Genomic DNA, 135,450 nt, shown 5'->3' on the forward strand with positions numbered 1-135,450 from the left:
CTTCTCTGCTCCGAATCTTCTCTAGTCAAAGTTAAAAAGGTTTTTGATCAGCGATAGTGCGATGCTTTCCGTAATTAATCTGCCCAAAGTAAGAGACAGCGGCATGTATTGTATAGAAAATTCACGGTAATGGCATTGATTGCTGTACATTGGATTCATAACGGTACTGGTATGCCAGACCACTCACAACCATATAATATGCAAACGACGAACGCAGATGTGGGACTACGCTGTGTGAAAGTGTATAATGCATAATAAATATGTCACGTTAAGGATTAAAAGCGTAGCAACCACCTAAAACTCCTAACAATGTAGGCATAATTAGAAGGTCGGAATGGACTCTCCTCGGCATGCTCTGTACGAATTAATGATGGGGAGCCGTAACCGACTTTAAAGCTCGTTTAATGCACGGTTATCCATTATAAGTACTATCAATCGAACAATCGAGTGATCGACCTTGTGAAAGATGTCACACAGTATTCTGCTCTGTGGTGACATCCCAAAACATTTACACACTGGATGGATGTTCTTTTTCTCTGGGGGATTAAAAAGAGGACAAAGGCTTCACTGAAAAAAAATGTAAAAAGTAAAGGAAGCTCAAACTAGCTTTACTCTGCTAAAATTGAAACCGTTTGACTTTAAATGAATAGATACAAACTTGTGAATACTCCATTTTTATTGTTTTCAATTTTACTTCAATCCATTTGGTAATACTACTTTCTAATGACAATGTTAAGGGAGTCCGCTTCTTTCACTCTGACGGGACATTCTTGGAAACAACCACCCTTTGAAAAAGTGCAGTTTTATTGTAATCTTGATATGTTTAGGGTTTAAATAGAGTGATCTATAACAGCGTTACGTAGCACATGTGAACTCACCTTTCATTTCTTTTAATTTACTTTAATTTATTCATTTTCATTTTCGACTAATATATGTACAAGAACCCTTTAGTTGAGCTTCCATTTCAACGTTTTTGTGATTGTTACAAAATAGATTAGGAGATTGTGAGGATGAGTCATACTTAATATGGGACTCATGGTTAACTCTGACAATATCATGAAGAAGGTTTCGATAGAATGATTATGTAATGAAGAGATATGAGGAATACTCATCTACGATGCATCCGTGCACAGGTCCTCTTCGGGCGCAGAGTGATAATTTGTGTTGTCATGGTTACTGGCTGGGATGAATAATTTGTTTTTGCTGCTGGCAGATTCAGAGATAAAGTAGAGAGCGTAAAGAAAAAAAAAACACAAACAATATAGATATTAAAGTGATATGTATTTCATGAAAATGGCTTCATAATTTTCGGGTTTTTTATGTGTGAACGGATAATCTGATTTAATCAGAGCAGCATTTTCTGATGTTTCGTAATAATAACGTCCCATTTGTTAATTTCAGGATTTTGCAGCGTATAACAATCAAGTGATATCACCCAACTCACAATAATTAATAAGTCAACTCAGATTTTTTTTTTTGTCTGCGTGTGAGTGTATCCACCCATGTGCTATTCATTAATTATTCATGATAATTTATAATGAATTGATGTACAATTTGCATGCTTCGGCTACGAATTTCGCCCTATCATAGCGAAAGCAAGTGACAGTGGTCACTTATTATGGTATCTTATTAAGATGATTAACGTAGGCATGGTAGGTGACAATAGGGAAATGGTACTGTAGCTTGCACTCCTGTTCCGTGTGAGGTCCTTTGATCAGTGGAAAAAGAAATAAAAAAGAAAAAAAAGTTTGCGGATGGAGGATTGGATGTGTGTGTGTGTGTGCGTGTGCGTGTGTGTATGTGTGTGTGTACGCGCGCTCACTGCGTGCTTGTGTGAGGGGTGCTCATTCTTTAACAAGACGACATTTAGGAAGTGAGGAAAAGAAGCGGTAAGAGGAACACCTCCGCAGCGAGCTCTCACATGTCCTAATGGGAATGTAACTCAATTAGACGGTGTGTAAATTTTCCTGTTCTCCTTCTCTTTATGCCTCTCTTTCTCCCTACATATATCTCCATATATATCTCCATCTCTCTTCCTCTATTTCTCTCTCTCTCTCTCATTCATCTCTCGATTTCGGCGTTTGCTGCGTGCCTAATTCGAGAGTCTCGCCTCTGTTCGAGTGTAATGTCTGTGTTTGCGTAGCGTTTGGCAGCATATTACCAGTCAGACGTGTATGTAAAGATGGCTATATGAATTACGGGCATAAGATATCATCATGCATTGATAAGAACAGGCACTTCAGCTACTTAGTAGTCGATTAAATATTTTGTTTAAATGAAGAATGTACTGGAAAAAAAAAACTCACCAATGCTTTCCATATACAATGATATAATTTATGCCTTATTATTAGCTCTCAGTTTATTCTCATTCCTTTGTTTCTTCTCCAAACCTTACGCAAAGTTTGTACTTCTCCAACTTCAAATCAAAGCGTTAGTATGCTCTCTATACTTTTGAAAATGATACGTAACGACGACGACGACGATGATGATAATGAGAAAAATAATGTTAGTGATGATGATAATAGTAATAATAATAATAATAATAATGATGATAATAATAATAATAATAATAATAATAATAACAATTATTATTATTATTATTATTATTATTATTATTATTATTATTATTAAAAACAAAGGCTTATTCATCCACATAAGCTTCTTTCAGACGTTCTTGCCATTATCATTGCATGGGACCCCCCTTTCAGTAAACTGAAGGGAAACATAATTCCTTTTCTCTCTCTCTCTCTCTCTCTCCCCCCTTTTAAAAGAAATTGATACTGATATCCTAATGTAGATAAAGATTTATTAAAGAGAAACAAAAACAACAACAACAACAACAAACCCAAAGAATTTCCTGTTTAATGTTCATGATTGGTTGAATAACTTATGTCCAGTTCGTGTATCATGTGGGAAGGATTTGATACGCCAACCACTGCCAATTAAGGGTTGCTGGAAAAGTTCCCCATTTTTGTAACAGTTCATGTGATAAATTGGTTTCTCACTAAAACTATAGGAAAATACAAGATGAGAGAATATGATCAGAAATCAAAGCATTACATGACAAACATGAGACCATATTCCGTACTGTTTTTCAGCATAATGAATCCTTACTATCTAAGCGATTTTAGACTATTAACATCCATGATAAAATCGGCATGAATGCATCAAACTTTGGCTTTTATTCTTCCAAAGCTTTTTGAGTTGATCGGTATCTTCCAAACACCCCAATTATTTGACTCCTTGTTTGAGTAATACCTGACAAAGAAGCGGACCGAATTGACGCTGATGATCAAAGACGTCGATTTTATGAGCGGCAATTTCTTTTAAGAGAATGCTCAATTAAACACACATCAAATTAGGAACCATTACCACTGATTACGTAATGCCCTGAAAATACAGTACACGCACCGTTGTACAATTTGTTTTGGTATGATTAAATCGTTGAGTGGTGTCTCCGATTTCAAGAACCCCTGCTGCAATCGTATACATCTATGAAGGAGTCTATTGCATGGATAAATATGTCTTTTCCCATAATCGGTGTATTCCAGCTAATAGACAAGTACTTGCTATCCTTGTTAGTTATGCCGAGTTAGGATTAATTAAAAACACAGGAAAATTCGGCAAATTTTACATAATCTGATAAGAATGCACATTTGTTATTGTTTTACGAAAGATCGAGTTGCTATTATCTTGTACATGTATCATTTCCCCTTGAGACAATCTTTCGTGATAATCATATAAGTAGAAGTATAATTGTGAAAAGGAGTCGGTGCTTTATCTTACGAATATCCTACACATAAATTGAAGCCTGCAATGTATACCCTGTTTCCGACAAAGAGATCCAAGCGGATGGGGAGCGCAAGGAAAGACGGTTTCCTCTGTATAATTCGAAGGACATTGAATTGTATATTCATATACGCACGCCGATGGTTTCTAATGGAAATTGAGGTGTCTGTGTCATGGTCTTCGGGAGAAAAATTGGGTCGATGACGATGAACGTTGATGACGTGTTCATAACTTCTTCGTTTTTTCTCCTTCTCTGCTACCGTACTTGAAAATCATACGACGGCCTCCGGTATTTTTCAAATCCTTGTGTCAATTGACTCGATTAACTCATGACAAGAATTTGTTACACAAATCAACCCTCTTGTAATCCTAAAATGGGCACCTCTGAATTTCACTGCATATTTCTTTTTATAGATGTATTAGATGGAACGTGGTTGTCAATTTAAATTTTTCATATACTAGATTGGTAATACATTTTCAACAATTTTCCCATCGTTGGTACTTTCTCGCCTTTCTTGAATAACACTGCTTAATACCAATATGTTCAGAAAAATAGCATAGATCTGGTTGATGTCATTGACTTTCGCGCAAACTCAAAAAAGCAATTTTGAAAACCAAATACCGCACCTACCAATTCAAGACAGACGCAGAAACCTTCTTCTCCTATTATACATGTTGCCAAAGTGCAGCCGAAGCAAATTCGATGAAGACGCGCCCCGCATGTTAAAGGGATGTTATAGTATTGGTTGAGGTGAGGATTCAGTTTTAACCTTTAGCGAGATACTTAGAAACCACTTTATTCAATAATGTTAAAGAGCATACAATGCCAAGAAGAATTCAAAGTTTATTTGATGAAAATCGGTTTTGAAATGGCCGAGACATCCAAAAACAAAGTAAAACAAAGCGATCCTAATAAGAGGTGAGACCCACATTTTTATTAGGATTACTTTGTTTCGGATATCTCAACCATTTCAAAACCATTTTTTATCAAATACATTCTGAATTCCTCTAGAATTATTTGCTCTTTCATAATTCCTAAGAGGCTTCTCACTATCTCAAAAAGTTATCATCAAAAAACTTTGGAAGCCTAAAGCCCCTTCTCAACCGAAACTGTACCATCCCTTTAACATATTGCAAACTTTTAAGAGAGAAAACTTATTGTGATCCATTGTTGTCGCTGTATAATCAGGTGGTGACTACAGTTTCAATGCATGTCCAGAGTTTGTTTCATCAGTCTTGAAGCTAGCCTCTATAGCCACATCTGCTCCTGTTTCATTTGGAGTATATCTCATCATCACGTGGAAATTAATGATGAACAAATGCCTTGTTTTAACTCTGACGCCACCTGTGTCTTTTCATGTGATGTTACATCCGATATTTCTAATGCGCTTTATATAGAGAGTAAAAACAAAAAGACAAACAAACAAAGCACACAAAAACTAAAACAAAAGCGCGCGACAACGTGACTATGGTTCCTGTAGTGTGTCTGTTTTTGTTCTTGTTTCAGCAAATTGATTATTGCTGCATTGTCTTCCCTCGAGCAGAAGAATTCTTGGTTACCATGACAACAACCAAAACGTACTTGTTCATCCCGTTGTTATCGCATAAGCAAATTTGTTGAAGACGCGTCCCACATGTTAACATGTGCAAACTTTAGAGAAAAAAAAATGATTGTGACCGATAGTCGCTGCATGACCACAGTTTCCCATACGTCCAGAGTTTGGTTTCATTAGCCTTGACTCTAGCCTCCAGCCACATCTGTTCCCGTTTCATTTGGAGTATATCTTACCATCACATGGAAATTAATGAGGAACAAATACCTTGTTTTACTCTGACGCGTCCGTTGTAGTCTTTATGACACTTGCGTCTTTTTATGTTATGTTACATCCGGTATTTCTAAAACGGTTTACAGAGTTTAAAAAAACAAAAAACAACAACAACCGAAAAAACAACTAACCAAACAACAGCAACAACAACAACAACAACAAGAGAAACAACAACGACAAACAAACAAAGCACACTCATGCAGAAAAAAAAAACTAAAACAAAAACGCGCGAACAACGTGATTATGGTTCCTTTAGTGTGTCTGTTTTTATTTTTGTTTTGACAATTTGATTATTGCTGCATTTTCTTCCATCGAGCGGAGGAATTCCTGGTTACCATGACAACAACCAAAAAGTTCTTGTTCATCCAGTTGTTTTCGCAGAGGCGAATTTGTTGAAGACGGGCCCCACATATTAACATGTGCAAACTGTAGTCGCTGCATGGCGATAGTTTCGCATACGTCCAGAGTTTGGTTTCATTAGCCTTGACTCTAGCCTCCAGCCACAAGTACCTTGTTTTACTCTGACGCGTCCGTTGTAGTCTTTATGACACTTGCGTCTTTTCATGTTATGTTACATCCGGTATTTGAATTGAATTGAACAGGTTTTATCAAAAATCATGTCTGGCAGCCAAAGGCTGAATTGCACATGTTTTACAATCATAGTTATAAAAACAGAGAGATTATTTCGGTGCTCTGTACAAACAATGATATAAAGACATGATATATAAAAAAGAACAAATATTACAGTGGTCACATGTGGTAAATAACAAGAAGTGATCAATCTATGAGGGCACCAGCCCAATCAATTCTGAAAAGTGCTTTCACAAAGAGAGAGAGAGAGAGAGAGAGAGAGAGAGAGAGATAAAAATATCCTGTCAACATGGCAACACTACTCAACACTAAATAAAAAAATCATTACTCATTACAACTGATAATGAAATCAGTGAGGGTACCAGCCCATCAATACTCAGATTACTTTATCAAAAAGAAAAGAAAAAAAAAAAAGAAGAAATGAGGAAAAGGGGAAAAAATTCATTGTTAACATGTTATTACACAGCTAGTCATTGAAAAAATGCCGTTACTACGTCAAAAGTCAAAAGACGACCTACGTCAAAAGACGACCTGATAATTGCAGATCTGAAGGCCTCTCTTCCAAACTTTGATTTTGTACACTGCCCTCGAACAAATTCCAGAGGTGGTGGCATCTGCTTGCTTGTCCGTTCAACTGCACGTATTTCCAAAAATGACACTTTCATGTTCTCATCATTTGAGCTCCTTGATGTCACAATCAACCTTTCTCATTCATCTGCTCTCAGAGTATATGGCATCTACAGACCACCTCCTTCTGCTAAGAACAACTTAACGAATAATTTATTTTTGTCAGAATTCCCTACACTTCTGGAATCAGTGGCAATCGATGACCATCGTTCCATCCTGCTCGGGGATTTCAACATACATGTTGATGATTGCTCGGATAATTTGGCTGTGTCTTTTTTAAGCACCATCGACTCTTTAGGATTTCAACAGCATGTTACAGGGGCAACTCATAAAGCCGGACATACGCTTGACCTAGTTCTTAGCAGAAAAGTCGACAATATTGTATCGAATGTGAATCTTGTTACATCTCTGCCCTCTGACCACTCCGCCGTCATCACCACCCTCAACCTCAAAGGCCCGGCGAACCCTAGGAAGCAGATCACCTCCAGAAATCTACGGTCTATGGACCTCTGCTCCTTTAAATACGACATTGCAGCATCACTTTCCCAGGTCAGAGAGCCAGCGTGTCCCTCCGAGGCTGTCCTGCAGCTCAACTCTCATGTAACAAGACTGCTTGACAAGTACGCTCCACTCAAGACTAGATCAGTAACAGTGCGGCCGAATAATCCTTGGTACACGGCAGAAGTGAAGGAGGCTAAGAGGCGCAGACGCCGCGCAGAGCGCCGTATGATCAAGTCTGGTCTTTGCATTGACAGAGAGCTGTATCGGCAAGAGTGTGAGTCCTACTACAACCGCCTTGCCGACGCTAAGTCAAGGCACCTAAGACAGGAGATTGCTGCCGCAGACACCAAACAACTTTTCAACATCATCAAAAAACTCACAATTGCACATCCGGATTCTGTTCTTCCTGACCATACTTCAAATCTTGTACTGGCCAATCGGTTCGCTGAGTTTTTCGACAACAAGATTAGCACCATTGCTTCTTCATTCCCAGTGTCTCCTGAAATCTCTTTCTCAAATTCCTCTCACATAGATGTAAACACCGAGTGTGTATTTTCAGAGTTTGCTTTAATCACTGAGTCACAAGTGAAACGTCTCATTAATTCTCTTCCGTCCAAGTCATGTTCTCTAGATCCTCTTCCCACATGGCTACTAAAAGAGTGTCTAGATGAATTTCTTCCTGCAATAACTCATATTCTGAACCTCTCATTGTCATCTGGCGTAGTTCCTGAGCACTTCAAAAGGTCTCACATATTGCCCCTTTTGAAGAAACCAAGTTTAGACCATAATGATTTGAACAATTTCCGCCCCATTGCTAATTTGTCTTTTGTTGGTAAAGTTCTCGAGAAAGTGGTGGCTCGCCAACTCAGAGATCACCTCGATGAACACCAGTTGTTTCCTACTAGTCAGTCTGCCTATAGGCACTTTCATTCCACAGAAACCGCCTTATTGAAGGTACTCAATGACCTCCTCTTAGCAGTAGACAAAGGCCACGAAGCTGCTCTCCTGCTTTTAGATTATTCTGCTGCGTTTGACACTATCAATCATGTGATTCTTCTGAACAGATTAGAGTCCAACTTTGGTCTTACGGGAACAGTCTTGAGATGGATTTCATCTTACTTACATGACCGCCACCAGATGGTAAACGTTAACGGTGCACTTTCTCAGTCATTCCCTCACAGACATGGTGTCCCCCAGGGGTCTGTGGTTGGTCCTTTACTATTTATTCTATACACAGCCCCTCTGTCTTCTGTAATCAACTCTCATGAAGATATTCTACATGTTATGTATGCCGACGATACTCAAATTTATATAATCATACAACCAAATACTCAAGTCGAAGCACTCTGCAAACTCAGTAGATGTGTTGAGGATATTAAGCAATGGTCATGTGATAATTATTTGAAATTGAATTGTGTTAAATCAGAATTTTTATATGTTCATTCTCAGTTTAGGCGAGGTGGTTCTCTCACAGAATTTTCCCTCGAAGACAGTACTATACCCACCTCTCAGTCCGTCAGAGATCTCGGAGTTATTGTAGATAAGCACCTGAATTTTCAACAACACATTAAGAACTCATGTCGTTCTGCTGCTTGGGGTATCTGTAAAATTGGTAAAATCCGTAAGTTATTGGATCAGTCTTCCACTGAACGTCTCATCCACGCATTTGTTTCTTCCCACCTTGACTACTGCAATTCCCTTCTTGTTGGTCTCCCTGCTTCTAGTATTGCACCACTTCAAAGAATTCAAAACACAGCTGCTAGGCTTGTAACCCTTACAAAAAGATCTGACCACATTACTCCTGTTCTCCAATCCCTCCACTGGCTCCCCATACATCAACGTATCACCTTCAAAATCCTCCTTATCGTTTACAAGATATGTAATAATCTTGCTCCATCTTACCTCAAAGACTTAATTTCTTTCCGCTCCTCCACTTCAACCCGTTCTCTTCGTTCTTCCTCCACTCTCCAACTATCACATGGTCCCCGCACCTGCACCCGCTATGGTGATAGGGCTTTTTCTGTTATTTCCCCGTCTCTCTGGAATAAACTTCCTCTCCATATTCGTAATGCTGATAACGTTGATAAGTTCAAGTCATCGTTGAAAACTTATCTGTTTACTCAACTTTAATTATGCTGTTTTGCTGTTGCATGTTATATCATAATTTGTATATTTACATAATGCTGTATTTTATTTTAATGTCATACTTCTTCTTTTTTTTTTTCCGAATCAATGCGCTTAGAAACATCAGTATTAAGCGCTATATAAATGTTATTCATTATCATTATCACTATTTCATCTACATATATTGATTTTGATTTAAAAAAGAAAAGGTTTACAGATTAAAACGGTTTACAGAGGAAAAAACCCCCAAAACAACAAAAACAGAACAAAAAACAAAAAAAAAAACCAACAATAAAAAAACAACAATTAGCAAACAAACAAATCACACACTTGCAGAAAAAAGACTAGAACAAAAAACGCGCGACGACGTGACTATGGTTCCTGTAGTGTGTCTGTTTTTATTCTTGTTTCAGCAAAATGATTATTGCTGCATTATCTTCCCTCGAGCGGACGAATTCTTGGTTGCCATGACAACAACCAAAAAAGTCCTTGTTCATCCCGTTGTTATCGCAAGTTTTTGTCTTGCCGCAACACGGCGTGGAGCGTAAAATGCGATAATGGTATGAGCAAAAGGTCGCGTTTTCAAAGAAAGAAACACCTCTGGACAAGACATGAGCAGTGGCAAAGATTGCACTCTATTGCGCCTTGAAAGATCATTACAGATTTTCATTTACCGGTTATTGTTATGTGTGCAAATCTACAAACTAATGACCCCTAACCCTTAACCCCCCCCCCCCTCCCAACGTGAACATCAAAGAGGAAGAAATACCTTGTTTTACATGTTTCATTTTGAGGTGCTCGTTTTAGTCTTGTGTCTTTTCATGTTATGTTACATAAAAAAAAAAACAACACAAAACACTGAAGCACACCAAACACGTAAGCAAACAGCTACACCAAATTAAATGAATACAGTAAAGGCATTTGCGAAATGAAGAAAAAAAAATTAATCGGAAACTCTTTGGTTGAGTTAAAATAAAACAACTACAACGATTTTTTTTTTCAACGATTAAGGCCTTAGTAATGTAAGGCTAGAGTTTTAATGATGACCATCAACTCTGTGATTTTTCTCGCATACACGCGGGGTCGGAACATGGTTAGATTATGAGGATAAGCAAAGGAGCACAGTGCGGGAACGCATTAAGTCTATGGACTTGATTATCAATATTAATTTCGAAAGGTTTGATCTTTCAGATTTCATGATGCCTTCACGGTAATTTGTGTCGGTGTAATGAAACAGGTCAATTACTACTTGCATTCATTCAGGTTTGATATCCCAAATTTTTCTGCAGTCCACATGTATATGGCAAATCAAAAAACAAGCGCATATTCATCGCTCCGGGTATGAAAATATCTAGACTGCAGAATGAAGACGGTGTGTAAAATGGGATCATGCTAACTGGTCTCTACCGAGCTGATGTCTCGCATAGCATGGGCTTCATTTCTTGTCTGAAAAAAAAAAAGCTTCTGCGATGTGCAAATACACAGATGTAGCTGAAGCTTGCTGTAGCATGCGAATTTACTTAACGCAAAGTAACAGGATTGCGTGTCTGAGGCAAGTATGTTGTCTAACGAAACAGTATTAGCAGCGACAATAATGTAATAAGTAGACGAAGGAAGAGAAGAAGGAGGGGAGAAACACAGAAGCGAATGCAGGGTATAGTGTAAGTACTGTTTCAATAGAAGAAAAACATTAGTGGCTGACGTAGTAGGAAGACGAAATGTGAAAAAGAATGACTACACATGTTCATTACGTATACATTTATGGATATATATTTTTCTCTATCTCTGTCTCTCTACATCTATCTCTATCTCTCCTCTATCTCTATCTCTATCTCTCTATCTCTATCTCTACCTTATCTATCTCTACTGCTTTGTATCTCTATCTCTATCTTTATCTCTATCTCTATCTCCATCTCCATCTCTATCTCTGTCTCTATCTCTATCTCTATCTCTATATCTATCTCTGTCTCTGTCTCTATCTCTATCTCTATCTCTCTATCTCTATCTCTACCTTATCTATCTCTTCTGCTTTCTATCTCTATCTCTATCTCCATCTCCATCTCCATCTCCATCTCTATCTCTATCTCTATATCTCTTTCTATCTCTATCTCTGTCTCTATCTCTATCTCTGTCTCTGTCTCTGTCTCTGTCTCTATCTCTATCTCTATCTCTATCTCTGTCTCTGTCTCTATCTCTATCTCTATCTCTATCTCTATCTCTGTCTCTATCTCTATCTCTGTCTCTGTCTCTATCTCTATCTCTATCTCTATCTCTGTCTCTATCTCTATCTCTATCTCTGTCTCTGTCTCTGTCTCTATCTCTATCTCTATCTCTATCTCTATCTCTATCTCTCTCTCTCTCTCTCTATCTATCTCTCTCTATCTCTATCTCTATCTCTATCTCTATCTCTATCTCTATCTCTATCTCTATCTCTATCTCTATCTCTATCTCTATCTCTATCTCTATCTCTATCTCTATCTCTATCTCTATCTATCTCTATCTCTATCTCTATCTCTATCTCTATCTCTATCTCCATCTCCATCTCCATCTCCCTGTGTGCCATGCTTAATGTGTAAACTACCTTGAGGGGAAAGGAAGAGGTGCTTAAAGGGAAGTCGTAATTCTGGTAGAGATGGGGCTCCAGTTTTCTAACTTTTTTTTTGTGTGTGAGGTAATGAGAAACCTCTTATGGAGCATTAAAGAGCATACAATTCTAAGAGGAATTCAAAGTTTATTAGATGAAAATTGGTTCTGGAATGAAACCCACCTTTCATCAGGAACACTTTGTTTTTCTTTGTTTCTGGATATCTCAGCTATTTGAAAGCCGATTTTCTTCAAATAGACTTTAAATTCCTCTTGTGGTGTCTAATCACCTTGCAAAAAGTTAAAAACTGAATCCTCCATCTCAACCAAAACTACACAATCCCTTTAATGGGGAAGAAGAGTGGAGGAAAAGGGGAGTTAGAGAGGGAAAGACATATATCTATATAATAAGAGAGAGAGAGAGAGAGAGAGAGAGAGAGAGAGAGATACAATTATTAGATGCAATATTGAATAGGGCGTCACTTAGCTGTCCTCTGTAATCCAGCCAAAGAGGGTCGTAACGTTATTAAGTCCAGAGCTAAGTCATCGTGATGCCATGGAAGCTAAGTTGTCACTGTAAGTTTCCCACCAGGATACAGTACACCAGTAAGATGTTAAACACATAATACAGCAAAGAAAGAAAGAGAGAGAGCCGTACATACATAGCGACAGAAGATATTTTTACACCGGGGAAAATGGTATATATATATATATATATATATATATATATATATATATATATATATATATATATATATATTATAAATATTCGTAAATACGCATTTTGAAAGAGAGAGAGAAAGAGGGAAGAAGAGAGATATGAGAACTTACAGAGAAAAAAATACGAGGTATCTTTGGAGAAAATCTGTAAATATTATGCAAACACAAGCATGGCGCATTTATAGCGAAGGAACAATCACTCGTGAATGCAGATTTCAACCCGAATCGAAGACGGTTATTTGCCAATTTAATTTAATTGGAGACGATTCTACAGTGAAACAATCGACAATGTAGAATGACTTAACGCCTGAAAGCGGTGAGGGAATTATGTAAATCAGTCTTGAGAAGCAGCAGGCGGTAGGTGCGTACAGGCCAAAAAAATCTCTTTGGTAGAGACGTAATGCAGTTAAGTTAGAGCAGCTAAGCACACACGTGTGTGTGTGTGTGTGTGTGTGTGTGTGTGTGTGTGTGTGTGTGTGTGTGTGTGTGTGTGTGTGTGTGTATGTGTGTTTCACATCTACCGTAGATGTCCTAGCATACTAATATGACAACCATTATTTCAGCTTCTTTTTTTTTTTAACTGGAACTGAAACATTTTGTTTTTCAAAGAAATTGGAGTCGAATGGAAGACTCAAATGTCAGTTCATGTTAAAAGATATGAGAGAGAGAGAGAGAAAAAAAAAAAGAGGTGCCAGAATATAAACGTCTTTATAATAAAACAGGGACATTATGGGGTGGGGGGGGGAGGGAATGGGGAGGGGAGTCTTGTTAAAGGGTGTACATGCTGAACAATAGTCAAACCTAGAACCTTCAGTTTTAAAATGCCTTGTCCACCAAACCTCGTTTCTCCCAGCGAGGGAGGAAAAATTGGATTGACGTCTCTTCGTTGATGGAATGATGGAAACTTCCAATAACAATAAGTTATCATTGCTTGCTCGGATTGCCCAAACTTGAATGGCTTATAGTTGCTTCTGCCTCACTCCGTAATTGCTTCTCTTCGGGCTCGATTTTACATTATGAACATGAAATGCAAAAGAAAATAAAGTCTTTGGCGTTCATTTCGAGACACTGTTGTGAAGCCTGGAGTGCCGATGTATCGCGGCTCGTTGAAAGTTGTCCTTCTATGGAAAAAAAAAAAAAAACCCATCCTCATTTTTTATTTCCACTATATATCGTCCAAGTGTGAGGGAGAAGGTGTCCTTTGCTTGTCTGTATAGATGTTGGATTCTGTCAAAGTATTCCTTTATTTCAACTCAAGAGCTCTTGGCTATGGATTTTAAATCTTATTTCGACACCCCATAATGGATGTTATTGCTCCAACACAAACATTTCTCCATCGAGAATCTGAGCTGATTTTCACTGGCAAATGAAAACCGACAAGTATCATTTATTGTTCTTTCAACTGAGATGTCTGTTCTCGTCTCCCCTCTCTCCCCCTCTTTTTTCTATCTCTCTCTTCTTCTCTCAAAGAATCTCTTCTCCTTCCCATCTTTCTTTTCAGTACATCCGTCTATTTCAAAGCATATTATTTCTATCCGCTATAATACCTACTATATTTACCCCTTGTGTATAAAATTTTTATGTCCCCCCCCCTCTCTCTCTTTGTATTTTGTAGTCATATGTTTCTCCACCCATATCTTGAATAGAGACATTCTATCAAAGAACATGAAAATGTTAGTCTTGTGTGTCTGTCCCTATCAATGGAAACAAGAAACGCAGTGTGTTATGTGAAAATTTCTCACTGATTCAACAATACCAGACTTGGGCATCACAAGCACGGGTTGGCTTGAACATGTTAAATGAAGCCGTTCGTCTCTTGTTGGTCTCATGTGATATTCTAAATTGCAGTATGTGGTAGTTTTTACGCCATTAGCGTCCAGGCGACGTCAATTCAAATATGTTAGCACTCCCCAAAGACGGAACACGACCCAGAACTGGCATAATGGAATGTGTGAGTAGGGGACGTATTGCTTTCCGAAGTGAATCGACCACTATTCATCTGCCACCATTATATCTGCACTGACTTGAAGGGAAAAGATGTAAAAATGTACACCCCGCTTCAGCTTGAGGAAGGGATAATACATTGCATTGTGTACACGGCTTCTGTTCAATTGTCTTGCATTCGTTACCGTCTTGCGTCTTGGTGGATCGCCAAGAATGTCCGCATCGTCGAACTGCTGCGCGGGATCTCTGACGAAAGCGGAGCAGTTGCCGTGGCTACCACCAGGTGATGCGTCCAATCAGCTGCTCTGCGGACGCTCTCCCAGCGGTGGATTCTCTGTGGTCAAAAATCATTGCGAATCCGGGGCAGCGTAACGATCATAAACAAGGATGGTCAAAGACAGACCACACGAAGGAAGGCCTTGCCATCCGAGAGAAGCGCTCGTCATCAATATTCCTATGCATGCTCCCTTAATTAACACGCATATATTTTGGTGTTATCTCTCATGTTAGCGGTTGTGCGGTTTATGTGACATTTGATGATTATGACCGCGATTATTAAATCCTCATTATTTATCGACTGAAACAAAACAAGGCAGACTGCTCGATGCTCTACTTCAGTAAAAAAAGACCCAAAAAAAAAAACCAACAAAAAACAAAAACAAAAACAAAACAAAAACCGACAGATGAAGGTATATTACATGTTATTATATTGACATCCTGATTTCTTTCAAAATGGGGACACAAAACCTTATACGTGCACCACGACAGAAATCAAATTTCACGGTCTACCGAGTAGTTTCTGTTCATGCGAATCAATACAATAATAATTATACAGGTATTTGTCAACTGTGATCACGTATTGTTACAGCGGTGAATGAGAAATAAATGTCAAATCGTGTTGACTTGATTGCTTTTGTGTTCGTATTCCGGTAGCCTGCCCGCTGTCGAATGTCACTGTGTGTATAGGTTTTACAATAAGTCTTGATCCTATGCGTTTATTCATGTGTATTGTCGGCCGGTCGTCGGTGCTGATGGTATTCAACTGAATTCACGCATAAGTTTAGTGTGTTCATTATGCCTCACAAGTTGCGCGTCTATCCTGCATGAAAAAAACAAATCGCGGGAAAATTTGGCGCGAAACTTATCCGGTACACGTGACGAGAATCTATCATTGCTCGCTCTCCTCTCATTGGCATTTTGCGGAAAGGGAGAAATCCGCCATCGTTGCTTGCCAGAAGGGGTTGTATTCAGAGCTTACACCGTCTCCTCAGCTGGCTCAGAGCGAGAGAGAGAGAAAGATAGATAGATAGAGAGGGAGAGAGAGAGAGAGAGAGAGAGAGAGAGAGAGAGAGAGGGGGGGGGGTGGGGGAGCAAGAAAGAAAAAAAAAAACTTGGCTCAACTAATGAGATGATTTTGCTTTTCTGTGACAACTGACTCCACACCGAATTGTCAACGTGAAAAGCATAAAATAGTGATCAATGCATCACCCCGATAGCCGGTGAAATACTATTACAGCGATGGATAGCAAAAAAGAAGATATTACTTTATTTTACATGGAATAACACTGGAATAACGGTCAAGTTCAAGCTCATGAGTTTAGACATTATCCCCATATTTCTTCCATACTTCCATGTTGTATATTTGCTTGATTGACCAAGGATATATGACACACCTGTCCTTGAGCTGACCTAGTATACATTTCCCGTCATCACACAAATATTTTTGAAATATTAATAAGACTAGCAGCAAAAAAAAAAGAAGAACAAAACCAACAAACCCGCCAACAAACAAACAAACGGACAACTACCCCCTCAAAGAAAAAATATGGAATCTGAGGTTTTCATCATAATAAAAAGATCATGCGAAAAAAAAGAAAAAGGCAAAACCACAAAATAATCAGCAGCTTCTGCCAAAGTGCACAGAATTCATTCATTCTTTCAGTCATTCATTCATTTCACATATTTTTCATTGCCACTGATGTCATTCATTTCATTTCAAACACAAATAAAATTGCAATAACACATTTGTATGCACATAGATCACGAAATCTGAACAACATTGAAATCAAAGAAAATATTGCGAACTGAGGTACAATAGACAATGAGCTAGAAACAAAAATACAATGATTTGATAAGATAGGAAATCAGATTTTCCAGTGGAATCAAAGGACAAAGGAAAATACAAAATCTGATGTTACAAGTGTCGCTAGACGTGATGCCTACCTGACATGTGCCTGGAATTAAAGGTACAAGCAGCCTGGATAATAGAAAGCACCTAAAAATCCAATGAAGGTTCAACGTCTTCAATGGGCGATACTTCAGTCTAAAATTACCAATGCATTCTGCAGTTAATAATGTAAATGTATTCCCAAGGGCGTATCTTTATTTCATCTTCCAGTACTTCACTGTACTTTGGGGCCTCATTAGGCATGTCATCCATGTTAGGTAAATTAGGTTTAGCTGCACTTTTGTAACATTCGCACAGAATAGTCGATTTCCTTCCATGTGCCGTATGAATTTGAATTCCTGCTCCGTTTGTTCAGTGGGCACATTGCCCCCTATTGACACGAAACTAAAACTTCCAAAATTATAGTTTCCTCAAACGTGGGCTGTTTCATTTTCCCCTTCGTTTAAGTGGTATGTTAAGCTATAATAAGCCGATTTTCAAATACATTGTACAACGTAACTGCTTTCCCCTTCTGCGAAAATGTGATACTCAGGACAAATCCGTATCGTATAGCGTCATAACCATGATTTACAGGTCGGGAAGATTGTCAGCTACGCGGTAAATCTTCCTTTATACGCCATGGCCGCCCCGGAAATATTGAGGTTCTATACAGATTTAACGCGTTGTTGATGTCGAGTCGTTATAACACAAGCTGTGCATCCCCAGCGTGAGATAATGGCGGTGCGACGTAACTTCCATTGCTTCGAGAAGAAGATGTTCAAAGCGAGTTTAAAGGCATTGTTTACCGTTTGCAGGTGAAACAAAAACCCATCTTTAGTGCTTTAAAAATGTTCTAAAATGTGAGTTAGGGATAGAGACAACCAATGTAGAAAATGCTAACCTGTATAATCAATGCTAAAGTGTTATTAAATATATGAACAAATATATGAACAATACAATACAGAGATGGTTTATTGAGAAAAATAGTGATATCTCCTTGTATTTCAGGCTTTACTGCGAAACTTTTTATTTAGTAGGACGTTTTGTGATACAACTGGCCTACACTATGCATCAAATGTGATATCTCGAACATTTTTTCTTTAAAATCACTACTTCCAATGGTAAACAGTGCCTTTAATGACGAGTTCTATGTACTGTTAGTGAGCTAAACAATGTCAATTTTTTTCTCTCTCTCCTTTCTCGTATTCTATCTTTCGCATTTCTGATAGCTACGTATGTACTTCAATTGTCTGTCGTTTGCAAACTGCATTTTGATTTTGATTGTTCTTGGTTCCTATTGCTAATCGAGAGTAGTCGTTTGTGCATGGTGTACGACAAAGCCAATGTTGTATATTTTTAAGTGTTGATTTAGTACGTCACATGGACACTGCTAATTTTCTATGCTGATCATAGTGTTCCAACCCTGCGATGACTATACGATTGTTGTCTTTGCATCTCAACGGTTTGCAAATTATCCTGAGTTTGCGTTTACTATTTTGTGTTGAATGCATATAGGACTAATATGTATGATTGATGGTGTGTGTGCGTGTGTGTGTGTGTGCGTGTGTGTGTGTGTGTGGGTGTGTGTGTGTGTGGGGGGGTTGGTATGTTTAAAGGGAAGGATGCAGAGGGGTTTCGGGATTTGTATGCTTTGCATCAGATAGCCACGTGCAGACAAGTTAAAAGTGGCATGCTAAGGGTTGGACTGATCAAAGTTCCATCTTGCTGAAGTAAAGTCAGATATATATATATATATATATATATATATACATACATACATACAAATATATTTCTGACAAAAGAATCGTCAAATGTATACAAATGGAGAAAGAAGGAAAGAGAGAACAACAAATAGATGACAGACTCAAAGCTTTGATATTTCAACAAATTACCGGAGCAGATTGTTCCGTCAAGAGCTGAGGTTTTAACTGTCGCCCATCATCATCTTTTGTCATCATTACTTTTTTTTTTTTTGGCCATCTTTAGTAGATCAGTAGATAATCGCAAGGCAAATGACAAGCAACCTAGATGAAAATCCAACTAGTACCTTCACACGGTTTTCATATCACATGCATAACATAAAGAAATGGTCTTGCGTTCACTCTTTTACATGCTTTTATCTGTGCAGCCCAATGAGAAAAATGCTTGAAATGATTGTCAACAAGACTGCTTTCATAAGTTTTTTTTTAATGATACTTTATATGTCCTTCTATGATAAGTTAGATGCTGGAAAATAATGGCGTCGTTTACTCCTAGAGATATATATGAAGAGTTTTATTGCAAAACGAGCTAAATCCATTCTTTTTAAGTTGAGATATTTGTGATTAAAGCTGCTAAAAACGAAGAAAATATTAAGAACATGCATGATATTTTAAATCATGACTTCTAGAGTATTCCTTGTTATGTCACGAATGAGGTATCACTGGAATGGTTTGGTTTTGCTTCATGTAATGATGGACTTACTTTGAAATGCTAAAAATGGCGCTTACCTCTTTTTTGCAATAAAACTCTTCATATACTTAAATCAGCTTCGTGTGAGTTTTTTTTTTTTTTGTTGTTGTTGGTGTATTTGTGTGCGTGTGTGGACGTTGTGCGTGTATGTATGGATGTATGTCTTTGCTTACATACTTCAATTAAGAGGTTTGCACACATACACACACACACACACACACGAAAGATTATGACAGTATACTGTATTATGTTCTTTCTTCATTAGATATGAACAACACTCGTTTTCAGAGACTATTTAGGTATGAAAGTTATGTAATACTTTAGTGTTCGTTCTCGCCCTCTTTCCCTCTCTTACAGCACGACCTTGATAACGCCCTCTCAGATGCAGGGGACAAACTTGTCGTGGTGTACTTCAGCGCAAAGTGGTGCGGGCCATGCCGAGCCATCACACCAGCTTTTGACGTAAGCAAACTCTTGGCCAATCAGCGTCCTCTTCCTTTGTTTGTAGGTCTCTCTAGATTAAGACAAACAATTCAACAAAATATACTGATGAAAGAGGAAAAAAAAAAACTTACGAAAAGCCAAGTATTATGGTAGATGTCACTAGTAGTATGGAGGAAACAGGGTTGGTAAGATTATTAATTTTTCTCCCAAGTCCACTCCATAATGGTTTTGAGTGTTTTCTAAATCGAAAGAAATTTCGACTGGAGAAAATTATGCTCCGGTGAGATACAGAATCAGGTGCAATCATGAGTCTGCATTATAGATAAAGGGTACGCCGTGGTACGTGTTCTTAAGTCCTCTTAGTCTTAAGATGATGTAATATCGTGGTGAAATAGTAAACTATTTTTTTTTTTTATAAACCCAATTACCTCCTGGTATTAAATTTTAAGTATGCTGCAGCAGCCGTATGTTTCAAAGACAAAAATATAATTATTTATGAAATCGATATCGTATTATGAACTCCACCATGATTTGCTAACCAAGAATTGTGTTTTAAGAATAATAACATCTTTATTTATGACATGCACCCCCCATTTTAACTTTGACTTTTCACTTCACCCCTTTTGTGACTTGATATGTGTGTCAAAGAATGAGTGAAAAAAAAAACCACACTATTTTTTTAAAAGTTGCATTTCCAACTGCAAATAGGTGCAATATGTTGATATGCTTGTTTTCATCGCCACATTTCCTCTGAGGTTAACAGGAGTTTATGGGAGACTTGTGTAACTTATTTGCCTAGGAGGATGTTAACCCTACTGGAAAGAACACAGTGTGTTCACATACTGTAGTCGACTATGTGAAAACGCTCGAATTTAACAGCGTGGAGATGATTTCACACTGTGGTGTGGTTTTCACAGAGTGTTCACATAGTTATGCTGTGTTTCACACACTGTAAATTGATGACTCTCACTGTGTTCACACTGTTAAAACGCTCGAATGTAACAGTGTGAAAAATTTCACACTGTGTTCACAATTTTTTTCACACTTTGTTTCTCACACTGTGGAACACTCTGTTCTTTCCAGCAGGGTTGTTCATTATCATATCATGTGAATGCCTATGTGTGAGGGTTTACAAGACAGCGTCACCCTTTTGTGAGATTTTTCTTCGTTTATCACTTTTCCTTTCTTACTTGCTTACTTCTGCAGAAGATGTCCAAAGATTCCGAGATAACGTCGCAAGTTGTTTTTGTCAAGATTGATGTGGATGATTGTTGTGTAAGTTATAATATAAGCCTTTCGAGTTACGCATACATACACACATATCACCGTATACATGCACGCAGGGGTTTGTATGAATCTCTGATATAATAATGCTTATGATTATGTATGTTTTTGTATGTTTGTGTGTGTTTGATATGCTTTCATGCATGCGTATGAATATATCATTTTGTATAAAGTACCAGTATATATATTTCCAGCATTATACTACCGACCACGCCGACATACATCCAAATATTTCATACACGAATGTGATACTACCAACGTTTCAGCATCCAAGAAACTTTGGAAAGTGTAAATATTTTTAACCAAAACATGATCCTTCTTAATGTATATTAAAGTTAGGTAAACTTTGATCTTATTTGTTTTTAAGACCGCTCTGTACTCGTAGACGATGACGATTTGACATTGATAGACAATTGCTAGACATTTATATACGTAAGTAAAAGAAATGAAAAAAAAAATCCACAGACCAATACAAATCACGCAGTTAATAATACGTCGAGTAGGAGGGCTCAAATACCAATACGATGACATGGCCAATTGATGGCAGTGCTGGTTCCCATTCTTGTGATGACATTGATATTCCGCCATGTGAAGGTCTCTCGTGTGATAGTGTGCAACTGCAAGGTTCAAGCGCTGGGCGATAACTTTGCTCATTTGACTTTGTTTTACTTATAATGCATGAAACAAAATGAAGTCAATCGATCGATCTATTGATTAATCAATCAATCAATCAATTAATCAATCATTCTGAATATGTACACCATGAATGCAAGCAATGCATCGATTTTGATGTACAAAGTATGATAATACAGTATATAATCATTACCATCATCATTAATTTGCTGGGGCTTCGACGAAGCAGACGACAAAAAATTGTGATGACGCCATTCGAATGTGGTCAATGATGGTAGCTATATGCTGAAATATTGCTGATACTGAACTACGCATTCATACCGCACGATAACAGGTTTGTGATAAAGGATTTATGTCCCTTTGAGTTACAACATTGAAGCCGTTTCCTAGGAGATATGACAGTTTCCGACAGAATCAAAAGACGACACACCCAGTTGCAATGAAACCGATGGGGATAGAGATAGATATATTTGATTACAGGCCCTACATACACGCATATATCAAGGCTCGACATTAATTTTTTCCTTTGGTGACCCGACCACATATCATTTCTTAAAAAAAACTGTGGCCCGACATCTATTTCTGATGGCCCATTCTTGTGGCCCTAGGCCACTGGGCCACCGCTGTCGAGTCTTATATATATAAGATATATATATATATACAAATTTCTTAAATACAGATAGACATAGACATTTATATAACATATATTTTCTCTTTCTAATCCCTTCGCAGGATTTGGCCGAGGACTGTGAAATCAGCTGTATGCCTACATTCCAGTTCTTCAGGGCCCAGAACAAGGTGGGCATTTAGAGCTTTACTGTAAATTGGCAAACTCGGGGAGTTTGATACAGTCCATTATACATTTAGCAAATAAAACAAAACGAAACAAAACAAAACAAATCAAACTATCAAGGGAATAATATGCTTGGTTCCGACGTTGGGTATTACATGTTACAATTGCAATACAATTGGAACAATGTGTAAGCAATCATCATGCGATGTTTTTCTTATCATGCAACATCATGCCATGGTACAAAAGGATACTGTTGAATTCAGAACCTAGTCGGGTTTTTTTTTTCCCGTGCATGCACATGGGGAAATATCAAATCCAAATGCTGAATACAACCTTGATCCAATGAAATGCATATCCTCATCCACGTACAGATAGATGACTGCGTATCAAAGGACATAGTATTTCATTTTGTATCAATATAACTTCGTGACTGTATTCTAAATGTCTTCCTTCTATAGATAAACTATGATTCAAAAGACAATATCATTATACTATAATTTCTTGCTTCACCCTCCATGTCTACATGTAAGAAAAAGAAATGGTGAACGAATAATATAAATGATGACACGGACATATTTCTTTTTTTTTTCTTTTAAAACGTGATATTAGTTTTGCGCACCTTATTTTCTATTACCAAAAAAAAAAGTGATGTCGTTATGTTTTTGTCGAAAAATGAAATAAAAATTGAACTGAACTGAATTAGTTGCTTATTCTGTCTAATTTCAATTATCGCTATTATAGGCTTTCCGATACTTACCTATACTGTCTTTATCAAGATTTATATTGTCATATCAATTGAATTGATCAGATGCGACGGACTGCTATATATGCTCATAAAAAGTTCATACATTTTCATAAGGCATCCTTTACTGAATAAAACTAACTAAACGCCAAGTATCACACCTATTAGGGATGCTTTCCTTGTTATCATTAACAGTGTAAAAGTGTTACGATTATTCTTGTGATACATTGCTATGTTTGTCTTACTGAGTAGGTCATCGTGAAGAAAATAACTCGTTCGCCACATTTGTTGTCTTTATCACTACTTTTTTTTTCTCTCATTCCGTCAGGTGGACGAATTTTCCGGAGGAAACAAAGCAAAGCTGCTAGAATTAGTGAAAAAACTAAAGTGAGGTATCCGCTGCCGATATTTTTCAGACGGTTTCGGCTCATGCAGAAAAATGAAAATGAAAATAAATTATAGAGAGTCAACTTAGGATGTGATATTTTGTGATATTTGAAGATGTACAAAGCTCAATTCTCAATGACACACGATTAAAAAAACAACAACAAAAACAATTTGGTGATGCCTGTTCGGATATACCGGTATTTCTGGCATTATCGAGAACTAGGAAGAAATTACCTTATTTTGGATACTTCTCATGTACACCTCGTTCGCTTGTCGCCAAATATCGAGTTGCAAGGTCAATGGTGGTGCTAAGAAGTCGACGGTAACGTTTAAGACATTAATGAATGCATAAATCAACCATTCAGTAATCCAATACATGCATATATGCATGCACAGAAACATACATAATTATATTATACATGTATATATACATCACACATGATTTCATTCATTCATACCTATGTGATACAAACATACATTCGTTATTATGTACGTGACTACACACACACACACACACACACACACACACACACACACACACACACACACGCAAACGCAATGGCAGATGCATTTATCACAATCATGCATTTATGTAAATGAAGCCATACACTTGTACAGACTTTACTTGTACAGTTTATTAAACTGTTAATAGAGAAAGTAAAACCAAACGTGCTCACCATTGCGGCACGAGGATTTAGAATTAGCGTTGACACTTTTCTTGTTCGTTTGCATGTGAATTTATAAGACATTGTGTACTGTTTGGCAGGTAAAAGGCATAAAATGCGTCAGATCCGAATGTTTTCAAGCATCTTGTCCGTGTAGAAAAAAAAAGAAGATATTCAGGACATGTTGACATGGCAAGAAAAAGAAGAACAAAAACAGAAAATATACGACCATAGACTGTATTAATTTTTGTACGGATCTTGTTATTAGAGATAGTCAACGGTCTGATCTTTACCAAGTGTAAAATATATTACATTGTACTGTATATTTAGATATCATGTTGGATATTTTGGGGTATTTCATTTGACCCCCATCGAATGAAGTTAACTTTTGAAACATGAGTAAGTTGATTATAATCATTCTATAGTAAACCCTATCGTCACGCTTGCCATTTTTTTTTTCAAGATGATGCTGAATTTGATTTGTGCGGTACTTGAAGCTACATTTTGCTTCAAGAAAAAAAAAGAAGATGAATCAATACTAAATTCAGTACAATGTTTGGCAATTGTTTGCATTTATCACATTACGACAGAATTGCACGTCAGCTATGTAGACGGATGTAACATTCTTGATTAAAGTATACTTCGTACTTAAATGAGAATAGGCAAAATACAACGTCCAAAATCAGTGCACCCCTCCCCCACCAAATAAAAAAGAACAAAAAGGAGAAGGGAATCAGGAAATATGCATGCAGGATATACATGTTTTCATCTACCTATATACTTAATAGTAATTCTACAAAGAAATATCTAAATAGTTTATGTCACAGAGAAACTTGGAGAAACTTGGACTAGAAAAAGAACAGATACACAAGGATGATCGGAGGAGGACTAGCAGGCCCCAACAAAGGGCAAGATTATTGTGTTTATCATTTAATGAAAGCAGTATAGCAAAGTCCACAACGTTGAACTGCCATTGATAACGATTACTGTATTAGTTTTTTTTTTTATTATTTGTAATTATTTGTAACTATGTTAGTCATCTGATATTTTTGTGATATTGTTTAAAGGGATGGTACATTTTCGGTTGAGATGGGGCTTCAGATTTTAACTTTTTGGGAGATAATAAGAAACTACTTATTGAATATGAAACTACATACAATTTTCATTTAAGAGGAATTCAAAGTTTATTTGATGAAAGTAGGTTTAGAAATGACCGAGATTTCCAAAACCCTAATAAAAGTTGGACCGAACTTTTATTAGGACCACTTTGTTTTTTGGATATCCCAGCTATTTCCAAACCGATTTGCATCAAATGAAATTTGAACTCCTTTTAGAATTGTATGCTCTTTTTTAACAAGTGGTTTCTCATTATCTCACAAATATAAGTTAAAAATCTGAAGCCCCAACTCAACGAAAAATATTCATTTCCTTTAATGTTCGTAATAATTATCGAGTAGATGTTTGGACATTCTTAATGTTGTAGATTTTCTGTGGAAAACAACTCTAAATTTTCAGTTATGTCTTCAAAGTCATATTGTATAAAAACCTTCGACGCTGATATACCTTGTTGTTCATGTGCATGAGTAGAGATTCGTGTAGAATATTTCAATAAATTATTGCTCTATTTTCCCCTTGTATACCACGGCTGCAAAGTCCATATTCCCTGGGAATATGAGCGCCTGTTTTTAGAGTGACATGAAATACGAGTCCCAACCCGTAATATAATCTGTTTGACTGGACTTACTTGTGAACATCACGGAAAGTACATTTGTACCTACAGTTTCGTGACTCGTCGGAGTCACTTCTTCAGCGTTGGCTGGCTGGCGAGCATTCATCCGTGATAGGTGAATGGCGGATGTTATACTGCCTTCATTTTTCAGACGTCGAGCAATATATGTCTTATTGAAACTGTTCTTTCTATATATTGTCACCGGTCCAGTCGTACAGATTTAATTACGAGTTAATATCAATACTATACCTGGATGAATCAATCTCTTCCCATCGAAATACGAGAACATCAGAATTTCTCAGAGCTGTGTATACCTTATGTGTCTTGTTGCCACTGTTAAAGGGAAGTTTCATCGTGATTATGTTCCTTTGCATGAACACAGCCAAATCAGAGAAGTAACTCAGTAAATATTTGAGAAAATAAATCGGACATAAAAAGATCAATAAGACGAATTGTCAACTTTGTGTAATAGAGGTGTTGAACAGCCCTCTATTTATTTTGATCTAAAAAATTCATAAATTTTCGTATTTTTCAAATATTTTTTGGGACAGACAGAACTTTTTTGTCGAGGAGAGCACGAAAAACGCTTTACTCTTATTATATGCAAATAACAAGTCTGAAGAAAAATGAAATTGCTGATTTCTTTTTTTTTTCGTATGAAACCAAAATGGAATGCTGCTCAACGCCTAGATCACACATGCAGACTGGTTGCCAAATTGCATCACTTCATTTAACATATTGTTTAAGTTTTGGAGTTATTAAGTGTTTTTGTGTCGTTTTTTCACCAAAATTTTACTGATCCAATTGTGATTTTTGTTTTCATACAACGCAACATACAAGGAGGAAATTTTCCCTTTTTTTTTTTTTTGGGGGGGGGGGGTTTCTTCATTCTCCCCTTGTGTATGTGTGTGTGTGTGTGTGTGTGTGTGTGTGTGTGTGCGTGTGTGTGCTTGTGTGCGTGTGTATCTGTTTGCAACATTGAGTGAAAAAAGAAAAGATATGTTGAAGTTGGAAGAAAATAGTAAAGAAAATGATTACATGAATTTGAGAAACGGAGATGAAAGATCCTCCAGTGTTAACAAACCCATCATTGCTTATTCAAACACACATTATTCTCCCTTCCCTCTTTATTTCATTCCATTTTTTTTTTTTTTTTTTGGTATTGTCATCGTTTATCAGGTAGCTTTTAGTCCATGAAAATGAGGAACGTCAAGTTGAATTCCAGGACGACTTATTGTAATGTTATCATTTATTTCCTAGTCAAATTCCTCATTTATATCCTTTATCCTTATTTTTGCGAACATAACAAAATTACATGAGACTACATCGTATATGAAGCAATAAGTCTAGTGTTCATGAAACCATGGAAATACACTCTTCCCGATACATCACCTCACACAACAGCACCAACGAAGTTAAGATGAATAAAGAAGACGTGAATCCAGATCAGAGAAGGGGAAAGAAAACGCATCATAAACGAAACTCACGTAACATTGAGCATGTTTTTAATGTTTCCTTGCTACGTCCTTTTCACGAGTTGACGAGAGCAATAACATAATTGGCAATTTTGTTGTTCCGCCGCGTTCGGCTTACCGTGAATCTTTAACAAGCTACGAGTGCTATCGAAATTCACCGTATAAAAAAGGTGAGTTCACAGCACAAGTCAACGAACTTCAACCCTTGATGCTCGTAACTTACAACACCTCCACAGAATGGAGCCTATCGGTCAACACCCTTGCGTTGGATATACACAAACCCCACGGCGATGACAATACAATAGCATTCTTATTCACTGTTGATGGTGTGTCTCGGATTGATCAAATTACTTTGATGTATAATTATATTTATAAACGCAAGGTTAAGGCGTGAGCCTCACGCAAAACTGTACTCGTCTCGGGCAATATTGAAGAAAATAAATCAACAAAGAATCTCACACATACGATGAAAATTGCACATAGCTTGTCATCTTTTGCCTTAATCAGATAAATCTTTTACGAGAAGACCTTTGTTTGGCAACCCTGCATAGAAATACAAAAAACATGACACTAAGAAATAAAAATAAAACGAAAAGAAAATCAGAGAATTACGTCGTAAACATATGACAAAAAACGGGAGAATAACATACTCATCCCCCAAGAAAAGAAAAGAAAAAAAAAAACAACCCCATAAATAATAACAAACATTCAAACAAAAAACCCGAACTAGACAAATCTGATTAGGCAGACATGAAATGATATAAATCATATAAAATTGTCTATGTATTTACAATATTTACACAGGTCTGGAATTTACTCGTCTCTATTTACAACTTTGACACAGACAATTTTGCAATTACACGAATGGCATTCAAAATTGACCATTTTCGGCAGAAAGAAATAGTATAATACATACATCAATCATTAGTAACTGTACAAAATCGCTGAAAATCAATATTTCTCTTTATTTTACTGGCACATACTCACGTCATCGTGTACACTTGCGTTGCAAAACGTTTTTGTCATTGAACATAAAAATTGTTTTCAAGGTCGAAGAAACATTCCCTTACGTTAGAGACAGTATGGAGGGCAATTTGAAAAAATGTAACTTTTTCTTCAGGAACATCGAAATCCACATGCACATTCCTTAGCTACAACAGCGTCAACACAAAAGGAAATAAAAAATATTATTAAATGAAAAAGAAAGAAGTTTTTTCTTTTCTTTTATCACAAGAACTTTGACACGCAGCTGTTAGCACCATTTTTCAGCCTGGTTAGTTTCACTTTGGCACGCAGCTTCTGCCTCCTTTTCAAAAATCTAAATGAGAAATCTACACATTCCATACATCATCTGCAGAAAAAGATGGCATATAGCAATATAGCAATTCTTTCTTTGTGGATCAGGGCCCTGTTTTATGAAGAGTTATAATTGATTTACATAGTTGATTTCTATGGTAAAGTCTATGGCAACCTGTGTGGTAAGGAAATTTATAATCGATTATATCTTTGGATCAAACGGGACCCTGGTATTGATACCATGGTACAAAGGCTGATCAACACGACAGTATGATTGATTAACGGCAAAAAAAAAGAAAAAAAAAAGAAAAAAGAAACAAACAAACAGACAATCAAGTTTGCCCATAAGTTCTGTGTTTTCCCCTCATCTCTCATCAAAACCCTACATGAAAGAAAGAAACACCAAAGTTTCTATTGAAATATGATTCCTAGTGATAACACAGACACTGCACTGTTTTGACCTGGGCCTCCTTTCTCAGAACTTACAATCGATCAGAAGTCCCATTAATCATAATTTCACAATCAACCACAATTCACGGCAAATCATTTTGAAGCTGAAATGAAATAATAAGTCTCGTCATATAAAACGAAGACTTATAGTTGATCGAAAATTATAGATCGATTATAAGTGGGCCGTACCGGTACTTACAATTGATTTCAGGATTAATCATAAATCTCGCTTGCTACAACAGGGCCAAGAGCATATTTCCGAGTATCAGAGAGCATTAACATGTAAGCAGCATTTCATTATCATGGTACACTTACTGAAAAAAAAGAGAGTATGGAAGAAAAGGAACTAACACACTTTCTACAAATTACACACCAATGACATTTTTTTTTAAAGATTTATTCAAAAAAACAAAAGACATGTCCATTTCATTGCTACATGGGTCTTGGCTAGTTTAAAGTTGGCATCATCATTATCATCAAAACTAATGGCACGTGTAATATGTATCTCGTCAAATTATGAGAGAGACAAGAATAGGAAATGAACTTAAAGAAGATGAGGAACAAAGGAAACATAGGAGAATGAAAGATAGTAAACATGCAATAACATAAAGAAACAAAGAAGAAATGGATGAGAAATGGAAAGAGAGAACAAACACTTAAACTGAGTGAAAGTGAAGCGAGAGAGAGGGACCTTCCCAAGAGAGGGAACCCCCCCCCAAAAAAAAAAAAAAAGATAGAAAAGGTGCAGATTTTTGTCACAATCTCGTTCGAGTGACAACTCTGAGAAACTGAGAACAATTACTGCTCTAAGACTGGGATGGGAAGAACGCAAAATGAAGTGCACATTGCTTTTTTTTTTCATCTGCTGCTATTCATGGCATCAATTTCACACAAAAAAATTGGCAAAACTGGCAAGATTAATAACAACAAAAAGTGGCACTAAACATATTTGCACAACTTAAGAATGAAGATGTAATACATGTACTAACACCGTATCTACTTTTCTTAATGCCCTTTCAAAGATTCAGCTTGGGGTAAGGTGCATAGAAAGTCAAGTTTTATCCTCTTTAAATCTAAGCGTCTTGTATGCACGGTATTCATAAAAAGGAAGTTGATGGCATGAAGAATATAATTCTGATTAGAAGTATCAAAACTTCCCTAGTCTCCCACTTTATTTTTTACTCTAGCAAACAAAGAACCAACCAAACAAAAACCCTACCCAAATCAATGTCTATCCATGGAAAGTGGAGAGTTAGGAAGTTAGAATTTTTGTCATAAGCATTCTCTCCAAATACATTGATATGTTTCAGTAGCACCTGCAATGTCTCTGTGGAAATTTAGATATCTTGATATAATTCTATTTCTTGATATCCACAATGGAAACTATAAGACTTGCATCATGACTTTAAGCAACTTTTTGGACATGTGTAGAGTTTCATGCGATCCTAAAATTGTTATGTAGCTCCTGCTTTTGCTCCTTTTCCAAAAAGCTAATTCTATGTCAAAGGGTGTTCAATTCAACACACAGTGACAATTTTCATACCTCTTTGACCTTTGACATTATGAATCATCCAGTGACAAACTGTATGAAATTTTGCTCTGCTTTTTGCCTTTCAGTCTACAGTTATAACAAAGAATTAAAGTTCTGTCTTACGAAGAGAGGTGAATTTCATCCTGAAGAGGAATTTAGGCAATTTAACCAAATGTGATGGTATCCATCCAAATGGTCTCATGCAGTCCGGCTGAAAAAAAAAAAAAAAAAATCTATGACCCCTCCCCTACCTTTTGCTGCTGGAAGACAATGTTACAATGCCTGTATCCCATTCCCCTCTTCCCTTCACAAGACACAGCAAATACAACTTCAGAGGAAAACAATGCAGCTATCCTACACTATAACAGCAAAGTGCATAGTAAAACTTAACAAAAACAAGAAAATAAATAATGCATATGGAGCAAGCAGTTTTTGCAGAACCAGTACTAGCACAACAATATTGCATCGGTGTTCATGAATGGAACAAAAGCTACAAGGATGACTACTCCCTGCTTACACTTTATGAGTTGTGCATCTATTGCATTGCAAATACAGTAGAATGGAGTCAACATTTCGAGAACAAGAACAAATGTGGGTCCGTTGCCACAGCAACAAACATTGTGCCCGAAAGTTTTGTGCATGAACAAAGCACCTACAGTTGACAAATGACAATTTGACACTATGTGCCAGGAAAGCTTTGCTCCACTAGCAGTTGCAGAACGACACAATTTCTACTTCAACAGCTTGATGAGTGGCACCTCACTCATCTCTACTGCACATTCTATGACTTAAAACTCTCTCTCTCTCTTTCCTTCTCTTTCTCTCTCCCTCCTCTTTCTCTCTCTATACACATATATCTATCTCTCTCATCTCCCCCTCTCTTGATTTCTATTCCCCTCCCGGTCTGTAATTACTGAAGCACTAGAGCACAATCCAGGTCCCCTTGAGATTTTAATTGGAATGGGATGCGCACGCACATAGACAATGAGGAAAACAACACCCACGTATTGATAGATTGCACACTTGGCACACACTTTTTACACACTTGCATATAATGTAATGGTCTCAACCTCCCTGTGTGTACTGCGCATGAAGCTTTTGTGTGGCATTGAGTTTTGCAACGGACAATCCATTCTCTGTGTTACTGCAGAAGGTAACCTGAACATCATTTCAGTTGAGAACATGGCACATAACATATTTTGCTTTTCAGTTAGCTCAAATCACAATTCTATGTGAAGTGATATTAAAGCACTAGAAATTGTTGAGTATTTGTCTATCCCCTATATGCTTGGATTACATCATCATTATTATTTCGTTAATGAGTTTGGCAACAGGTGTGTCAGAGACTCCAACTCTCCCGTTTTCAACTGAAGATCTCCCGCTGAAAGCCTATTTTTGCAAAATCTCCCGTTCTCCCGCTTGAGATTCAATTTCTCCCGCCCTGGCTCTGTGTCTCCAGTTGGAAAGGATTTCTTACTTACTGCCATTGTATGTTGAAAAATAAGCCTGAGATAGCACGAGAGAGCATCTAGAACCCTAGATCCGCCGCAAGGAACTTCGCGCTTTGCGATCGTGATGTTTGCTTTGCGCACATCAACTTGGAGTCTCCCGTTTGCTAGGGGTTTCAGGCGAGAGAATCTCCAAATCAGAAGGTGCTTGGGGTTGGAGTCTCTGGTGTGTTCCCTGTGGGAACCTACACATTTTTCCATAGAAGACTTCTATTTAGTATACATCCCTCCCATGCCCTTTTCCCACTTTACATCATATTTTTATGGGCCACCAAGTCTACCGTGGTTGCATAATGGCATGCACCTAGAGAAATGGGACAAAATATTAATCACTTGAGCATTACAACAGTTTTAACTGAAGCATGTTTTTGTTTTTGTTTTTTTGGTATATTTGAGTTAAGAACTACTATGTATTACTCCTGGATACTAATAACACATCATGATTCTCATGTGATGCATTCACCTATGTTCTTTGTTTTGAAGCTATTCTTGGAAAAATAGAGGATGCCAAATTTGACTTTTATTTTATGGGATGCATCTTTATCACTGACAGAATGTGCTGGTTACATATATTAGATAATGGACATGAGGTATACGGTGCATATCAAAGAAATGGGGGAAAAGAGAACATGAACAAAATTGAAAGAAGCAAATGACCTACTGAGAGATATATCCAATACTCTCACAAACATACATACAAACACACACACACACACAAGAGAAAACAAATATAGTTCAGTCTTTCTGCTCAATGAAGATATTGCACTTTTATACAGAACTCGCATAGCATGGAGGATGACTCAGAGAGTCGGTAGGACAATGCAAATGATGACAACAACAACAATAATAATTGTAATAGCACCTTTGATGAAGTAGAACATATCATCCAGAACTCATCTTGCCTTTGACTGCTCAAGAAATTATCATCAACATCATCATGATCACAAATATGCAGACTGACAAACACTGAAGCACTGACAAATGGGTGTACCCTGGCTATGTCCGTCACCGACTTGCAGATGACGGATTACTAATGGCTCTCTCTTGTCTGTTCCTGCAGCCTGGAGCAGGCTTGGTCATCTTAATATGAATAAAACCACTAACAATGTTCTTGATGCAGACATCAGCTTACTAGGAGAACCTTAATTCTTCTCTTTCATTCCTTTTTTTTTTGGTTGTAGATATAATTATTCCCGCTTTGTCACTACTCACCCTGCATAGCTGTCCATGTGATGCATTCTTTCTGCTGCATATCTCTCACAGATATATAATCATATATTTATATATATATTTACATAATATACACAAACACACACACACATACACACAAACACAGACACACACATGAGATGTCCAGTCTCTACACGACCTCCACCATTCCCCGGGGCGTGACCCGGGGTCATAGCTTGGTATTCTCCTCCTCGCCGTTACCCATCATGCCATAGAGGACGTGGCGGGCATACGACAGGCGGGTGTGCAGCGCCTTGGTGCAGCCGTGGTGCGTGACATGGATCAGGCGGTACGTCGTCGGCGTCCGCGACTCGTTGATGTACGTGACCAGGTGGTCGTTGTTGTTGTGGCTCAGAATAACCTTGGTGTGGTCCTCAAAGAAGTTGACCTGAAGAGAGATCATGGTATCACTACAAATGTTCAAAAGGGACACTGTGGGCGATTCAAGAATTCTTCAGTACAGAGTATAACATACATAGTACAGTCTGCCTTCAAATGCAGTTGAAAGTCTTAACCCTATTCTAACTGGGCTTTTTGAGACCAAGTTTTTACTGAGGGGGGGTCAATTTGACCCCCCCTTCAGATCTCGGCCGCCAATCGCGCGATCACCGCAAAATTTTGCCTGAAGATAGAGCTGGATGTCAACTACAAGATTACATGGTCATACAATAGAAAAATATTGTCTTTCTATTTTTAATAAATTAATTATGCAAATTTGTGCATGAAATCATATTTTCACCTATAACTCCATTAAAAAGACTGAAGGATTGCTAAATTTTTGTGTCAGAATTCCTCAAGACACATCAAACAATTTGCGTGTAAAAAAATAGCACAATCGAAATCAATTTCTTCTGTTTTTTATTGTTTTGTTAATTTCTTATGTATTTTATTGTTTTTTCGACCTTTTGTTTTCTATTGTTTTTTGGCCAAAATTTGTTGCAGGCACTTTATCAGGCTTATCTACACTAGAATTGATTAATTTCAATGGTTAAAAGTTGAAATAATCTAATTTATATCAGTTTAACCTAAAAACACAATTTGCATTGGATTTGCACACGCTATCATGAATTTGAGCTGTTTTTGGTTGACATGCATATGCAAAACATTACGTAACTTCAAAACGGTGCACCCGGACGTCGCGAATTTGGTCTCAAAATATGCAGGAGACTTCAATGAAAAAAGTCGTGAAACGACGCGGCTAAATCTTTGCTCGTTGCGAAATCGTGGTGCGAAACGTCGAGGGGGGGGTCAATTTGACCCCCCCCAGTTAGAATAGGGTTAAAGCTAAAACATAGTTGTCAATAGGGATCAAAATCTTCCACCATTTGGCATTTACTTGCAATATATCAACATGCTCAGCTAAGAAACTTGGGTCTGGCTGACATGATTTGTCAAAATAATGAGTCGTTTTGGAGTAATTTGAGATCAAGCTGCATGTGATTATTGCACAAGTGATACTGCTTTGGCCTGTTATGTGTAATCAATGTAATCAATTACAAAACATCAAGTAGCATCTACGATCAGGTATGCTCTGAGATTGCAATACTTCTGGCAGCTACCTTTTTCCAGTGATATTTCACATTTTTGTCATGATCCAGCTGAAATTGTGTTATCGCAGCATTATTTCACACATTTCTTACACATATTTCTCCATTTCAGAGCAAAATGTGACAGTACATGCAGTCCAACAGGAAACTATGTTTTACCTGTAAACCAGCGAGAAAGGTTTCAAAGATAGACATCGACAAAATACATGACACACCCCCATCTCACAATAATACTACCATGATCTTGTCAGAGACAATACAAAACTGAACACAAGTTTAAATTCAGTCCAAGGGTCATATGATAGCACTAGACACTGACACCTCTTCAAAGCTAATATTTTCTCACTTTTTTAAAGAATGGACAAGAGAGGGAGTGATCAAGGATATGACAATTGAGTTTAGCCACTGGTTGTGATGGCTGTAAAAGTAATAAAAAAAAAAAATGGGTGAACTGGTACTGTGACAGCAATTAATGACTCAAGTTCTGTACCATACATCATTACCTTTCGGGATCATAATCGAATGAGACACCATAATAATCCTTTTCATTGCTCAATGTTTGTATGGTGACATTCTATTCTGAGCCCAAGAAGAATTTCCTCGTTAACTACCAGAATCTAAAGCAAATTTTTAACTATAAAACTCAGGCACAATGCTATCCTCGTCTTTTACTATTGGAATCATGTGAAATGGGAGACTCTAAAAATATGTTGCTTTTACTTTCACATGTTAGGACTAACCTCGGGGAAAGGTATCTTGCTGGTTATGTTATGTTCATGATTTTGCTCACCATAGGTCATTGCAAGGAGAAAATCTTTTGAGTTAATGCCAATACTTTTGCCAACAGACAAGTACTTCTCTTGGCAAGGAATGTAACCTCTGATGGACAAAACCCATCAACATAATTTTCAAGAGAAATGTAAGCATACAGTGACTCGTCTAAATGTAGACATTATCCATAATAGATCAAAATCAGCCATTCAATAAGATTGAAAAGATTCCATCAAGATCTCACCTGCAACGTCCCATTGCTGAGGTACATGGTGATGGCTTTTCCTGTCCGGTTCCACTTCTCCAGGTAAGGCTGGGCTGAGGAGATGGGGCTGACACCCGGCTGTCCCACCCCTTTCCTCTTGGGGGATGGCGAGCGGATGCCATCTTTCTTGTCGGAGTCAATACCCTGAAAGGGAAGGAGAAAAAGAGTGTGTACAAAAGGATGAAGAATTCCACTGCATTCCACTTGTCAAAATTAAAACTGAGCACTAAACAAGCAAACATTTAGCAAATGATCTTGCCTTTTTTTTTCTGTTTCACCTTGCCTAGCTAGAGGAAAGCAAATAATTAACATCCTTTTTATTCCACACTCAACTCAACACTCCACACTCATTGCCATGGAAACTTCTTGTCGGTATGCAATGTTTTGAGGGGCAACTCACTTTAGGGGTGGCTGCTCAGGATGAGTTTCCTGTCTCAAGTCTCTCAGATACAAGGAGAACCTCTAAAAGGAGGTTCCTCACTCCACTTTAATAGATATCATAAACAGTATGAAGAATCATCTGCATTCAACTCCTTTACATACCATCATCTGCATGGGAATTATTAAAGCCTGCTGAAAATCAATTTTTTGTTCATGGCCCATTTGAAAATGTTTTTCTAGATAAATTCAGAGCAGCATCTTATAATTATCCTCTGGTAAACTTCAAGGCCTAGGTCTAGATTATAAAACTTACTTCTTAAACCTTCGCACATTACTAAAAAAAATGCATCCAAAATGCTGCCAGCCAAATAGAAAAATGGCAACAGAATGACGTAACACACAAATCATGCTTACAGAAAATAAACTACACCCACAAAAAACAAATAATGGCAATGTATAAGATATGTACACGTATATATATCACACAACAGCAAAGTAAACTACAAAATCATAGCTATCCATCTCTGACACAACATCAAATTTAGGTTCCTTTTTGTTCATGCTATGTTGTAACGTAGTGATTGAAATAATAAAGATGTTTATAAAAATAGATATCATCAAACTGCTGGTCTTGCATACTACATGGAAAATGGTCTCAGCATTTCACAAATACCAAATAATATACATTCTTGCTATATAATTCTCTATGAAATCTATCGTGACTGCAATCTTGTACCAGGCTGTTAATGTTTTGTTTCATGTTCTTGTTATCACTGAAAGAGAACCACAGAAAGAATAACAACACATAATGAATAAATGTATCCACAAAGTACATAATGTGAACATCAAATTACAACTGACAACTACCTGGTATAAAATACAAGACTGATATAACAAGCAACATATCTCCACAATACACTTACCTGAATTTCAAAGATCTACAATAATATTACATATAACAAGCAAAAAGTTTAGCATCTTCATGTTGTGTATATTTCAAACCAAGTGAAAAATTCCACTTTTACAGTACATCACACAGAGTATATATAGGTCATGCACATCACATTTAGGGTGGGTACCACTTCCACTATCACACAAGGATTTAACCAATTGACAATTGGGAAACTCATGGTTCATGTGGGAAGTCTACAGGGGAATTTAAGGATCTCATACGAAATAGGTTAACCCGTTGATGACGTACTGATTTTGCTACAACACGCATTTCCCATAGACACCTGCCCGAGTATTCTCGGGACTCGTCCTCAACGGGTTAAAGGGATGGTACAGTATTGGTGGAGATGAGAATTGGGCTTTTAACTTTTTGCAAGATACCAAGAAAACACTTATGAAATAGTAGAGAGCATACCATTTTAAGAGGATTCAAAGTTTATTTGATGAAAATTGGGTTTGGAATCACTGAAACATCCAAAAACAAAGTAAAACAAAGCGATCGTAATAAAGTGTGGGTCCCACACTTATTAGAGTCGCTCTGTTTTGGATATCTCAGACATTTCAAAACCAATTTTCATCGAATAAACGTTGAATACCTATTGCTCTTTCATATTTCATAAGAGGTTTCTCACTATCTCACCAAAAATGTTAGAAACCTGAAATTAGGACTCAACCAAAACTATACGATCTCTTTAATGACAGAGAGCAGCTGAGAATCTTGCTCAAAAAGAAAACATGCACACATCTAGCGGGATGGCAAACATGGACGTCTTTGTTTGCACCTGTGGTGAGACCGGTGACGACTCAAGGTAGCCGAGGTCGGAGGTCAGACCCTGGCGAGGGTCACATGACGCATGAGAGGAAAGAGAAGGGCAGGCGGAGAGACGGAAAAGTGAGAAAAAAATGGCATGATTTGGTGCAAAATGAGGAAGGAATGTATGTGTAGAGTTTATAGGGAACACTGTGTATGCATGATTTTGTGTATGGGGAGAATGGGGAAAGTTTTTCTTAACATTTAATAGTGTGCAGCATTTTGACAGCACTGACTGCGATTCCACGGTCACTTCTCATTTTTCACTTCCACTGCTGCGGAGTGTCCTATTCCAGCCTTCACCCAGAACAATGTGAAACAGATGCAATGAATGATGGAACAAAAACATGATGAGGTGGAAATATGAGCTTATTTTGGGACAGAAGTTTTATAAGCTGCTGCATTTATGCCAAGTGCACAATAATTTTTGAAAGGAAGATATTAAAATAAAAAAAATAGAACTCCTGTGGCAATACCAAGAAATTTAGAAACCTGATCTGATTTTCCTGATTGGCAGAAATTATTTCTTCCAAATCACTGTCAATCAAGCAATCTTTTACACACTTGGCTCCTGGGGGGGGGGGGGGGGGGGGGGTGGGTGTTTCATCAAGTTAGTCAGCACTGACAAGTTGTCAGTCTCTGACAATTACCATAGTAACAGTCAGTGACCAGAGCATCACAGCCAATAAAAACCTATGATTTTGCTGAAATTGTCAGCGCTGACTAACTTGATGAAACATCCCCATGATGTAGCAAATACACATACATCATGGTTGCCAGGCACCAAGAGGAGGAGGGGCAGGGTCGTATCTTCTGCAGCTTACCTTGATGAGGTGTTCGTCCATGTAGGTAGCAAAGTAATCCAGGAGGGTGACCTTCTTTGAGAGCCGGGTGGGGACGGAGTTGAGGGGAAAGGAATGTACCTTGCTGTCGGTTGACAGGTATTGCACTGAACTGTGATATTGAAAACAGGGAGAGAGGGGGGGGGGGGGGGGAAGAGAGAAGGAAGAGCAAAAGAAGGAAGACTTTAATAATCAAGCATCATCATACTTTCAGGTTTTAATCTGTAGGTGTCAATTTTGAAGTGATGATGAGGGGCAGAAAATGAATCATATAGCCAGGCGAGGAGGTAAGAGTCTGTGATTTCATCCCACGATCTACAGCGTGTCATTTCTAATTCAGTCAAGGTCCCTGTCACTCAGATTACACTACTCTCAATCCACAAAGTACAAAGGAAAGTTTTGTACAACAAAATTAGGTGATCACAAATAAACTTGAACAAAGCAACAACACAAGAGTGGAAAATTTCTCTCATCTAGTACACAGGCCTAAAGCACAGTAGAAACCATAATGTACTTTTGTGAAGGAATAGAAGAAGAGATAGAAACCTTCTATAATAACTCCTTTCTCTTGCAGTAACAGAGTATCCCTCATTATCAGAAATCATAATTTCTGTCAAGGAAAACTGGCTAAATGAAGGGAGGTGCCGAAAAATACGGAGAATGATGAAGGAAGATTTAAGGCAACATGTTAACACATTGACCCATCAAGGATGAGCTGGTTTTGCTCTAACATGCAATTCCCATAAACACCTGCCCAAGTATACTTGGGACTAGTCTTCACCAGGTTAAGGCAGAATTAACTGGGTGTGGCTGGGGTGGGGGGGGGGGGGGATTGTCACGTACCTTCTGTCTGGGGTGAAACTGATGCGGGACTTGTCGTTGAACATGACGCCGACCACCTTGTTTGACAGCTGGTATCCAAAGCCGTACTTGTTGGAGTAGTCCACCCACTTGATCACCCACACCACCTCGCTTGGGTTTGGCTTGTACTTGGGTGTGTTCCTGTAGTCCTCTGGGTGGAGGGAAAGGTTAAACAAAGTCAAGTCACCTGTTACCACATACTTTAACTTGTTGTCCCCAAGCAAAAGACAGATTTTGCTGATGTCATATCCCTCTCCAGCAATTTTTTTGGTTTTTTGTTTTTGTTTTTTGTTTTTACACTGTCCATTGTGTGTGTATCCCTGTTTGGCCATGAATAGGTACACTAATGTCACATAATTATGACAAAGTAATGACAACTACATTATAATCATTAAAGTACACATAATAACTACTGTGAGTAACACTTTTCTGAGGTGTATTGTGTTTAGACACAAACACACTGCATCTGATCATTTTTTTTTTCTCTCTCTTGGTGGCTCTTATCATATTGCTTCAGAGATGTTTCAATATTTGAGAGAAATATAAACATGTCATGTTCCTGTATGCAAAGGGTTAAAGGGACTGTACAGTACTGGTTGAGGTGGGGATTCATGTTTTGAACATTCCTAAGTGAGATAATGAAACGCCTCTTATGAAATATGAAAGAGCATGTAATTTTAAGAAGGATTCAACGTTTATTTGATGAAAATTGGTTTTCAAATGGCTGAGATATCCAAAAAAGTGCTCATAGTAAAAGGCGACATGCCACAACTTTATTAGGATCTCTTTGTTTCACCTTGTTTTTGGATATCTCAGCCATTTCAAAACCGATTTTCATCAAATAAACTTTTGATACCCCTTAGAACTGCATGCTCTTTGACATCTCATAGAGTGGTTTCTGTGAATATTTCGCAAAACGTTAAAAGCTAAATCCTCACCTCAACCAGAACTGTACATACCCTTTAATCCTTTGTGTGCTTTGAGTGTTGTTTGGCACAGAAAAACCAATCTTGACAGTGTTTTATGGACTGTCTGATGTCCCTGGCACAGTAAGGGTTAAAGGGATCATACAGTTTTGGTTGAGACCTAATTTCAAGTTTCTAACATTTTTTTGGTGAAATAATGAGAAACCTCTTATGAAATATGAAGGAGCATGTAATTCTATGAAGAATTCAAAATTTATTTGATGAAAATTGGTTTTGAAATGGCTGAGATATCAAAAAAAGTGTGATTCTATACGACTGCTTTGTTTTACTTTGTTTTTGGATGTTTCAATCATTCCAAATCCGATTTTCATCAAATAAACTTTGAATTCTTCTTAAAATGGTATGCTCTGTACAATCATAAGTGTTTTCTTGGTATCTCGCAAAAAGGTAAAAGCCCAATTTTCATCTCCACCAATACTGTACAATCCCTTTAAATAATTCACAGGTGGAATGAGTTTGGCTCACACCCTTTACCTTTTGGCATGTGGTTCAAACACGTGTTCAGCATCTCGTAGACCTTGTCCATGGAGCACCCTGGGACTGTTTTTGCTGATGTCACAGCTGAAAGGCAAAGTACAGACAAGGAATGATCCAAGGACGAGCAAATTGCCTGACACAGGATCTAGTCTTGCTAAAAAAAAAAAAAAAAAAAAAAATGTGTTTACGTGCCACTCCACACCATGCCCATGCTGGCTTTGAAAAACCAGATGAACAGAATTGCAGACATTTTGTTAGAATTTGATTTAAAATTTGGAAATTCTTTAATCTTAAAGTGTTATATGTTTTACAAAATATGTGCACATTGGAAATAGTGATGATGTCATCAATGCACTAGTCTCCTATCTACCTGGACACAAAAATTCACTACAAATTTCCTATTTTATTATTTTTTTGTTGACATGAAATCATTAAGAATAAGGTTGTTCCTTTCCTCCAAATCACTATAGTCTGGTGAAGGCAATGCAGTGATGGACTATTTTTTTTTTTGGGGGGGGGGGAAAGGGGATGTAGCTGATGAATTATCATTCAATAACATGAATTTTATGACATTTTTGTTAAAAAAAAGGGAATGTTGCGAGTCATTATGCAACATCATCTCTCCTAATATGTTTGTGTGGTTGCCATCAACATCACAATTTGGCCCAAACATATGAAACTTTACAATCAAAAACTTTCTTACCTGAAGTCTTTTAATCTGAATGAAACAGTAACAAACCATTGTCTGATTGAACAGTATTATTTTGTAAAAGTAGGACTTGAACAGCGTGTGAAAGATTCCATATTTGGAAACTCAAATGCATGTACATGGCAATGAAAATTCCTCAGTGGAATACCTAAAAGTCATAGGAAGTATAGAAAAATAAGAATTTTCCCAACTTTTGCCCACAACATTCTTGTCAGCTTAAGGATGATTGAATTCTCAAGAGATTTGGTGTGCTCATCAATTGTCATACTGGATTTAAAGACATGGAGACTGAATACTAGATGATGATTTATTATTCATTTTCTACACTTATGCAATTATTTGCTATCAAAGCACAGATGAAACAACTTCAGTGAAGATTTTACTACTTTAGTATGAAATTATAATTATGTGTAAAATATTTCACTGAGTAGATATTTTCACAAATACTTGTACTCTATTGAACCACAATGGTGCATAAATACCAAAATGCAAATATTTTCATGAGATGTTGGAACAACTATGTACAGAAATTCTCTCCGCTGCAAATCGTAACAAGATAAATTGACTAAAACTGGCTTGATGCCAACGAAATCCCAACAATCACAGGAAAGTTTGATCCTCTCCACTGTATTTGGTAAACATAGATTAAAAAAGATAACTTTATCTATCAATCATTATAGACCGATTCTGTGACGCGCTATGTGTATTTTTGGCATGGGCAGCGCCATTACTGCGGTGTCTCAGCCGACCCCCCTCCTCTCTCCCCCACCCCTCTCACGCGCACGGAATGGAAAAACTGATGCATGGTTGTTTTAGCCAATGGGCGTCTCGTACTGAGTACGCGAATGCTTGCTTATAGTGCGCGAACCTTTGTTACAAGTGCGCGATAAACATGTTGCCCGGGGGGTGGGGGAGGGGGGGGGGGGGGGGTCGGCTGGGACACCGCAAAATGAGCTTATGGCTGCGCCCAGTGCCACAAATTGTCTGCTGCCCTCAACGAAACCGAATCGGTCTATTGGGATGCTTACAAAGCAATAGTGCTTTATAAGACCAAAAATGATAAAAAACAGTAAAAACATCAATGAACTCACCTGCACTCCTCTTTTCTATTACATTGACCATGGCTGTTTTGATGGCGGAGGTCACAGGGGTTATAGGTCGTGACCCTACTATTCTAGTTCTGAGCTTGGGTGTGCCAGAAGGTTTCCCTGAGGTTTGCTGTGGAAACAAATTATAACAATTGAGAAAGAGAAAGACAGAAAAGAGATATATATAGAGAGAGAGTGAGAGAGAGAGAGAAGAAAAATTATTGTAGATGATGGAAAAATGTGTAATAACAAGAACAGGGAAACAACCTAAAAAAATGATATTAATAAATAACCGTGAAGGTCTGTCACACTTTACTAAAGGCCAAATATTTGCTTCATACACACTGAAGTGCTAGCAAAATGAGTACATGCTTAGAATACAAGCTTCCTTTCTTTCATAACAAATGTACATATCAAGGTTATACCCCCCCCCCAAAAAAAAAGAAATGATAAAAATAAGAACTGACAGAACAGGAGTGATGATGAATTCCTTGAAATAATGCAATTTAGTGCACATTACAAGCAGTAAGAAACTATGAATTCGAGCGAGAGCAGGGAAAAATACAGATGAATTGTCAATACTATTGATGGACATCATCTTGGGATAATGGCTTTGATAAATGTGACCTTCGACATCTCGTAACACTTGAATTTCCCTGCTAGAGGATGCTGGGAATACTTCAAGAACAATATATAAAAGATATGCCCAGTAATTCAAAGCACATCCCTCTAGATCAAATTTGCTTAATACAGTGCATTCCCATTATAATGAACATGGTTATAATGAAACTTGTGTTACAACAAAGTAGAAGCAGGTCCCCAAATACTTGTCTGTACATCTTTGTATTCCTTATTCTTCAGCTCTAATAAAACTTTGATAGCCTGAGGACTTCATCATAATGGGAATTTTATTGCCTATACCATTATTCATGCCTCATTTTACAAAAAGTACAAAAGAACAGCCACATACTGTATTGTTTCCTTGACCCTGAGTGCTGCCCTCATTGTGAATGACCTCTGATAGAGGCGCCGTCACGTCCCGACGCTGCAGCGTGCTCTCCCGCTTCAGCCGGCAGAACTCGTTGGTCACGAGGTCGCCCTTGTGGTCGCTGATCAGGACCTTGGTGATGGGGAACTCCGGTGCCGTGACGCAGGCCGACGGTGACAGCGTCTCGGGCACGAAGCCGTGGGTGAAGAACTCATTGTTGATGACGACCTCCAGAGGGGGTCGCTCCTCGGGGTCTGATGATAGCAGGTCCGAGATGATCTCCCTGGCGACGGGGGACAGCGTGTCTGGGAAGTGGTACTTGTTGTGCTTGATGCGGGCGTACGTCTCCTTCAGTGAGCTGGTCTCGAATGGGGGCCGGCCAACAAGCATTGTGTACCTGAGTTTCGGGGCGGAAGATATTATTGGTAGGTTGAGGTACTACTGCTTACTTGTCAATTTATCTTTTGTTTGATTTATTTACTTAATTTTCAAACAGTGATTTGACAAAATCATAATCAAAACACACAAATCAACACCCCTCCTCTGCCTTCACCATCATTCCACAGCTGAAGTCATATTTATGTGTCCATATATTGCAAGATTGGATAAGAAAAGTGTTCCTGAAGCAAAATGCTTTTATGAAATCATAAAGAGATTTCTTTTGAGGAAAGAAAAATTAAAATGATTTCAAAAAGATATTTTGTCATTACTTGTGACATTAATTCATCTATACTCATGTTGATAAACCTGTAAAACACTTGATAAACAACTCCTCTTTACATTTGCATAATAAAACATTCAGAGAGGAAATGAAATGGAGGTTTTAAAGGTGATTATGAAACTTACATGATGCATCCCAGAGCCCAGACGTCAGCCTCAAAACTGTGTCCGATCTTTCCCAGCACCTCAGGGGCGATGTAGTTTGGAGTACCACACATTGTTCTGCATGAAACAAGCAAACATACACAAATAATGCAAGGAGGTTAGTCTGAGAAAGACTCTATATTTTATAGATAGTCATCATTATCCCAGAAATGCTATCTCTCTACCAATCTGTTTGATACCCAACATGGACCTGGAAAATGGATTTTCAAGTAATCCATAACTTTTTCTTGCAGCCAATCAAATATGTGGTGCCATGCATACCTAAATAAACATAGCCTAAATACCAACTGTTGTAACAACAATAACACAATTATATCTATAATGGACATTAAATTACCCTTTCTTTACTAGTGTGTGAATTCACATTTCCTTGTACGGGATCAAATTCTCTCTGACAACATCTTTATTTTGTTGTTCTTTTGTGTTTTACCAGTAATGCAATTTGGAAAAATGAAATGAATGAAAAAAAGAGTAACATGACCACACTGTTTTCATTTAACTATGACATGATACCACATATTCACACTTGACATTATAGCCATAGCCTTCCTTTTCAGATGCACAGCAATTACAGACCTACATTGCCAACGGAGCATGTCTGCAAGCTATATCTTACCCACTGGGCATTAAAGGGTGTTTATCCTTACAGCAAATTACATTTACTATGCCTCAAATTGCAGGAAGAGGTCAAACATGGGATTAACTGTTTACGTAGTGGAAGTAATTTGACCCCTCTCAAGTTCTCACTTCTCACTCGTCAACTTTGCCCTGCTTTCGTGGAGACAGAACTTTTTAACCAGGAGCGCCTTATCTAAATGGAGTCTTGGCCTTTTCTGACTTGAAATGTTATTTCCTATGGTAGAGAATTATGTCTTTTATAGGGTCGTCATGTATGGAAGATTTGTTATCAAATTTCTTGTAATCACTGCATCTTTTATAGGGTCGTCATGTATGGAAGATTTGCTATCAAATTTCTTGTAATCACTGCATTTCACACAAAAGTCTGAAAAATTTATTAGTATGAGAGTACTAACATTAAGAAAACTCATATATCACAATGACATTATGAAAAACATGAAGATACATGTATGTGGAATGATTTAAGTAACATTGGCCCCTGCACAAGAAGTTATGAATTGCTGAGTGGTAACCCTGTAAGTTGACTGTACAGTCTATGGTGCACTCTGTGTGTGTGAGTAGTAGTAGAAGTAGTAGGAATTATAGCAGTCATTGTCATAGTCGTCGTTGTCAACGTCAAAGCAGTAGTAGTAGTCCTTGTCAATGTCCACAAGCAGAGAAATCTGGAGTGAACATGGCATGGTCTTAAATATATGTGACCCGCTACAACAAATGGGTCCAAAAGTTAAGGGAGGACAATTTTCTGAAAATGACATGACATTATTCCCTTACTCTTCTACTTTAATTTCATATATAGCACAACTCATAAAAGTACTCGGTTGTGGAGATATCAATGATTTTGTTAGCGCATGTCAAGTGGTTGAGGAATTCAGAGTTTCCAGAAAAACGCCTTGAAAGTTTTCCTTCCGACGCTAACATGATCAAGGGGAGGTGAGACAGTTTTCACCGCTTGACAATAGAAGGTATGTTCCTAGCGACCTCCACGATGTTCATTCAAGCTTAGCACCAGCGGTCTACGCATGACCAATCAGTAATCAGGATGCCACGTACTGACCAATAAGATCACTCCCTCAATGCTAGGGGCGGAGTCTAGTTGCGGCGCTAAATCCAAATCTTCGGACACGTTTCTGTTACGTTGACAGTCGGAAAATCATGGCCCAGAAAAACGCTAATTTCTTGCCTTTCATTTGATTATTTAGATTCGAAATTTTGGCAGATGATGGACAAAACATTAGACTACAAAATTATGCCAAAAACAGAAATCCGACTGCTTTGACCAATTTTGATGATGTGACTTCAAACTTGATTTTCTAGCATAAGCCTTCAGCGACTTTAGGATCCTTTTGTTGTAGCAGGTCACATATGGTCACACCTCTAACACTATCACTTATGTCTACCCTGCATATTCTATTAAAAACATCGCATTCATGTGAAAAATCTTTTCTCACTGATAAGGCCACAAATTCATGGAATATTCACGGTATCAATCATTTGCCCTTTTTTTGCATATTTGGAATGCACCTTGATAATATTTGAGAAACTTGTGGAGTTTCTTTCAAATTTTCACAGGCCTGTTATTTACAAGACAAAGTTCATCTCCTCACGTCATAACAAGGGTATAGCCCATATCATGTACAACCATACTTTGCCCTTTTGAGTCTCCCTAACATACAATCATGTACCACGTCATTTGAGCTTATCCTTCTCACTACTTTTTTTTTTCCTCTCTCGTATCTTTTTCCTTTTCCTTCTATCTGTCTCTGCCTCATTTTCTGACACTGACTTTAGTTTGCCCTTTTCCTATCTGCCTCAGGGTATCTCTCTCTATATTTTCTTCTTTTTTTTACATTTTTTTTTTTTTTCAAATGGTTTATTTTGGGGGCTCAGACAACAAAGGAAGGAAGCCTGATAATAAACTATTCACCGCTGCATTAAAAGATTGAAAAATATATATATATAGGGCTTGGATTTGACTGGACATACTGCCTGTGTCTGACAGGCTTTATTCCTGCTTTCCAATCATCACTTCCAACCTGTTCCCCAACTACAGCTCTCCCCCTCCCCCTCCCCCATTCCCTAGCTCCTGATGGTGTTCATCAACCTTCTTTTTTTTTTTTTTTTTTGGTCTCCTTGTAATTTGCAACATTCTTTCTCAATCCATCAGTTTTTGTGTTTGATTTGTGAGTGTTCATTTGTGAAAATGCCAGCTTCTTTTTCCTTTATAGTGCTCTCTACTATACAAACATATATACAAGCATCTTTAAAAAAACAAACAAACAAACACGAACACACACAAAACACAACACCTCATTGGTACAAGAAAGGGAATAGTATTGTAATTGTATGAGAATGTTTGATATTGATCAATCTTATTTACCCCTCTTTTCTTCCTTCACTTTCTTGAGCATATCAACAAGCAGTACTACACCATTTTTTAATTCTATATTTTTTAGTTTATCTATTTGTCACTGTTTATCTTTCTATCTGCTCTTCTGTTGACGTTTTCTTTCTTTTTCTTTCTTCTTGTTCTCTCTCTCTGTCATGTACACACACACACATATACACAGACACACACACACACACACACACATTAAGTCATTAAATCACAAACAGATAATATCTTCTTCTGTTTCTGTCAATATGTTTTTCTGTCCCTCTGTCTCACTCAAGCAAATACGAGCACACACACTCACAACTCATCTCTTTCCCTATATCTTATCTCTTCCCTATCTCTCTCTCTCTCTCTCTCTCTCTTCATCTGTCTCTGTCCCTGTCTCTCTCTACCCTACCCCCCCCCCCCCAAGACTGAGTCATAGGCACGAGATAATCGAGCGTGCAGCAGAGACGAGGAAATCGGGCAATCACGGTTCTAATCTGAGAAGTGATGTATTGTAGGGTGGAATTTGTTGCCAAGTCACAGTTTCAGGTTTTCAGGTTGCTCAAGGAGACAAGGGCTTCTCGACTTTCCTACACGAGGGCCTTGAGCAGACACGGACGTTTTAACTCCGAACCCCTGAGCCCCTGTAATGGAGACTACAGCAGTGAAGCTTTACACATAGAGATGCCATCAATACGATGCACATCCCCCCCCCCCCCAACAACAAACCAAGGCAAACGCAAAGCGATGTCTCGCCTTCATACAGCAACTTGTGATCTTAGTGTTTTAACATAAGTCCATTGACCTTTTGACCTTGTCTACCTTAATGAATATTCAAACTTGACCACCATCTTTACGTGATGTACCTGTGATGTGAGTTTTGTTGTCATAGCTCAAGCTGTGGAAGGTTATTGACAGCACAAATTATATGGCACTTCAATCAGGTTCACTGCCATTTGACCTTTGACCTTGTAAAAAGTCACCAATATTCAAACTTGACTGGCATCTTTATGTGATGTACTTGTATATGTGGTGTGAATTTGGTGGTCATAGCTCAAAGTTGTGGATAGTTATTGACAGTACACCACAATACTACATGTATAATGCTTATCAGGTAAAGTGCATTGACCTTTTGACCTTTGACCTTGTTGGAATGCACCCATATGCAAAGGTGACCAACAATTTCAGATGATGTATCTGTGGTGTGAGTTTGGTGATCACAGCGCAAAGCTGTGGAGAGTTAGAGAGAGTACACCAAATTGTTGACAACACTGCCGACAATGATGTCATCACCACCGACATCAGAAAAGTGAAGCCTACATCTTACTTCCCCAAGGGGTCGAGACAAGAACGACAACAATTAAAACAAGAACAAAAACCAGATCAAGGTCACAGGGGAATGGCAAAGTCTTGATTACTTGCTTGTTTATGGAACTTTAAACCTTTTCTATAAATCCTGAGCTCAAAATGGTTGATTTAGTTCATACAATGACCATATCTAGATGTGCGGATTTCATTTGTTTGGATTATACTGATTGAAATACTGTTCACTGGCATCATTGCAGAATGTCTTTTGATGTTTGCCTTATAAACTCACCCTGTTAGGATTTACATTTGAATTCAAGATGGGAAATAATGAATTACAGCAATCCAGAACCTCACTGGGCGTGCAATGAGATACTTGTATAAAGTGTAGTCCTTTAATTATTTCCGAGGGACTCACTGAGAAAGATCTGGGCAACGTACTCTATAAAATCTGTGTCAATACGCAAAAGTGCCAGATATAAATGTGGGTTGAGTTGCAACCAAACAATTTGAGGCTTTGTCTATAATTAGGTACTACTTAGGTTCTGATTTCCAGGTAAGAATTATTAGATGATTGGAGAGCCATTCATAATCTGTGTGGTTTGTGGCATTCAGGTGAATATCTAAGTTGTGCTATGATGATGTGTAGCATGAAGTAGAGTGTAATGTTGGTAGAGGTATAAAAGTACAAATGACTGACTGAATGACTGACTGACTAGATGAATATATAGATGAATGGATGAAGGAGTGCATGAATGGATGAACACTGAATGAATGAATGAATGAATGAATGAATGAATGAATGAATGAATGAATGAATGAAAAATTGAATGGTTGAATGAATGAATGAATGAATGGATGAATGGATGAACAAGTGAATGGATGGATGGAAGAATAAGTTAATGAATGAATACAAAGATGAATAGATGGGTGAATAGATGAATGAATGAATAAATGAATGAATGAATTAATGGATGAATGGATAGAGGGATGAAAGAAAGAAAGGAAGAATGAATGAAAGAATGAATGAACATTTGTTTAAATGTGCAAATAGATTGGGTGTAGATGTAATGCAAAAGATATGAGGCTTTTTGCAGAGACAGACAGAGATTTTGATCTGGTTGTCACAAATTACTGAATGCCTGAGGAACCCATTATATCCTGGCTGGGATTGTGATATATGGATGCTCATCTGATTTGTGACATTATCATGTCTTGCAAGAAATGTTCTCTGTCAACTCGTGACTGATTCCAGCTTAGAAGATTGGAGAGATGGAGTGGATTATGTCATGTTCAGAACAGATTTTGATCCTAATCTGCATTAACAACCTCTCGAGAAATCTCCTAATTTATAGCTCTTCACACAGTACAGTGAAGATTAAACCCCTTTTAATCATTGATTGCATAATGCATTGTAATTGACCCTAGATTCAACACTTCATTTCCATAAACTGATCCCATTCTCTGAAGTGAAATGCATTTTCACTTATTGGGCTATATCTTCAGAGGTGTGGGGGCAAAAATAACATGGAAATGATTAAATATCTACTTGAGATGACTATTTGGCATATTCTACCTGAGTGATTCATATTGCTTGCAAGTAGACCTATACACTAAAGGGCTTTTTACACTTGTAAATTTTTGCTTAGTCCCGTACCAACGGTGGGGCTAAGGGGCACCGTTGGTACGGGACTATCCTTAGCCCACTTTCTGTTTACACTCGTTTTTGCCAAAGTGGGCTAGCCCCACCGATAGTCTGGTACTATCTGGCCCTGCAAAATAGCAGGGTTAGCACCGCAATTGCGGTGCCAAGCAAGTGAGTGTAAACAGAACGAAAAAATAATCCGGGGCTAAGCAACGGAGATGAAGTCCGACCCCCACTGACCAATCAGAAATGAGGTAATCTATTGCTGCCGGTGCGTGCGTGTACGTGTACAGTGCACAGCGTAATCATGAATATTCATGTTGTTTGGAAAGTCCGGGGCTAAGAAAAACAAGTGTAAAAAGGTCAGTTTTCTCCTTAGCCACGGACAAGAGATAGTACCGGACTAATTGGCCAGTGTAAAAAGCTGAAAAAATTGGTACGGGACTAACGATAGTCCTGGGTCAGAGAAAGTCCGGGGTTAAGAAACACAAGTGTAAAAAGGGCTTAATACTACATCTTCATGAAAAGAAGATGCACAAAATAGTTACAGATGATATCTTGTCACTGTTTGGTGAAATTTTTAAAGACGACAGCTATAGATCATAATTTGGAATTCTCAAAGAAACCTATAACCTAGGTTCCTCATGGTCTAACATATATTATGCCCCCTGCTCCCCCCCCCCTCCAACTTGCACTGAAATAACACCTCAAGGCTAGTGTGAATAAAGAAGTCCTCACATAAGCTTGATTGTGGGACTAGATCTGAGGTTGGTTGTAAAATCAGGCATGAGATCATTCTGCATCACAGCTCATTAAAGGTGTTAATTCACACCTAGCCCAGGCGTACACCCTGATGGAAGTGTTGACCAGTCTGACGTCAAAACCACTTAATCCCTGTTCATCCCTTTCATCTTTCTCTGCTAACCACTAGGAAAGCTGCTCCAAGATCTTCTCTCCCCAACAAAGCCGTACATCCCACAGATATGGTGTAACTGCGGAGGTTGGGGGGGGGGGGGGTGTTACAGTTGGTCAAGGGGGAGCTTGAGGGCATGTCCGGGTTGCCCTCATTTGAGGCTACATCCTTCATCTAGGGCAGGGGTTCTCTCATGGAAAAGAGAGTCATCACAGTACAGAATGATGTCCCTTTCATTGGGCATCGCTCAACATTCAGTCCATGGTCACTGTGATACATTTCACTAACAACTTGACCCTTCTGCCTTGGGGGTTACCTTTTCATGTCTGGGTGGGAATTCTCCAAGACTTTGAATTGTCTAGACCAGCACCTCCTGTAATACCTTAAAGAAAAATTAAGGATGCACTGCAAGACTTTTAAATTGGTAATCTATAAATGTTGCCCAAGGTTTCACATATCATTTCTGCTCTGCAAATGCATATGTGGTACCGGTATGCATTATCTGATGTCTTGAAAAGGAACAGCCCAGTGGGATACACACATGACTGGTCAAGGTGGACCAGATTTAATCAGCTGTTTCATAGCATGATGTATGAGGCAATAAAGGGAACATTACATGTACCTCTACTTTACAAGCAATGAAGATATTGTCTTGGAGACCCCCCCCCCCAAAAAAAAAAAAAAAAGAAAAGAAAAAAAAGTCACTGGGTTTTAATTGTCACTGTAAAGAAAGAGAAAATTTGACCTCATTTTTTTCCTTGACCCTTACAGGTTTTCACCCTGGTTAAATCTGTAGGCATCTGTCTTGATCAACATCTACATCAAACTCATGAAACTTGTTTGTAAACATCACAATGTGATCAGTGAGTTGGAAGCCTCCGGGACACACGTTTCCCTAGGTGAGTCATAATGTTACCTGTCCACTAAGCTCACTGTTGTTACACGGGATCTACTGTGATCCTTTGCGTTGGGATGGCTGCCATAGCTTTTAATACTGGGAAGTAAAGTTGTCCTTGAAAAGGTAAACACGACCCCAGAGCACTAATGCTGGCAGTCAACATAAGAGCCCTGTATCCTGCCAAATGGGATCTCCGTCAACACGTTAGGAAGTCCAAGTAAGGCCTACCGTGTGTACCATACATGAATTCCCAGAATCGATGATGTCATATTACACTTCTTAAACACCACAGATGACCATTCATAACCCTAATCTCATCTATACCGTTATTTCAGTTGTCACATAGAATATCAGTCTTGATAAGAGTTCATCTCATCGTCCCTTTGTAGTCCCTTTTAACAGTCCTTCACCTTTTTATCCATTTTAATCACTTTTCTTCTTGCACACTCATCTACCAAATGTTTGTCCTGATTCATTAGGATGAAAGCTATTATTTGAATAAACATACCAGAGCAAATAATGTCATTTGCCTGTTTATTTTTGATGCAAGTAGTGATGAAAAGTTGTGACTTAGCAAATACTCGTCTTGTTTATAATGTTAATGACCACATGAATAAATGAATGAGAGAATGAATTGAGTGAGTGAGTGAATGAATGATTCAATGAGTGAATGAATGAATGGATGAATGATGAATGCATAAATGAATGACTGAATGGATGGTTGAATGAATGGATGAATGAATGAATGAATTAATATACAAATAGTGAATGGTCACGAGTGCAATGGTATGAGATTTCGCACGAGGTGAAAGATAGAGGCGCTCTATTCAACGAGGCGAAGCCGAGTTGAATAGTGCGCCTCATCTTTCACCGAGTGCGAAATCTCGTTCCATTGCACGAGTAAAGACCATACACTATTTGATTTATACAACGTCCAAGTAGATCTTTTTGGTCTAAGTAGGCCTAGAAGTCTATATATGTATGAAAAATATAGCCATACTTACATGTGGATCCACTGCGATTCTCTTTCTGGCTTGTGCAATCAGTGTACAGGTCACAGCTATACTAGCGCTCATACACGTACACTAGCACTACGTAGGCCTATGTACGCGCATGCATGTACGGCACACGTACCTGCGCTAGCTGCATGCGATTCTCAATATGCAACACACAGTACACGCAGTACCGTACAATTTCTCGAACCGTGGAATAGAACGAAAAAATCGAACCAAGTTGCACGCAAAAATAGAACCAAAATTGCACGGCGCGTTGAATGGAGTACTTATTTATTATCACGTCACCAACAATCCTCCAATCAAATTACAAGGATCTACTTGGACGTTGTATAATAAATAAATGAATGAATGAATGAATGAATGAATGAATCAATCAATCAATCGATCAATCAATCAATCAATCAATCAATGAATCAATTATTTAATTAATCAATTAATCAATGAGTGAATAGATGGATAAATGAATGAATGAATGAACGAACAAACGAACGAATGAATGAAATCACTGACACCCTTCTGCACTGCATGATTCCAATCCAACACTCTGGTAATTACGTCAGCATGAGTACAGGTCCAGCTGACAAGCTGAGTACTTTGGATAAGAGTTAACCTGTTATCTGTAAGGGCTTCCTTCCCCTTCTGTTCCAAATATCATTCAGTTGATTGTTTTTGCTCACTTGATATTTTTGCCAGATACCATACTTACTGCATTGTCATTCTAACCTGTACTACAAATGATCCTGCACGGAATGCTGACTCACTGCCAGAACAAGTTTGGACCTTATCTGCTGAACAGGTTTCCACATTTCTTACAGAAGTGTTTGCCTCAAAATCTTTGTATCGTCCAGAGATCAAATGTTCAACTATCATTACCAACCTCAAAACCCATTCAACTATCTATATATGACTGTCTTGTCTAGATTTGGTATGTTCATGTATCTATCAATCTGTTTGTTTGCCTGTCTATCTCACTATCTGTGCATTTATTCATCTCTCTATCAATCTATCAATCTAATTGTCTTTTTGCCTACCTATTAATCTATCTGCCTTCCTATCTATCTATCCATCCATCTATCTATTTATTCATCAATTTTTCCATCTATCTATTTATCTATCTATCAGAGTAATCACCATTCTACTGGAGGATTTTATTCATCTTAGCTATCTTCAAACTACCCATCTGTCTACTTATCTATCTATCTATCTATCTATCTATCTATCTATCTATCTATCTATCTATCTATCTATCTATCTATCTAGTTTCTGCCAACAACACTACTCTCAATGGTCATTGTGTCGCAGTCACCTTTTCCTGTCCCCCTCAAACTCCAGCTTGGCGGCCAGCCCGAAGTCGCCAATCTTGACCCCCATGGTGTCGGTGAGGAACATGTTGCCCAGCTTGAGGTCGCGGTGGATGACGCAGTGGCTGTGGAGGTAGCGCACGCCCTCAATGATCTGGAGCATGAAGTAGCGCACCTCGGGCTCCGTCAGAGTCTTGCGCAGCTTCAGCATGTGGAGCAGGGACTGTCGTCATGGAGAACACAAGAACAGAAGCACACAGTCAAACATGTGTAACAATGACAATTAGTCCAATAATAATGATGATACTGGCAGTAATGATAAACATAATTAACTCAACAATAGTTATCATTAAAATGATGACAATCATAGAAATAACGATATTTTTCATCATCATTTCACTGTCATTATTATTTTCATTAGTAGGAGTATCAGTAGTAGCAGCAGTGGTCATAATAGTGGTGGTAGTAGACACTAGTAATAGTGGTAGAAGTAGTAGTAGTAGTAGTAGTAGTAGTAGTAGTAGTAGTAGTAGTAGTAGTAGTAGTAGTAGTAGTAGTAGTAGTAGTAACTTGTAGTAATGGCATTCAGTAATCATGAAACTTAAGATGATACAGCTATACAGGTATTGTTTGCACTTTCAAAGCTATCACTGTTGATAGTCAACATGATAAGAAGATGATTCCTGCATTCTTCTACACATTCTTCTAATGTGGCAGTTGTTCACCTACTATAGAGTAATTCACACTCATCCCACAAAAGCCATTATTTGTAAAAATGGATGCTAAATTCAACAAAAGCAGGCTTGTAAAGAGAGGAGGTCTTCCATCTATTTTTTTCTGATTGAGAAACATTTCACTCAAATATATGGACTATCTACAATGTGAGTTGCTGTCTACATGGTATAAAAACCCCACTGCATTTTGCCCCCCTCTCCAAACAAGTCCAGATATTGACTGCCTTTCACTTAAAGCATGAGAATATGATGCCCTGAACTGAATTGCACTGAGCAAAGATACCCAGTTAGTCAGTTCTTCTCTCTCTCTTTTCTCTTCCTTGCTGTTATCTTCCTTTTTGCCCAAAATACCATAACCACCTAACACCTGGGCTACGGTTGCAAATTGTCGGAGCCCATAAAGCTGCTTACAGTCAGGAAATGTCACATTATGGGACTTTAAACATGGCCCCCGCCAAATGTGAACCAATTACTGGCTCCTAGCTGTTCCCATACCTCAGCCCCATGCAGGGATCTCTGCCAAAAAATGTAAATCCCCAAACCAGGAAACTCCCCTGATCTCCCTCGGAAAGGACGCTCTGTTCGACACATTTTAAAGGCATAATTTACCATTTAAGCTTCAAAATAGTTCTAAAATGTGAGTTAGGGATAGAAACAACCAATGTAAAAATTTGAACCAGTATAATCGATGTTAAATATTTTTAAATGTACAAAATGTGAACAATAGTTATAATAAAAATGTTTTCAGACTAAACTGTCTACAGTTATGGTTTAATGAGAAAAAGTGTGATATCTCCTTATATTTCATGCTGTATTTAAAAGAATATATATGGTAGGATGTTTTGTGATACAACTGACCTACACATATGCAACAAATGTGATATCTTCAACATTTTTTTAATCACTGCTCCCAACGGTTAACAGGACCTTTAAGCCTTGCAGCCAGGCTCAACATTTAGTGCAACTGCAAGGCATGATTGTTGCTCTTACAGTGCATGATGAAATGATGGCTATGTTATAGTTTTGATCTGTTCGCTGCCATTCCTGAGCATATCACACTGACTGACAGTAAAATACAGATGTTCAGCACGTGTAACATCTTTCAGCTTTTCTTGAGGTATTCAGTTGTAAACAGAGAGCCATGTTTCAGCTGATATTATTCTACAGTCATTTTCTTTGCAAACTCTCTCAGAAATTACTCTTTTCATATAGACTTCTATGTGATGTTATTAGCATTGTTGATATAATCAAGAGTTATTATTGATTTACAAAAATGAGAAAAAAATGCCTTGGGTATTTCATAGCATCGTATTTGTAAGCAGTTAGAACATAGAATCATATAGGTCAGGAGCATGGAGCTTTGTCGTATTTATCAAATAACAACTGCATTTTAGTGCTTTTGCTATCACAGTATTGTTTTCATATACATTTCTGTTCTAAAGTAACACATTTTCAATTTGTTTATTGCTTCCTCTCATTTCCTTGAATAGATAGTCTCCACTTGTCCAAATAGGTATTTAGATAAGTATCCATTTATATCACTTGGCTGACAGTGAGTTTAGAACCCCCCCCCCCCCCCCCCCCCCTCCACCAGCTGGGATTGAAGGTTGGTTGTGCCCTGCTTGCCATGTTTCTTTGAATTGGTATGTAGAGTAAAAAGAAGAAAATCAAAAGGCAAGGATTATGCAAATATATGCTGTTGTTGTTCTGGGCCCCATTGCTAGAAACTTTGCGTTTAAACGCAACTTGCAACTGATTGTCACTGGCCAATCAAAATCATTGTTGCATGCATGTCTTCTTAATAGGGCAGACCCTGAGCCAATCAGAATGGTTGTTTCAAAATTAGCAATTATTTGCAATTGATTGCAACTTTCTTGCAACAGGGCCCTGGTCATGCACTTTTTTCATTTCAGGACGGAATTTACGGAGAAAAAGTAACAAGCAGTTAAAGGGATGGTACATTAGGGGGCCTATTGGTGGAGATGAGAATTGGACTTCTAACTTTTTGCGAGATACCAAGAAAACACTTATGAAATAGTACAGAGCATACCATTTGAAGAGGAATTCAAAGTTTATTTGATGAAAATCGGGTTTAGAATGACTGAAGCATCCAACAACAAAGTAAAACAAAGCAATTGTAATAAAATGTGGGTCCCACACGTTATTAGAATGGCTCTTTTTTGGATATCTCAGCCATTTCATAACCAATTTTCATCAACTAAACATTGAATTCCTCATGGAATTACATGCTCTTTCATATTTCATAAGAGGTTTCTCATTATCTCACCAAAAACTGTTAGAAACCTGAAATTAGGTCTCAACCAAAACTATACAATCCCTTTAAACTATATCTCATGCTAAATAAGTCTTAAAGAAATCAAACACTGAGAATCAAATCTACGTAAACAAATACGTAAAACAAACAAAATGAAGTCTCTAAGACCTGCTCCTGTAATTGCATGTGACAACCCTAGACCTTTTCATCTCTACTGCCAGAAAGGACAAATCAGGGAGGTGGAAAGCCCCTCCCTGGACAAATCAACTACCAGCTCTCTCTGTGGCTGATTTCATCTCAGGAACTATTAAACCCATCCCTGATTAATTAAATCATCCTGAGTTAGACCTGTCTAAGATAAAGTCCTCTTTATGGTTGACATGCTGTCAGATCAAGACGTTGAAATGGATTCATCTTACTTTATCTGATGTGACATAAAACTCTAATTGACCACAGCTGTGAATTTTAGGCAGTAAAATGCTTTTCAGGGGAGAGACATGGATGAACCACCACCCCACCCGAACCCTTCTTACACCATTTTCTCCATTCACTCATCCATCCATCCATATACATTCTATCTATCCATCCATCCATTCATTCATTACTCTCATTCATCTCTCCACCCATTCATCCATCTATGCATCCAATCATTCATTTGCTTCTTCATTCATTCATTTATTCATCTATCCAACCATTCATCAGGCATGCTTTGAAGATGAATTCAGAGTTTTGTTATTACTACCCTTTTCAACTCTAGTGCACTGACAGCCAGTATACTCTGGCTGACTGTGCCAAAAGGAAGCAAGTGACAAAAACAACAATAGTGCTGTTTCCTTTAGTAAAATATGCAAACTGCCTCATTCTGTCATTTCCATTGACATCATCACAATGTTATGAGTGTGTATTAAAATGTATTTTAGTGGGATGAGTGTTTCTGCTCAGAACTTGGCAGCCAAATCAAACATTCACTGGTCTAATCTGAAGACAATAACATAAACTAAGACTTGGATATTTGCCACTTGATTCCTTTCTGGCAAAGCAGGGCAGTACATATTTTACACATATCCACACAATGTAACACACCTTATGTATACTGTAGGCCCTATGTATTCACATCCCCACAGAAAACTACATATGCATTGCCTATTATCAGGAAGTTTAACAGCACAAGAATTTGTTCCTCATGGAGTTTATCGCATAAGAAAATAGTAACTTGAAAACTCTGTAATGTTGATTACAGGAATGGCAAGGAGGTCAAACATGCACAGACTATTTTTTTTTTCTTCTTCTAGCTGCTCTTTCTGTGGCTGATATCATTTCAGGAACTATAAAACCCATCCCTGATTAATCAAATCATTCTAAATCAGACCTGTCTAAGATAAAGTCCTCTTTATGGTTGATATACTTTCAGATCGAGATGTCAGAATGGATTCATCTTACTTTATCTGATGTGACAAAAAACTTTCATTGATCACAGCTGTGAACTGTAGGGAGTACGACTTTGCAAAGAAGAGACACAAATGAACTACTGTCCCACCTCAACCCTTCGTGCACATTTATCCATTCATTTATCCCTCTATCCATCCAAGCATCCATTCTATTACTTATTCATTATTTCATTTATTCATTTATTTACTTACCTATCCATATCTTTATTATAACAACAGTGATATTTTATTTGAAATAATGCAAGCACAGAATATGACACAAGGGGACTTTCTCAATCTTTTTTTTTCTTGAAGGGGAGGAAGGGGTAACATAATGTTAAATTCCTCATTACGATTATCACACAAGAAAATAGTAACTTGAAAACTCCATAATATTGATAAATACCAGAAATAGTATTGCAATATGAACAACAACAACATCAAAAGTTTCGTATCATACAGGGAAGTAACTTTATGGACAAATTTTATGACTGCTTTAACTGAAGTGCACTGAGCCAACATCTGTGTTGGCACTTTTTCAAAATACTTTTCTTAGTGTTCAGAATATCTTTTATTCGCATACACCCAATTGAGAACAACCCAACCCCAACCCCCCCCCCCAAAAAAAAAGAATAAAAAAGAAGAGATGATCATGGCAAGACTTTCTTAAACCAAATTTCAGTACCAAAAAGACTTTAGAACTTAAAACCGTGATTGAGAATGTTCCTTGTCAATATGTTATCTCTGCATTATTCCCAGAGTGATGATGGGAAATTAGATGATTTCTCCGATATCCTTCCAGCAAGGAAAAGTCCTTCTTCTCCTCCTTGGAGACCGTTGCTAAGGAAGGGACCTACCTTGTGTCTGCAGAGCTCCAGTAAGATGTAGATGTTTTCCTCGTCATCAAAGTGTTTATGGAAGCCCACGATGTTGGGATGTCTCAGCTGAGCATGGACAGCAATCTCCCGCTCCATCTACAGAAAGAAGGGGAGGGGGGAAGGGGAAGGGGGGTGAATGATGATGGATTGGTTGGAAGAGGAACAGAGAAAGGTTGAGAGAAAGAGAGAGAAAGGAAAACTTCATGATTTTAAATGTTTTAGTCCTTGCAAAGGATACTACATTAAGACACAGACATGAAATGAATTGATGAATTATGTACACTAAGTTTTACATTTGAATAAAGACAGAATATTTGAATAAATCAACTGTTTGGCACATGAAATGAGAATAATGAAAAAAGGAGACCAATCTGTCCACAGTACACACCCAATAGAGTCTTGTGTGGTACTTGCACACATTTGTGAGAGGGAGGTATTTGTCAGCTTTTAGAATTGCCCACATCTGTACAAAGCATTTATTTTCACAATCCTTTTTTAAAGGATATTTTATATTACAGATTAGTCATTTTCATATGCTAATCATGTACAAACCAAAACTCAAGTTTTGACTCACATACACTGTACAAATGTACCTAATGTGGCAGAATTAAATTTCATAATTTCATTTCGTGTGTGAGTAATCTAAGCTTTTTAAAATCACAGGTCACTGCACTATACAAGCATGGAATAAAAAGTCTAAAATGGAAGTAAACTGCCATTATGTAAGTAGCACATTCTCCTCAACATATTATTTCACTCACCTGTACACACACCTCTGACTACTGTGGGCCAAAGTTCTAACCACACATTACAGATATGCACACAGACAAATACTCACACACAAACAGACTAACACACTCGCACAAAAACAGCCATGATATACAACACACTTGGCTCAATCAATGGGACAAATAGCACGTGGAAACAAACGGATGACCGCATGCCAAGTTTTGGACCGCATAGACTTGAGTGACTTGGAAATTCACGGTTAAAGAATGGAAGCAAAGTGCAATGCACTTTTGACTGAGGTCAAAGGCCGGCTGTCCAAGAAATTCAAAGTTTTGTCCTTGTCAGCTTGGAGAAGTCATTGTCCGTAATAGGGACAACAAACAATTTAGCGGAAAGTTCAGTCTGCCATTCACATGATGCAAAAGAGACCTCTTGCTATCACTATTATCCTTGTCATTGTTATTATTCTGATTACTGTAATTGTTATGATTTCTATAATTGTTGTAATTACTGTAATTATCATCATTATAACTATTAACAGTATCACTATAGTTATCATTAGTAGTGATGGTAGTATTAATAGTACAGTAATCAAATTTTGTTTGCAATAACAAGTTACAAAACAAAATGAAATGATAATCATTCTGGGTAACATCCACGCACTATTACCATTATGACTGCTATACTTACACAACTACTTTTAATAGTTAGTCAAATCAATCATGGTACACTGTATAACAATAAAGTAAAGGAATCAGATCAGTATATAAATTGGACCAGCCTGAGCCCCATCACTTTTTCTAACCGAATCTTGAAAAAAAATAAACAAAAATACCCCATACCAGCCTATCATACACTTTGAATGCTGGACATGATTTCTTTCAAATTTAGGTGACCAAACTTGTTTAGGCATTATATTCATGAGTGAAAAATTGTCTTTCTTTAAGGCATTTTGAGCAAAGTTTAAGCAGAACAAGAAAGTACCACTTTGCACATGCTAGTGTAAATATACTGATCTACTCAAATATGAAACATGAAAGAAACTGAATCTACTTTACATAATACTTGCATTGTTCATTTTCTATCATGTGTGTCAATGGAGGAATCTTCACAATTGTGAGACTTGTAAATCCCTTAGGATTATGGGCCAACCATGATAGCCTGATGGATTAAACTTTGAAAACTCCTCTCATATGGTTTGTGGCAGAATTTAATTCAAATACTAATTATTTATTCCACAATCAGTTCTCTAATCTTGCCCCATCTTTGCCTGCACAACACAAATGGCAAATAGTCAAATTCAGGCTATTTAAATATTGAACCATTTAAAAAAAGGAATAAATAAAAAAATCTTTCCAATCACAAATTGTTCATCTCAAAAGAATGACTCAGTATAGAATGCCATCTTGAATAGATATATGATATGAACTCTACTCCATGGTATCCTATTTGCAAAGTGAGAATTTACTTTTGGCTAAGCATTTTTGTACATCATGTAGAAGACACTTGAAGTACAGTCTCAAAGGAGAGAGACATTCTGGGCCTTTGACTTTGAGGGAAATTAGTATTTCCTCAAGAAATGTCAACTATCAGAAGACCTTTCGTATCGCATTTCAGTTTTTCTTCTGTAAATGCAGCCTAACCTAGCCTGATTGCTGTTTGCATGTACAGTGCTTGTCATGCCAAGATCTATTATACAGTCATGCCCTATACATGAGAGGTATAGATACATGACACGGCAAACGAAATCTAATCGAATAGTCTAGCTAATCATATGAAGAGTTTGTTTGCAAAAACCGATAAGTCCATATTTGCCAAATGGAGATATTTGCGATTAAAGGTCATCAAAAATAAAGAGAATAATAAGAAAATCTTTGCTTCTTTTGACCATAACTTCAAAAATATACCTTTATATGTAGTGACCAATATATCATTTAAAAGGTATTATTTTGTATTTTATGACAGAGATCGTACTTCAAAATCTTCAAAAATGGACTTATCGGTTTTTGCGAACAAACTCTTCATATGTGACAGTTTGAATCAGATCAAATCATATATTATATCAAATACCTTAAAATCAGCTTTAATCAAGTCAGATTACGTGCGTCATATGACATCAACTCCACTCAAAGCCTGTCAAATTCAATAGCTTTTAAATGTGAATCTGAACTTGGACAACATTGCCATACGGTGTTTGTTTATAATTTTAATGTTAATATGAATGGGAAAGGCATGAAGTGATAGGAAGATAAGGTTGATCTTCTCACAAAACAGATACAGCTGAGATCACACGATAACACATTTTTGACACTGGTTTGCCTCAAAATCGAAGTAGTTGCCTGGCAACATCTAAAGAAAGCTCAAAACATGAGAAAAGCACAGACTCTCTTGCTGCCAGAATGTTATGCACCCAGAGTCACCCCTCTGGAGCTAAGTAGCTTGACCGCAAGGCTTAGTAATCTATTGTTTGAGGGCAGAGGGGTACCTGGAGGAAAGATTGCTGTGGTCAGGGTCATTCAGCTGGAGTCGATTGTGTGAGGAAAGTCTTTACCTAGAAGTGGGATTTGACAGATGCTTCTGACATCACTTGAGTCCTTTTGCAACTACTGAGCAGGTGGATTGGGTGAGCACCAAAGAGATTTATTAGTATTCAGCAAGGTGACGGTCACAAAGCTGTGGTGTCCAGGTGCTTTATTGGAGGTCAGCGGCGAATATGAGATTTACATCCAGCATTGCAAGATGTATCTGGAGGTTGCCAGACTCAATGTGGGTATACGAGAGACGACCCAAACGAGTCAAGTGACGTTCGATACCAAGTCAGGTTATCTTGTTTGATGTTCAGTTCTAATATGACAGCAAGACTAACAGTTTCTATCACGTTCAACAGTTCCCACTTCTCGTATGATTGATTTCTGTGTCTGGTAAGTTGGTGAAATCAAGATCAAGGAAATGAGTGTTCAGCATTTTGGGATGGGAAAGTGGAAGCTACAGATATCCAGTACCTGTTTTCATTCGATCATTTCTTAAAGAATTTGTGTTTCCAATAGGCTCTTTTCAGAATATTACATGCAGTGACTTAAAACATGAAGAGTTTGTTTGCAAAAACCGATAAGTCCATATTTGCCAAATGAAGATATTTGCGATTAAAGGTCAAGAAAAATAAAGAGAATAATAAGAAAATTTTTGCTTCTTTTGACCATAACTTCAAAAAATGTACCTCTATATGTAGTGACCAATATATCGTTTAAAAGGTATTATTTTGTACTTTATAACAGCGACCATACTTCAAAATCTTAAAAAGTGGACTTATCGGTTTTTGCGAACAAACTCTTCACATATTGATTATTCTGTATTTGTTTCTATGCCTTATTCACATTTAAGAACTATTTTGAAGCACTACAGCTGGGTTTTTGTTTCATCTGCAAATGGTAAATAATGCCTTTAAAGGCAGGAGGGTTTCATAACAAAGGGACGGTGCTGCCTACAGCAACTTTCTCTTTTATTAAATACGATCTCCCTTACCCCCTTGAGGACGAGTCCCGAATATACTTGGGCGTGTGTCTATGAGAAATGCATGTTGTAACAGAATCAGCCATCCTCAATGAGTTAAAACATGGAGGGTCAACCAAGGGAAGTTGCTGCCTAACGTGACAGCGATGCTAGGAGTACAAGCATAAGGGGCAGGGTTTGTGCAGAAGGGAGGACCACGGAGGGAGATTACTGTCGTGGTGTTGTGGGATCGTGACGTCAATGTTCGGGGGGGGGGGGGGAGGGGGGATGGAGGCAAGAGAAGGTTAAGGACACTAAGACACTTTTGGGGGTAACTATTGACTGTTACTTGACTCGACTGAATTACGCATGAAAGAGGGGTACACAAAAGGAGCAGGAGAGATCACATATAACGTGAACTATATGGCTGGGCTCAAAGACAACCTGTGCTCAAAGGTACATCTGGAACAGAAGACTGTTCAGCATTTGAAGGTTTTTAATCGCAAAACAAGCTAATTCCACTCCTATTAAGTTGAGATATTTATGGTTAAAGTTGCTTAAAAAAAATAATAAGAAAATACAGGATATCTTTAATCATAACTTGTGGAATATTCTTTGTTATGTTACAACTTAGTGAGGTATTACTGGAAAGCTTTTATTTTGCTCTATCTGATGATGGACTTAATACTTTGAAACGTTTAAAAATGGCACTTGCAATAAGACTCATTTTTTCAACATTCAGAGAATAAATTCAGCATATCCAGTCTAATTTCTTTTATTAACGTATTTAAAGAATAAATCTGAATACATTATTCCTGCTAAGCACGATAAGACTAGGCAACATTTTCAAAAGTTTGTATTTGTTAGTTGATTTGTAAAAACTTGTACTAAGTTTGTTTGTTTTTTTTGTGAGCTTGTTGTTGAGTAGGTATAAAAAAAGAATGCATCCAGTCACTATGCTCTTTTCATCCCAAAGCTCAAGACACTCCACACAATTAACCCATTGCATATAAAAGAATTCTGTTTACCATGTACAAAGTCTAAGGGGCATCCCAATATCTGGAAGTCAATGATGTGCATGAGAGAGAAAGGGTTAATCAAAGGCATTGACCTCATCCAGTGAACACATGTCCTTCTTTCCACGAATTCCATCTGTGTTCTCGCTCTTCAAGTACACAGGGATTTGGGGATTTACTGAGAAGAGGAAAGTTCACCTATGCCAAAAAATAACATTACTTGTGTACACCACAGCTGGGACCTGAACACTGCACTGTTTATTTAAAACAGATGCAAGCATAGGTCATAACAGGTCAGTGAGGTGGATATTAAACTTGTTTCATCTGTCAACAGTCCCCATCCCCAATAACATAGACTGCAGATCGTATACCATACTAATGCACAGGGGGGTGGGGGAGTACTTTTACAGCAAAAATCGTATTTTGGTGTAGAAAAAAATATATATGTATTTCATGTAAGACATATTCTAACTTCTGATGACAAAAACAAACATATCAAATAGTATAAAAATATCATTTGGTGGCTCTGCATACAGTAATGTAGGACCAGTCGCATGGAAAAAAAATAAAATAAAGTGTTTCTATGTTAAGCCATTAAACATGTAAAATAACTCTTCTAACCAACCATTAATTGCCAGTGACAAAGGATGGACTATGTCACAATTTCTATTGTCCATAAATCAATTACACAACTCTTGATTCACTCACAAGAGTAGGTACCTAACAGTTAATATGTCAATCATATGCACACAACATGTTAGAAGTACATCGAAAGTTGAGGATAAAAGTATATCTCCTTACTCAGGACTCAAAATTCAACTGTTTGGCTTGGAAGTGCGCAGACTGCACCCAGAATCAAGCACAAAGCAAACAAACCAATCAACAAACGAATGCAACAACAACAACAATGACAACAAGGGTAGGGCTACCTAACATTTGATATTCAATTTTTTTGTGCATACCTTTATAATAAAAGTTACTTCACACAACCAGGTTTGACTAAGGCTTGTCTGATATTGCAACAACTCAGGCATACGCACTGGAATCCAAGGACTGAAATATGTATAACATCCTCACAGGTCAGAAGAAAAATATTGATAAATTTGAATTCATTTGTATATTGGCTGTATCTTCACTATGATAGTAGAACTTTTTTTTCATTAATAATTCTTTATTCTTTGTTTTCATTACTGTCTGAAGGCATACATTTCTCTAAAATTCAGTAGTTGTCAATACTCTCTGAATGTACAGTACCATAAAATGAAGCACATGGATTACAGCCCTTAGAAGGCCTCTCTCTCTCACACATTCTCTCTCTCTCTTAAGGGAGGGGGGGGGGGGATTTTGTGCTGAGCAAGTGTGTTATCACATTTCTACTATTTAAAGCTGTTACTAATTTGTTACTCACTATCTCTGTTAATACCCCCCCCCCCCCCCCCACCTAGACAATATTCTGGAATAAGGTATTGGGTTGAGACTGCAATAGAGCATCCACTCTCTAGATGGGAAATGGTGGTTGCCATGGCAACAGTCAAGGAGAAGGGGAGTCAAAGAGGGATGGAAGTGTTCTTGGCTGCATTTTATTTTTGGGGGCAGATGATGATTCAAGTAGGACGCAGCTAGGTTTTTCAAGGAGACATGCAAATTCATAAAAGATGATCCCATGTCCCACACAAAGGGGGTTAAAAATAGCGCAACAAGCCGATATCCTCCTAACTCCAGACATGAGCCAGTGATGAGCTTTTTCGACAGGTCTTTTTCATTCTTTTCTTTTTGTAATGAAAAGCTGCTTTCTTACTTCTCAAATTGGTAGAATTTTTCAGTGCAAAGACAACTTCAAGGAAGGTGCTCATTGGACAAATCCTTTTTAATTGAGGTGGTGGAAGCATTCAATTGTTTAACTCAGTGATCTTATCTTCAGTTACAGAAAGGGATGAAGGGGGGCATAAATGATCTAAGCCATGCATGCAGCATGAGAACTTGAAATGCATGTAAAACTATAATGCTGGTAATCAAGAGACCATAAATCAAAAGCTTTATCTTCAAATGTGATCTAACAAAAAAGGAAAAAAAAATGACTACCTGCATGTGAACCTTTCGTTAAATGCCAGCGGGCTCATCATTCAAACAATTGAATTTAATTTTGACCCTCCTTAGAAGAAAAACACAGAAGAATTCAGGGGGAAAACCTAAATGGTATAACCTGTAAGATAGAGTACAATGGCTAAAATATGATGAGCTTGTTTGCAAAAATCGATAAGTCCATTTTTGAAGATTTTAAAGTACGGTCTCTGTCATAAAGTACAAAATAATACCTTTTAAATGATATATTGGTCACTACATATAAAGGTATATTTTTGAAGTTATGGTCAAAAGAAGCAAAAATTTTCTTATTATTCCCTTTATTTTTCTTGACCTTTAATCGCAAATATCTCCATTTGACAAATATGGACTTATCGGTTTTTGCAAACAAACTCTTCATATATAAATTGCCTTGCTTATACACACAGCTGCAACTACTGTACAGCAATACTGTAAAACATGATATTTTCGTGGCTTGAAATTTTCACAAATGGGAGCTGACGTCAATATTCGAAGCATGAAATTTTCACATTTTTTTTTTGGTTTTTTTTTAGATATAGCTTTATCATGCAAAATAAGTCTGTGATTTCATTAGAATAATCTAACGTTGACAACTCATGCCTTACTTCCCGGAACGTGCGAGTGGAAACAAAAAACAAACAAAAAATTGCAAGTTGCCTCCAACATTCAATGCATATACAAATGTAGTGTAGACAAGATCTTTAGTGTGCATTTTAATTTCACAAAACTCGGCTCTCGCAAAATTAAAATGCATGCCAACATTCCTCATTTTAAAACAACTAAATCTCTGCTTTGTCACCATTCAGCATAGTTCATATGGCATGTACTCTACCAATACACTACATATTTTGTGTGTGTGTTGTTTTTTTTTTTCTGGGGGAGGGAGGGTTGTGGGCACATGACAAATACTGTAAAAGTGGAAATTTTCGCGGTGTTGAAATTTTCGCGCATTTCGCGCAACCAGAAACTAGCGCGAAAATAAAAACACGCGAATATTTTTGCTTGCCATACGTTCCTGTGTGTAATGTCTTGATTCCGCGGAATTAAAAACACGCGAAACTCTTCTGACCCGGCCTAGCGCGAAAAATTAGTCGCGCGAAAATATCCACTTTTACAGTATCATATTCACTGGAGAGCTCTCAATATCTCTACATCTCCATAAGACAGGGATGCCAATTTATTGACACAGCATTAAGCAATTAGAAAATCATTTCAACAACCCACAAGTTTAGATATAGTTCAATCTTTCATAATAATATGAAAAAAAAGAAAAATCATATGATGAGAATCAAATTAGTACTATGGACTATTCCTACTGAAGAACTGTGATTGCACTTTTGAGTTTAAAATTTCTCTTATATCGACATGTTCCTGGAACATACGTAAGGTAACACTTACAAGTACTTTAGTTTGAATGAAAGAACAGACCTGATTTGTTTTGAAGGGTGCTTGGGACCTTCATAAGCATTCTCAATGCAAACACTTTTTATCCACTTTTAGCACCACAGATGCAAGAGTGTAAAATGTTTCTGGTCTACAACAAGTTGAATCTCCTCGTTAAGCTAGACAGTTTGAGGGTTTCATTTTACAGGATGTACGTGCATCATACCTCAAGACTCGAGGAGAGTGCACACATACTTGTGACCAGTTTCATGTATATACTGGCATAGTGATGTCCGTAAGAGTATTCTTACACCAAGATCGGGTGACAAGAAGCAAACGTCCGGGGGCTCTGCATTCCACGGGCACGACAGATCTTCGTTTGCTTGTGCAGGAGTGCGAGTGCGTGTGTGTGAGTGTTCGAGTGTGTGTGAGAGTGTGTGGGTACACGATATAATGCCGGACAGCGATCTGTCTGTGCGGGTACTGACTCAATTACTAATCATTTTACACTGATTACAAGCACATTTATGTTGTCCGCAGGAAAATTAAAGCTGTGATTCACATCTAATGAATCATACAATAATCTTTCCTCCTTGGTGAGCCATCTCTATGATACACAAGAGACCATGTAGACTTTTGGCTAACCATTAAAAACAAATTAAAAAAGGCAACAAAACGGAGATAATTTATCATATCAGTACGAAATACACTTTTCTATTTGATGACTTCTGATAGATATGGTCAAGCAAGGATTCTTTACAGAATGAAAGGTTACCGTAGCCATTACACTATTACTTGCCACTTCCGTTAAGCCATATGAATGAAACTTGGTGAGATTCTTTTGAATGAATATTTAATTACAAGCACATTGTAGAGGTTCTTACATTTCCATAGCTCAGGCACTAGAAATTCAAGCTCATTGAAATCAGTCTCAGAATAAATGAATTGAATCTAAGCTCCAGCAAGAGGGTGTAAAAAGGGCAACTTAATTTGTCTGCACCATATTTGCTCCTCCATGGTCTCTTTCCTAAGCCTTCAGATTCTGCATGGTTGCAAATTTCACTTTGTATACACTGCATTCGCTCATTATACAAGTACGTGTGTATGATTCATGTGTGTCTTGATTGCATTCCATGACTTGCAAATCACAGCCAGCTGCATAGCTGACCCATTTTTGGAGCAGTCGTCAGCCGTTTTTGCAGAAGGAAAAAGGCGATGGCTTGGAAACTAAAGGTGAAAGACTAATACCAGGTTAGCATTTCAATCTGCATGGTAATGTACCTTGACTATTCACACCAATTCATCACTGTGGTTGTAGTTTCACATGCATTTGTAGCTATTGCCTGCAAATTTTTATCAGAGCAAATTGAAGGATCCTCAGCTGCTGACTTTTTATTGAAGTCAAGTGGAACAAGGATTGTGTCATGTGATTCTGAATTTGATCCACATTCACAGGGCCTACATGGGCAGTCAATTGTAGGGATGAATGTGTCACTCCACCGGTATACTCATACTGTCGTATTTCATGCATATATTTATAACAACGGTAGTTGTAGAAAGCTTGTTTAATCCTTGCCTGACATGGCAGTAAGTTTTGAATGTCCATCATATGATCCTGATGTCAAAAGAATATGAGTTAGGACAGGTGAAATAGTCCACTTCATAATTTTACTCTGATGGGCTTCTGACCAATATTTCCATCCACTTGTACGTACTCCATACATACCACACTCTAAATCAACTTTTTATGCATAAGTTGTTGCTATTAGGAAATACTTGGGGAAGTTTATGGGTTGTGAGGAACAAGCTCGTGTTATTAGAGGGGAACCAATATCCTGAGTGTTATGTTTGCTACATATGTAGAATACACTTGAGACTAGCTCTCTGCAAAATGCTTAAATTTTTTTGTCACTCAGGTTTTTATCTACAACACTTGTATTGGGGTTCAAAAAAACAAAAAAAAAAAAAACTACTTGAAATAGGCTACATGTAGTCGATCACCCAATTCTTTCAAATGAACGATTGTGCTACTGATTTTTTTTTTCTGAATAAGTCTTGAACAATAGTGATATGCAATGCATGCGCACAATCAGCAGCCTCTGACCCGCTAACTGATCGAAATGGAATGTTGACATTATTCATAAAAATGTATATATATACACGTAAATGTGTATAGCTAGAACATGCACACATCAATACTGGTACAGAACTTAAACATGCGGAGCACAAGTACCAAAATGTTACAGAGATATGATCTGATTTTATCAAAATATGTATACTTTCAGGGGCTATCACAGGTGAATTATGGCTGACTTTTCTTTTTATTCTAGCTGTACACAAATTTGATTTCCAGGGTATTGGTAACAACAACAAAAAAGTATGCACAAAGTTTGAGTCATGGCAAATAGAAAAGATATAGTAATTGTGTGTAAAGTGCCCTTATACAATGACATAATATCAACTAGAAAGAATATCGTTATTGGATTGACTCACCAAAAATTTTGATCATTATTATTTCCTACGTCATAAAAGGAAAATTATTTCAGTAAAAAAAATGGTATCCATGTTGACACTTGGTAGCCTATCAGATACATGGTAGTTTGCAAAATTTTGCTGTGATGTTCTTTAAATGAAACAGAATAAAAGTCCATGTTCAAGTTCAATATTGCACATACCCATGACTGCAAAAGATTTGTGAATTCACTCTAATTTTGCCCATTTTCAGATACATAATGCTCTTCAGGAACTAATGGTATTTAATCCTCTTGTTTATATGTTTAAATCCTCAATGTCTAAAGAAACAAATCTCCACCTTCCAAATAATGCACTGCAAGCAGCTGAAACACTGAAATCAATCAGTATCCTGGTTTAAAGGATTTCCTTTCAGAATTACACATACATTACCTCATGTATATTGTAGAGTATACACTAGATCATACACAGTGCCCTCATGGTGCCATTTGTTGTTGTTTCTTCATAATATTGTATTGAGCGTCTGCTTGTTGTTTCAACATGGCAAACTGGAATGAAGGTGAAAACTTGGTACGAAAATGCAAAATAACTAATAAACAGCAAACATTTTTCATATATGATGTTACTGGTCATATATCGGCATGATATTATTTTCCAGTTTAGTAACAAACTGCATGCTGAAAATGAAATCCAAGCTAAATCTTCATTTGGCCAGAGGCCCTGCCAACATTTCCACCTTTCATTGATAGATACACATTAAAGGTCCAGTTTACCTTTGGGAGCAGTGATTTCAAAAATGTTCAAGATATCACATTTGATGCATACGTGTAGATCTGTTGTATCATAAAACATCCTACCATATGAAATATTTGCAATAAAACCTAAAATATAAGGATATATCAGGGTTTTTCTCAGTAAACCGTAACTGTATACGGTTTAGTCTGGAAACATTTTTTATTATAACTATTGTTCACATTTTGTGTATTTAACAACACTTAACATCGATTATACGGATTCAAATTTTGACAGTGGTTGTTTCTATCCCTAACTCACATTTTAGAACTATTTTAAAGCACTAATGCTTTCATCTGCAAATGGTAAATTATGCCTTTAAATTGTATACTAACACGCCGTCAAACTGGATGTGGTTGCACAACAACAACCTGTGCAGGAATGTTCAACGTACTAAATGTGCTGGCAGATTTGGAACCCACCATTTCCTGTTTCAGTTCCCAGGGACTCAACCACTATACCGCAGCATACTCACAGAGAGAAAGAAAGGGACAGAATAATAGATAGATAGATAGATAGATAGATAGATAGATAGATAGATAGATAGATAGATAAATAAATAAATAAATAGATAGATATGATGAAAGATAGATAGATCGATATAGAGATAGATAGATATGTTGATAGATAGATAGATAGATAGATAGATAGATAGATAGATAGATATGTTGATAGATAGATAGATAGATAGATAGATAGATAAAGATAGATAGATAGATAGATAGATAGATATGTTGAAAGATAGATAGATATAGATAGATAGATATCTTGATAAATAGATAGATAGATAGATATGTTGAAAGATAGATAGATAGATATGTTGATAGATAGATAGATAGATAGAGATAGATAGATAGATAGATAGAAATATAGATAGATAGATAGAAATATAGATAGATAGATAGATATTACTGTAGATGATAGATACATGATAGATAGCTTGGTAGGTAGATGGATACTATAAGGCAAGGTATTTTCACGGCATGAAATTTTTGCGCAATTGGAGCCGTCGGCCTTTATCACTGCATGAAATTTTTGTAGGCCCTAAATTGCCTCTGGCATTCAATGCATATAGTGTAGACAAGAACTTTCATGTGCATTTTAATTTTGTGAATTTTGTCTCTCACGAAAATCGCGAAATTAAAATGCATGCTATAGCTACAGTGTAGATAAAGGATAGATAGATAGATGATATATAGATAGATGATAGACAAATGATAGATAGATTGATAGATAATAGATAGATAGATAGATAGATAGATAGATAGATAGATAGATAGATAGATAGATAGATAGATGACGTATACACATGTAGATGGAAAGATATAGATAGTTAGACAGAGAGAAAGAGATGTAGAGAGATATGACAGTACAGGAACATATCCGAGGCTGCTCAGCTGTTGAAGTATGACAAAATTATGTTTTGCCCAGGTTTGAAGTGTGTGGTTAACCGGTGGTTTTTTCGCTAGTGATAGTAGAATGTGTCATCATTCCCCTTGTCTTCCACATGTCTATTGGCCCATGCAAGATAGGGATATCAGTATAGTATACTGTTGCATTACATGTAATAACTTAATTATGATAAACATGCCTTTCTTGTTTGCAAGAATTGGGCTACAGTTTTCCATGGTACTGTCAGAAATAATTCATGGCATGAAATTTTCACGAACTGGAGATGACAGCTATTTTGCCTGGCATGAAACTTTTGCCAACTGCCAACTGGCAATAAATGCATTGTGCATATGGAAACTTTTGCATGCATTTTAGTTTCATGAATCTTAGCTGCTGGCAAAATTCGTGGAAGTTTCATGAATGTAAAAATGTCTAGTTTTACATAGAAAGATTCAAGCAAGGCCTAATAATACCACTGATGCTAATATTTCCTTTCCAGGCTTCTTGAAAGTGAAACAGAAAAGGAACTATGGGTATAGGGTATACATTGTGATATGTTTGTATATAACAGAAATGCATAGTGCATCAATATTGTTGGTAATGCCATACTACAGATGCTGGAACCAGAATGAAAGACTCCAATCCACCACAGCCTTCTTATTGGCTTCCCCCTCCCCACCCCCTACTTCAGATGGGATCTCCCTGATTCTTCCTTTAGACACTTCCTGTGAGGGTCATTCCAATGACTCACATAGGGGAGAGGGGATGGGAGCAGGGATGAAGGAAAGTGCTAAGAATAAAATGTAAATGTCTTTACTGAGGCACCTGATCTATCAGTATCTTGAGGTCTGGGAAGTATCATCCAGATACTTAGCCTCATTTCTAGCTGAATGGTGGCCACATTATTTCATCGTATTTTTTTTTTCAATTTTTCTTTCTTTTTGTTGTGTGTGTGTGAGGGAGAGGGGAAGGATTGTTCATAATACATACCATACAATGTGTGTCATTTTTCATGGATAGATACAGTAGATACAAATAAATCAATTGATCCATAGATAGGCAGATACATCTATACAAACAAATATGGGGAGCATCATCACTTTACCCTAATAAAGTTAGAGATCATAGAAGGCAGAAAAAAAAAACTGTGCATAAAGCCAACTTTGGCAATATATTTTTTACAGTTTTCTAACCTTTGATTTTTCTCTTACATCCTTGCAATGAAGTATGACAATTATCTATCGATTCAAAGCTTAGCATCTGGAGAATTCATATTTGCCAAAAAACAAACAAACAAACAAACACAATGATCTCCCCTGTAAATTTCTGTCAGATTTTGTACAGATTTAAGACTTTAAACCCATCTAATCTTAGTCCAATTCAAAAATATAGATGACAAGATACACATGTTCTTTAGCAAAATTTCTTCAGGACTCCATGCGTTTATGAACACACACACACAAAGGGACATTACTTTGAATGCAGAGCTAAATAATATGACTGATATCCATAATGACTATCAATTACTGTTTTCTATAACAACACACAAACATACTGCCACAAAAATAGAGCTTGGTGAACACAATGACATCCTTTGTCATCAAATCAGCTACAAAATATTTAACAGTCCACTTTTCAGTCTCCTCCCAGTAGCAATTAATATGATTGAGGTGTCAAATTTAAAACGACTCATAGTTTATATTTCGGGGAAAACTTTCCATGACCTCTTATTAAGGGCAGGTGCCTCTGGGGGGAATAGGAGTGGTTAGCAAGTTCAATCTACTTTGTAACAACCCACCCTAAATCATTATCTTTACAGAAATAAGTCCCTAAACTATCCAGGGGCATACAGCTCCTCATGCACTTCTGAACTCTTCATTAAATTTTTTTCCTCTTCTCTCCCTTTACTGTCACAGGCCCCTTACCCACACAGAGATCAAACAGAAAGGTTTACCACAACTAATCTCCTGTCAGATTATAATTCTTTTTTTCCCCCAGTACAACAAATCTAGTGTATGGTTTCAGGAGACCGGCACAACTCAATTCTGAAGTTTCCAGGTATATTTAAGAGGTTTGTTTGTTTGTTTGTTTGTTTTTTGTTTTTATCAGTCATTAATGTAAAAGTCCACATTTGCAACAAATTAAAAATGGTCCAAGAAAGACTGAGACATGAGCTCAATTTGTAGCTTGAAGCGGTGCCTCGAGACACTGAGCTTTGATAGTAATTCATAGATCAAACTATCTATTGGTTAAAAGAACTATGAAATGCAAATGTATGCTGACTTGTAATAAAATACCTGGATCCATCACTTATTTGGCCAAAATAATATCTAGATATGCCAAATATCTTAGCATAATATTTCTACCATTTTTTCTTCAGATCGCTTTATTCTCTTGAGATTTCACTGTAATGTCTCAAATCATATCGGTAACATGGGAACATGCCAATCATCAGTCTAGGGAAAGGTGAATTTAAGTGTCTTTTCATATAATCATATCTGTGCTTCAGCAATGATTGACATAAAAAAAAATGCTACTTTTTGGCATTTTTTAAAGTGTATCCAATTACATATAGTTCCTTCAAGCTTCTAACAATGAAAAGATTTCTTGAATTCTGCTGATTTCCTTCAGCTGCTTAACATGTCCTCCTTTTTCCTTTAACAGTAAAAGCACTAAAACTCTTAACTGAGCTAGGGTATAGACTCCTACATGAATATTAATTCTGAGCAATTGTAATAGAATAAAAGCATATATATTTTGACCTCCACCAAAAGGAAAAAAAATGCCACTGAAGAGAACAAAAATATAAATTAGTGAGATCACATGTGTGTGTCCCTGGGAGGTAGATTATAAAGATGATCAGTGAAGCATATGAGCGGCACTAATCTAGTCGTTACACATCACATAAATCACTCGGCTGGAATGAACAGCTGGAAGTCACAAGAACGCATGGACCAAAAGGGCTAATGAAAAAAAAATTATGGGAATTATATCCAGTAGACCGTGTTCGTAATAAAAAATACTACCTGATAATTGATTTCCATTGCATTCAGCCCCATGAAGACCAGTCGATAGTATCCTTGTAGGTATATGCTTCAATTACTACAATCAGGTGCAAGTGACAAAACCTGATGAATAGGACAGAGACTACACATCAATGGAATATGGACAAAAGCTCTGGGTAGAAATATTTATGGTCTTATACTTTATAGGTATTTTGATTAGAATGCAGCTTGTCTTGTGCACTAAATCAAGGTCACTTGCAAATTTTTACAGCCTACAGCTATGGCTAACACTTCACTGTCCTCTAGATATCTTCCTCAGTTTTTGCACACTGCAAAGGAGAAATTTCCTTTTTTTATGTAGACCCTGTATGTCTCAAGTGTTTTAATATGTACTTTGCACTTGAAGGATTAACACTTATGTGTAATACATCCACATTGATACCCCAGAGACAGTTGCAGGATAACATGTATTGAGTGTGGCTCTCATTTTCTAAACAGATACTTTACCAGTATGCTAATTTACAAATAGAAAATCACTATGTTGTATCAAGTTATGAGTGCTTGGAGCTACCTTACCATTGCTAAGTTGTAAGGTAAGATAGTAACTAGTATCCATTACTACTGTTTTATGTCTTTTCCTATGAATGGGGCTGTGGAGGTGTCCATCACACACAATGTACAGTGTTTTCATACAACTGCCAACAAACAATTACAGCTCACTGCCAAAAAAAAAAAAAAAAAAATGTGGTCACATAGTGTGACATTTGTGTGTAGCAAATCTCTTTCTGTTTGCAGAAAATTAAAAAGCACTTGCCATTAAAGAGGAACATTGTTCTTTCTACCTTCAATTTGTAAAGAATACATAATCAGGAAACATCTGACTTAGTATTGCATGCCACATACAGGCATATATATAAAACAATGATTCAAAACAAAACTATCATAAACGTTGTACTTCTCACAGAATATCTGTCTTTGATTTTTGTAATGTATGTTTCAATAGCCTTGAGTTCTCAGGAGTGCAAAATGTGGCTTTAAAACTGCCATAGTAACTCAGCAAAAGACTGTCAAGGCATACAATTATGTAATCTGAATTCTAAAGAATGAATTTTTAACTGTCTGTTCAAGTAATTTCTGAGTGGGAAGTCAGAGCAATCTTTATTCAAAGTCAAACTCTAGAGCTCTACCGAAACCAAGCTGGAATTGATGGTTTCCTTGTTGACTCCCATCAAAATGTATTTTTAGAAAAATCTCAGATAACATGATCTGTGTAGGCATAGCAGTTTGAGAAACATACCAGGAAAAAGAAGACAGAGATTCAGACAGACAGACAGAGACAGAAACAGAAAAAGAGAGTATAAGAAAAGGAAACACTGTATGGGTATTACACTAGTCTCCATTTACACACGTGTAGTCGGGTAGTGTCTGGCTGAGCATCTCTCACCTGAAAGGACAAGTCTACCTTCATATCAATTGGGTATAGGTATTCCAGTTTAACAGGTAGGAATTTTCCATGTTAACCTGATCTATTTCCATAGCATCATGCAGAAAGGCTTTCTGGTTAATCAGGTATTCTGCTTTAAGGACAAGTCCATTTTCATAGGACATGTGGCTTGACTGAATGCAGCAATAGTAGTAGAACACATCAGTGCAAGTTTGGGGAAAATTGGACAATCCGTTCAAAAGTTATGAATTTTTAAAGTATCTGCACAGTCACTGCTGGATGAGAAGACTACTAGGACAGTGTACTATGATGTCACATGTGTAGAATGATATAAGGAAAATATGAAGAGAATTTCGCAAAATTTTACTTTTTGTAAACAGTGCACAATTTCCTCAACTTGTCACTGATATACGTTTGTATATTAGGGGTAATATCATTCCCCTTGCCTTCTGAAAGAGGGAAGTCAAATGTTCTTTCATTATGCGAGAAAAGTGAAACTATGTTGAATTTTCTTCATATTGTCTTTCTATCGTATTACACATATGACATCACAAGCTGTAGTAGTCTTCTCATCCAGCAGTGACTAAGCAGTAACTTCAAAAATTCATAACTTTTGAACCTGATTAACCAGAAAAGCTTTCTGCGTGATACTACGGAAGACAAACATTATTGGAATCTTATTAAAGGGATGGTACAGTATTGGTGGAGCCTACCCGTTAAACCGGAATACCTATACCCAATTATCTGGCAAAAACAACACATTGATAACTGTTTTTCAGCTTGTAATTCAATTAAGTGGAGTACCCGATTAAGTGGTACCCGATTAAGTGGAAAATACTGTCCTTGAAAAGAAGTGTAATTATATAAAAACTATGATACCATTGCAGGAGCAATAAATGTCATTGCTGAGGTTACGAATTGTTCATAATGGCTCTCCATTGAGAAAGAGCACATTTATCTTCTATATTACCAGTCATCAAGTACAGTTTCAATATTAGGCATTGTGCTATTCTTGCTTGTATCCTGGATACATAAAAAAATGCATTTACTACTTGTTTGAAATGATTTTAAACCAGTGAATTATATGTGTGCATCCGAGGAAGGGCAAAGTCTAGCTATAACCTGTTTGTGTTTGTGTCCCAACACAGGAAAATGAGCAGGATATGACAGAAGGAAAAGGTTACAACTATGACAACTATGGTAGCTTTGATTTAAGTCGCATAACCACATAACATTGTAAACATAAATGCGAATAAACTAGTTCAGATTTCAAATATGACCTTTTTTTTTTATTTGGAAGCTATTCAAATGGCATGCACATGTTATTGCAGTGATCAATATGCATTAATAAAAATTCTGGAAAAAAAGGGAAGGAAAAAAAAATCTTGAAAGTTGACATGGATAATATCAAATGATAACAACAAATAAAAAAAAATGGCTAATTATGAAACTGTGGACAAATACTGATAAAAATGAAAACAAACATTTGCCCTGAATGCACTGTCATGGTAGCTGACAATGCTTGTACCACTGGCCATGGCAAAACTATTCTTGGGCTGACATATGCATACGTGTAGGCCCTATTCCAAGTTTGCACACACTGATGCGGAACGTTACTTGCTATTTGGACCCATGCTCAAATTCTTCGATCACTACTACTTTTTTTTTTTTTCCTGAGAGATTTGATCTCATTTCAAAATATGTTTCAATAAATTGTATGTGCGAGAAGTCACACTTTCATTTGAACATTTGTGTTATGGTTTATTTATTTACTTATTTATTTATTTATTAGTTTTTGCAATCATCATGATAATGAGAAGACCACAGAGCGTGAAATTAACAACTCATAAAATTGACTGATCAACTGCCAGTCAGAAAAACATCTACGCAAGAAAATATGAGTGAGTATTAGAGTATACGGTATTACAGTGACACATAATGATGACCATTCTAATCTACATGCAAATGTAAATACCTTTAGAGAAAAATTACCCTCTGAAAGTTTGGCATGGTTGAAGCTCTTGCAGACAACAACTCAAGAGCAATAAAAATTTAGCATAATTGCGCTCTCAGACCATAGCAGCACACAATACATACTCGCACATTGATATCATACAGAATCTATATTTCAATACAAGGGTAGATGAAATAAGCAGATGCTTTGCATCAAACTACAGCTTGCTCAGAAAGGAATATGATATGTATATCTCCCTGGGGCCAACTTGGTAAGGGATCTCTCTGAGGTGTGATAATGCTGTGGTTAAACAAGCAGGGCTGGCCACTACCCAGAGAAGACAGAAGAACAGGGTGTTCAGAAGCAAAAAAAAAAATTATATTAGAGCGGTATAGCTATACCAAAACGGTATAGCTATACGATGAATTTATACATCTGAACGTTGACTAACGAAACAACGTATAATAAATGATGTATAACAAAACGACGGTCAGGTAAGAGCAACGTTTCAAAGTAGAACGCGATAACGAATCAGCATTCCCTGTACATCTGAACGTATGGTGACCATAGAATGGTATAACTGGGCAGAGCTTAATGGGAGTGGGCATGAAAGGTGACCCCATAGCTGTCACTCATGACCATAACAGCATGCGCAGTGGGAAACTGCACATCTATACGACGTTTTCCAGAACGGTCAAGATTAACATGTCAATGGTTTGTCAGCTATACGATGATTCTTTATATGTTGCTTCTTTATTGAGTTTTGGTATAAACTGGCTTGCGTCTGAACAGGGGATATGACACACGACCAGAGATGCTGCAAGGCTGGTTGGGGGGTGGGGGCGGGGGGGGGGGGGGGGGAGCAGTAAGAGGGGGGATCTTCATATAAAGCTTTAATAATGTCTGGAAGATAGAAAAGTCGACGCACTCTTGCCATTTGCTCATCTCAAGTGTGTTCTCCCTTCCTCACATTTTTACGCACATTTCATCATACCAACCTTTTCTCGCTGTGACGGCTTTGATATCCTCTCCTTGGGCACGATCTTGCCGGCGTAGACATAGTTTGTCTCCAAGTGGGTCAGCTCGTAGCATCTTGCAAATCCGCCCTGGAGGAGGGCAAAGGAGAAGAGGAGAGGAAAAATTATTAAAGAGATCAACCCCAGCTATGTCTTGGGGGCTGTACTACTAGATTGCATCTTGCAACAGCACTGCTATAAACATTGGTATCACCAATAAAACATGAACAGCCAGAAACTGTGTATAATTCTACCCTAATGGTATGTGCCCTGTAATTGTCTTGAAAATGTCTGGATGATGGTTTGTATAGATGAATATAAATGTGTTTTTTAATCTCTTTATTACCCCAAAATTCATGACTACTATGCCAACATCACACTTTAGAAGGGGTATGGAACATTTGCCTTAAATGGTTGCAAATCAAACTCCCCACTTCATTTGCATAGGTCAAGATAAACAATACAACTTTGATGGCATGCCAAATTACAATGTGCAAAAATGAAATAGAATATTTTCAATTTCATTTCTGCAACATTCCAGTCATTTGCATTACTGGTTTTGTTTTGGCTTGATCTTAATCAAATGAAAGAAAAAAACAATCTAAAGCTGTACTGATTTAAATTCGAGCTTTATAATTCCATTTCTGAAACAACTATAATTACCTGCAAACCAGTCATCACACGATACCAATCCTAAATGTTATTAAAAACTTAGGATGTATCTTTCGTAGAACATCAGCACAATGAAACATGAAGTGTACAAAACGTATTGCCTTTAAAAGAAAAAGAGATACATTGTAGATAGATATATAGATAGATAGGCTGATAAACATTAAACATATACAACAAAATAAAAGTAAAAGTAATGATAGTGATAGTGATAATGATAATAACAACAATAATGATAATAATAATAATAATAATAATAATAATAATAATAATAATAATAATAATAATAATAATAATAATAATAATAATAATAATAACAATAATAACAACAACAACAATAATAATAATAATAATAATGATAAGAAGAAGAAGAAGAAGAAGAATGACAAAATCTATTCTGGGATATTTCATTACTAATTTTCCCACTAGCAAATAAAATATGATATGATGTCTTGATGTTTCAAATCAAATGCAATCTTCTGACCCTAAACAAATTGCAAAGTTTTTGCCAAATTTTAATCTCAATCAATCCTGAAATATTCAGCCTGCACCCATAACACCTCATTCTGTCATTGCTTTCATTTCATTATAGCTGTAAGTATGATGGTTTGTGTTTTGTCTACTAGGAAGAATAACAAGGGAAGGGGGAGAATGAGGTTAAGGCCCCCAATTATATTATATATTATAAACCCCCTCTTCCCCACTAGGGGGTAGGAAGTCGTGCTAGCAGGAGGGGCAGCACCGTGCCTCCAGCGAAAACTCCATGGCGATTCTCCACATGTCAGTATAGGAAGGGCATTATCAGGTTCACGCTGGAATCATATGGCCATATCTACGTTTTTATCCAAAAGCAGCTTTAGTATCTGGTGCATTTGAATGAACCACCTTTAACATCAAACTCTCCCAGCTACAAAATGAAAAAAAAAGAAAGAAAGATAATCCATTTATCATTTATGGTGACAAATAACATTATACACTGTAATGAAAATGCATATGCAGACAATTAATCTTTTCATTGATAGTTGATTTATTTTTGAGCACATTATCTCCTTTTCTGTTTAATATATTCATCATTCATCCACTCAAAAGGGCTTTTTACACTTGTGTTTCTTAACCCCGGACTTTCTCTGACCCAGGACTATCGTTAGTCCCGTACCAATTTTTTCAGCTTTTTACACTCGCCAATTAGTCCCGTCCTATCTCTTGTCCGGGGCTAAGGAGAAAACTGACCTTTTTACACTCGTATTTCTTAGCCCCGGACTTTCCAAACCACATGAATATTCATAATTACGCTGTGTACTGTACACGTACACGCACGCACCGGCAGCACTTGATTACCTCGTTTTTGATTGGTCATTGAGGGTCGGACTTCGTCTCCGTCGCTTAGCCCAGGATTATTTTTTCGTTCTGTTTACACTCACTTGCTTGGCACCGCAATTGCGGTGCTAACCCCTGCTATTTTGCAGGGCCAGATAGTACCGTACTATCGGTGGGGCTAGCCCACTTTGGCAAAAACGAGTGTAAACAGAAAGTGGGCTAAGGATAGTCCCGTACCAACGGTGGGGCTAAGGCCCCCCCCCCCCCCCCTTAGCCCCACCGTTGGTCCGGGGCTAAGCAAAATTTTACAAGTGTAAATAGCCCTAATGTGACTACAGATTTCAGCAAAGGTCAAGCTTTCCTCAAGGCCTTGGACTATGAGTATATTCATATCACCCCTTTATGCTGTCAAGTATAATAACAATTTCAACACCAATACACAACCAAAAGTACAAATGTTTTAAGTGAGTTCGATCCACTGGGTCTTGTCTTTCATATACCTGATATAATGTACACTGTAAAATCAGATATAGATATTTGCAGCATGAAGTTTTCATGAATCTACTGGCAATCAATGCATTGAGTGTAGACAAGAACTTCTTTGTGCATTTTAATTTCGCAAATTTTGGCTCATTGCAAAATTCTCAAAAATTTCTGGTTTTAAAGTATAATGACCAGCAACCTCTGAAATTGATCAGTATGGTGCATTTACACTGATGGCACAGTAATTACCTGCTCATGAAAAACTTGGTAAGTTTTCAACATTCAAGGAAGAATCACAATTCACTTTAGGCACTGCAACCTGAAAACAGGCCTCATATTGACTGTGCCTATGGCTTGCACTGCGTACATGCTATGTACTGTAAATCGGATATCCTTTTTAGCTACATTAGTCATGCTACAAGTTTACGTGCACTGTGACTGGACTGCACTCTATGGTAATATTGAAAACAATGATTTCAATCACAACTAACATTAATAAAGTATTAAAGAGCAAACTATGTTCTCATCAGTACTGGTAGAAAGAAAATAACAAGAGTGTAACATTTTATAGCCATAATAACCACAACTATCATACACATGTAGTTGTGATTTAGATATGAATGCATCCTATGCTTGCTGGATATAAAAACTGTCACAGAATGCACAGTGGCAGAGATTTACGAGGCTTCGAAAGTACCCCACAGATAAAATTTCCTGCAGGGGACATGATTTATTGTCGTTGATGATCTGAATGATGTACATGTAGCAATTCTTGAAACATGAAATGTTCAGTATTGGGTGTTGGACTCATAAAGTGTAATTCAGACTTCCTCAGTCCATCAATCTTGTGAACAAAAACAAAATAATGAAGTGCTTTGAGAATTTTATCTTCCATTTTTTCAACATTAGATAGAAAAAGGTGTAATTCTCGAAGGCAAATCTATTACAAACTAGCCAAAAATGGCTTCATATACATTTAAGGAAAACTCATGTACAAGCCTGATTTTCTTTCATATTTAACAAGTTAATATGTGTTTGGATTATCAAAAGCTCATCAAGTAAATGTCTAATGTAGTAGACATCCTTGAAGGAGGCTATATTCAAGATTTTCTCCTTTTTTGTGTGGTTTTTTCTTTGTTCTCTGACTGGTGGGAGATGATTACTTTGTCTCACTATTCATTCACAGACTTTTGTCACATTTGTGTTACAGTAGCCTGAGAATTGCAATGGTAACATTCATTCTCTATGTAATTAGAAACAGTCATAGACCATTAAAAGTTTGGCTACTTTTCTATAATGGTAACATATGGTTTACGTTGCGGAGGTACCACAACTTATGTGGTTGTGAAGGCATTAAAATTTGCCCCCACCTAATCCCTCACACAAGCCAAACTCAGTCAGAGGCTATCACCCCCCCCCCCCTCCCAATGTATCATACCCTCTAAGCAAACTGACCAGGGATAGTTGCTATGGCAACTGTTGTTGCTATGCACTCCTGCAAAGCCCATGACCATTGGAGGCACTCCATTGGAACAAGTTATGAATCATCTTGAATCAGTCGTTAACACAGACACAAGTCGGCTAGCTGATGATTTGTCTGAATAGTGCTCGATTCTCATCTCATACTGGTCTGTACATAGAGGGGCCCCAAGTTCCATTAAAACAAATGATCCCAGTGACCAGATGACACATGTGAGGTCATGTTAGTGCTACAAGGTGAGGTGCTTACTTTAACATCATAATGGGCAGACCACAGACCTTAGAAAGAACAAAGAAACTGACAACATTGATTTTCATTTCTACTTTTCAAAAAGAAAGTTAAAGGTCAGAATGGTGAAAGAAACACATCAATACACATACACACATGTAGGCCTATAAGTCATGACCTTATGCCTCTGTAAGGTGTACAATGCTGCATACTGACTTGGCTACAATGAAATACTTAAAGTACTGTTTACCACTGGGAGCAGTAATTTAAAAAATGTTCCAAGATATCACATTTTATGCATATGTGTAGGTCAGTTGTATCACAAAACATCCATGTAAAAATTTTGCAATAAAGCCTAAAATATGAGGAGATATCACTATTTTTCTCACTAAACCATAACTGTAGATGGTTTAATCTAGAAACATTTTTATTATAACTATTGCTCACATTTTGTATTCATATTTAACAATACTCAACATCATCACACTGATTGAAATTTTTACAATGGTTGTTTCTATCCCAACTCTCATTTTAGAACTATTTTGAAGCACTAATGTTGGATTTTTGTTTCATCTGCAAATGGTAAATAATGCCTTCAAATCAGTGTGGTAATAATACAATCTTCGCATATCACATCAAATGCCGTCTAAGAAACAAAACACGCATATTTACATATCATAGAGGGATGTTGACAGTAGGCGTTAAAGACATTTATGTGTTATCGCCGCCTCCCCCTGCCCCCCCCCCCCCCCAATAAAAAACCCTCTCTACCACTTCCTTAGTCTGGCTTCTAGACCCTCTGTACCATTTTGCTGCACAGAATATTGATACCCTAAACGTCGAAAACTGGATTTGTCCTGTTCGGCTAAGGTGGTGACTTCGTCGCAGGCAGTGACTTCATCGCCGTAGAAGGCGCATTTTGAGGAAAGAACAATTACAGGGCAAGGGTTTGAAAACCAGACTACCCTTTCCTATACCATCCTCTTTCTTACATCTTTTTCTCTTCTCCCTGAAAGCTTTTCAATAGTTGCCTTGTCCATTCTTCTTTCATCCCTCTTTCATCCCTTTCTCCCATTTCTCACCCCATATGTGCCCCTATACACACTTTATGACACTCTTTGACTTTGGCGATATGATCACACTAGCAGCTGGGGGTAAATTGGCAATTTTAAAAGTGTTTGGGTATAGTTTGTAGCAGCAAACAGAACAAATACTCATTTTTTTTTCACCATCATTTCACTAAAGTTATCGACTCTGTCCACAGTTTGAAAGAACAGTGGAAGTTACCCATGAATGGTTTGACTATGAGGTACTGTATACACCATATACACGATATATTTCGCGAGTCTAAATTTTCGAGAATCAGGAATTCCCAATGATTTCACGAGTGGTTAAATTCGGGATCGTGAAGTCCTGTACTGAACGGAGAAGTAGACATGCGTATGTCACATTCACATCGGGATCAGAGTCAATATTTTCGCGTGTCTTTGATTTTGCGAATAGCACCTGATTCGCTAAAGTCGCAACAATAAAAACCTAGTGAAATATTCGCATATACAGTAAATGCATGTACGTGTGTAGTGTATATGTGCACGGGTGCAAATGTGCTGCATGATAGGAAATGGAACTGTGGTGGATTAGTAGTTATCAGCAGAATAGGATGTTTCATTCTCCAAAAAACAGACAGACAAATGGACTGACAGACAAACAGATAGACTGAATGGGGATGTCAGCTACTGTTTTACAAACATGGAGCACAACCTGCTGATTATTTGACGAATACCTACTAAACAGGTGTTCTTCAAATCAACATGAGAACTTTCGGATGTGTGGATATTCATGGGGTCGCTCACGATAAGAATACATAGCTAACATGATAGGGCAACTGTCCACATTCTTCAAGTTTGAGGCAAATAATTTTTGCATTCCGCTGCATTTCACAGGCCATCCAAAACTTCTCCAGTCACCTGTAATTTCCTCCCAAGCCTGTGACTGGCCGGGGTCATGTTGGGGCCGCAGTCGTCACATATTCGGTAGCGGTGGAGGAGCTTGGAGAAGGGATTCGCAAATGGAGGACCACGGGTAAGGGGGAATCATCGTTGAGTGTCTGTATTACCTCAGGCAAAATGAGGGACTCTGATGGGAAGACTCTGCCAAATGTATGCCTCATGAATTCAGAGCTGCTTTAATACCGTGTTATCAGACAAAAACAAAATACAGTGTGTACAGATGTCGGGATGGGGATTCAGGTTTTAACTTTATACAAGATAACAATTAGAAATTTCTTATATGAAATATTAAATAGCATACCATTCTAAGAAGAATAAAAAGTTTATTTGATTTGACAAAATTGGTTTGGAAATGGCTGAGATATCCAGAAACAAAGAGGTTCTAAGAAAAGATGGGGCCCACCTTTTATTAATACCACTCTGTTTTACTTTTTTTTCTGATATCTCAGTCATTTCAAACCCGATTTTTGTCGAATAGACTTTGGATTCCTCTTAGATTATATGCTCTTGTATATTTCATTAAATGATTTCTAATTATCTTGTAAAAAGTTAAAACCTGAATCCCCATCTCTACCACATCTATGCCATCCCTTTAAATAAATTGCAAACAATACTCCATGGAGGGGGAGGGGAATCCATATGTGTGAATTTCAAAACTTGTAAATAATTAGGAAAAGTTATTAAGAACTTTAAATTGCCGACAATACTCTATGGAGGGGGGAAGAGGAATCCATAAGTGTGAATTTCAAATAAATAAATAATCAGGTAAAGTTATTAAGGACTCGGTAGCAGGAGGATTTAAGGGTGGTCAATCGAATTGATCTTTATTCTCTTCACGCCAGGGTACTTAAAAAAACACAAATAGCACACATAAAGCAAATATGCGCATCGAAGCATACAATGTTTGCTAATTTTTAATGTTTGACTCCAGTCAAGATTCTCTGGCTGTGTGTGTATGGGGATTCCAAAATATTTGTATATCTAGGGCTGTGTTTGTCATCTTCCCCCTGTTTTAAACCCATTTAACCAACTTAAGACTAGTTCCAATACTCGGGCAGGTGTCTATGGGAAATGCCTGTGGTAGCAAAATCAGCCCGTCCTCAACAGGTTAACCCATTCCATACTGAATTCTGAAATCCCCATAGACTTTAATATACAGACCACCAGGTTCCCATATGGAATGGGTTAATATCCACTATCAAAACGCATTTGCAAAGGCCGTTCAGATGTCCTTTCTTGAGTTCATCATCTCTTCCGCCAGTCGAAAGGAACTCCTTGTTTAAACTGTGCAACTCCATTGACCTGAGGAGCAGAGATCACGCATGCAGATGGCATGGGTATAGTGTAGGTCCGAGATATAAATGTAAATGCATTTCAAACCCATTTCGGCCGAATTCACGAAGGCGGTACAATTGAAACCATGGTTTAAACCATGGACAATTTGTATGGAGTGCCAAGTGTCGCATGGCCTATTTCGTTGACGAAATGTTGTCATTTTGTTATGAAATGACTGATTTTATAACAAAATAGGCCATGCGACACTTGGCACTCCATACAAAGTGTCCATGGTTTAAACCATGGTTTATTTGTACCACCTTCGTGAATTCGGGCCATTGAGTATATCATCTCTACAGAAATGTGATTCTGGTTCAACACATGAGAGATCAGACTTTTTTTGGCATTTCAAAAAGGCGTTTCTAACCCCACAATCGAAACAGCTATAGATGCATTTATCAACTGCCAGAATCTCTTAAAAAGTTGTTCAGAAACCTTAATTCTATACCCAAAGTGAGTTAATTAATGCACCCCGGGTTGGGTCAACTGTCCCATTGCATGGTATACTATCCCCATGCTAGCATGTCCTTTAAAATGAGAAATACCATATGCCAAGAGCCATTTTGACCCATATAACGTCATGTAAATGTGAGTGAGTCAAGATAATGATTCGCTGATTTTCAGCCCTCCAGTTCTAACTGCTTTTACCTTCTTACATAAATCTGCATGAATGAAGAATACTACACAAAAGTTGGATTCACTTATCTCTTTTTTTTTTCTTCTTTTCATCTAAAGTAAAGCATATATTGAACGGTATACATGCTTTAAAAAAATCTCAAATGAAGTGGAAAATGCAAAGTATTCTATGATAATCTGTCACTCTCCCTTCCACCATTTCTACTGTTTTCTTTCTATGTCTGTACCTCTGTCTAATCTCGCTCTCGCTCTCTCTCCCCGCAGTTTGCTTTGACGATAGCTCCCCATGGTGAGTCATCAGTGACAGGTTTGAAATGCAGGAAACTGGGAAATTGGGGGCTGCAAAAAGGGGGGGGGATGTCTCGAGCAGGAACAGGCACGTGGGTATGAGAAGGGCATGATACACACACACACACACACACACACACACACATCATGGTAACACACCATAAACGAGATCTTTGCAGGAGATAAAACTGCTAGGAATGTGTAATAGCCATCGCCTGCTACCTGCTATACACAGGCTTTCGCATGTTTAAGCGCCGAAATGCACTTGAGCGTGGCCAGCGAACTCTCGACGGTTCTCAGTGCAGCTCCGGACATAAAAACACAAGGATACAATTAAGCCAAGATCTCGCACAAGATAAACAGTGCATGACGAACATTTCATATACAAAAAATATCAATTAGATTAACTAGTCCAAAAAGCTGACACTTTAAATAACTTCACTCACGGTTTGCACAACCACAACTTCTTCTCATAGTAATTAACAAAATATCTTCTGTTGAGAATGAGAAGGGCGGTAAGTTGTCCCGAACACTATGGGTTCAGAGGCAACTTAACCCCCTTATCATTCTCAACCGACGATATGTTCACACAAGCACATAGTTCTCGAGTTTATGCATGATTTGATACAGAAAGGTTGTCGGATATTCTACACAAACTAATAGATCAATCAATACATGGACAGATGAATAGACAGATGGATATATACATTGGTAAAGAGATAGATTGACAGGTAGATGGATAAATGGATAAATAGATCAACTGATTGATAGATGGATAAATAGGTGATGATGATGATGATGATGAAGTCTTGTATAGCGCCGGTATCCGCCAAGTCAGGCGCTCATGGCGCTTGCTCCAAAATAAATACATAATTCAGCTTAAATTTCATGGGTGCACCGCTTGTGATATGACAGTTAAAATAAAAAGAAATAGTTCCAGGAAGTAATTGTCTCCAAATGTGTAAACATACATTCTTACACATTGGCTAGTTTTTCAATTTGAAGAGATGGGTCTTGAGGGCTGTTTTAAAAGATTCTGTGGTAAGAGCTTTGCGGATAGACTGTGGAAGGCCATTCCATATCTTTGCAGCAGCCACGCGGAATGAACGAGCTCCCCAGGAGTTGTGTGCTCTGGTGTGTTCCACCAGCAGGTACTTGTCTGCAGAACGTAGATTTTCTCTTGCTGGGACATATGGCTCTAGTAGATCACATATATATGTGATGGAGAACTGCCATTCAGTGCCTTGTACACAACCAAACTGATCTTATACTCAATCCTCTGTTCAACACATAGGTACAACTGTACATAGAAGGATACTGTAAAAGTGGATATTGACTAATTTTTCACGCTCGGCCGGGCAAGAAGACTTTTTCATACTTTTAATTCCACAGAATCAAGACATCAACTACTGGAACATAATTATGGTAAGTAAAAACATTTGCGTGACGTTTATTTTCGCGCTAGCTTCTGGTTGTGCAAAATGCGCGAAAATTTCAACATCACAAAAAATTCCTCTTTTACGGTAGATCAGACCAAAAAAAAAAAAAAAAATGCACAATAAAGCTATAAACAGCTTCAGTGCTCACACAATGTAAGCAGGAAGCAGATTTGCTTGGTACTCACACTATGTTTCATGAGAGAGCTCGGTCTTTTCCACTGGCTTTACAATTCTAATTCAGCCATCTTCTTCCTGTCAAATATTTTCCCTTTTCTCCCAAGTTTCAAGACATAATATAGCATAGATTCTTTCTTCTTTTTTTTTACAATAAACAGTGGCTATTGTGAATCTGCGTTTCTGAAACTTTACACAAATGCTCTGCACGTAGACATTCTTGTATGGTTTGTGCTCAGTCAATAATGACAAACCTTAGAGTTCGATAAGATCAAAAGACTTTAGAAAACATCCACACCCACACTACAATCTACTTGATATGGGTTGAAGATCAAACCGAAAGTACAGTGATCAAGATGGGGCTAGAAAACATCATTTTGATGTGACACGTGCCCGATAACTTCTGAACCCATGATAATGTTGTCATTCTAGTCATACTCTTAGCTAAAGGAATATCTCTTAGTTTGAAAACCGAGATAATACATTTGTGCCTTTACTGTATTGTTGAGCAAGAAAGGCATGCATACACGAAGGTACATTACATACTGTTGTGTTAATCTGAGAACTTTTCTTTGATATGAGTTACAAATACCTAACCTACCAATGAATAATAATATGAGTAAACAGAAGTCTATCAAGAATTCCATGAAACAGAAATGGATGCTCATCTTACACTTGTGTGGAACATGTAGGATAATTTGCAATTGACAGAACTGAGTAATGATTAAAGACCGACATTAAGTAAGTTTTATAATACAATTAAATAATTTTTTTTTAAGAAACTACAGCTGCATGTCTATATATTCTGCTGTGCTGCAAGAGCTCCATAATGCTACTCTGCTGCACTGAACTAAATAAATTAAATCAGTAAATGTTGAATATCAAATCCATTAATTGCCTTTTCCATATTTTATTCATGACATAGCAGATGCCTTCTTTGGTACATCTTCCCAGTGATAACCGACAAGGTGTCACATGTCATCATCAAGAAGCCCTATCCATCTCCTGCTCAACTTCACACGATGGTGGTCTCCCGCATTCAATTGTCTCTCATATTTACTGAAAAAATACCCATAAACTCTTGTCTACATGTCTTGTATAACATTTAATGTCTTTCTATGCCTTCTATTCTTAAGCCCAAAGAGGCATCTCCCCTAACTTGTGTTTATAAACACTATTCAACTTCCCATCAAACTCCTTTAATATGCACGTCAAGTCAAGTGGTAGACATTTATAGCATAATAATAGTATATCAATTGCAATGTGCAGCTCAAATTGAAGTCCCATTAAATGTTGGCAATGTTCCATGCATTTCCTGTTTGTTTATTCTGTTTTTGAATGCAAAACATATCATGAACTTTCCAGGCATTGATAGCAGGAAGTGAGGCAGTTGGTGAAGTGTATCACTCTTCAGTATGAAATCATGGACCTACAACGAAATAAACAAAATAGGTAAAATCGTACACTTGTAATGTTGTGACATACATTATAGATTATACATTCATCCACTACAAAACAACTAATTCAAATTGCTACACATATCTTGTAATTGTACCAACATCTTGTTGCAAAATGAGAGCTATCAACAGTTTTGAAAGACTACAAAAAAGCAAATCATTACGGGATGCTTAACAAGCTACACAAAGGGCCTATGCGTGACAGAAATGTGCCGGCCTTCACAGAGACTGGATTTTATCGCATTGCTGTGGTCACCATCCCAAAAACCGATAAGGTAGTTTATTTGAGTTTTGTCAACAATTGACACCAGGCAACAAAATAAGACACAACAGTCGCTAACACCAACTACAACCACAAACAAAGAAAAGGCATACCAAGGCATTTGAATATATCCAAATATGTATGATATATGATACATGATACATGTATGGAACACTGCCTAATCATGCATGCATCCAGTTTTTGTTTGCCAACAATCTGATGACGTCCAACAGATGGAATGATCAATGTACCGACAGTTCATTGAACCCACTCATGCGGGACGTCATGTTTCCGGCGGCAGCGGGCCGCCTACTTTCCCCCGACTATTTACATTGTACTCGAGAGCACAGTTAGATACCATGCACCAGTAATGGGCTTTTTGTGAGCTACCTGGAAAGCCACGTGTTTACACACAGCTGGAGAGAAGCAGTCATTCTACAAGTGGAGATGAGGTTGCCACTCTCTCCTTTTGTCTGTTCTGCTGTACGGTACAATTTCACAGCAATTTCCCGCCTAATTTCAGCTGGAATTAATCTCTCTTTGTACGGCATGGCGTAGTAGTCAGAATCGCAGCCAATTGAATAATAGAGATTGTACATCAAATGGTTTGTGTAGGGGGCTCTTTATTGTTAGTGACGGAAATGAAATGATGGGTATAAATGAGTTGTCATGGTATAACTAAAAATATTTTCGTGCAGGTAATCCTCAAACTGTATAATTATAACCTAGATATTATCAATTGGCATCACAACCATATCAAATCTATAAGTGTAGCAAAATTTACTGATGGTTTAGTGGGAATTCCTGCAGAGGAGTTAAAATACCTACACGTACTGTCAATATGTAATCAAGTTTACTTCTTTGTATGACGATAGTAATTAAATAGTATGAGATAATGTCCAATATCCTTTGTATTTCCGCAAAGTGATTACTGTAAGCTGTTTTTCGCAAGGGTTTAATTTTCGTGAATTTCGCGAATCTCAGTTGGATCGCGAACAACAACACGCGAAAATGTCTCCATGCACTAGGGTAATAGCGCATTTACGTTAGCGTTGGCGTCAGACATAATGTACAAATAGCTCTGGAAATTATGTAGACAAACAGATTTTTTTTTTGTATGAAACAGGACATTACCATCACTTGCACATATTTGCTAGAATAATGCCGGTGATCTACTGTACAAATATGCACGCCATTATGCTAAGGTCATGCTCCTTAATGGCCTTGTGATGTGTAAAATGCTATAGCAAGCAAGGTAATTAGGTACTGGATGATAGATATTACAGCAGGTACCACCACCTTTTACTGGCATATATTGCAATCTATTGATATGCAGGCATGAACAGATGTCTATTTCAGTCTGAATTTGGTGTGGGGGGGGGGGGGTCAAAAGGTACTCCCTATTAAAAGCTCAATCATATTCTACATGTATACAGTTTTACATTTTTACAGCTTACATTTGATATCTTCTCCTATTTATCATATCCAAGGTGATCTTGTATAATCTATCTCATTTCCCAAAGTAGATTGCATAATATGTACCATTCTGAGGGAGAGGAGAGCATGCCCTTACTGCATACTAGTGTTTGTCACTAATTTCAATTTAGTATACTCCCCTACAGTACTCCAAATGTAGTGATGGGATGATATGAAGAGTTTGTTTGCAAAAACCGATAAGTCCATATTTGCCAAATGGAGATATTTGCGATTAAAGGTCAAGAAAAATAAAGAAAATAATAAGAAAATTTTTGCTTCTTTCGACCATAACTTCAAAAATATACCTTTATATGTAGTGACCAATATATCATTTAAAAGGTATTATTTTGTACTTTATGACAGATATCGTATTTCAAAATCTTCAAAAATGGACTTATCGGTTTTTGCAAACAAACCCTTCATATCCAAAAATATGTTCTCTGTCATATGCATGAAATAATGAGTATAACAATGAAAAATGAACTGTGAGCATTGTAGCCTTCACCAGTTGGTGCAGAGTTATGGACCAAAGGCATGGTGAAAGCTGGTAAAAATGTTGAGACAAACAGTAATTTGATATGCCTTTTTTATTTTAATCAGACATGAGAATATGAACATGTGACTTAGTTGTTTTCAGTGAGGTTATGTCTTTGCAACATACTCAATCCAAAAAAACTGCTAACTCTCCTGTGTGAACAGGCCTTTCATCTTGAACTTTTTTTTCCTTATCTTCTTTTAACACTGCACTGTGTATCCCTGCTTTCATGGACTTGCTCTAAGTGATGAAGGAAAAGTATTAAATTTCTCCTCTGATAACAGAACACTGCAGAGAGCGAGTGAGATATTGTGTACATGTGCCTCCAGTAAAAGAAGTGAGAAAAATTCTAAGGAGTCACTGTATTCATGGGAATAAGAGGGTGGGAAAACTTTCTTATTTGATTCTACATAAAAAAAAGAAAAAAAAGAAAAAAAAATGACCCATGACCTTTCTCTGACCTTAAATCAACAGGTCAGTCCACCCAGTGCCTCCGCTCAGGAAAGGGAAAGCAGGTAACAGGTGCCTTCCCCTCCCGGCCAATCGTCCCCTCATATTCCAGCTCCTTCGTTCCTTCTCAAGCTACATAAAGCCTTCAGTACCATCATATACCATAGCCCCTGGTGAGGGGTCGACATCTTGGCAGTGATGAGGGACTTTTCGATTGTCGACACCACAGTAAACACGACAGTGTTCAGGCCACCCGAAAGTGCAAGTCAATATTCTTGGCAACTCCCTTCGACACCACAGTAAAACCATTTAAGACTTTAGATGACAGTGAGTACGAGTCAATAGATGTGGTGACGTCATAATCGTTGCTCCAAATACAAACTTTGCATGCTGCCGTCGTCTTTCATATTCACTATCTGGGAGGACGTGAAATCCTTGGACGAGGCGTTCTTGATTCTGGTGCTGGAAGTGCCAGAGAGCCTACAGCGTGCGCAATATCACGAAATGACGTCATCACGTTGAAGTTCATGTTCTGGATGCGAAATCTAAAAGTCCCTATTGTCTAGCCTCCAGGAACCCCTTGCCTCAAATCTAGAGACAGCCATGATGGACATGTTGTCAAAGATGGCCATTTGGGTGCATTTTCTTGTTAATTTTCTTTTGACAGATTAAAACTAGTAGGTGTCAAGTAAAAGCTGCTAGTATTCTTTGACAAACCCCCTAATCTCCTGTGAAAAAATTGATATTTGTCGCATAACTTCCACTCGTACGCCCTGTGGCCACACGTGAAATGCGCAGCCACTGAGCTAGCCCACCAGAACAAGAACAATAGATTTATTGATTTATTGAGCAGCAATTTGCAGGTTATTTCTGTCCGTGTGAATGCTTGCAAAAAAACTCAAGATTTGGAGTGCAATTGTCATCCCACTATTTTGTTAGTGTATGAATGTGGCTGATAAGAAAGGACCTACTGATGATGATCAGAGACAGTTTTACCAGCATTTCATAAACTTACAGACAACCGAGCATCCCTCTCTAAGTTTCTTACTTCACCTGTTGAGGATGAGTCCTGAGTATACTCGGGCAAGTGTCTACATGGGAAATGCGTGTTGTAGCAAAATCAGCCCGTCCTCAATGGGTTAGCTGGCTATACACCGTTGAGGACGGACTGATTTTGCTACAAACACGCATTTCCCATAGACACCCTCCCGAGTATACTCGGGACTCGTCCTCAACGGGTTAATAGAATTCAAAGAATCCTGTGTACACATCATCAGAATATAACTTTCTGTTAAACCAATGATTAGCATTGTACATCTATTTCCTGTTTTCCTGACTCTTTTTATGATTAAAAAACAGAACAGAACAGAAAATTCTATAGTATCTTCTATACAGGCAGTTTTGTTTTCTTTTGTTTTTTGTTCACAAACCACATCAATTGCAAGAGAAAAATAAAATACAGTTAAATCTAAACTATTGTCATCACCATACACTGTAATACTTCTAACAAACTGCACTAACATCGGATACAAAGAAATTCAACAAAACAAACAGCCCAACCCGTTAAAAAAAAAAAAAAAAAATTGCTAAACAAATTGGAATATATTGCCCCTCTTTCAAGCTGATGCTACAAGGAAATCCAGGTACATACGTCATCACTGTCCTTTCTTTCTTTTGTGTTTACTAACAAATGAATCTCTAACTGGTTTCGGCAGTCAAACTCAAAGCACCCTCGTAAAGCGTACACAATGACGCCAGTCATTTGTAAAGTTCCTCCTTCGATCCCCTTTTTTACGAGATCTAATCGCTTTTGTCATCCAGTAAGACCGCCAATTACTCATGCCTCTTCTGAAGTGAATAGAGTAAATAATACCAGTTCTTGTAGCAATAGGATTACCGATAACGATAGTCCTAGCATCCACCCTTCAGTGAACACAGCCCAGAAAAAGACGGGGAAATGACAGCGAAGAGGGAAAAAAGGGGAAACTGGCCCGCGATATGCAAAAAAAGAATAGAAAGGGCCTCATCACTTCTCGCCATTCAAGAAAACAGGAAACAGCCGTCACTCAAAGAATCTTCATCTTCTCCTTTTATCCATCGACTCTTTGTGCGATTTCGGTATGAAATCGCACACTGAATGGATGCCGATGCACAATGTGACAGCTAAAAATTCATAGTGTCTGTTCAATCAAGCATGAAGGGACGCATCAGAGGCAAAGTTTGAATGATGGGTGTAATCCAATTTGGATGATTCGACAGCAGAAAGACAGGCAGCGACAGACGTGGAAACATCCTAATTGAATTTCATTGACTGTTTCCAATCATGATGACATAGGCATAACGGTTATATTGAATGTAATGACAGATAATTCCCGATGTACTACAAAGACTACAATGAGACAAAAAAAAAAAAAAAGGCGAGAGAGAGAGAGAGAGAGAGAAAATATTGTCTCTCACTGATTCACTGCAAATCAAGGGCCAGTATTAAAGTTCTGGGTACAATTGTAGATTTACATGCAGTTTAATTGTGTGGTATTTTTATTTTCCTGAAATATTCAAGTTGATCAATAACTGAGTTCTAAATGAACAACTCCAGATGTTATTGCCTACTACAGTATGACACAACAGTGCTGTATATCTTCAAAGTTCGAACTTGCTCAAATTTAACTTTCCTCTTGAATAAGGATAATTTTTCTCACTCAGTCACAGCGGCTCTCAATTGCAGATTTGACCACTTGCAAAATTGTCTTACGAGTCCAAATTCATGGATATTACACTCAAGAAATATAAACCACATGGTGCATAGTACACAGTATCCATCCTTAGATATTGAAGTAAAGCAGAGCATCGTGCAGTAGTGTGCTTCCAAACATAGCATGTCGATTGGGCATTCAGGTTCAACATTTATGACTACAATAGGTTCAAAACAACATGCAACATTTCTGAAAGTGCTTCACATTCAGCTTCGGTTCATTTTAGTCTGAGAGGGCTATGAACTTTCATTCAGATATGGGGCCATTACTGTCTGTAGGCTCTTTCAACATTTAGTGCTGATTTGTGAGGAGTTTGCAAGCAACAGCTCAGGCACAAGCAGAGGGCAATCTGGGTCAATGTTTTGGCATTGTCTCGAGATGTTCTAGGGACTAGCGGCACAGAGCAGGTCAGGTAAGAGTTTCCTCCAGCTATCCTTTTATCATCCCAGGGTCCTACTGTCCCCAGGGTCTGTGCATATAATCCAATTTTTAACCATCATAAGCATCATTTAAAAAAAAAAACAACAACAACAACAGAAGGGATTAAAAAAAAACTATTGGAAGTAGAAAAAAAAAAACATATTGGGAGAAGCTGCACAAAATTTGCTGCCTCCTTCACTCCTACTCCTGTACCTACTCAACACTCTTAACTCTCTTTTGGTGACAAAAAAAAAAAAGCAAAAGTGAAAGCTAAGAAGGTACAATGTAGTACGCTGTCTCTCAAATGCAAACAATTGAAAAACCACAAATGAAATTGTCCTACTTTACACTTTCAGCTATCAAAGAAGAAAATAAAAAGTGGCAATAGACCACTCAGCATGCAAATTTCTTCGAACAGCTTGCACTCCACAATGAGGGTATAATCGAGTGTTAAAATAATTCACAACTGCGCAGGCTATAATTGGCTTGTGACAGGCCTGAATTGTGCATGACTCATCCTGGCATTTATAACTTCAGGGAGACATGGACACAGTGTGGTAGTTGGTAGAATTTTCTACTTGCCTTGGATGTCTGCAAACAAACTGCAGAGCTATACTTTAAAGCCGTTGAAGACAGACTGATTTTGCTATAACACGCACTTCCCATAGACACCTGCCCGAGTATACTTGGGACTTGTCCTCCATGGGTTCATACAAAGTTTGTGCAGGACCGAACGGAAACGACATTTCTACGTCTATCCCTCTTTGTATGGCGTTCAAACCAAGAGAGAATCTCCCAGCCAGACAAAATTCTATCCTCCTTCTCTGAAGGCAATTCCAAACACTAGACTTTCCCAATATGATGCATTCTACAGCATACCTTGCCTGTACATAGTACATATAAAAACATACACCACTTAAAACAGCCTTGGAGTCTATAGGTGATCTTCATCAGGTTGAGTTTGAAGAATAGTGCGCTTATGGGGATCAGAGAAATAAGCCCGAAGTCCGCTGAAACGTGCAATCGCGTCTTCACTAGCTCAAGCTTCAGGCACGGTCGGGTTCATAAGCCCAATGCTAGCGCATGCGCACTTTAGACGAATGATACCGGCGAGAACACACTCCGTCCCGGCTGCCTACGTTCTTGCATGGTGTGCAACGCACACAGTGCCGATGTTTAAGCTCGAGCTGATGAAGACGTGTTAAGATAAGCGCGCTATTTTGCAAATTAGCTGGCTATTCTGCAAATAAGTCCAAGATTTCAGTGGTTTATTTTCCGATCAGAATACCACGCTATTTTGGTCTTCACTACAAAATAAGTGGGCTATTTTCTGATCGGGCTAATTCTTTGGATCAGAAATAGCGAGCTATTCTTCAAGCTCAAGCTGATGAAGACCCACCTTATCGTTCTCCCTTCCAAAGAGGAATTACAAAAACAATTCCATACCAAACTGAGAACAAATGGACAGGGATGCAAAAAGTGTAAGGTTGTCAAATCTAAGAAATCATTTTCATGATTTTCATTCTCATTCAATACCACCTGTTCTTGCTCCTTTTAATCACACCTTAATGATTGCTCAATGGAGTCTCCTTCGATGAATTTTAAGAGATCAATTGGCATACACAGTATTCTTACTACTCAGTACAAATCTGTTGCAAAGTGCCAAAAGATCTCAATAAGTAAATCTTTGAATACTAAATGACTTTTTGCTTCATCATTAAAATGATGCCCACTTTTACTGTTCGTGGTTGGGGCAAGGGGAATGGGGGGGGGGGAGGAAAGGGAAAAGGATAATATCAGCACTCAAAGCCTGGCGGACCTTGTGCTCCCCTGAAAAAGGACACTTTGTGAATGACTGATCCCCCCCCCCCCAAACTTCTTGTCAAATAACAGGAAATTGACTAATGGTCTCACACCCAGGTTGTAGCATAATACACTGAACTTCATTTACACTAGCATTATTGGAGGGTACACCATTTCATGCGTATGTAGGGGCGGGGGGGGGGGGGCGTACATGACAAGGTACATTGTTCAGTGTAGATGCACTTCCAAGCTGAAACACTTTTTTTTTTAATCACCCAGGTTTGCATATAAACTAAAAAAGAATAAGAATAAAAGATCCATTTGACTGGTTCTCTGAGGCATAAATACAAACACTACAGAAGATTGCTTGATTAATGATACTTTAATGTTTCAAATCTGATCAGTCATTTCACACTGAAATACTTTGGAGTGCTAAAAAAATTGCCCCCCCCCCAAAAAAAAAAAAAAAAAAAATGATTTCTAAGAGACTATCCAAATGGGTTGTATTCCCTCTCTACACACACACTTTTGTTGATAATGTGTGGATCTCAGTTGACCTGGGAAAAAGCCATCCAATCCAAAATATTTTGTGCATAAATTCTCTCTGCTTCTCTTGAGTTACACACTGAAATCATAGCTCAAAAGATGCATTTTAGTACCCAAACCTCCTGTGCATTGGGGCACCTTTTGACTTGAAGTAAAAATACAACACATGCATCAAGAGTTGAGGCACTGGGAAACGTAAATGGGAACCTTTGCTAATTATAGCGCAGGGTTGACCTGACAACAAGATGCACGTAGGAACTGCTGTTTCTGTACCATTATCGCTGTCATCCTAACGCTCCACTTTTAGGCATCCTGCCTAAAAAGAACCGCTTGACTGGGGGAGATATTTAAGGCTTGCTGTTGAGTCACTCTGGCTAGCTGGTTTAAAAATAGATGCCCCCTCATGTATCTCCTTGTCAAAGGAAACATTAAAGAAGAGACCAAAAAAAAAAAAAAAAAAAAGACAGAGAGAGAGAGAAAACCTTCCCAGATAAATTTGTCTCATATAATGTGCATAAAGATCACATGACTGCAATTTAGGGGGATGTGGTTTCAGGCAATACCCTGATCTATCAGGCAGCAGGGGGAAACTAATCATTTTTAAGCCAAAGTTAAGTGCACCATCCAGAAGTCTGGAAGTTCCAGACGCACTGTTACATTACTCCAAGAGTTCCTCACCTGCTACTTGCAGGGACAAAAGGGTTAAGTGCTTTGGCTTGTAATGTTGGTCGTACTTCATATGCAATACAGCGCTTGCCTTAAATGAGGGGTTGGGCATCTGAGATAGATCAAGAGACTGACAACTTAGGCTGCGTTTGTAAGATTTCGCGTGCCGAGAATCATTGTTTTGAAACACTGTTTTGAAACACTGTTTTGAAACACAGTTTTGTCAGAACAGCGTTTATAAGATTTTTCTCCCAAGCATGTCGGAGCTCTCTCGGACTGTGCCACTGCACAGCTCAATCTGTGCAGTTTGTTCCTCAGCAAAAGGTCAAATAGGGCGTGAGTAAGGCATCGTGATGTCATTTAAACAGTGTTTTAGATCGCGGTCGCGTTTATAAGATTTTTACAACACTGTTTCTACAGAAACACTGTTTCAAGTTATGGCTAGCATTTATAAGATTTTTTTTTTTTTCTCGCTAGAAACACTGTTTGGCCAGAAACAGTGTTTCAAAACACTGTTTCTGGCCAGAAAAAAAAAATCTTATAAATGCACAGTCCTGAGACTTTACAGAGGTGTAGAAAGCACAGTTGTCAGGGGCTGCCATTGAAAATGTACATCATTCACTTGCTGAGCCATAGACACGTACAGCAAGGGATTTCATTGAAAGTGTATCCCACATGTAGAATTTTGCGACCTCTGGCATAACAACTGGGTGAAATGTGAACTTCCAAAGAAAGCAGCAAGATCCACATTCAGTGATGTATTAATTGCTATAAACCCCGATAACCTTTGCTGGGCATGGAAATTTTTTTTTTTTTAATATTTGGGCTGTTTCGGATTATTTCTGTTATGTATTTCTATTATGGTATCAATATATTATGGAAATAATTCCAAGAAATTGAAATTTAGGATTCAGACAGATGGAAACTATTGAAAAATATATTAGGCAAAAAAAAAACTCATTTCTGATATTCCCCAACACTTTAAAAAACTACATACACATACTCCTAAATCCCACTTGAAAAGTTTATATCGTACAATGTATGTTCGTCGATAGTCAGGTATCGCAGTGCGTACTGCTTCTTGAAGATTTGCCCTGTAGGAGCCCATAATGAAACAGGAAAAGATTTATACAGGTTCCTGACTGGGGCCACAACTGTAGTTAATGACTTTGCAAAGACTTTATAATAATAGTTTGTAACAGCTGAAGGAACAGGCGGAAATCTTGACAGGTGATAAAGGCCCCTAGCTTCGGTAGTCGCGATCAGAGTGAGGTACTGCAATATCAAGCAACAGGGTACTGGTTCTCAAAACTATTTTGTCCCTGCTTACCTTTCCAAGGAGCCGTCCCCTGCGGTACCTGTCCCCTGTCTCTGGGTCCACGATCACAGCAGGTAGCTCCGGCAGCTTGCTGGCGGTGGGGGTGGACTTGGGCGCCCGGGCAGGTGGGATCGGTGGTTTCACGCCCCCTTCTCCGGGCCTGGGGGGCGTGCTTGGGGGTGGTGTGGCTGGGTATGTTCCTGCCACCGGCGTTTGCGGGGACGGGGGCGGGGTGGCGCGGGGGCTACCGCTGTCGGGCGTGGCAAGACCGGATTTCATCTGGAGCTGGTCCATGATGGTCCACTTAGCATCCTTGTGGAGACCTGCCGTGTGGGAGAGTTGGGAGCGAGTCAGTGGCATGGCAATCTCAGTGTACAGTAAGTCCAGAGATGAAGTTGCAACAGATCAAATATTACACTAACTATACTACGCAATCCAAATAATTATGTAACAGCTCTGCAGAGGTCGCGTAAGGCTTGAGGGGCAGCACAAGGGTACAGTGCCAAGTGAAAGGAAATGTAGAGTTAACCCAGAAATATGGGACAGACTACAAGCATCTAACTGACATTCACACTTTGTTAGTCACTGATGGGCAACTGCTGGATTCTGGTCAGACTGCGGCTGATAACCATCGAGGTATCACTTCCTGACAGCTCTATGCCGTCCGCTCGACTTAAAAATAGCGCCGCTATGATAAATTGACATCGTAACTTTAACTCTGTCCTGGCAAGTTGTACAAAGCATACCATCAACGATTTAAATCAAACAGTGTAGGCCTACATGTACATCAAGTTCTAAAATCCAACTTTACACTGTACGTACATTCCATTTTTTATTTTCAATTTACGTCATATACTTTTCACATAATTTTCATGGCTCAAACTCGTAACAGAAGTCACAACGGCAATAATCCAAACTTCAAAAACATCATGTTGCATGTATAATAAATCATAACATGGACTTGAACTGAAAAAGAGTGCTTGTATATTTAGCTCCAGACTCACATTTTATGTCACAATTTTTTATTCTCACTTTCTGATCATACAATCAATCAATAAGGGAAAGTACCCATGTGGCTATTGAGTCTGACCAACCACAAGTCAATGAAAGTGAGTTTTGTTGGGCCTGTTGCTGAATTTATAGATCACACTTATTACAGCATTCTACTGTTACATTATGTAAGCCTACAGTGTACACATATCAATAGAGTGCAGCATTATCATGGGGCTAACCTGCTCAAGACTGAAACTGATTTGATTTTACAATATATATGTATGTGTAGGTCTATGTGCTACATTGTTGAACCAACATACAATGTAGGACCCTACGGTGTAATACCATAAAAGTGGAAATTTTCTTGCGGAGCAATTTTTAGTGTCCAGCCATGTAAAATTAATTTTGTGTAATTCTGTAGAATCAGAGAGATAAAACAGCATATTTTTGCATTACTTTCACGCTGCATGAATTGAGCAAAACATTTCCCCACTACCGAAAGTCCACTTTTACCTCAATGGGTTTTTGTGACATACAGATGTATGGTCCGAAACCCACAATTGTACATACACTGTAGGCAGGTACAACATACACTTATTGTACATGTGTACACTGTATAATCTCACAGAGGTCCAATGTTAAGTCTTACAGCTTCTTTGTGCACTTCTTCCCTCACATTGTCCTTTTTGTCTTTTCCTTTTCTTAATGAGAGCTGTGACTACACAAAACTTGATGCACTGCTTCCTGAATTAATCTACTTGGTGCAATGCAGACCCAGGGGAATGCATTTACAGCGAAAGGAAATTGGGTTCTAACCTTTTCTACACAGCTGATTTTATCACGTATGTATTATGGTTATTTGAAATCAAGCCTTGCTGTCAGCACAGTGAGTTCATAATATTATTAGTATCAAAATGAACTTGTTAGTTTGTTGGTGTATCTTAACACTGAGTCAATCTTTTAAACTGATATTTCTAATCTTTACTAACCTGAAATAACAAGTTTATCTCCTTTGTCATGAAAAATAACCAACAAACTTCAAGTACATTTGTGGCATACCTTATCAAAAACCAAAGTGAGTTATTATTGATGTACACTCTTTTTCTTCTTTTTTATGACAAATTTTAAATGCAAAATATCAACATTTCAGTGATCTCTAGACATATTTGAATACATGTACATATCTTTGCTGAACTGATAGAGACTACATGTAGTGCCAAGTATGCTCGAGCAGGTGTCTTTGGGTGCGGTATTATTCACACCAAAATAAGCCCGTCCTCCACAGGTTGGGCAGAGTCACAAATCTTACACATGGTGCACATCTTCAATGAGGTATTGTATGAGCAGGATTCCTGCACTGAATCTTCACAAGTTGAAACCTCCCATCTCTCTGAGACATATCAAGTTCTTGGTTGTATGTGTAGTGTTGGCCTAATAAACTGTGATTTATGATAGACACTTCCATAACTCATTAACCTCGAAGCTCTTGGGGAAACTGAAACCTGGGCAGAACTTTTTTACTGTAGGTACATCTGTACACTGTATCACATTTTCTTTCTTTCTTTGTGCTCCCTGTCTGCTAACTAACTCTCCCCTTATTGTGTGTAGAACTCCCACTGCAAAATCCTTCCAAAGCCATAGTGTGTGGTTTGCTTGTTTAGGTTTTGTTTTTTCTCTCTCTCCTTTACAGTGAAGTGCCCCTGTATGATCAGGTTAACTTGAAAAAAATATATTAAATTCAAACAAACAAGCAGAATGGTTTCGATCAGATGCTCATAAACTACAGGTAAACCTGCCTTTAGAAGCAGCCACCTGTCTACAGCAGCCACCCATCTCAAAAAGCCCCTTTTTTGATTACCCTGCCTGTGGTGCCTGCTATTATAGAAATGTCTGACTATACTTAAAATAACAAATCAATTAACCCAATTCCCTTTAAAAAAATCTTGAAAACCTCATGGGCATTTTAACACAGAATATACAGAGCACCTGCATATAGACACAGGGTTTCATATACAATATCGAAAAGACAGTAATATTGGTAATACAAATTAGATGGGGATGATGTCATCACATCTCATTCTTCCAACCTGTAGAGAAGTCAGCAAAACATTTTCTTTAGAATATGAATGATAAAAGGAATAAAGTGTCTTCTTTCTACTAAATTATTGCAGGGTTGCAAACAATGGCAAATCTCTGGGGAAAGGGTTTGCAGTTTAGATGTACACTGTAACTTTACCAATAAATGAAGAGTTTGTTCGCAAAAACCGATAAGTCCATATTTGCCAAATGGAGATATTTGCGATTAAAGGTCAAGAAAAATAAAGAGAATAATACGAAAATTTTGGCTTCTTTTGACCACAACTTAAAAAATGTACCTTTATATGTAGTGACCAATATATCATTTAAAAGGTATTATTTTGTACTTTATGACAGAGACCATACTTCAAAATCTTCAAAAATGGACTTATCGGTTTTTGCAAACAAACTCTTCAAATTTTCAAAAAAGAGAGAGATTTGTTTTAATGTTTTCTAGGTGCCATCGGGAGTCTTGTGTGGAAATGACATCAACACTAGACATTTGTATTCATTAAAAGACTTCTAAATGCACTCAATACTAATAATCGAGTCAAAGCTGAATACAATGTAGATAATTGAATACGGGTATGTGCTTTAAAATCGTCAATACAAGTATCAAATTAGGTCGAATCAGTTAAAATTGTATGGCTTTTTCTATTATAATGCTTTCTCTCCTGTAGTTTGTGAGAACTATTTCAAGAATTTGTTATTTAAAAAAATGTGTAGAAAGTTAAAGCTTTTGCTCAAGGGCATATTATATGAATGTGGGAATCTGTTGATGTTTGTTTTATTTTGTTTGTTTTGCATTGAGAGCTTTAAACGTCAAGGCATCCATTTTGTCACCTTGGGTAAGTCATGCATGACGTGTAATACATTGTACTCTGACCATGAAATGAATGGTATTGCTAATCCAGTGAATCATTATTTGCATTTCAGATGACCATTTATTCTGAAAGAAAAAAAAAAATCAATGTCTCCTCCAAACTGAAGGTTATTATAAAACGTAAGTATGTGTAGGTCTACAGGTATAGGTAGGCCTACCTATCGATCTCATATCAAATTGCTATACACGTAGTTTACAAGTATGTTTGGGTGAAATAAATATTAAAACATGTGGTTCAAAAGTGATACACAAGGGGATAATCAATGGTGTTGCTGCTTTATGTCTTGCTTTTGTTATTGCATTTATCTTGGAGTAGTAAAGCATTTTCATAATCAAACGCAAAGTCCAAGTAAAGGTCGTCTATCAATGTCTCATCATGATATTCTAATGTTCAATACAGCTGATTTTCACATGAATTTATATCTCCTTTCACCTAAAGAAGATAAACAATAGATTACAAAGAGAAGAAAGCTGAAGCATTGAGGTGGACTTCCACCTCCCTGGCTGGAGTAAAGGAGTGTGAAGGCACATTGTAGTTACAATGCAAGTACAACATGTATTCACTTACACAGTGATTTTGCTTTTTACTAGCTAGAACGATACTGATAACATCATTATCAATTTGTTCAGATCCAGCTGATTTTGCACAAATTGTATAAAATTTACCATAGACACCTGCCTTGGTATACTTGAGTTCTAGTCTCTAAGGGGTTAAAGAAGAGAGCTATGAGAGCACAAGTAAGTGGAGTACAAAAAGGTAAAGAAAATTAATATATTCAACGAGAGAACCATGGCTTTACTTTGAAAGAAATGCAAGATCCACAATCCACACAATTCAAGCTTTTACTACACTCTGCCTAATTTTAGATGCATGAGATATATGAGATGAGGTTTCAAAGCTTGTTTGGAGGTTAATTAAATTATGCATACAATTGTAGCATAAGAAATAACATCATCAAGTTACAAGACAAATTTTGCTCCTTAGGTGCTATTTTTACTTTTTCACATTTTCATTGTGTATGAAGGTAATATCTTTAATGAAATTACTTTGAAAAGTGGTTACAATCCATTAACAAACAACCATTGTTTATCAATACCAAAACATATATTAACCATCAAAGTATCACACTTTCAATACTGCACTCTCACATAGCAATTTATACACCACAGTACATACTGGCTGGTGTGGTAATAATTAAATTCACCCAGCTTTGTGAAACTTTGGAACAGATCCTCAATCAGGTGTGTTGAATTATTTGTTTATCCCATTGAGGAGAGACTGATATTGAGCATCACTACAAAACGCATTTCACACAGACACCTGCCCGAGGATATTCAGGACTTGTCTTCAACGGGTTTGGAATAATACTTCTCAGGCAACATTAAAGGTTGCCTACATAAACATATTAATGTGACATATATTATGTAATTAGATTCCATGAAAAAAAAACTACAATGTTAATCAGTCTATTACCATCAGGCATATAATTAGCATATCATTATCATACAATTTAAATCCAGGGATACTATGCCGATGGCATCGGGTCTAGCTGAAATGGCTAATAGTCAAATGTATACCTTGCAGTCGTTAAGAAAATAAAAAGAGGAATGGTTTAATGATCATTTCGTTTCGCGGCTTTTTCTTATGACGGTAGCTCGCTTTGAACGGTTTTCACGTAGAGATCAAGTGTGTAAGGCCTCCAGGACGTAGTCCTACGATTTATGAGACACATTTTCTCGCTGCCCTAGCTGTCGCCTGCTTTTTACATGCTGGCTCAAGTCATCAAGAACCTAGGCGCGACAAAATGCTGGTAGGTGCGCCGGTTTCAATTTTGCATCTCTCTTAAGAAATAAAGGCATACACATAAAAACCATGTGGCTGATTCAGTCTTCCTAGAATTTGATGAAATGTACTCAACACTCACCAGATATTGTAGTAGGTATCCCTGCGAGCCAGCGAAGGCTGGTATTGAACAGAAAACTCACAAGTAGGTTGGTTGGTTGAAGATTCTCGCAGCTGCTGGAGTCTGGCTATACTGCTGGCTAGCTGTGTACAATACGCGATCGTCCGAGCAGAGCTCTTTGATCGCGGGCTTGTATCCGAGTACGAGTAGTATCGAATCGAGTCGAGTCGTCGCACACCAATTCATACACACCGCACTGAATGCACATTGGTGGCCGCGTGTGTGTCCTTGTCCACACGATGATGCGTGGGAAAAAAACGGAGGCAAGAGCAGTGTACACAAACTAACCTCACACCCAGAAACAGTCCGGTGCACCAGAGTTGCTCTCGCTCGACATACAGTAATGACTGCTGTATTGGAATAACGTTTTGCATAATGATTATGTACATTTTTATTATGTACAAGTAGTTTTCTTTTTGTAAAATATTAGATGATTAGGGACAGAATCAAATCGAGAACATATTCGTATCATAACTAACATGAATTCTCAAAAGAACATAAGCGTTTTTTGGAAATTATTTTTCTTTTATTGCGTGTTGTGTGCATCTGTTGAAAGTCGTTAATTTTGTCAATTAATTGCCCAAGGAGCCTAAGGGCGTAATAGATTAACTTTCTCCAGCACTATAGTAAAAAGACTCTAATGAGATTTAAAAGATTCTCTTAATCTTTATTTCAAGCATCAAATATCATGCGCATGAAACAACATAACACATCAAGCAGATTGTCCAAATTATTCTGACTTCATACAATGGACTTCAAAGCAAAGGCTGTTATAGAAGCCAAAAACCTCATCTAAAGCTTTCTTAGAAAACTGTTCATGTATAAGAATTTGTTTCAGATGACAAGTAATGACAAAATGTAGATTTTCTGCAATAAATGTATAAAACACAATGTTATTCCTGGCTGAGTACATAATAATAATCAGTCAGATTTCCTGCACAAAGCATAATGATTGCAATTGAACAGAGAAGTACCTAAAAATTTCAAGATTCATGTTCAAATTGCATGAGGGGGTCGGTGAAATATAGTGCTAACCAGGGAGGTGGCCCACCTCCCTGTGCTAACCCTCACAATAGTCATTTTGAGATAATCGCTGTTGAATGTTTGGAAAGTCTATACATTGTACATTAATAAAACATGAATGCATGCATATTTTACCATCTTATTGGTTGAATTCAAATATGACATTTTCACGGAGGTTAGAGGGAAAGATAAAGATATATGAAAATGCATGTAACTCAATTTTTATAAAAGTGTGGGTTAGCACTATATTGCACTGACCCCCTCGCATGATAATTGATATAATAATGTTGAGAGGCGATAATATCAACTCCTGACTTTGCATGGTCACATTGACTGTTCATGAACGGTTTCGCGAAAATTACAGAAATTTCACAATTTCATGATTTCCCGCATTTTAGTTCGATTTTAATCAAATTTTCTCTTGTGTTTGTAAAACTTTACTCTTTCTTTTCCGGATTAAGTATGATTATGTGCTAATTTGATAATTGACATAGATTTTCTAATACCCCATTCAACACAGATTTTTTGTTCTCTCTCATTGGTCACTCGTTGGTAATGAACTTTTTTGTTTTGTTTGTTTTTGCAGCGTCCACCTTCCGAAGTGTATCGGGTCGCAGTCCAATGAAGCCGACTTGTGTCGGTCGACTATCAGGTCAGTGTCACATGTTGGGCACGATCTGATGAGGGAAGCCAGAGATTAGTTCTCTATCGGACGCCATTTTCAGTCGCAAGTCCAGTGAGTGTGGGCAGGATAAGTGTCGAGTCAGTCCGATAAGTGTGGAGTCATTTTAATGTGTTGTGTAGTGCGACTATCGGGCGAATATCCAGCCGATGTCCTATGACAATTTGTTGAGTTTCCGACAGTTAAACGTAAAACAGTCATCGGACGGGTTAACTTGAGTCTTGTTTCTGGGAATCTCCTGGCATTGTTATCATCCTCGATGAGCCTTGATGCAAGTCTATGAAGCTTGTCTGATCAGATTTTATCGATACTTATGGGAACGCCGAAATTTCTGCATTTTGGGGATCAGAATAAAGAGCCTCCATCCGATGGTCAATCATATGGAATTCTGGTGGAATGTAGGCCTATTTCGTCACTTTGGATTCATCTGCTAGTATGTCGGGCAGTGTTCATGCAATCGTTTAGGTAATACACCGTTGTTATTTATAAGGAGATGTTTTATGTTCCATGTGAGATGACTTACTATGGAAACAGCGGGACGTGCGTAATTTGAAGGCAAGAAATAAGACTACGTTCTCCCATTGCAGCAATCAAAGTAAATAGCGTAGCGCCATCTAGAGTTTAAAACATTATAACACTGTCGTCACTCTCATAAGTATTCTCGTACATCACCACCAGTAAAATTCAACGTTCTTCTTCAAAGTTTTTCTCCATTGTTCAGTCACACCAGTGTTGGTAGCAGAAAACGTATCTTCATGGCCCCTGGACACCAAAGAATAACATTAAGTACCGCGTAAGATACTGCATACGGAACAATTCCTTGAAGGGATGGTATAAATTTGTTTGAGATGGGGATTCATGTTTAAACTTTTTTTGCGAAATATTATTAGAAACCACTTATATGACATGTTATAAAAGAGCAATTCTAACAGGAATGAAAAGTCTATTTTGATGAAAATTGGTTTGAAATAGTTGAGATATCAAAAAAAAAATAAAACAAAGTGGTCCTAATTAAAGTTGGAACCCACCTTGTGTTAAGACCACAGTGACTTTGTTTTTGGATATCTCAGCCAATGCAAACCCAATTTTCATACAAATAAAGTTTTAATTCATCTTTAATATTCATATAGGTGGTTTCTAACAGTGATGAATCCAGAAGGGGCCCACCGGGAGCCCGTCCCCTCTTTTTTTTTATATTTTAAAACAAAACAAAGAAAAAGAAAAAAATGGGGGGGGGGGGAGGCGCGCGCCCCCTTTAATTTTATAAAGGCGTCTCCCCTTTACGGAATTCGTGGACCCGCCCCTTTTTCTAATAATATCTCCCCAAAAGTTTAAACCTGAATCTCCATATCAACCAAATCTATACAATGCCTTAAGATTTAAACAACGTCCACACGGGCAAAGGAAACTTGCCCCAAAGAAATATATATTGCACACACACGCTGTACATACTGCACATACCGTATACACTTATTCATACACACCATCCCACCCCCCCCCCCCCCAAAAAAAAAAAAAAATCAGATGATTGAAGGTGACTGTGTCGTCTTTATATGACCCTCGAGATCACTGACAATGATAAAAGTAAATTTCTTGCAGAACAATGACCAGACGTAATTCCCTTTGATCTCGAGAAGTTCAAAATTCTTTTTCCCCCTGTAATCTGTATGAAGAATATTTTGACTTGAATGAGCTGTTGCACACTTTAATGTACTTTAAAGGAACGATAGGAACGATATAGACTATGTTAAGTGGGGGCTTCAATTGTATGTGTGTGTGTGTGTGTGTTTTGAGATGAGAAACTACTTATGAAATATGAAAGAGCATATTATTTTAGCCTAATTCAAAGAGGAATTCAAAGGTTATTTGATGAAAATCTGTTTTGAAATGGCTGAGATCTCCAAAGCAGAATGGTCCTAATAAGGAGTGGGACACACCTTTAATCAGGACCACTTTGTTTTTGGATATCTCAGCCATTTTTCAAAACTGATATTCATTAATAAACCACTAATATGAAATGTGAAAGAGTGTATGATGATTCTGAGAAGAATTCAAAGTTTGTTTGATGAAAATCGGATTTAAACATGTCTAAGATATAAAAACGCGGTTAAGCTTGTTTGTCGTATTTTGGTGAAGAAAAGGGATTGATTCACATTCAAACTTTCAGAAGAACAATCATTACCGCAGAGAAACTTTTCAAGTTCTGAGGACAAGACACCCGACTCTTCTATCAATAGCGCCAGCTATTGGCGGAGTTAGAAAAAGAAAATGTAAAAAAAAAACAACAAGAAAACGAAAGTAAATGTGTTGAGTTTTGTTTACTGATCCTCCATGAGAGATAGCTTTTATTATGCGTAATCTTCAGCCGATATTTTGTTGGCCAATATGGGTCAGACATTCTTAGGTAGATAACAAAATAATGATATGGGTTTTCATTCGTCCAACCGCACAGCAAACATTATGAAAATCTGTCCTAGAAAGGATTTTCCCTCTTTCCGTTAGTAGGCAACATGAGCAAAGCATCATGTAGTAATATAATCTATATAATACACATTTTAACAATGACTGTTGTTGCTGCTCTGTTATCTCTTTACTTGCCATCATTTAGCCATCTCTCCGTGACTTAATGCACATCTTGAGAGAGAGAAGAAAGCTCTTTGTATCTATTTACTTTAGCTCTGCGATTCAGTTCGATATACTGCACATCGAGATTGTACTATCGTAAGAAAATCGAATGTTACCACGTGATGTAAAAAAAAAAAAAAAAAAAAAAAAAAAAAAAAAAAAAAAAAAAAAAAACTCATCCCAAATTTGACGAAAAAATTTAAAATGCCAGCCCTCCAGATACACAGGTGGTATTCCTAGAATTGATTGACTATATACATATATATTTTCAATTATTATTATTATTTTTTGGATAGAATTCACTCGTTCCTAATGAACACGTTTCTTTCATTTCGGATACGGTTTGCCCGCAATAGTTGTCTCTTTACTCACAACGTCGGGCAAACGTTAGGCTAACTCCGGGATTGTCACAACCAGTCTTGTTTTATAAAGATGGAACGATGATTATCGTAAGCAATTAGTTTCTGAGTGCTATCAAGAGGCCTGTTTATATGCGTATGAAAATTATGGATATAATTTCCTCTGCAAAGAACTATAGATACAAGCTAATCCATCTACAAAATATACATATCCATTTTTTGATAGGTCTACTTGGAAAGCCATTTCATTCATTGTTGTTTTGTCGGGCAAGCGTCGAGTAAACCTCGGGGAATCTTGCTGGTTGGCAGGAAAATCTTCGTCATAAATAAGTCTGAATAGAATTTGACTCTATGTGAGGAAAGAAGTCTATTGGATCAAAATTATCATCTTCAAAGTGGGAAAAGGACGGAAATATGCGATAGATGACCAAAATTGTTCCTTGTTGGGTTTTCGTGCAGCCGCCACTATTCGTAGTAGAGTCCGTGAACGATGGCCACAGCGTACATCGTCTGGTTCTCGAACGACGCGCTGGCGAAGTTGTCGGTCGTCTTATCCCATACGGCGCGGGTTGCAATCTCCATACCCTGCCCGGTCAGTGGACCCATGTAGAGTTGGCAGACGATCTTGTAGCGCGGCATGTGTAGTTCCTTGACGCGCCGCTTGATTTCATTCACCAGATCCTGCGTCACTATGGAGACGGTCGTGGGTGAGTATTGCTTGTCTGATAGGCGACTTTCTAGCAAGTCTTTCAAGATTTTCTCGACGGCGCTGGACCTGAACGTCGTACCGTCGTCCGGTTGCAGTTTGTACGTGTTCTCACGGCTCACGGTAGGCTTGGATCGCTGGGAGCCAGTCGTGGATCGCTGCCCAAAATGGCGATGGAACGCGGTTGTCGAGAAGGCGTACGACATTCGGCGCCAGCGAATTGCTGCGGCCGAGAGCTGCTGTGGCTCGCTGTCTTTCGTGCGGTCGGAGCGGCTGCTGGCGATCGAGCTTCGCCGCGACGTCAGGGACCCCTGGCGCCTCTTGCCGAGCATCTGGTTGTTGAACTGTTGGAGGTTACGCTCATTCAGGGAAGACATGATGTGCGTTGTGTGTCGGGGCTCCCGTTATTTCAGTCTACTGTCAGATGGATCTAAGCAGTGTTTTTGATGTAACGTACGTTATGTCACCCTGCGTTCTTGTCAAACACCAAACCAATTGTCTGCAAGAAAAATATAGACATAGAAAAATCAAAGAGCATTCTATAACATGCTCAGTCTCAGTGAGCTATCATCTCATTTCAGGAGACAGAGATTTCAAAAAAGCTTAGCCTAGAAAGCGAGATCAAATCACGTAAGAACCATTATAATTGCGGCCATATCTTTTCAAGCAAAGACGGGTTACTAATGGAATGATATAGGACAGTGCAGTGTAGTTATTTGATGTTAGTTTTGACTTGACTTTGAACACGGATATCAGGTATTGTACGAAAAGATTTTATCGAAACTGGGATGACAATAACACGGTCTTAACAATGTGAAGTAATTCAAATGAACTGAAATATGTTAAACCCTATACAGTAATGCAAAACAATTATATCTTACCCAAAATAATTACAACTTTAACAACAATACAGCAGATACATTGAAATACATCTTATGCTTGAACACGTCGATGAATTTTGTCGACTTTTAATTTTTTTGAGGTTTTGGTAGAATCACTGTATAAGAAGGCTATCATAGTTTATAATATGATAGTTCTACTGATAGGTTTCTGCAATTGCTGAATCTGCACAAGACGTAAATTTCCCTTTAACCATACCAGGGAAGTGGGCCTCCCTGACCATACACACTATACAATACTGTACGGTTAATTCAATGGCCATTCACATAAATAAGCACCACTAAATATAAGTATTGAATAGCAACAGAAGGGACTTATCTTGAAGTGCGAATACGCGTATTAAAAGACAGTAATAACTTGCACGAAACTTCAACAAGAAAAATCAAATAAAATAGCGCAGTACTATTTTCATACTCACATAACATTCGAAAGATGTATGACGTAGATCGTGAAATATTTGTCGTGACAATAATAATCTTGACCACTATCATTTCTTCTTTCACCGTTATTCCTGGCTCATATCTCTGCACAAACTTGGAAGAATTAGTGAAGCCGAAACATCGACTTCACTATCTTCAGATTAGCAGAAATGCGATGCTGTCTCAACGAATATAACTGTGTAAGTGCTTTCTCCTTGCGATTGTCAGTCTCTTTTAATAGCCCGATATTTTCTTTACTGCTCCCCACCGGACCTAATCCGCTGGATTTAGTTCGCGCGATTAACTGGAACAAATTGAAAGGCGGGATTAAATGATTAACGGAAATGAATTATCGAACAATTCCTCGAATCGATTACGTTGTGTCAGTTATGCAAATGAAGGACATCATGGATAGAGCTGCTTAGCTTCTCTGTTTTGACCTCATTTAGGGGAAAAGGTTAAACTATAATAATCTATACCGAATACTAGCTGAGCGGACGAGAAAAAAAAAATGTACAGTGTGAGGTCTCGAACCACGCGGTCAGAGAACTCGTCTGACCGAAAACTAACGAAGCGTCGAACGTAGAGGGGGTTGTGACGTAGATTGGCCTCGAGGGACTCCAGATTGGCCCTTTGTTGCCTGGTGCGGTCGGCCCTCATTTGTGATGGACGTACACGGATGGATGACGACGAGTTACGGATGTTTAACAGAATCTCAATGAAATTAATACAAGTGTTTTCACTCGACGTAGAGATGATTCGACACAGATTATTTTCACATACCAGATCCGTTCATTTTCATCTGAATAACACTACCAAGCACACTATCAGGCTATTGCTTCCCGGCAACGCGAACATTTACCTTGTCGGGGAAGCAATCGTTGGGGTTGTGTTCACTGGTATCAGATATTTGAAAGCTGTGTTTTTGAAATGAATTGTTATATCAAAGGCGACCATACACATACACACACACATGTTTATATAGCAGAGCGAGGATTGACACATATTCGACGTATTCTACAAATCTTTATGAACAGGAAATGTATCATATTATGCTTGCCTTAAAAAATATTGTGCCCTTCAGCAGTCAGACGCGCTCTTGTTAGTCGAGCGTTTAAAGCCGACTCGGAAGAAGAGAATTCTCGCGAATTTATTATACATGTATCTTACCTGAAACTCCCAAATCAAACATATATATCTCCCTCCCTCTCTCTGTTCCTCCTGCTTTCTGCCTGTCTCTCTCTAAGAATAATTATGTATCCGGTGTATAACAAATATATAATCTGATGTGTTGTAAGCACACAAAGGTTTCGCAGTCAACGAAAGAAATCGAATCAGAGAGACCAAGAACTTGCGTCCTTTTGCCTCGTCCAATCATAGTGACAGAAGAGCTCCCATCTGTGACTAGTGTTTTAGATCAAAAGGACGTCAAAACAACTTAAATCTAACAGCGATTTAAAAAAAAAAAAAAGAATATTCGGTGCTTGTGATGGAGAAACGTATCATTTTGTGCAATTGTGTCACATCTGAAAATTATGATTTTCAATGGAGTATTGTCCATACCAGTGACTAAATGATTGGTTTATTTCTAATTTCATGTCAAAACTTTTCATAAAATCTGCCTTTTGATCTCACGATGAAAAACGAAAAAAAAAAATAATAATCGAACTTACCTTAACACATTGTTCATGGTTACTAAAGTGGATCATGCAAGAAGTTTGTGAGAATTTGATGATCTCGTATAATAGGGAGTTGGTTAATGCCATTGATTTCTTTTTAATCCTCTTACATCATTATTGTTTCTTCCTTGCCCAGAGGCTTCACCAGCTTCCTCTCAAATCTCTGCATTCTGCAATCGCTAGACGAGAGAAGTTAATTTTCCTGAGGGGCAACAACTATTGTATGCAAATTATCTCATGATACACTTTTCCTTCAACATGAAAATCATCACACAAATACTGCAATATATTCATCCTATAAATTGTATTTAATATTTCATCAATGCACCGCAAGACAGCATAATCAGGATATCAGCTGCCTCAGTATTTACAAAATATAATATGTAATTTTTTTCTTTTGGCTGCCTAATTAGTATCCTGATAATACAACGTACGGTCACGGACAATACAATGTAATTCCATGGCAATCCTTTAATGGGATCGGCGCTATAGTCAAAAGAATAGGAAATTTTGCATCAGACCTCATAAACAACAGATCAATTTACTCAGTTCAATCCAATATACTTTCCTGGCCAAGGATACGATCATTTCTTCATCATGTTCATCACAACATTCACATGATTTGAAATCTTACGTTAGAAGGATAGATTATACCATGTGAGCACTATCGGGGAGGTGAATATTCGATATGAATACAATTCATTCTTACAGTAGTTTGTTCAAACAAATAAACTCCAACACGTTTTGGTACGTCCCCCCCCCCCCTCCCCCGTATCTATCCACACACAGTGTTAGTGATCTAAAAGTTTAAAAGAGAGAATCATTAATTTAATGATTGACATGCACCACCAAGTGCCAGGGTAAATAACGTAGAGGAGATGTTCCTCTTTTTCTTTTAAGAGACAACTTGATAAACCTTTTCATATCATTTTATGAGTGAGGTTCATTCGTGGATTCTCCTCTATTAACAAATTACTGATATACTCAACCAAATGGCAACTCTTCAAAAGTGAATAACTGTCCTTTATCCGACTTTACTCTTTCTACACGACCGACATGATAACTATGGTGTCTATATGCAATTATGTGAATATGTTGTTTCTCAGTAGAAATACCCCTGTCATACAATAATTGAATCGTGTCTCTAATACATGGTAGTTTACCCCCTTTATGTGCTGACAGGATATTATCCGTCCCCAATTTTCATGGTTTGAATGCAGGTAAGATATTGAAAACTTAACTCGTCGTTACTATTTAGTTTTGATTATTACACAATTGACACTGATATAGTATGATCTCAACATTATCTCTCTTTTTTTCTTCTATATTGACCATGCAGGCAACATATGACTTCTAAGTGATCATAAAGAAATTAGAAGTTGTCTTTGCACTGATCAAAATCGTTATTTTTTCCATTGAGATGTTATCATCTCGTATTCATTCCTTTGAGTTGCTTGCCTTTTTTTGTATCGTACGATTTCTTATCAATCATGCACGCACCTAATTTTTCAAATCTATTTACAACCGTATTTCAGGTATTTGATGTTTGCAAGAGTTCTTCTGTCTTCCTTCGAAATTATTCGCACTTTATGCGTAGTAACAAAACAACCTATGATCTCGAGGACACTATCACTGTGTTACCCTCACATTGACCTTCGATTGAGGAGGAGTCGAGCGCCGTGATAACTTCGGCGACACGATAATATCGAGATGTTGACTGGTATTAATGGCAGCGCCAATGGCAGCGCCTTAAAACTATACATGCGTTTTGTCAATATTGCTAGTATTCTTGCATAGTTATAATTTTTTGTTTGCTTTTTAAATGAACTCGCTAGGATGAAGTATCCCCATGGATTTTCATCACAGCTTCCATTAACAGATTCAACATCCGTTGTGGCAGTGTTTGAGCTAAAGTCAGTCGAATCTGATAAAACGTATTTTTATCTATTTGTTCATTCATGTAATTATCTTTATTTTTTGATTCTATATTCTAGCAATCTATTTATTTTTGCTTTGTTAGTAACGAGTTCCATGACCTTAAAGGATAATGCATATTGTGATAAGGGGCATACGCTTCATTCAAAGTACGTGGCATGGACGGATGCAACGGCATATAGGGATTCGTTCTGGAACGTTGCCGTGGCGAAGTTATCGGTTTCCGTGTTCCACACAGCTCGGCTGACCATCTGCATACTCTGTCCGTTCTTCGAGCCGATGTAGATCTGGCAGACGATTTTATAGCGCGGCATTTTTAGGTCCTTCACGCGCTTCTTGATCTCATCCGACATGTTCTGAGTGAAGATGGAGACCGTTGTTGGCGCGTACTGCGCGTTGGATAGGTGCGTCTCCAGAACCGATTTCAGAATCTTTTCGATAGCACTTCTCTTGAAAGCAGTCCCTTCGTCTGGCTTCATCTTGTATGTGTTCTCGTATCGCACGGCAGGTTTCGACTGCTGCGACTCTGCTGCGGAGCGGAGCAAGGTATTTCCGCGATGGCTGCCCATGGATATGGAGTAGGCCCTGGAGAGACGTCGCCAGCGGTTCGGCGGCGGCAGCGGCCCGTCACCATCCTTGGTTGAGTGACTGCTGCTGACGATGGAGCCGCGGCGTGACATGATCGAGCGGCGACGCCCTCCCTGCCCGCCCGGCTGCTGCTGGTTGAACTGCTCCAAGTTACGTTCGCTCAATGCTGCCATAGTTCCGTACCGGCGCACAGGTGTGTCTTGAAGAGTTGTGATAAACGTGGATAATGTCTGTAGTGTGCAAAAAATGGCCTACAAATTCCTTACAGGCTGCATGTCCGAATCATTCCAGCATGCAGGTAGAAGTTGGTTGGATGAGTGAACAACCGTTTTGCGCCCAGGAACCACTCCGAATCATGGCGTCATGTCTGTAAAAATAAAATACATACAAAGAGTTAATACAATTAATCAGAAACATAATAAGAGAGCAGTACAGATCACGTGTGGTCGAACAGTTTTTTTTTTTTTCATCGACCAGAGATAAATTGGAAGAAGAGGACATTTGAAAACAGAAAAGTTATAACCAGAGACGGTGCGAGAGATGTGTGACATACTTCTTCCAAACGATAGGGGCGATTTCGGCATAAGTCGCTTTCTGTGGTCACGTTGAAGGCGTTTGATGTGAAATCCCAGTCAATACACTTCGTTGTATTGGTCCTACTCGCGAAAAATTCATTACCTCCTGATACCTAGTTCACTTTATCTGTAATTACACTCCACTGGTCTTTCTACATTATTTCTCCCGACGGGATTACAGAAAAAAGGCTATATCCTGTAAAAACTTTTCTTTTCGCTTTCTGTTTTTTTTTTTTAATGTAATGGATAACAAAATGCTCATCCACCGAGTAGAAACGACAAGTTGATGGCCCATTATAAAGCAACATACCATAAATGAAATGATTAAATGTTTTGATAATGATAAAGTATAAGTCTTAGTCATCCTGGAAATTCCTTGTTGTCTTTTACATGGTTGGAGGCTCTAGAGGCTCTACCTCACATCCGTGACTTCTCACACCCCACCAGAGTAGTTAGGGAGCGACTCGAGGGGGTCATGAAACTACTAGTAAAGTACATTTTGCATATGAAAGTCCACCTTAACAAGATCCAAAAACTTGCGTTGCAGCTTATAGTTCTTCATATTTTTTTTTTTGTAATTGTATCTGAGGCGCGCGGGCAGCTTGATAATAATATTTGTGTATCTTTTCAATAAGTATGATATAAGCATACATTCAATGGTTGACAATCAGTGGCGTATCTAGGGAAAACGGCGCCCGGGGCAAGCTCGAAAATTGCGCCCCTAATTTCTGAAAAAGTGTTCAACCCCAACCCCATTCCGGTAGGGACTTTAAACAAAGGGGTCTTTTGAGGGTGATTTAAATGTAATGAATTTTGATAAACCGTTGCGAGCGAGCGCAGCGAGCGAGCGGAAAATTTTTGTATTTCAGCTTACAAAACATGGAATTCTTGTCATATTTTGTTTATCAAATATTGGAATTCTAACTAAGATATAGTGACGGCCTTATAGATAACGATTTATACCAACAAATTGAGGACTTTGAAAAATACTCTAAATTAGTACGCGCGAGTGAGCCGACATTTATATATTTCCGCGTCATCATCACGTTTTGTTCTTATCTCTTTTTTTATTTGATAAATTTTGGCAAGCGAGCGTAGCGAGAGAGCCGAAAATTTTTGTATTTCAGCTTACAAAACAAGGAATTCTTTTCATTTTTTGCTTATTAAATCTTACAATTCTAATTAAGATATAGTGACGACCTTATAGATAACGATTTATACCAACAAACTGAGGACTTGAAAAAATACTCTAAATTAGTACGAGCGAGTGAGCCGAAATTTGTATATTTCCGCGTCATCATTACGTTTTTGTTCTTATCTTTTTTTAATTGTTTTTTATTTACGCCCCCCCCCCTTCGTATGTTCGAAACCGTTGGCGTCCTCTTTTTATCCAATCGGCGATCGCTTCAGAACGAATGAAATTGCAACCGCTGCTCCGTGAAACATTTTGCCTGCTAAATATAAAATGACATGTGTGGACACAATAGACACTGTCATTAGTTTGTCTGCATCATCATCATGTTTTGTTTTTTTCTCTTGTTTGCTTTGGTTTTCTGCCCCCCCCCCCTCCACCATTCTCCCTCCGTCTCCCCCCCCCCCCTTTTTTCCGGGCGAATTTTTTTTTCTTCTTCTTTTTCTTCTTCTTTTCTTTTTCTTTTTTCTTCTTCTTCTTCGTTTTTTTCCCCTTTTTTTTGCGCCCCCAAGGAGTGGCGCCCGGGGCACGTGCCCCCCTTGCCCCCCCCCCCCCTAGATACGCCACTGTTGACAATTTATTATGATCTTATATTTTCTTGAAATGTTATCTTGCCAGTCAAGTGCTACATCCATGAAGAATTTTCCTGCCAGGACGTTTACATGTATTTGAAAAAAAAAATTCTCCTTTCCATCCACATCTCGACCTGCGTTTCACGCGAAAGAAACACTGATACCCAATACAACAGCGTAATGCACATAATCACTCGCACACACAATGTCACACAAACACACACGAGGTAACGCACTGCTTTATACGTGACAAGTAAGGTTGGTGCACATTACATGGGATCTAATAGGTAAGACTTTAATGGGGTAGCTCTCTTATTCTATGTTCTTTAAAGACTCAATTAGGGTAAGGGCTATGAATTTCTAGGAAAATATGACATACAAAGATTAGCTAACTATCATAATGCACAATGTCTATAGCTGTGGAACTAATTCTTGCTCGAGATCTCACTCAAAGCGGCTTCACTGCCGCTGCGTCCGGGTCCCGTTTCGTAAAACTTTTTATCTGTAACAACTGCCACATTTCTACGTCAAATTTGCTCTCAGCCAATCAGATGCAATGATTTCAGTAGCATATAACAACTATTGTAACTTCTTACCAGTGGCGTATCTAGGGGGGGGGGCAAGGGGGGCACGTGCCCCGGGCGCCACTCCTTGGGGGCGCAAAAAAAAAGAAGAAAAAAGAAAAAAGAAAAAAGGAAGAAAAAAAAAAGAAAAAGAAAAAAGAAGAAGAAGAAGAAGAAGAAGAAGAAGAAGAAGAAACAACTCACCGGAAAGAGGGGGGGGGGGGGGGAGGAAGAATGGTGGGGGGGGGGGGGGCAGAAAACCAAATAAAAAAAAAGATAAAAACAAAACACAATGATGACTCGGACAAAATGACAATGTTTATTGTGTTCACACAAGAATTCCATGTTATGTGTTATGTAAGCTGAAATACAACAATTTTCGGCTCGCTCGCTGCGCTCGCTCTCTAAATTTTATATAGAAGAAGAAGGTGAGAACAAAATGTGATGATGGCGCGGACAAAATGACAATGTCTATTGTGTTCACACATGTCATTTTATGTTTAGCAGGCAAAATGTTTCACGGGGCTGCGGCTGCAATTTCTTTCGTTCTGAAGCGATCGCCAATTGGATCAAAAGAAGGCGCCAACGGTTTCGAAAATACGGGGGGGGGGCACCAAAAAAAATCAAACAAGATAAGAACAAAATGTAATGATGACGTGCAAATATACAAATTTCGGCTCAATCGCTCGTACTAATTTAGAGTATTTCTTCAAGTCCTCAGTTTGTTGGTAAAAATCGTTATCTATAAGGCCGTCACTATATCTTGATTAGAATTGTAAGATTTGATAAGCAAAAAATGACAAGAGTTCCATATTTTGTAAGCTGAAATACATAAATTTTCGGCTCGCTCGCTGAGCTCGCTCGCCAAAATTTATCAAAACAAAAAGGAGATAAGAACAAAACGTCATGATGACGCGGAAATATACAAATTTCGGCTCACTCACTCGTACTAATTTAGAGTATTTTTTCAAGTCTTCAGTTTGTTGGTAAAAATCGTTATCTATAAGGCCGTCACTATATCTTCATTAGAATTGTAAGATTTGATAAGCAAAAAATGACAAGAGTTCCATGTTTTGTAAGCTGAAATACAAAAATTTATCAAAACAAAAAGGAGATAAGAACAAAACGTCATGATGACGCGGAAATATACAAATTTCGGCTCACTCGCGCGTACATGGGGGGCATTTCATGAAGCAATTTGTCAGATATTTCGTCTGACAAACTGTTAAAAACTACTGAAATCCTTGCTTCTGATTGGCTGAGAGCAAATTTTGTCGGACAAGTTGTCGGACAAAATGCTTCATGAAATGCCCCCTGATTTAGAATATTTTTTTAAAGTATACTCAGTTTCTTGGTATAGATAAATCTTTATCTATAAGGCCGTCACTATCTTGCTTAGAATTGTAAGATTTGATAAGCAAAAAATGACAAGAATTCCATGTTTTGTCAGCTGAAATACAAAAATTTTCGGCTCGCTCGCTGCGCTCGCTCGCCAAAATTTATCAAAATTCATTACATTTAAATCACTTTCAAAAGACCCCTTTTAAGGGCTTGAAAAGCATATCATGTGGACTTTGCTTAAAGTCCCTACCGGGATCGGGTTGGGGTTGAACACTAGTCTATTTCAGAAATTAGGGACGCAATTTTCGCGCTTGCCCCGGTCGCCGTTTTCCCTAGATACGCCACTGCTTCTTACTTATAAAAAGTTTGATGAAACAGGGCCTTGATTGTCTCTGTCACCCAGCTGTGCTTTCTTTACATAGGTCGGGGACAGAGTAAGCATGAAGGTAGCCATGACGAATGCCAGGGCTGGAGAACTCTCGGGGGAGCGAACATTTTAGATTCCGTACAGGTTCCTTCTGTCCCCAATGTGTTGAGATGCTATTATAGTACAAATGTATAGGGCCTACGTGCGCACTGTCGATAATCGATTCGGACAAGGTGGCTGCACAATCACCCACCCGTGACCCTGCTAAACGACATTGTGTAGACTGGATCGAAACGACATTGCTGACCTAACGACTCAAAGGCAGGCGACAAAGAGTTGAGGTAACATTCTCACCGGTGAGTGCAATGTACCTACCTGCCTGCCTGCCTGACTGACTGACTGACTGACTGTATGACTGACTGACTGTGTGACTGACTGACTGTGCATTTTAATGCCGACACGTCAGATACTGTGTTAGGTATAATTATAACCTGAACTGCATTGATCGCGAGAGCGAAGAGTGTTGACTTTCTCAAGAGATCTAGAAACCAGGTCCAGGACCGACGAAGACACCCCTACCATCAAGAACAACAAAAAGAACTTTGAGCAAAAGTGCGTGGGACCTCTAGACGGTGACTCCTAACAGCACAATTGCCTCAACTGGTGCTACTTTTTCGTGTTTCCTTCTTCACCTAACTATAATGAAGCGAGAGACTTTCTAAGTAACGTTATGATTATACGCAGGGGCACCAATGATAATAGCAATGAAATAGTGGGAGACCTTGAGCTAGTTGAGGTTCTATTTCCAAACAATAGGCCCGCATTATGCCCTCTTAAAGATTGATTACCATGAATATGATTTGAACCTCACTTCAGATATCAATCTTTGTCCAAACTATGGCTCAGACCTCGGCTGTGCGGAGTCCACAGGATGTATTCAGATTTCTAGGAAAGAAAAAAAGAGGGCGCTTCTTCTAAAGAAAGAAGGAGAGGAGGAGGGAGATATGAAAGAGAAGGAAAAGTAGGAAGAAGAAGAAGAACAAGAAGAAGAAGAAAGATGGAAGAAGGAAGAAGAAGAAGGAGGAGGAGGATGATCAGGAGGAGGATGAGTACATTACCGTCATGCGTTAGAATAGTATAGAAGAACAAATCCATAGCATCTCCCAAAATTAATTTACGAGTTTAAAAAATGTCATAATTACCATATACAAACTTTTGTTTTGCCTGCTCACAACTCTCCCTCAACAATGTTTTATCAAGCTGTGTTTTGTTAGGATTATACCGTTAGAAGAGCTCTTCTATACGTTTTCATGTCCAAGGCCTTACAGGTTACTTGCTGCAGTGCGAACGATGAAGTTCACCGAACAACAATGGTCAAGTACGAATCAATGTAAAGACAGCTCACGTACCCTGGGCTCTGTCTTTGTTCCTTGGCGTCATTACAGGCAAGATTGACGGCCAGTAAATCCCTCCTCCAATAGCGGGACACTAAAGGTAAGGACACAACGCCTTATCACACAATCGACGTGGTCGTTTAGATGTAAACTTCGTTACACTTGAGTCGATGTGCTAATTATGACCGCTTATTTCAAGCAGAAGCTCAAGTACACTCGATCGAAGCAGCGCGTAAACGAGGAGAAAAGAAACGGACGAACACGCTTGCGTGCGCACTAAAGAACTACTGCTCGATTCTGTCTGGAGCCAGCATCGCACAACATTGTGAGAGGTGGTTGTCATGGCGACAAAACGCGACAAGTGCAAGGGAGAGGTTCGCTCCGGGGGGTGACCCGTCGTGACATGGGTGATATTGAACTGACTTCGCAATCGTCATGAGACAAAGTTATGTTCCCTCCTCAACCCACTTCCCATCTTCCTCACACCTCCACTCCTCCCTCCCCGTCCCTCTCCCTCTCTCTCCCTCTCCCTCTATCTTTCCAATATATTGTCAGTAAAGGATCTGAAAGGAACTGGCGACCTACCATCATGCACTCTTTGCCCGCCAAGTTCTCTCTTTGTATTAGATGCTGTCGTTGTAAAGAAGAATAACGTCAGAAACATTGCACAGTAGCAGAGATCAACCATGAGTGGGGTGTCATCATCCACAAACTATAAAGCCCGAGAGTGCAGGTCTGCTCCATGTTCAAATTGAGCGTCATAAAAAGAGGAATTTGGGTGAAGATTCCATTAGTGCACAGTGTAGTGGGAGATTCGTTAGGTGATAACATCACCGCCTTTGCCATTTTTGAGTATGTTGTCGTGACTTCTATCGTTTGTCAAAAACGCGTCACAATTCCGTAGAATTTCATAGCGTTCTTATTTCAGGCCCGATTTGATGAAACCGCTATAAGATATTTTTGTCCGTCTGATTTAACTCTTTTTCGTTAAAGCCAACTTCAACACGGTATGGATTGGCAGTACAGATACAACACTACGTGAAGCGCAATTTACGTCTAAGAGAAATATATATAGAGAGAGAGAGGAAAAAAAGGAAGGAGAATTGGGAAGGGAGATACCATGTAATAGCTAACTCCTTTTGATAGGTAACTCCTGAGTTTTGCCTATATACGTCATGTCACCATCACCACAATAGCAAGCAGACCCGTGTCTCCGGAGACGTCACGGAGCACTGACCTGCGCTATTCCTCTGGAAACCACCACCTCGAAACACTGTCCATATTATGTATAGACAGATCTCTCATGGTATCGAGAGAGTTAAAGAGGTATAGACCACATTGTTACCAGGATAGTTGTTTGCACTGCGTGTTTTTCTTTGAAAGTTCTGAGGATTCAAATGAAAAAAACAAACAAACAGCACGAACCCCTTTGTATCTGTTCAAACATGTCAAATGGCGTTATATCATAGTTCTGCGCGTCTCGGATTGATGAAGGACTAACGCTAAACATAATTATCAGGTGTAACCTTTTGATTACTTTTTGTTTTAGTCACGAGACTATAGATATTGCAGAAGCGATGACATAGACCTGTATTAATTATGTAGAAATTAATTGCCAAAAGGTTGGTAACAATGTGAATGAAAATATTGGAATTTACTCGTGTCTCTCGGAGAGTACATACAAATAATGGAGGTCCCAAAGTCATGTGAGAGTCACAACTCATGCAAGTAGAGATCCCGCTTCTGATATACTTCATCGCACAGAGCAGGGTGCATAGCCCGGTGAAGCAGTCTGCCCCAAGTATACCTTGACCTCATGGAAGACCAGCTACTTAGTATATAGCATAGTGAAAATAAATATGGGCTATCCAGTCATCTTCTCAGATGGAAAATGAAAACAAACAAATTCATAGGCTTAAAAAAATCTACAGATTAAAAAAAAGCGACAGATCCTAATACTTATGCTCGGAACGACATCTCTTATATAAGATGAATCAATGTGCACATCAGATAGTTTCATGAACTAATGGTTTTTCTTCCGCGACATGCCAAAGCAATTATGACATGGAATTATTTGTGCCTCTATAAATACAAAGGAATAGGCGGCGCAGAAAGAATGTTTGCACGTAAATACTATTTACATGGTACCATCTTTCGTTATCGATCTACTGGGCATGACCTATTATGAACACTGTAAAGAGCGAAATAATGGTTTCTTTGAAATCTTCTTTGCTTCTTTGCAAATCATTGTCAATTCAGGCGTATAAGCCAGATAATAGAGATATGAGAATCCGCCAGCTCTGCGTGTGGTATATTTCATGTGTTTTTACAATGCAAGAAGCAACAGAAGAAAGAAATTCCCTACTGGAAAGAACACAGTGTGTTCACATAGTCGACTATATGTGAAAACGCTCGAATTTAACAATGTGGAGATGATTTCACACTGTGGTTTGGTTTTCCCAGAGTGTTCACATGGTAGTGTTATGTGTCACACTGTAGATTGATGATTCACAATGTGTTCACACTGCTAAAACGCTCGAATTTAACAGTGTGAAGAGATTTCACACTGTGTTCACACTGCGTTCACATTGTCTTCACATTGTGTTCACACTGTGTTTCTCACACTGTGGGATTTTGTGATCTTTCCAGCAGGGAAGACAAGAAACAGAAGATGAAAAAAAGAAGGGAAACGAAGAAAGGAAAAAAGAAGAGGAAGAAGAATAAAAGAAAGAGTAGCAAAGAAGAAACAAGAAGAAGAGTAAGAAAAGCATCGAAAAAGAAGAAACACAAGGCCAAAGCAAAGAAACACACACAACAACAACAACAACAATACTGAACTGAAGTGGACACAACCGGTAGCATGGTCCTGTCATCGGAAATTACATCAAAGTCGCGTACCCCATATATGACTTCAAATATATCAGTATATAGGCCAATACAAATTGTGCAATCGCTGTAGATATTGCACGAAGAAGTCGTGTTTTTTTTTTTTTTTTGCGCCGAATAAAGAAATAAACGAGAGGAAATCATTAATCTATGGACTACGAAATGCACACAAATTTTCACAACAACATTCGCACGATTGGCTCTGTCTTATGCAGCACACGGTCTTAAAGAGAGCAGAAATAACGCTTCTTTCTCGCCGGACGCCTGCCACCTCCATTTTGCCAATCCGAAACTGAATGACTATACAAATCAAAATCATCGTCTGAATATTACTCGTACGCACTGTTGTGAAAGCAAGTTGGTCCATGGGGACTCATGCACGCTGTTCAATGCCAGTGTTTACCTTCGTTGCCATGGAGATAGGCTTCCACCAGCTTCCTTCTGTGAATGGTACGTTCTCCCAAGTAAATGCTAGAAAGGTATTATTTGCAACTTCTCGCTTTTTTTTTCTCATATCTTAAACTGTACTATTCTTTCCGTAATGCCGATACCGTAAACAGAGACCATGGAATACGACTGAGACTTTACAAAAGGAAGAAAGCCTACCATAGAATTGGGGTGATGAATTTGCCCATTCAAGAGATGAATAGAGTCCACCAGAGCTGAAAAGGCATGGAAGAAACATCAAAACCAGTCAACCTCTTCGAAAAGAGAATACGGAACCAAAGGTTAGAATGGTTTGAATGAAAAGATTTGGCGGATTTCCAGGCGCTGGTGTTTAGTGTCAGGAACTTGAAGGAATAACGGGGATAAAGCTCGATTTCCCTATAGTAGTACACCCTCGGAGCAACAACAAGATCATCTGTAATCTGGTAATGCGTCCTGTTGGTAAATCACGCGTATACGAAGTATCTACGCACCAACGTCCTGGATAGTCCAATGAACATGGTGGTACAGAAGGTGGAAAATATAGTGTTATGCCAATATGACAACGCCGAGGCGTTCAAAAGAGTTACTCTTTGACCACGTACTCTATACCACTGGAAATAATAATAATAATAATAATGATTCATTATCGGTTTTTCAGCTGGTGGGCAGATTTGATCTTTTTCCGATGTCAACACCATCTATGTGATCAACACGAGACGAAATCCCAGAAAACTCTAGAATACACTCAGTACAAAACTAACATTTTGAATTAACAGTTAGCACCCAAGAGGCGCGGGTAAATAATTATTGTAAATTTGAAAATCCCAGGGTCTAGATGAGGGCTGCCAACAGTTATTACAGAATGATATTAATGCTCTATTATTTTCCTTAAATTTTGATAATTTTACATGATATGCTTTGATCCATGCAGAACGAAAATGAAAAGATAAAGACTTGCAACAAATTTAGATACTCGTTGAGATAAACAGAGTCTGGCTTTCACCTTTGATGCACGGCAAATTTCGTTAAGAGCAGACGAAAAGGAGAAACGCTCTACCTTTTCTAATTCCCTCTTTCTTCGTATTCTCCTCCTTGTTTTTCTACAAAAATATACTGTAATTGAATGCTCCCCATTCCTATGTGGTATCTGGGTTTCTCTAACAAAAATGGGGCTAGACGTTAATCATAAGTTGCATCGATTTAGGAACTCGGAGAGGGGACGACCCAAAGTTGAAAAATGCAGTTTGATATTGCAGTCACTCTTGCCGTTTGTATATGATTCAATTTTTACTATAATCAAATGCGTCATAGAAATCGAGACCAAGGCCTATCCTCCACCCCTGCCAGTGCTTAAAATGCAATCATACGTGAGTTACATAATGCACAGTGAATACAAAATGTTCTGGGATACATCCGCTCAACCTTGCAAACATTCAAATTTGAACTGCACTGCTATGCCGTCTGATATGAATGCCGGTAGTAAATATGTACTACTCAAACATGCTCGTTCTAACTAACTATACGTAGGCCCTATGTATATTTAGCGAGTTCAACTTTTCGGGACTTCCCGACAATTTCGCAAGTGGTTGGATTGGTGACCGTGGAGTATATCAATGGACGGAGAAAATGTAATCGTGCACATCACATTCATGTCGGGACGACAGATGATATGGTTATGCGTGTTTTAAATTTCGCGATTAGCACACAACGGTGAATATATGGCATATATTCTATACTATTGTAAGCCTATGCGTTCTATCTACAGAGCATGAACCCCTACATAGGCATAGAATTCTGAAATCCTTTTCATACAGACCTTGTACAAGACCTGGAGTTAGGACTGCTAATGTTAGGTAGGGCGACTGGGTTAATCATTGTGTTGAATGGTATACGTCTCAAACAGGTTGCCCTGTCAACGGTCAACGCAGTACGGTAACGTCTGCTTAGAGATGTATGTGTGTGTGTGTGTGTGTGTGTTTGTGTGTGTGTGTGTGTGTCAGTGTGTGTGAGTGCTTCGGCTTTTTTTTTTAATTTCTCAGTTCTATGATTGTTATACTTAACCAGCGAAATGCAAAATTAAATGATGATTACATTATTGAAAAGAACAACACAAACTTCATCAGATCGAGCTTAAAAAGTGATATATATATATATATATATATATATATATATATATATATATATATATATATATATGTATATGTATATGTATATGTATTGATATATATATGTATATATATGATTATATATACATATATATGATTATATATACATATATATAGATATATAGATATATAGATATATACATCAAGACGAATCGAGTTTTTTCCACAAATACTCACATACCCCAGCCACCCTACCAAATCCCCCATCCAAAAGGTTTTCCCCCTCCCTCCCTCTATCTATGTACAGTATGTGTTTTATAGGATCAATTAAACGTGAAGCGCTTGATAATCGAGTTTACCTTTGTGCAGTGTACACGTTGCAATCAAACATGAACAAATACGTCATTTAAACAAAAGTTGAATACGAGGAGTTGAAACTTGGAATCGAATCAATATTTGACAGTAATCCACCCTTCAGGTTGGTCACCATTTTCGAGACGTGATATTAGACCTTGAAGTTTACACATTCATATTCGTGCTGTCTTAGATGTATGATACATGTGTAAAACTCAGTTTTCTGCAGATTCCCAATACCTCGGGGGTTTTCTCCTTTGGCTCTCAGTATGACATAAAATATGAGGAGAATTTAGAATAGTAGAGAATGTCTATGAAGATTGAAAACTAATCGAGACGAGAGTAAAATATCGAATTGGAAACAATATTGTATTACCGTTAGGTTAGAACAATAGCTGATTCACATAAAGTCATTTTGAAAAGAAACAATGGAATGAATAGCATTTCTAAATACTATAGCTTGATAACTTACCTTTCGTGGAGTAGATGACCAGACGTTGTACATGTTCGAAGTAAAGATTAGCACAAGAGAGTACGATCAACAGCTAAATTCGTTCAAATGCACATCCCAAGAGACCTCAAATCGTCAATACGGAATACATTTCGAGTATTAAACGATTTGCAAAGAGTATGACACCTCGCTTGTCGCCTGCTCTTGTCGCTGCGATGGAGTGTAAATAAAAAGTCCGATTGTTATGGCCACTTCGATTTGAAGTACATGATGACCCTACGCCTAACGAAGTCGAACGTGCGAAAACACACAATGGGACTGTGCCGCAGACAATGTCTAGGCGATAATGCGGCAAAATGATCCTAGGAAACGATGTATCGATCGCAATCGACAATGCGTATACTTGAACGGAGGTCTCGATATCGACGTTAGGTCTTCGCGCAGCCCGCACTGGTGGTGCACTGATCGCTCTTGGAGCGGTTACTAGGTCTGTGTACTGACAACGGACGCCGCACAACGGACAAGCAGCGCGTGAGTAGCACCCGCTACGAATGGGTGAACACCCCTGAAACAAAACGAAACGAAACGAAGCGAAACAAAACAACAACAACGACAACTGCGAAAAGTGTTTGAAGTTGAAGAAGCCCTTCAGATAAAGAGTGCATTCATTCATAATAACAGGAGACTTCTCAGAACTAATAAATGACGACTGGTCGATTGGTTGGTTGTATAATTATCGGCTTTCATGGTCATGTGCGAAGCAGAGCCCTACGCCTCTGCACACAGTCTTGTTTTCTTATTTGTAAAAGACGGTCATGTTAATCATCATCCGATTTAAACCTTATCTCTATCGCTCACACTGCTTTATACATCATTCTCGAAATGGCCATTCTTAGCCCTATATAGCTGATGTGTTCGAGTGAGACAAAATATAACTTTTTTTTTTGTCTGAAAACAGTATGTTTTCAAAGTTGAATAGACTCATATTATTTTAATTCTTAGAGTTAAGTTCTTAATGCTTTGTAAAATCAATTCATTTTAACGGAGGAAATGGTTAATCAACACAGACATGTGCACAGTATGCAGTATTGATGGACTTTGTGCGGAATCTCATGCGACAGGGCAACAACTTTAAATTTAGCTTGTGTGACAATATTGAAATACCCATTTTGCTTGATAGAATCCAGCTAATGTAAGCATGAAATCTGGTGCTAAAAAAAAAAGAAATCGAGTGACACTTCCCATGTATAGGTATTTTTCTTTTTCAACACGTTCAAGTTTTCATGAAACTTGCAAATGGCAGAATGCAGCATAGTAATAATAGAGTGGATTGTATTCGCGATGACATGGTGTTTATACTGCTTTTTTTTTTTGTTTTGCTTTTCTCATTGAATGGTGGCTTGAAGCACGTGAAGGTTATAGTCTGAACTTTAAATTGTAAATGCAACTCCGTGTTTAATTTGCCTTTAATTGCTAGCAGCATTAAATCTTCGCAACACTAGAGGTTTTATGAAAATCATAAAAACAGATTTTTTTTTTTTTTAAAGCTATTGGTTTTAAAATGTCCTTTCTTTTTAAATCACAAAACAGTGATGGTGCTCGCAACCATATAGGCAAGTTACAAGAAGGGTCATATGATACAGATTTTCATTCAATATTTTTTTTTTTTTGTTCTTGATGACACTGGTAAGAATTTTCATTATCCACGACATCAATTCTTGTATCCCACACAAACTAATAGCTATACTCGTTTACGGATAGGGAATGAACATGAAGTCGTACAGGGTTACCGAACAATGAAATGAGTTTATACAAATCAGGGACTGTAAAATGGAAATTTTCGCGGTGTGAAAATTTTCGCGCATTTCGTGCAACCAGAAGCTAGCGCGAAAATAAAAGCACGTGAATATTTTTGCATGCCATACTGTTATGTTCCAGTGGGTATATGTCCTGATTCCGCGGAATTAAAAACGCGCGAAATTCATCTTACTCGGCCGAGCGCGAAAAATCACACGCGCGAAGATATCCACTTTTTCAGATAAGCTGAATTGCAAGGACTTAAATGGAATTTTGAGCGAAAACAGTGTTCATAACATTATATATATATATATATATATATATATATATATATATATATATATATATATATATATACAGAGAGAGAGAGAGAGATATAGGGGGGGGGGGAGAGTAAGTTGTCCACGTGTTGGCGTGATAATATCATCAAAAACAAAACTGAAACGAAATTCCTGCTGTATTCACCAACAGTTTATTTCGGCAGAGCGATTCGCTTGTTGTAACACTGCAATCCATCGATTCATTGTAATTGGCAAGAACGCTCGAAAAATAAACAAAGTGGTAAAAATTCAATTCTTTGGCGTTGATTGTAGCGTTGTTTTGATATGTTGTTGGCAGGAGGTCACAAAGAACTTTAGATTGGACATCATATTAAAGACACAAGGTGATTGTTCTGAATTTCATCTCGATTTTACTCTGAACATTTTGTATAACAAGGATCACAAATATCTGAATCCTAAAATTTAACAGGAAACTGGTCAATAAAAATTTGAGATACCGATAGATACTAATATTTTTTTTCAATAAATTTCAAATAAGCAAACCAGATAAAGAATTCGATAGTTCAAACCAAGAGACTTTTGAAGTCTTAGTAAAATATTGAAATTATTTACATAATTAATACTATCTTCTTTCTCCCTGGCTCACAAATCCATTAACGAACACTTCGCACAATCCCATCCTACAACTATTATGCATTTGTGAATAATGTCCTCACTCAGGAAGAACGTTGCTCAAACAAGGGAAATTCTGATGCAAACTAGCAGAGGGAAAAACACATAAACACGCACACACAAGCACACGTACACATCGATCACATTTGCAGCAGAACCTCATAAGTGCAAAGAGAATCATAAATATTTACATTCATATAGTTATGACGTAATATAAAAGATAAAACTTTACATAATATTAAAGACAAATGCGCTTTTTTTCTTCGTAACAGCTTTTTGAAAACCGTCTTCTTTAAGCAAGAGAGAGAGAGACAGAAAAAAAAGACTGAGTTTTCTGTATCGATCTCTCTATCGATCATGTCTCGGGTACCCTCTTCATTGGTGTGAGTTTCTTGCCAATTTATAGCAATTGGTTTTAATTGCTTTTGCACTTTCTGCATCCATTACAAATTTGTATCTCCATCACCTACGAGAGCTTCCTCATGACCTCTCCGTTTATCAATGATAAGAAAAACGTTAACAATAGCAAGATATATACCACCGCTGTTATTTACAAATTAAACCTTCGGGAGCTCAGTAAAATTACCATCTTTTGCTTATATTGATATACCATCATTGCAGTAAAGCCTGTCTGCCTGAA

General features: G+C 38.0%; 3 protein-coding genes across 3 annotated transcripts; all 3 read right to left on the reverse strand.

Moving 5' to 3' along the window:
* Positions 1-33,659: 33,659 nt before the first annotated feature.
* On the reverse strand, positions 33,660-103,316 carry LOC140236897 (serine/threonine-protein kinase PLK1-like). Its single transcript, XM_072316832.1, has 12 exons — positions 103,012-103,316; positions 81,238-81,345; positions 60,440-60,556; positions 55,152-55,369; positions 45,014-45,109; positions 44,150-44,564; positions 43,183-43,309; positions 41,380-41,466; positions 39,902-40,070; positions 39,041-39,170; positions 36,053-36,217; positions 33,660-33,878 (listed from the first exon to the last, which is right to left on the reverse strand). Exons 1-12 carry the CDS (start codon positions 103,291-103,293, stop codon positions 33,660-33,662), a joined length of 2,133 nt encoding a protein of 710 aa, XP_072172933.1. The 5' UTR covers positions 103,294-103,316.
* A 10,753-nt stretch (positions 103,317-114,069) lies between these two features.
* On the reverse strand, positions 114,070-114,687 carry LOC140237125 (dynein light chain Tctex-type 5-B-like). The gene has a single exon (XM_072317066.1). It carries the CDS (start codon positions 114,685-114,687, stop codon positions 114,070-114,072), a length of 618 nt encoding a protein of 205 aa, XP_072173167.1.
* Positions 114,688-119,291: 4,604 nt separating this feature from the next.
* On the reverse strand, positions 119,292-120,004 carry LOC140237264 (dynein light chain Tctex-type protein 2B-like). Its single transcript, XM_072317208.1, has one exon. It carries the CDS (start codon positions 120,002-120,004, stop codon positions 119,384-119,386), a length of 621 nt encoding a protein of 206 aa, XP_072173309.1. The 3' UTR covers positions 119,292-119,383.
* Positions 120,005-135,450: the final 15,446 nt, after the last annotated feature.

The sequence above is a fragment of the Diadema setosum genome, chromosome 13 (assembly GCF_964275005.1).
Source record: "Diadema setosum chromosome 13, eeDiaSeto1, whole genome shotgun sequence".
Classification (NCBI taxonomy): Eukaryota; Metazoa; Echinodermata; class Echinoidea; order Diadematoida; family Diadematidae; genus Diadema; species Diadema setosum.

What these genes read in the sequence shown, in the direction of transcription:
- LOC140236897 (XM_072316832.1), bottom strand. Translation starts at nt 103,293, where the DNA reads ATGGACCAGCTCCAGATGAAATCCGGTCTTGCCACGCCCGACAGCGGT. An exon ending in AGCCGTCACAGCGAGAAAAG is followed by an intron (nt 60,557 to 81,237) that starts GTTGGTATGATG and finishes TTCTTTCTGTAG; the next exon opens with ATGGAGCGGGAGATTGCTGT. An exon ending in AGGGTCAAGGAAACAATACA is followed by an intron (nt 43,310 to 44,149) that starts GTATGTGGCTGT and finishes TTGTTTCCACAG; the next exon opens with CAAACCTCAGGGAAACCTTC.
- LOC140237125 (XM_072317066.1), bottom strand. Translation starts at nt 114,687, where the DNA reads ATGTCTTCCCTGAATGAGCGTAACCTCCAACAGTTCAACAACCAGATG.
- LOC140237264 (XM_072317208.1), bottom strand. Translation starts at nt 120,004, where the DNA reads ATGGCAGCATTGAGCGAACGTAACTTGGAGCAGTTCAACCAGCAGCAG.